This window comes from Crinia signifera, chromosome 3 (assembly GCF_055691185.1).
Source record: "Crinia signifera chromosome 3, ASM5569118v1, whole genome shotgun sequence".
Classification (NCBI taxonomy): Eukaryota; Metazoa; Chordata; class Amphibia; order Anura; family Myobatrachidae; genus Crinia; species Crinia signifera.
Window position 1 is genome coordinate 343,159,470 of NC_139219.1, and position 134,788 is coordinate 343,294,257.

General features: G+C 45.1%; 1 protein-coding gene across 2 annotated transcripts; it reads left to right on the plus strand.

Moving 5' to 3' along the window:
* Nucleotides 1-47,752: 47,752 nt before the first annotated feature.
* On the plus strand, nucleotides 47,753-111,820 carry LOC146064952 (uncharacterized). 2 transcript variants are annotated; one of them, XM_083179007.1, is made up of 3 exons: nucleotides 47,753-47,847; nucleotides 62,934-63,021; nucleotides 95,683-111,820. In XM_083179007.1, the coding sequence occupies exons 2-3, from the start codon at nucleotides 63,015-63,017 to the stop codon at nucleotides 96,819-96,821; spliced, it is 1,146 nt and encodes a 381-aa protein (XP_083035133.1). In that variant the 5' UTR covers nucleotides 47,753-47,847; nucleotides 62,934-63,014; the 3' UTR covers nucleotides 96,822-111,820. The 2 variants fall into 2 exon arrangements, with proteins under 2 accessions (XP_083035133.1, XP_083035134.1); XM_083179008.1 differs by lacking the exon at nucleotides 62,934-63,021 and having other exon boundaries at nucleotides 47,781-47,847.
* The last annotated feature ends 22,968 nt before the right edge of the window (nucleotides 111,821-134,788 follow it).

Here is a 134,788-nt window from a genome sequence, read left to right on the forward strand (position 1 = left end):
CGCAACTCCTGTTTGCCTACCGAGAGGTGGCGCAAGAGTCTACCGGCTACTCCCCCTTTGAGCTGTTGTATGGCCACTCAGTACGGGGACCCCTCGACCTAGTCAAGGAAGGGTGGGAAGGGACCTTCCGAGACCCAGAACAGCCGGTTCTGCAGTACGTTGAACAACTGCAGGCGCGACTGAAGCGGGTGATGGGCTTAGCCAGAGAGAACCTAGTCCAGGCCCAGGACAAACAAAAAGGATGGTATGACCAGCATGCTCGCCTCCGGGAAATGGTCCCGGGGCAGAAAGTGATGGTCCTGATACCGGTGAAGCATAACAAGCTCCAGGCCACGTGGGCAGGTCCCTACACCGTCATGGAGAGAAAAGGTCCCGTCTCTTACCTAGTATCCCTAGACAAAGGGGGCCGGCAATGCCGCGTCTTCCACATAAACCGGCTTAAGGGGTACGTGGAGAGGCACCTAGGGGCGATGGTGGTGTGCTGCCCACCCATGGGTGAGACCGAGCTAGACCCCCTCCCTGACCTGCTAGAGGTAGCTCGACAAAACCAGGGCATTGAGGCAGTGCAGATAGGCGCCCAGCTGGAACCCCAACAGCAGCAGGAACTGGGGGAGGTGCTCCGGGAGCATGAAGCCCAGTTCACCTGCCGTCCGGGCTGCACCCCACTGGCCACCCACAATGTGGACACCGGGGAGGCCAAACCTTGCCGACAGGCGGCGTACAGAATAACCCCGGAAGTATTGAGACAGGTCCGGGCCGAAATAGAAGAGATGCTGCAACTTGGAGTAATAGTCCCCTCCCGTAGCCCCTGGGCAGCCGGGGTGGTGCTGGTGCCGAAGAAAGATGGTACCACCCGGTTCTGCGTGGATTACCGGAAGCTCAATGAGGTAACGGTGACCGATGCGTATCCCATGCCACGAATGGATGAGCTGTTGGACAGATTAGGTGGGGCCCGCTATGTGTCCACCCTGGATTTGAGCAAAGGGTATTGGCAAATACCACTATCCAGCGGAGCACAGGAGCGCTCTGCATTCACCACCCCCTGTGGCCTCTTCGAATTCATGATGCTGCCATTTGGGATGAAGAATGCCCCTGCCACCTTCCAGCGCACAGTGGATAACATGCTAGAGGGGTGCCAGGAGTTTGCCCACGCCTACCTGGACGACATAGCTATCTTTAGTGACAGCTGGGAGGAGCATCTGACTCACGTTAGGGAGGTGCTGACCCGGATCCAGCGAGCCGGGTTCACCATCCGCCCCAACAAGTGCCACATGGGAATGGCTGAGGTCCAATACCTAGGACACCGAGTGGAAAGCGGGAAGCTGCGCCCGGAGCCTGCTAAAGTAGAGGCCATTCTAAACTGGCCCCGGCCTTCCTCCCAGAAGCAGGTCCGCACCTTCCTGGGGACTGCTGGGTACTACCGGAAGTTTGTACCCCAATACAGTACCATAGCCCAGCCCCTGACTGACTTGACTAAAAAGAAACATGCCAAACAGATAGCGTGGACAGCCCCCTGTGACCATGCCTTCTCCCAACTCAAATTGGCCCTAGCCAGCTCCCCCGTGCTAGCCACCCCCGACTTTGACAAACGGTTCCTGGTTCAGACCGATGCCTCAGACCATGGGCTGGGGGCCGTCTTAAGCCAAGTAGGGGCAGATGGCCGAGACCACCCCATAGTGTACCTGTCCCGGAAACTGGTGGAGCGAGAGAAGGCCTATGCCGCCATCGAAAAGGAATGCCTGGCCATTGTGTGGGCCCTAAAGAAGCTCCAACCATATCTTTATGGGAAGGAGTTCACTGTCCTGACCGACCACAACCCCCTGAGCTGGCTTCAAAAAACGTCTGGAGAGAACGGGAGGCTACTACGGTGGAGCCTTGCCCTCCAAGCTTATAATTTTTCTATTTCTCACAAAAAGGGGAAGGACCACACCAATGCGGATGGACTGTCCCGACAGGAGGAGCCGGATCCCGCTCCCAGGAAACCACTGGCCCCGATCCTCCCGACTGGCCCTGATCCAAGAGCCAGCCCCTCCGACCGGGTTTAGGAAGGGGGAGGAATGTGACGAACCTTCGGATGCCCCACCCCAGTTCGTCAGTGGGTAGCCCCCCTAAAGGCCTACCGTGCTTGCACCCCAACACAGGGGGGCAGGCACCCAGCTATTCCTAAACAGCGCCCAGTGACTACCAGACCTTTGCAGGCCTGAGACTGCCACGCTGGAGGCAGAACTGTACTATTTCTCTAAGGGTGTCTGAATCCAGCAGGAGATGCCTTATCTCATCCCCCCTCTCTCCTACAGGAAGCATCAGCCAGCTGAATAGACTGAGACCTTACAATCCACAATATGGTCTGTTTTGACTTCACACCTGGGCCGCCCCCTTATCAGTAATGGTTCCTGGCCTTTTGTTCTCCCCGGGGACTTGTTATAGACTGGCCGGCACCAGACCAGCAGGGGGCCAGAGAGTCCCAGAGAACAACAAGTTTCCAGGGCTCCAGCCGCAGCCAATCCCTACACAGGACTCAGGGGCATTTACATCTCAGGATTCAAGCAACGACCAATCCGGTCGCAGAACTCAAGGATAAAATGGGCTGAAACAGCAGCTCTGGGTTCTACTTTCTGCATCCATCCAGGATCCCTGACCCGGCGAGGCAGGATCCCAGGGGAGGAAACTGAGGTCCCTCCAGACCCCACCAGAACATCAGCAGTGGGCAGTCGGCCCTGGCGCAGTGGACCCCATACCACAGCCAGCGGTTGCATCCAGCGTGCCAGCACCCCGACGGCACCCACAGGCCAAGCGGCTGGGATTCATCACCTGCAGGACCGGCAGCGGGCATCGGCCCTGGCGCAGTGGATCCCATACCACAGCCAGCGGTTGCATCCAGCGTGCCAGCACCCCGACGGCACCCACAGGCCAAGCGGCTGGGATTCATCACCTGCAGGACCGGCAGCGGGCATCGGCCCTGGCTCAGTGGAGCCCGTACCTCCGCCGGGGTTTTGCATTCCCCCCTCACCGAGGCTCCACCAGCCTCAGCTCAGAGACTGCCCAAGGTGACTATTGACTGTGGAAGGGAAGGGGAAGTGTTCACCTTTGTGTGGTTCTAAAAAAGTTAGTGTGTGCTGTGTATATTGTAGGCTACTTGTATTGTGTAGTATTAGTGGTGGGGTTATGGTATTCATATCTATTGATAATATGAAATAAAGGTGCGTTTTGTACCTTCGCTGTTGTGGCCTTACTGTGTGATCCGCGAACCGAGGTTCTCCCGGGACTGTGCAATGCTGTAAACACTGCCTTTCTCAAGGCGGATACGAGCGCTAGGTCCCTACGTGCACCCATGAGCCCGGGAGTCTTCACACTCCCCCTGCTGGTGGCTTGCGCGCATGCGCAACAAGTTGAAAAGCCCTATCTCTATAATGGGGGAAGTTTCACTAAATTATAAAAAACTGTACCTATCTGAAAAGCCTAAACCCCAAAAGGCTCTACACTGGGACAATATCTACCTTATAAAACAAACCCCAAGTCTCAATTGTTCCTCTACCCTGAGTTACAGATGGGGCAGGTCCCATCTTTGCAGGTGATGGCGATGGCGACGCCAGCCGCCATCCCCCACCAGCGCCATATCTATAGCGAGAAGGGGACGTGCGCGCACGAGAGGCGCGCGCATCCCCTTCCGACGGCGCTTCCAGCACTTCCCCCGGGTCACCACCGGCTTGTCGGCGGTGACCCGGGGTCCCCGCCGCCTGCCCGCACCCCCCCCCCCCCTAACCCTGTCCGTCTCCCTGAAGCGGAGACGGACAGGGTTCCCGTCGCCCCGCCGACGAAGATTGAGACGCGCGTACGCATGAGACGCGCACGCATCTCAGTCAGATTTCGCACTGAAATTTGGCATGCAGCACTGGTTGACAATTCTACGCGTACATGCCAAATGTCAGCTCAGTACGTCCAGTCAATTTTGAGGTGTAGTCCCTCAAACACCATGCCCCCATCCGAAAAGTTCCCTTTGGGAAAAATCCGTTCGTTGGATTCAGCCTATATATAACTACCGTGCCCTTATAATATATGTGTGTGTATATATATATATATATATATATATATATATATATATATATATATATATAGAGAGAGAAAAAGGAGTAGAGGTGCGCTCAGAAGGTGATATCACCAATCAACAATTGTAAAAATACAAAATTTATTACATTTATTTCGTACAGTAAAACGATTTAAAATACATTTATGAATGGTTTACAGAAATATTTGATGAATCGTTGTACTTCATAATGATTCCAAACAAAGGTGTAGAATGAGCATGCGAGATAACCCTACGCGTTTCGTCCACTAGGGACTTCCTCAGGGGTAGTACACCAAGATCTAAAAAAAGGGGTAATGAGACAATGCCGTGAAGAAAGAACTTAAGTGGATATAAAAGATAATTTAGGGCTTAAAAAGCTAGAAGGAAGAACAAATGCGAGGAACAGAAGGAAGAGAGAGGAGGTGGGCGGTTCTTTATAAGGAACTAGTAGTGGAAATGCAGACCAGAATTTCCCAGGTCAACCTTAATGTGGCAAAAGTAGAGAACAAGTAATACACATACCTATGGAATCTTTATATATTAACATACAAGTACATAGAAGCAAACTCTTTACGAGTTTTATACGGAAGGTGTGGTCACCGTGGTGAGTCAGAAGACCCTGTAGTGCTTCCACTATAACAAGCAACGGTATCTGCAAGTTTAATATAATATAAGTAAAAAATCGGATGTGTATAAACCAATCGCATATCAAAAGGTCAATTTTTTCACTGTTACAAACCGGGGCAAATAAGCTTTACAATGTAGATACAATACAGTATGAGTACACCAATGGATCACAATAGGTCAAGGTGAAATAATAAACTGCTAGAATGGTTCTAATTAGGAAGATAATCAATGGGAGCATATATACTTATCAGAAACAGGTGAGTCTCATCCGCACACAATAGTGTCATAGTAACGGATTTACAGAACAATACATTTCTTGAACACAGATATTATGGATAAAATACAGCAATGGATGGTACATACCAGAATAAAAGGCGAAGTGGCACACCTCTTCAACTGATGTCTATTTCAGATATATAGTTGATTCTAAATGTCAACACATATGTCTGTTAGACAATTTACAGGTGTACAGATAGTGCTTTTAGCACGACAGATGGAGGTTGAGATGTAATACTCTCTAAGGGTAATGGTGGTTGGAGCAATTAGGTAACTGATATATATCGGTCTCAACAAATAATCTAAGCCTACCGGTAAAAATATAAAACAAAAAAGGCTGTACATAACGCCTAGGTATATGGTGGCCAAACAAGTGCCTATGTGTACTGATTTACATAAATAAAGATTACAGCGCTCTTACAATCAACACACCCTTATAATAGCAAGTTTTATTCCATGAATATTCACTTGTTAAAGTGCCCCATTACAAAGATGTGTAACACACTGGAAGTGTGTGACCACTAGGTGGGTCCAGTATCACAGCAGGGCTTCTCTTTTAGAAAATGCAGTTCATACTATATAAACAACGCTTTTACAATAAGACACAGTTAAGGTTAGATGTATATACATGAAAAAATGCCTTGACATACATAAGTAGTAATTATACAGGACCAATAGAGTGCAACCTACCCGAATCAGCTATCGCAGTATGGACAAGCAGGGAGAGAGATAATTAACCTCTACTCGGTGGTGTTATATATACCGGTCATAGCGTGACCTCACTTCCGGTATACGGCTATAGGAAAAAAACCTTTTTTTTAAACAGTAGAAGGGCCTCTAGCGGGGATATAGATAGAATAATAGTAAGCCGGGCATTAGGAGATGATAAGGAGCATAGCGTGAAATAAGCGGCGTCCGCCTAAACTATAGAAATAGCTCCGGGAAGTAGTTACTTCCGGGAACGCTGTGCGTTCCAACTGCGTCTCAACCCTCGCTCTGGGAGGGCGGACGTCCGGGAGTACAGGCTAATTAGAGCGCCGTGCGTTCCATTAGCGTCTATGTTTAAGCGCTACGTGGAGTATGTAACAGGGTTACCAAGGTAACGTGGACTGGGCTAATGGCGCTTGCCAGCGTTCCCTGGTTACCTGGGTTACTGGTGCTGGGGCTAATAGTGCTTCTAGAATGGCGTGTGGCTTAATAAAGGGTAGCAGCTTCTGGATCACTATAGTAACACGCTAAGAATGTAGGCGTATGTCCTGCCAGTATATATGGGAGAAACAACGCTAAGGAGATATGGTAACTAATTAATTAAGGGGGAATATAAAAGGGGGGAACCCTCAAAACTAAGTGCATAAGAGGGGATTGGCCAACATTAATAACTAGCTAGGAGCCTATATATTCAAAAGTGATGATAATATAGTGAATCCGTGTAGTCACATAATTCCAAGGGGTGGGAAGAATTACTCAGTGCAGAATGGTCTATCATTAATAAATGATAATATAAAAAAGGAAAGAGGCAGAGAGATGGTAATACTATGACAGAGTGAGTCAGTGTACCCCCTTGAATGCAAGGTGGGAAATATTAATAAGTGCAGAATAGCCTAAGGGCCACAATTTCCTTACCAATAATAGTGGTAAAACTGTGGAAGGATAATGTGTAGAATATGGTGGGCCATATATAGTACTTAAGGGTATGAAAGCAAAATATCAAACTAAGGGAGATAATGATGTGAGGTGTGTGTCACCTTTGGAGGTGGGGTGTGGCAAACCCCTTAAGGGATATAGCCATAGTGTAAAGTAAACAGAGCCAATACTAAATATGTGGTCTTAGAGAAGCATATACTTAAACATAGGTACCGTGTGTGAAGATAATATGGATAAAGGGAAAGAGGATAAGTCCAATGGTGCGGATAACCACCTCGAATAAACATATATCCTAAAACTGTGACAAAAAAAAAAAGGGAAAAATAAATTTATATTAGGTGAATCAGGCCTACTTCAATTTAGATGGTGAACATTGATCAATCAAAATTGATCAATGTTCAAACAGCAAGGTTTATAACTCCAATGGTCCTGTATGTACAAAGGTTTTTTGGAGGACTACCAATGTGAGTGCTCCAATTTAGGGTGGATAAAATGAAACACAAATAGAGAAAGAAGCGCAAGAAGATTCAGAAAAAGAAGGATAATGACTACAAGAAGGAGACTATGTCAATATTTTCGTTGAGGCCATTGGGTGAAAGTGACCCCAGGGTGTATATCCAGAAGGTTTCCCGTTTGGATAGAGTAAGATCTCTATTACCTCCTCTGGGGTTCAGAGGGATGTGTTCAAGGACAGTAAATGAAAAGTTTTTTTCGGGGTTGGACCCATGTTTGTGCAGATAGTGACGGGGCAGGTTGTGTGAGGTCAATTTGTTTTTAACATTTCTCAGGTGTTCTTGAACTCTCAACTTTAACATCCTCTTGGTCTTGCCTATATAATATAGGCCACACCCGCATGTGATTCTGTATACCACGTAGTTGGAGGTGCATGTACAAGGTTGGTTTAAAGTGTAAGATTTGTTTTCCGCTGTTTTCCACATGAATGGTTGTTTTTCCATGTATTTGCAACAATTGCACTTGGTGCATGGAGTACATCTGATGGTGTCGTTCAGAAAATGTTTCCCCGGTTTAGGCGTGGTTTTTTCTGGGCAGAAATGACTGGGGGCTATCAGGCTTCTCAAGTTCGGGGCTCGTCTATAGACCACATTAGGTGAGCGTGGTAATGTTGGGCCCAAGATCGGGTCTTTCAGAAGAATATGCCAATGCTTGGTAAGGACTTTTTTAATCTGGCGATTTTCCTTATTAAACTGGGTGATAAATGGGCGATAAGGTGTTTTTTGGACCTTCTTTACTTTATCACGCAACATAATTTGTCTATCCGATCTTTCTGCCCTTGCTCTGGCTTCTTCAAGTTTTACTTTATCGTAGCCCCGTTCGATGAACCTGTTTTTGAGAATTTCTGATTGTTGTGTGTAGTCTTGAATTTCCGTACAGTTCCTCCTAAGTCTTAAGAACTGTGCATAAGGGACTCCGTCCTTCCATTTTGGGTGATGGCAACTGTTGTAGGGAATGAAGCTATTTGCGTCGACGTCCTTGAAGTAAGTTTTTGTGTTGATTAACTCACCAGGTATTCCCTTGAGAGTAAGGTCTAGGAAATCTATTTCCTTGTTGTTAGCCTTAGAGGTGAATTTTAGATTGTGGTCATTAACCTGGAGGTAGGAACTAAATTCCTCAATACTTAAAGCATCCCCTTGCCAGATGAAAATCAAATCATCAATATATCTATAGAAGAATTTGATGTGCTGTTCAAATCTAGAACCGTAGATGTATAGCTCTTCCCATCTCCCCATTAGGAGGTTTGCATAAGAGGGGGCAAATTTTGTCCCCATTGCTGTCCCATTCTGTTGGAGGTAATATGTGCCGTTAAATTCGAAGTAATTGTGTGTAAGTATGTAGCTAATACACTCAATGATAAAATCCACTTCATTTTTGGACATTTTTGGATCTTTGGAGAGAGTCCATCTCACAGCTTCCATTCCTTTTGAGTGTGGAATGGATGAATACAATGCCTGCACATCCACAGTGAGCCAATAGTAGTCTTCTTGCCAATAGATGGTTTGGACTTTCTGTAGAATACTTGTCGAATCATTTAGATGGGATTTATTGAGGGTTACATATGGTTGAAGAAGGAGGTCCACGAAATGTGAAAGATTAGCACTAAGAGATTCTACACCCGCCACGATGGGTCTTCCGGGGGGTTTGTTTTTGTCCTTATGGACTTTAGGGAGGTGATAGAATATAGGCATAATAGGATGTTTGACGTATAAGTAGTCAAATTCTTTTTTCGTGATCAATAAATTCCTTAATGCATTTGTCAGTAAGATGTATAATTCTTCCTGAAATTTGGCTGTAGGGTCTTCCTGGAGTTTTATATATGTGGATTGATCATCAAGAATATTTGACGCTTCTTTTAAGTATGCCTCAGTGGTTAATAGAACCACTGCTCCTCCTTTGTCCGCCCCTTTAATAATAATTTCCTTGTCTTTTTTCAGGGTTTTAATGGCCTTTTCTTCTTGGGTGTTCAAGTTGTTATCATATTTATGATCTGTTATTTTAATTCTCCGAAAATCATCATTCACAGAGTCGAAAAAAATATCAATGTGGCTTCCTCTAGACTCTACTGGATAGAACTTAGACGTGGGGGCCACTCTGGATTGAATTTTATTACCTTCTTCCATCTCAACAGTCGGATTTTTGATGAAATGTCGCTGTAGTGTTAAGTTCCTTATAAATTTGTTTAAATCTATAAACAGATCGAATTTTTTGACATGGGAGTTCGGAGCAAATTTCAGGCCCTTGTTTAGAACTGCGATCTGCGTTGCAGGTAATTGCCGCGCAGTGAGGTCAATAACCCCTGTTTCAGTGATGTTGCACCCTGTGTTGCTTTTCTTTTTTTGGGGCTTCTTTCTTCCGCCTCTACATCCTCATCTTCTCCATTGAGGTTTCTCTTTGTGCCCTGAGGGGAGTCTATCAAACGATGAAGTTCTTCTTCTCTTTGGAAAATGGGTCGTTGGAGATCCATATTCCCTCCTAAAAAACGTTTGGAGTGTTGGAGGGCGGGGGAAGGCGATCTTAGCTGGCTTCTGTAGTAATTGTGCTCAGACGGGATTCGATTGCGATGGATTTGCGGTCTTCTGGGGTCTGATCTACCCCTATAATTCCTATGGCCAGAATGATCTCTGGGGTTTCTCGGACCTGATCGATCTCGAGGGTGTATATATTTAGAACCTCGGGTTTCTTGATTGAACACTGGTTGTTGCCAACCATTATAATAGTCTCTTCTTGTATTCCTGCGATATTTGGGTTCATCAATATATCGGGAATCCCTTTGATGGTAATTGGAATATCTATACCCTTCGGGGTTTTTGGGTCTGGTATATAGTTGGTTTTGTTCCGTCCTTTTATCAAAGTTCGACCAATTTCTTATCTTCCCATTGGTGTAGTCGTTTTTGTTGCGTATGAATTTTTTCTGTTTTCTACGAATGATGTCATTTTCTTCTTCGTCTAATTTACTCTGGATGTCCGCGACATCTCGTTTAAATTCCTCGCTCTCACCGAATTTCTCCAGTAGTTTCTCAATTCTATTTAGCTCCTCTTCCGTTTTGAGGATTTCCCTCTTTCTTTCATCTACAATTAGTGCTATAAGTTTAGATGAACATTCGTCCAAAATAGCATTCCAATGTGTCAGGAAGTTTTCATTATTGTTACCCATTGTGGGCGTTTTGTTGATTCTTAACCCTCTTGGGATACGTCCCACTTCCAGGTATTTTTCCAAGGTATTGATATCGTACCAATTCCTTAGCTCCCTTAGGGTGAGTTTTTCCACTGTATTCAGATAGTTGTAGTAATCGTCCTCCTCCGTTTCGATCATCTGTTCTTCCTCCAGAAAAATATTTTTAACTCTATTGGATCTTTTTGATCTATCGTAGAACGGCATATTTAATTGGCAGCAGGTGGGGTACACTTAGCAGCTGGACCTGGGTCCACAAAATAGAGCAAAAAAAGGGGGGGTTGTGTCCCTATCCTGCGCCTATAGGTGAGCAGCACTTCTCTAAAGGCTCCGCTGCTATTGGGAGTCTGATGTGTAGAATAGAGAGAAAAAGGAGTAGAGGTGCGCTCAGAAGGTGATATCACCAATCAACAATTGTAAAAATACAAAATTTATTACATTTATTTCGTACAGTAAAACGATTTAAAATACATTTATGAATGGTTTACAGAAATATTTGATGAATCGTTGTACTTCATAATGATTCCAAACAAAGGTGTAGAATGAGCATGCGGGACTTCCTCAGGGGTAGTACACCAAGATCTAAAAAAAGGGGTAATGAGACAATGCCGTGAAGAAAGAACTTAAGTGGATATAAAAGATAATTTAGGGCTTAAAAAGCTAGAAGGAAGAACAAATGCGAGGAACAGAAGGAAGAGAGAGGAGGTGGGCGGTTCTTTATAAGGAACTAGTAGTGGAAATGCAGACCAGAATTTCCCAGGTCAACCTTAATGTGGCAAAAGTAGAGAACAAGTAATACACATACCTATGGAATCTTTATATATTAACATACAAGTACATAGAAGCAAACTCTTTACGAGTTTTATACGGAAGGTGTGGTCACCGTGGTGAGTCAGAAGACCCTGTAGTGCTTCCACTATAACAAGCAACGGTATCTGCAAGTTTAATATAATATAAGTAAAAAATCGGATGTGTATAAACCAATCGCATATCAAAAGGTCAATTTTTTCACTGTTACAAACCAGGGCAAATAAGCTTTACAATGTAGATACAATACAGTATGAGTACACCAATGGATCACAATAGGTCAAGGTGAAATAATAAACTGCTAGAATGGTTCTAATTAGGAAGATAATCAATGGGAGCATATATACTTATCAGAAACAGGTGAGTCTCATCCGCACACAATAGTGTCATAGTAACGGATTTACAGAACAATACATTTCTTGAACACAGATATTATGGATAAAATACAGCAATGGATGGTACATACCAGAATAAAAGGCGAAGTGGCACACCTCTTCAACTGATGTCTATTTCAGATATATAGTTGATTCTAAATGTCAACACATATGTCTGTTAGACAATTTACAGGTGTACAGATAGTGCTTTTAGCACGACAGATGGAGGTTGAGATGTAATACTCTCTAAGGGTAATGGTGGTTGGAGCAATTAGGTAACTGATATATATCGGTCTCAACAAATAATCTAAGCCTACCGGTAAAAATATAAAACAAAAAAGGCTGTACATAACGCCTAGGTATATGGTGGCCAAACAAGTGCCTATGTGTACTGATTTACATAAATAAAGATTACAGCGCTCTTACAATCAACACACCCTTATAATAGCAAGTTTTATTCCCATGAATATTCACTTGTTAAAGTGCCCCATTACAAAGATGTGTAACACACTGGAAGTGTGTGACCACTAGGTGGGTCCAGTATCACAGCAGGGCTTCTCTTTTAGAAAATGCAGTTCATACTATATAAACAACGCTTTTACAATAAGACACAGTTAAGGTTAGATGTATATACTTGAAAAAATGCCTTGACATACATAAGTAGTAATTATACAGGACCAATAGAGTGCAACCTACCCGAATCAGCTATCGCAGTATGGACAAGCAGGGAGAGAGATAATTAACCTCTACTCGGTGGTGTTATATATACCGGTCATAGCGTGACCTCACTTCCGGTATACGGCTATAGGAAAAAAACCTTTTTTTTAAACAGTAGAAGGGCCTCTAGCGGGGATATAGATAGAATAATAGTAAGCCGGGCATTAGGAGATGATAAGGAGCATAGCGTGAAATAAGCGGCGTCCGCCTAAACTATAGAAATAGCTCCGGGAAGTAGTTACTTCCGGGAACGCTGTGCGTTCCAACTGCGTCTCAACCCTCGCTCTGGGAGGGCGGACGTCCGGGAGTACAGGCTAATTAGAGCGCCGTGCGTTCCATTAGCGTCTATGTTTAAGCGCTACGTGGAGTATGTAACAGGGTTACCAAGGTAACGTGGACTGGGCTAATGGCGCTTGCCAGCGTTCCCTGGTTACCTGGGTTACTGGTGCTGGGGCTAATAGTGCTTCTAGAATGGCGTGTGGCTTAATAAAGGGTAGCAGCTTCTGGATCACTATAGTAACACGCTAAGAATGTAGGCGTATGTCCTGCCAGTATATATGGGAGAAACAACGCTAAGGAGATATGGTAACTAATTAATTAAGGGGGAATATAAAAGGGGGGAACCCTCAAAACTAAGTGCATAAGAGGGGATTGGCCAACATTAATAACTAGCTAGGAGCCTATATATTCAAAAGTGATGATAATATAGTGAATCCGTGTAGTCCCATAATTCCAAGGGGTGGGAAGAATTACTCAGTGCAGAATGGTCTATCATTAATAAATGATAATATAAAAAAGGAAAGAGGCAGAGAGATGGTAATACTATGACAGAGTGAGTCAGTGTACCCCCTTGAATGCAAGGTGGGAAATATTAATAAGTGCAGAATAGCCTAAGGGCCACAATTTCCTTACCAATAATAGTGGTAAAACTGTGGAAGGATAATGTGTAGAATATGGTGGGCCATATATAGTACTTAAGGGTATGAAAGCAAAATATCAAACTAAGGGAGATAATGATTTGAGGTGTGTGTCACCTTTGGAGGTGGGGTGTGGCAAACCCCTTAAGGGATATAGCCATAGTGTAAAGTAAACAGAGCCAATACTAAATATGTGGTCTTAGAGAAGCATATACTTAAACATAGGTACCGTGTGTGAAGATAATATGGATAAAGGGAAAGAGGATAAGTCCAATGGTGCGGATAACCACCTCGAATAAACATATATCCTAAAACTGTGACAAAAAAAAAAAAAAAAAAGGGAAAAATAAATTTATATTAGGTGAATCAGGCCTACTTCAATTTAGATGGTGAACATTGATCAATCAAAATTGATCAATGTTCAAACAGCAAGGTTTATAACTCCAATGGTCCTGTATGTACAAAGGTTTTTTGGAGGACTACCAATGTGAGTGCTCCAATTTAGGGTGGATAAAATGAAACACAAATAGAGAAAGAAGCGCAAGAAGATTCAGAAAAAGAAGGATAATGACTACAAGAAGGAGACTATGTCAATATTTTCGTTGAGGCCATTGGGTGAAAGTGACCCCAGGGTGTATATCCAGAAGGTTTCCCGTTTGGATAGAGTAAGATCTCTATTACCTCCTCTGGGGTTCAGAGGGATGTGTTCAAGGACAGTAAATGAAAAGTTTTTTTCGGGGTTGGACCCATGTTTGTGCAGATAGTGACGGGGCAGGTTGTGTGAGGTCAATTTGTTTTTAACATTTCTCAGGTGTTCTTGAACTCTCAACTTTAACATCCTCTTGGTCTTGCCTATATAATATAGGCCACACCCGCATGTGATTCTGTATACCACGTAGTTGGAGGTGCATGTACAAGGTTGGTTTAAAGTGTAAGATTTGTTTTCCGCTGTTTTCCACATGAATGGTTGTTTTTCCATGTATTTGCAACAATTGCACTTGGTGCATGGAGTACATCTGATGGTGTCGTTCAGAAAATGTTTCCCCGGTTTAGGCGTGGTTTTTTCTGGGCAGAAATGACTGGGGGCTATCAGGCTTCTCAAGTTCGGGGCTCGTCTATAGACCACATTAGGTGAGCGTGGTAATGTTGGGCCCAAGATCGGGTCTTTCAGAAGAATATGCCAATGCTTGGTAAGGACTTTTTTAATCTGGCGATTTTCCTTATTAAACTGGGTGATAAATGGGCGATAAGGTGTTTTTTGGACCTTCTTTACTTTATCACGCAACATAATTTGTCTATCCGATCTTTCTGCCCTTGCTCTGGCTTCTTCAAGTTTTACTTTATCGTAGCCCCGTTCGATGAACCTGTTTTTGAGAATTTCTGATTGTTGTGTGTAGTCTTGAATTTCCGTACAGTTCCTCCTAAGTCTTAAGAACTGTGCATAAGGGACTCCGTCCTTCCATTTTGGGTGATGGCAACTGTTGTAGGGAATGAAGCTATTTGCGTCGACGTCCTTGAAGTAAGTTTTTGTGTTGATTAACTCACCAGGTATTCCCTTGAGAGTAAGGTCTAGGAAATCTATTTCCTTGTTGTTAGCCTTAGAGGTGAATTTTAGATTGTGGTCATTAACCTGGAGGTAGGAATTAAATTCCTCAATACTTAAAGCATCCCCTTGCCAGATGAAAATCAAATCATCAATATATCTATAGAAGAATTTGATGTGCTGTTCAAATCTAGAACCGTAGATGTATAGCTCTTCCCATCTCCCCATTAGGAGGTTTGCATAAGAGGGGGCAAATTTTGTCCCCATTGCTGTCCCATTCTGTTGGAGGTAATATGTGCCGTTAAATTCGAAGTAATTGTGTGTAAGTATGTAGCTAATACACTCAATGATAAAATCCACTTCATTTTTGGACATTTTTGGATCTTTGGAGAGAGTCCATCTCACAGCTTCCATTCCTTTTGAGTGTGGAATGGATGAATACAATGCCTGCACATCCACAGTGAGCCAATAGTAGTCTTCTTGCCAATAGATGGTTTGGACTTTCTGTAGAATACTTGTCGAATCATTTAGATGGGATTTATTGAGGGTTACATATGGTTGAAGAAGGAGGTCCACGAAATGTGAAAGATTAGCACTAAGAGATTCTACACCCGCCACGATGGGTCTTCCGGGGGGTTTGTTTTTGTCCTTATGGACTTTAGGGAGGTGATAGAATATAGGCATAATAGGATGTTTGACGTATAAGTAGTCAAATTCTTTTTTCGTGATCAATAAATTCCTTAATGCATTTGTCAGTAAGATGTATAATTCTTCCTGAAATTTGGCTGTAGGGTCTTCCTGGAGTTTTATATATGTGGATTGATCATCAAGAATATTTGACGCTTCTTTTAAGTATGCCTCAGTGGTTAATAGAACCACTGCTCCTCCTTTGTCCGCCCCTTTAATAATAATTTCCTTGTCTTTTTTCAGGGTTTTAATGGCCTTTTCTTCTTGGGTGTTCAAGTTGTTATCATATTTATGATCTGTTATTTTAATTCTCCGAAAATCATCATTCACAGAGTCGAAAAAAATATCAATGTGGCTTCCTCTAGACTCTACTGGATAGAACTTAGACGTGGGGGCCACTCTGGATTGAATTTTATTACCTTCTTCCATCTCAACAGTCGGATTTTTGATGAAATGTCGCTGTAGTGTTAAGTTCCTTATAAATTTGTTTAAATCTATAAACAGATCGAATTTTTTGACATGGGAGTTCGGAGCAAATTTCAGGCCCTTGTTTAGAACTGCGATCTGCGTTGCAGGTAATTGCCGCGCAGTGAGGTCAATAACCCCTGTTTCAGTGATGTTGCACCCTGTGTTGCTTTTCTTTTTTTGGGGCTTCTTTCTTCCGCCTCTACATCCTCATCTTCTCCATTGAGGTTTCTCTTTGTGCCCTGAGGGGAGTCTATCAAACGATGAAGTTCTTCTTCTCTTTGGAAAATGGGTCGTTGGAGATCCATATTCCCTCCTAAAAAACGTTTGGAGTGTTGGAGGGCGGGGGAAGGCGATCTTAGCTGGCTTCTGTAGTAATTGTGCTCAGACGGGATTCGATTGCGATGGATTTGCGGTCTTCTGGGGTCTGATCTACCCCTATAATTCCTATGGCCAGAATGATCTCTGGGGTTTCTCGGACCTGATCGATCTCGAGGGTGTATATATTTAGAACCTCGGGTTTCTTGATGGAACACTGGTTGTTGCCAACCATTATAATAGTCTCTTCTTGTATTCCTGCGATATTTGGGTTCATCAATATATCGGGAATCCCTTTGATGGTAATTGGAATATCTATACCCTTCGGGGTTTTTGGGTCTGGTATATAGTTGGTTTTGTTCCGTCCTTTTATCAAAGTTCGACCAATTTCTTATCTTCCCATTGGTGTAGTCGTTTTTGTCGCGTATGAATTTTTTCTGTTTTCTACGAATGATGTCATTTTCTTCTTCGTCTAATTTACTCTGGATGTCCACGACATCTCGTTTAAATTCCTCGCTCTCACCGAATTTCTCCAGTAGTTTCTCAATTCTATTTAGCTCCTCTTCCGTTTTGAGGATTTCCCTCTTTCTTTCATCTACAATTAGTGCTATAAGTTTAGATGAACATTCGTCCAAAATAGCATTCCAATGTGTCAGGAAGTTTTCATTATTGTTACCCATTGTGGGCGTTTTGTTGATTCTTAACCCTCTTGGGATACGTCCCACTTCCAGGTATTTTTCCAAGGTATTGATATCGTACCAATTCCTTAGCTCCCTTAGGGTGAGTTTTTCCACTGTATTCAGATAGTTGTAGTAATCGTCCTCCTCCGTTTCGATCATCTGTTCTTCCTCCAGAAAAATATTTTTAACTCTATTGGATCTTTTTGATCTATCGTAGAACGGCATATTTAATTGGCAGCAGGTGGGGTACACTTAGCAGCTGGACCTGGGTCCACAAAATAGAGCAAAAAAAGGGGGGGTTGTGTCCCTATCCTGCGCCTATAGGTGAGCAGCACTTCTCTAAAGGCTCCGCTGCTATTGGGAGTCTGATGTGTAGAATAGAGAGAAAAAGGAGTAGAGGTGCGCTCAGAAGGTGATATCACCAATCAACAATTGTAAAAATACAAAATTTATTACATTTATTTCGTACAGTAAAACGATTTAAAATACATTTATGAATGGTTTACAGAAATATTTGATGAATCGTTGTACTTCATAATGATTCCAAACAAAGGTGTAGAATGAGCATGCGAGATAACCCTACGCGTTTCGTCCACTAGGGACTTCCTCAGGGGTAGTACACCAAGATCTAAAAAAAGGGGTAATGAGACAATGCCGTGAAGAAAGAACTTAAGTGGATATAAAAGATAATTTAGGGCTTAAAAAGCTAGAAGGAAGAACAAATGCGAGGAACAGAAGGAAGAGAGAGGAGGTGGGCGGTTCTTTATAAGGAACTAGTAGTGGAAATGCAGACCAGAATTTCCCAGGTCAACCTTAATGTGGCAAAAGTAGAGAACAAGTAATACACATACCTATGGAATCTTTATATATTAACATACAAGTACATAGAAGCAAACTCTTTACGAGTTTTATACGGAAGGTGTGGTCACCGTGGTGAGTCAGAAGACCCTGTAGTGCTTCCACTATAACAAGCAACGGTATCTGCAAGTTTAATATAATATAAGTAAAAAATCGGATGTGTATAAACCAATCGCATATCAAAAGGTCAATTTTTTCACTGTTACAAACCGGGGCAAATAAGCTTTACAATGTAGATACAATACAGTATGAGTACACCAATGGATCACAATAGGTCAAGGTGAAATAATAAACTGCTAGAATGGTTCTAATTAGGAAGATAATCAATGGGAGCATATATACTTATCAGAAACAGGTGAGTCTCATCCGCACACAATAGTGTCATAGTAACGGATTTACAGAACAATACATTTCTTGAACACAGATATTATGGATAAAATACAGCAATGGATGGTACATACCAGAATAAAAGGCGAAGTGGCACACCTCTTCAACTGATGTCTATTTCAGATATATAGTTGATTCTAAATGTCAACACATATGTCTGTTAGACAATTTACAGGTGTACAGATAGTGCTTTTAGCACGACAGATGGAGGTTGAGATGTAATACTCTCTAAGGGTAATGGTGGTTGGAGCAATTAGGTAACTGATATATATCGGTCTCAACAAATAATCTAAGCCTACCGGTAAAAATATAAAACAAAAAAGGCTGTACATAACGCCTAGGTATATGGTGGCCAAACAAGTGCCTATGTGTACTGATTTACATAAATAAAGATTACAGCGCTCTTACAATCAACACACCCTTATAATAGCAAGTTTTATTCCCATGAATATTCACTTGTTAAAGTGCCCCATTACAAAGATGTGTAACACACTGGAAGTGTGTGACCACTAGGTGGGTCCAGTATCACAGCAGGGCTTCTCTTTTAGAAAATGCAGTTCATACTATATAAACAACGCTTTTACAATAAGACACAGTTAAGGTTAGATGTATATACTTGAAAAAATGCCTTGACATACATAAGTAGTAATTATACAGGACCAATAGAGTGCAACCTACCCGAATCAGCTATCGCAGTATGGACAAGCAGGGAGAGAGATAATTAACCTCTACTCGGTGGTGTTATATATACCGGTCATAGCGTGACCTCACTTCCGGTATACGGCTATAGGAAAAAAACCTTTTTTTTAAACAGTAGAAGGGCCTCTAGCGGGGATATAGATAGAATAATAGTAAGCCGGGCATTAGGAGATGATAAGGAGCATAGCGTGAAATAAGCGGCGTCCGCCTAAACTATAGAAATAGCTCCGGGAAGTAGTTACTTCCGGGAACGCTGTGCGTTCCAACTGCGTCTCAACCCTCGCTCTGGGAGGGCGGACGTCCGGGAGTACAGGCTAATTAGAGCGCCGTGCGTTCCATTAGCGTCTATGTTTAAGCGCTACGTGGAGTATGTAACAGGGTTACCAAGGTAACGTGGACTGGGCTAATGGCGCTTGCCAGCGTTCCCTGGTTACCTGGGTTACTGGTGCTGGGGCTAATAGTGCTTCTAGAATGGCGTGTGGCTTAATAAAGGGTAGCAGCTTCTGGATCACTATAGTAACACGCTAAGAATGTAGGCGTATGTCCTGCCAGTATATATGGGAGAAACAACGCTAAGGAGATATGGTAACTAATTAATTAAGGGGGAATATAAAAGGGGGGAACCCTCAAAACTAAGTGCATAAGAGGGGATTGGCCAACATTAATAACTAGCTAGGAGCCTATATATTCAAAAGTGATGATAATATAGTGAATCCGTGTAGTCCCATAATTCCAAGGGGTGGGAAGAATTACTCAGTGCAGAATGGTCTATCATTAATAAATGATAATATAAAAAAGGAAAGAGGCAGAGAGATGGTAATACTATGACAGAGTGAGTCAGTGTACCCCCTTGAATGCAAGGTGGGAAATATTAATAAGTGCAGAATAGCCTAAGGGCCACAATTTCCTTACCAATAATAGTGGTAAAACTGTGGAAGGATAATGTGTAGAATATGGTGGGCCATATATAGTACTTAAGGGTATGAAAGCAAAATATTAAACTAAGGGAGATAATGATTTGAGGTGTGTGTCACCTTTGGAGGTGGGGTGTGGCAAACCCCTTAAGGGATATAGCCATAGTGTAAAGTAAACAGAGCCAATACTAAATATGTGGTCTTAGAGAAGCATATACTTAAACATAGGTACCGTGTGTGAAGATAATATGGATAAAGGGAAAGAGGATAAGTCCAATGGTGCGGATAACCACCTCGAATAAACATATATCCTAAAACTGTGACAAAAAAAAAAAAAAAAAAGGGAAAAATAAATTTATATTAGGTGAATCAGGCCTACTTCAATTTAGATGGTGAACATTGATCAATCAAAATTGATCAATGTTCAAACAGCAAGGTTTATAACTCCAATGGTCCTGTATGTACAAAGGTTTTTTGGAGGACTACCAATGTGAGTGCTCCAATTTAGGGTGGATAAAATGAAACACAAATAGAGAAAGAAGCGCAAGAAGATTCAGAAAAAGAAGGATAATGACTACAAGAAGGAGACTATGTCAATATTTTCGTTGAGGCCATTGGGTGAAAGTGACCCCAGGGTGTATATCCAGAAGGTTTCCCGTTTGGATAGAGTAAGATCTCTATTACCTCCTCTGGGGTTCAGAGGGATGTGTTCAAGGACAGTAAATGAAAAGTTTTTTTCGGGGTTGGACCCATGTTTGTGCAGATAGTGACGGGGCAGGTTGTGTGAGGTCAATTTGTTTTTAACATTTCTCAGGTGTTCTTGAACTCTCAACTTTAACATCCTCTTGGTCTTGCCTATATAATATAGGCCACACCCGCATGTGATTCTGTATACCACGTAGTTGGAGGTGCATGTACAAGGTTGGTTTAAAGTGTAAGATTTGTTTTCCGCTGTTTTCCACATGAATGGTTGTTTTTCCATGTATTTGCAACAATTGCACTTGGTGCATGGAGTACATCTGATGGTGTCGTTCAGAAAATGTTTCCCCGGTTTAGGCGTGGTTTTTTCTGGGCAGAAATGACTGGGGGCTATCAGGCTTCTCAAGTTCGGGGCTCGTCTATAGACCACATTAGGTGAGCGTGGTAATGTTGGGCCCAAGATCGGGTCTTTCAGAAGAATATGCCAATGCTTGGTAAGGACTTTTTTAATCTGGCGATTTTCCTTATTAAACTGGGTGATAAATGGGCGATAAGGTGTTTTTTGGACCTTCTTTACTTTATCACGCAACATAATTTGTCTATCCGATCTTTCTGCCCTTGCTCTGGCTTCTTCAAGTTTTACTTTATCGTAGCCCCGTTCGATGAACCTGTTTTTGAGAATTTCTGATTGTTGTGTGTAGTCTTGAATTTCCGTACAGTTCCTCCTAAGTCTTAAGAACTGTGCATAAGGGACTCCGTCCTTCCATTTTGGGTGATGGCAACTGTTGTAGGGAATGAAGCTATTTGCGTCGACGTCCTTGAAGTAAGTTTTTGTGTTGATTAACTCACCAGGTATTCCCTTGAGAGTAAGGTCTAGGAAATCTATTTCCTTGTTGTTAGCCTTAGAGGTGAATTTTAGATTGTGGTCATTAACCTGGAGGTAGGAATTAAATTCCTCAATACTTAAAGCATCCCCTTGCCAGATGAAAATCAAATCATCAATATATCTATAGAAGAATTTGATGTGCTGTTCAAATCTAGAACCGTAGATGTATAGCTCTTCCCATCTCCCCATTAGGAGGTTTGCATAAGAGGGGGCAAATTTTGTCCCCATTGCTGTCCCATTCTGTTGGAGGTAATATGTGCCGTTAAATTCGAAGTAATTGTGTGTAAGTATGTAGCTAATACACTCAATGATAAAATCCACTTCATTTTTGGACATTTTTGGATCTTTGGAGAGAGTCCATCTCACAGCTTCCATTCCTTTTGAGTGTGGAATGGATGAATACAATGCCTGCACATCCACAGTGAGCCAATAGTAGTCTTCTTGCCAATAGATGGTTTGGACTTTCTGTAGAATACTTGTCGAATCCTTTAGATGGGATTTATTGAGGGTTACATATGGTTGAAGAAGGAGGTCCACGAAATGTGAAAGATTAGCACTAAGAGATTCTACACCCGCCACGATGGGTCTTCCGGGGGGTTTGTTTTTGTCCTTATGGACTTTAGGGAGGTGATAGAATATAGGCATAATAGGATGTTTGACGTATAAGTAGTCAAATTCTTTTTTCGTGATCAATAAATTCCTTAATGCATTTGTCAGTAAGATGTATAATTCTTCCTGAAATTTGGCTGTAGGGTCTTCCTGGAGTTTTATATATGTGGATTGATCATCAAGAATATTTGACGCTTCTTTTAAGTATGCCTCAGTGGTTAATAGAACCACTGCTCCTCCTTTGTCCGCCCCTTTAATAATAATTTCCTTGTCTTTTTTCAGGGTTTTAATGGCCTTTTCTTCTTGGGTGTTCAAGTTGTTATCATATTTATGATCTGTTATTTTAATTCTCCGAAAATCATCATTCACAGAGTCGAAAAAAATATCAATGTGGCTTCCTCTAGACTCTACTGGATAGAACTTAGACGTGGGGGCCACTCTGGATTGAATTTTATTACCTTCTTCCATCTCAACAGTCGGATTTTTGATGAAATGTCGCTGTAGTGTTAAGTTCCTTATAAATTTGTTTAAATCTATAAACAGATCGAATTTTTTGACATGGGAGTTCGGAGCAAATTTCAGGCCCTTGTTTAGAACTGCGATCTGCGTTGCAGGTAATTGCCGCGCAGTGAGGTCAATAACCCCTGTTTCAGTGATGTTGCACCCTGTGTTGCTTTTCTTTTTTTGGGGCTTCTTTCTTCCGCCTCTACATCCTCATCTTCTCCATTGAGGTTTCTCTTTGTGCCCTGAGGGGAGTCTATCAAACGATGAAGTTCTTCTTCTCTTTGGAAAATGGGTCGTTGGAGATCCATATTCCCTCCTAAAAAACGTTTGGAGTGTTGGAGGGCGGGGGAAGGCGATCTTAGCTGGCTTCTGTAGTAATTGTGCTCAGACGGGATTCGATTGCGATGGATTTGCGGTCTTCTGGGGTCTGATCTACCCCTATAATTCCTATGGCCAGAATGATCTCTGGGGTTTCTCGGACCTGATCGATCTCGAGGGTGTATATATTTAGAACCTCGGGTTTCTTGATGGAACACTGGTTGTTGCCAACCATTATAATAGTCTCTTCTTGTATTCCTGCGATATTTGGGTTCATCAATATATCGGGAATCCCTTTGATGGTAATTGGAATATCTATACCCTTCGGGGTTTTTGGGTCTGGTATATAGTTGGTTTTGTTCCGTCCTTTTATCAAAGTTCGACCAATTTCTTATCTTCCCATTGGTGTAGTCGTTTTTGTCGCGTATGAATTTTTTCTGTTTTCTACGAATGATGTCATTTTCTTCTTCGTCTAATTTACTCTGGATGTCCACGACATCTCGTTTAAATTCCTCGCTCTCACCGAATTTCTCCAGTAGTTTCTCAATTCTATTTAGCTCCTCTTCCGTTTTGAGGATTTCCCTCTTTCTTTCATCTACAATTAGTGCTATAAGTTTAGATGAACATTCGTCCAAAATAGCATTCCAATGTGTCAGGAAGTTTTCATTATTGTTACCCATTGTGGGCGTTTTGTTGATTCTTAACCCTCTTGGGATACGTCCCACTTCCAGGTATTTTTCCAAGGTATTGATATCGTACCAATTCCTTAGCTCCCTTAGGGTGAGTTTTTCCACTGTATTCAGATAGTTGTAGTAATCGTCCTCCTCCGTTTCGATCATCTGTTCTTCCTCCAGAAAAATATTTTTAACTCTATTGGATCTTTTTGATCTATCGTAGAACGGCATATTTAATTGGCAGCAGGTGGGGTACACTTAGCAGCTGGACCTGGGTCCACAAAATAGAGCAAAAAAAGGGGGGGTTGTGTCCCTATCCTGCGCCTATAGGTGAGCAGCACTTCTCTAAAGGCTCCGCTGCTATTGGGAGTCTGATGTGTAGAATAGAGAGAAAAAGGAGTAGAGGTGCGCTCAGAAGGTGATATCACCAATCAACAATTGTAAAAATACAAAATTTATTACATTTATTTCGTACAGTAAAACGATTTAAAATACATTTATGAATGGTTTACAGAAATATTTGATGAATCGTTGTACTTCATAATGATTCCAAACAAAGGTGTAGAATGAGCATGCGAGATAACCCTACGCGTTTCGTCCACTAGGGACTTCCTCAGGGGTAGTACACCAAGATCTAAAAAAAGGGGTAATGAGACAATGCCGTGAAGAAAGAACTTAAGTGGATGTAAAAGATAATTTAGGGCTTAAAAAGCTAGAAGGAAGAACAAATGCGAGGAACAGAAGGAAGAGAGAGGAGGTGGGCGGTTCTTTATAAGGAACTAGTAGTGGAAATGCAGACCAGAATTTCCCAGGTCAACCTTAATGTGGCAAAAGTAGAGAACAAGTAATACACATACCTATGGAATCTTTATATATTAACATACAAGTACATAGAAGCAAACTCTTTACGAGTTTTATACGGAAGGTGTGGTCACCGTGGTGAGTCAGAAGACCCTGTAGTGCTTCCACTATAACAAGCAACGGTATCTGCAAGTTTAATATAATATAAGTAAAAAATCGGATGTGTATAAACCAATCGCATATCAAAAGGTCAATTTTTTCACTGTTACAAACCGGGGCAAATAAGCTTTACAATGTAGATACAATACAGTATGAGTACACCAATGGATCACAATAGGTCAAGGTGAAATAATAAACTGCTAGAATGGTTCTAATTAGGAAGATAATCAATGGGAGCATATATACTTATCAGAAACAGGTGAGTCTCATCCGCACACAATAGTGTCATAGTAACGGATTTACAGAACAATACATTTCTTGAACACAGATATTATGGATAAAATACAGCAATGGATGGTACATACCAGAATAAAAGGCGAAGTGGCACACCTCTTCAACTGATGTCTATTTCAGATATATAGTTGATTCTAAATGTCAACACATATGTCTGTTAGACAATTTACAGGTGTACAGATAGTGCTTTTAGCACGACAGATGGAGGTTGAGATGTAATACTCTCTAAGGGTAATGGTGGTTGGAGCAATTAGGTAACTGATATATATCGGTCTCAACAAATAATCTAAGCCTACCGGTAAAAATATAAAACAAAAAAGGCTGTACATAACGCCTAGGTATATGGTGGCCAAACAAGTGCCTATGTGTACTGATTTACATAAATAAAGATTACAGCGCTCTTACAATCAACACACCCTTATAATAGCAAGTTTTATTCCCATGAATATTCACTTGTTAAAGTGCCCCATTACAAAGATGTGTAACACACTGGAAGTGTGTGACCACTAGGTGGGTCCAGTATCACAGCAGGGCTTCTCTTTTAGAAAATGCAGTTCATACTATATAAACAACGCTTTTACAATAAGACACAGTTAAGGTTAGATGTATATACTTGAAAAAATGCCTTGACATACATAAGTAGTAATTATACAGGACCAATAGAGTGCAACCTACCCGAATCAGCTATCGCAGTATGGACAAGCAGGGAGAGAGATAATTAACCTCTACTCGGTGGTGTTATATATACCGGTCATAGCGTGACCTCACTTCCGGTATACGGCTATAGGAAAAAAACCTTTTTTTTAAACAGTAGAAGGGCCTCTAGCGGGGATATAGATAGAATAATAGTAAGCCGGGCATTAGGAGATGATAAGGAGCATAGCGTGAAATAAGCGGCGTCCGCCTAAACTATAGAAATAGCTCCGGGAAGTAGTTACTTCCGGGAACGCTGTGCGTTCCAACTGCGTCTCAACCCTCGCTCTGGGAGGGCGGACGTCCGGGAGTACAGGCTAATTAGAGCGCCGTGCGTTCCATTAGCGTCTATGTTTAAGCGCTACGTGGAGTATGTAACAGGGTTACCAAGGTAACGTGGACTGGGCTAATGGCGCTTGCCAGCGTTCCCTGGTTACCTGGGTTACTGGTGCTGGGGCTAATAGTGCTTCTAGAATGGCGTGTGGCTTAATAAAGGGTAGCAGCTTCTGGATCACTATAGTAACACGCTAAGAATGTAGGCGTATGTCCTGCCAGTATATATGGGAGAAACAACGCTAAGGAGATATGGTAACTAATTAATTAAGGGGGAATATAAAAGGGGGGAACCCTCAAAACTAAGTGCATAAGAGGGGATTGGCCAACATTAATAACTAGCTAGGAGCCTATATATTCAAAAGTGATGATAATATAGTGAATCCGTGTAGTCCCATAATTCCAAGGGGTGGGAAGAATTACTCAGTGCAGAATGGTCTATCATTAATAAATGATAATATAAAAAAGGAAAGAGGCAGAGAGATGGTAATACTATGACAGAGTGAGTCAGTGTACCCCCTTGAATGCAAGGTGGGAAATATTAATAAGTGCAGAATAGCCTAAGGGCCACAATTTCCTTACCAATAATAGTGGTAAAACTGTGGAAGGATAATGTGTAGAATATGGTGGGCCATATATAGTACTTAAGGGTATGAAAGCAAAATATCAAACTAAGGGAGATAATGATTTGAGGTGTGTGTCACCTTTGGAGGTGGGGTGTGGCAAACCCCTTAAGGGATATAGCCATAGTGTAAAGTAAACAGAGCCAATACTAAATATGTGGTCTTAGAGAAGCATATACTTAAACATAGGTACCGTGTGTGAAGATAATATGGATAAAGGGAAAGAGGATAAGTCCAATGGTGCGGATAACCACCTCGAATAAACATATATCCTAAAACTGTGACAAAAAAAAAAAAAAAAAAAAGGGAAAAATAAATTTATATTAGGTGAATCAGGCCTACTTCAATTTAGATGGTGAACATTGATCAATCAAAATTGATCAATGTTCAAACAGCAAGGTTTATAACTCCAATGGTCCTGTATGTACAAAGGTTTTTTGGAGGACTACCAATGTGAGTGCTCCAATTTAGGGTGGATAAAATGAAACACAAATAGAGAAAGAAGCGCAAGAAGATTCAGAAAAAGAAGGATAATGACTACAAGAAGGAGACTATGTCAATATTTTCGTTGAGGCCATTGGGTGAAAGTGACCCCAGGGTGTATATCCAGAAGGTTTCCCGTTTGGATAGAGTAAGATCTCTATTACCTCCTCTGGGGTTCAGAGGGATGTGTTCAAGGACAGTAAATGAAAAGTTTTTTTCGGGGTTGGACCCATGTTTGTGCAGATAGTGACGGGGCAGGTTGTGTGAGGTCAATTTGTTTTTAACATTTCTCAGGTGTTCTTGAACTCTCAACTTTAACATCCTCTTGGTCTTGCCTATATAATATAGGCCACACCCGCATGTGATTCTGTATACCACGTAGTTGGAGGTGCATGTACAAGGTTGGTTTAAAGTGTAAGATTTGTTTTCCGCTGTTTTCCACATGAATGGTTGTTTTTCCATGTATTTGCAACAATTGCACTTGGTGCATGGAGTACATCTGATGGTGTCGTTCAGAAAATGTTTCCCCGGTTTAGGCGTGGTTTTTTCTGGGCAGAAATGACTGGGGGCTATCAGGCTTCTCAAGTTCGGGGCTCGTCTATAGACCACATTAGGTGAGCGTGGTAATGTTGGGCCCAAGATCGGGTCTTTCAGAAGAATATGCCAATGCTTGGTAAGGACTTTTTTAATCTGGCGATTTTCCTTATTAAACTGGGTGATAAATGGGCGATAAGGTGTTTTTTGGACCTTCTTTACTTTATCACGCAACATAATTTGTCTATCCGATCTTTCTGCCCTTGCTCTGGCTTCTTCAAGTTTTACTTTATCGTAGCCCCGTTCGATGAACCTGTTTTTGAGAATTTCTGATTGTTGTGTGTAGTCTTGAATTTCCGTACAGTTCCTCCTAAGTCTTAAGAACTGTGCATAAGGGACTCCGTCCTTCCATTTTGGGTGATGGCAACTGTTGTAGGGAATGAAGCTATTTGCGTCGACGTCCTTGAAGTAAGTTTTTGTGTTGATTAACTCACCAGGTATTCCCTTGAGAGTAAGGTCTAGGAAATCTATTTCCTTGTTGTTAGCCTTAGAGGTGAATTTTAGATTGTGGTCATTAACCTGGAGGTAGGAATTAAATTCCTCAATACTTAAAGCATCCCCTTGCCAGATGAAAATCAAATCATCAATATATCTATAGAAGAATTTGATGTGCTGTTCAAATCTAGAACCGTAGATGTATAGCTCTTCCCATCTCCCCATTAGGAGGTTTGCATAAGAGGGGGCAAATTTTGTCCCCATTGCTGTCCCATTCTGTTGGAGGTAATATGTGCCGTTAAATTCGAAGTAATTGTGTGTAAGTATGTAGCTAATACACTCAATGATAAAATCCACTTCATTTTTGGACATTTTTGGATCTTTGGAGAGAGTCCATCTCACAGCTTCCATTCCTTTTGAGTGTGGAATGGATGAATACAATGCCTGCACATCCACAGTGAGCCAATAGTAGTCTTCTTGCCAATAGATGGTTTGGACTTTCTGTAGAATACTTGTCGAATCATTTAGATGGGATTTATTGAGGGTTACATATGGTTGAAGAAGGAGGTCCACGAAATGTGAAAGATTAGCACTAAGAGATTCTACACCCGCCACGATGGGTCTTCCGGGGGGTTTGTTTTTGTCCTTATGGACTTTAGGGAGGTGATAGAATATAGGCATAATAGGATGTTTGACGTATAAGTAGTCAAATTCTTTTTTCGTGATCAATAAATTCCTTAATGCATTTGTCAGTAAGATGTATAATTCTTCCTGAAATTTGGCTGTAGGGTCTTCCTGGAGTTTTATATATGTGGATTGATCATCAAGAATATTTGACGCTTCTTTTAAGTATGCCTCAGTGGTTAATAGAACCACTGCTCCTCCTTTGTCCGCCCCTTTAATAATAATTTCCTTGTCTTTTTTCAGGGTTTTAATGGCCTTTTCTTCTTGGGTGTTCAAGTTGTTATCATATTTATGATCTGTTATTTTAATTCTCCGAAAATCATCATTCACAGAGTCGAAAAAAATATCAATGTGGCTTCCTCTAGACTCTACTGGATAGAACTTAGACGTGGGGGCCACTCTGGATTGAATTTTATTACCTTCTTCCATCTCAACAGTCGGATTTTTGATGAAATGTCGCTGTAGTGTTAAGTTCCTTATAAATTTGTATATATATAATTTGTATATATATAATGGTCTGGACTGGCACCAAAAAACAACTAGAGGACTTTGTTCTCCACCTTAATGGACTCATTAGATTCACGTGCAATAATGACCCATCAACTATTAACTTCCGCGACGTAACGATAACTGCCAAAGATGGTCAATACAGCACCAAAGTGTACAAAAAACAGACAGATAAAAACACACTCCTTGCCTATGACAGCTTTCACCCGCAGCCGCTAAAAAGAGGGTTGCCCTTTTCACAACTCATCAGAGTGGCAAGGATTACAACAAATCGAGACGACCTGCATGAGGACCTCCAGAATATGGACCAGAAATTTTTAGATCGAGGGTATGATAAAGATGAAGTACAATCTGCAGTACAGTACAGAAGTGTGAGGCACTCAGCCGCGAAGAATTTCTGAAACCTTCCACTAGGGATCTCAGCATGGAGAGGATTGTGTTCCCAACGACCTATTCGACCAACTCCAGAATTTTAAAAACCGTTGTTCAGAAACACTGGCACATTATGAGCACGGATCCAGTGCTAGGTGCAGAATGTACAAATACCCCACTCTTCAGTTATAAAAGGAGTAATCATTTAAAACAGAGAGTATCCTACTCGGACATTAGTCCAGCACAACCTGCGAGTGGTTGTCTGGTTGCCAGAAATGGCACATACAAATGTAATAAATGCGCCAACTGCAGTTCTCTGGTCACAGGCACGCAATTCACCCATCCCATCTCCGGCCACACCTTTCCCATCTACCACCGATTGAACTGTGAATTGAAATTTATTATATATGTCACCCTCTGTCCCTGCAACAAACTGTATGTAGGTAAAACCATCCGAATGGCGAAAGAAAGGATAGCGATGTATAGATCCTCTGTCAAAAAAGCCCTTAGTGGAGTTGATATTAACACGCCCCCAGTGGCGAGACACTTTGTGGATGCTGGACATTCAATAAGAGACTTTAAATTCATGATAGTTGACCACATACCGCCGCTCAGGAGGGGTGGCGATAGACACAAATTACTATTGCAGAGGGAGTGCCAATGGATATGGAAATTAGACACATTGGGCGAGATTTATTGTGTTGACTGTTTTTCAGAAAATGCGATTTTAACTCAAATCGCCGTGTAACGCCATTTTTTTAAATCGCATTTTTTTCCAGAAATCGCGTATTGAATGGCTGGCGCAATGCCACTTAAAAAGTGCGATAGATGGCGATAGACGGCGATAAGGTGCGAATTGAGTCGATGTATTACGCCATAAAAGTGCGATTTCCGGGTTAGGTCATGTGCGTATTTGCGGCCAACTGGAATGCGATTTACACCAATACACCTGATCAGCCCATACAACATGCTAACCTATTGGCCCACCTTAGTCCCTTGCAATACGCATCACACCCCCTATATAAAGGGGCGCAGACGCCATTTTACCCTTTGAAAGGGAGTAAGGCGTTTGAGATGGAGAGGAGAGGAGCAGTCATAAGGTGCAGAGGAGGCAGAGGGACAGCCAGCTTGGGCCCAAATACCCCAACCACTGGGAGAGGTAGGGGAGTGAGAGGCAGCACTGCCAGAGGCAGGACAGGGAGAGCCAGCATGCTCCCAGCAAGAGCTGCGCTAGGGAGAGGCCACATGGTGGAAGCTGAGCAGGTGGCTATGGAGGATGAGGAGGAAGCAGGCACAAGCCAGGTGTCCTCACAGGAGGAACAGAGTGCCAGGCACACAGAGGAGGAGCTGCAAGAGGGTGATTTCTCAGAGGTGGACTGGCCTGTGTAGGAGGCAGATGAAGCAGACTTGGAGGTGCTGGGGGAAGAAGCAGGACAGGAGGAGGAGGAGGTGGAAGAGGGTGAGGCTGAAAATGTGGAGGAGGAGGAGGAGGAGGATGATGCAGCTCGTACAGCTAGTGGGAGGAAAGTCAGGTTCTCTTATGAGGAGAATATGGCCCTGGTGCGTGCACTCTTGCCCCTGTATGACCGCCTACTTGGTCCTCACCATCACCGCACAAGTGTGGCAAGAAAGAAGGGGATGTGGGACAGTATCACCTCCACGGTAAATGCAGTTAGCACACACAAGAGGAGTGTGCGCAACATCAAAAAGCGATACAATGACATCAAGCGCCTCGTCAAAGCCAAGCTTACCCTGGAGAAGAAAGAGGCCTGTCGCACAGGAGGTGGCCCTAGGCAGGAGGTCCGCTTTAAGGCCTATGAGAGGCTGCTACGCTGAATGTGCTTCCCGGCATCCACATTGCCGACACAGATAGGCCCCCCACTCCACCGCCAACTGGTAAGTGTCCACACATGTCAACTACACATTTTGCTATGTCATGTGCGCATGCTATTATGGTGGTATGCTTTATGTGTCCAAAAGATTGCTGTGTGTGGAACTACATATCCCAGCAAAATCACATTTTGCTAGCTTGCATTGCTAAATAATGGACTGTGCATTTTGCTGGGTTATGTAGTTCCACAGATCTAATTAATGGGTGCTCTCCTAATCACTGTAGGCCTGTAGTGTATTTGACTGTTAATCCATATCAATCCTCTGGGTACTTGGAAAAGCACTTCACAGTCACTTTTACATGTGTAATCTGCTGATCTTTCCTGTTATTTGCAAGTGGATTAAAAATATCGTTCACAGTCATAATACTGAAATAACCACTTCAGTTCAAAGTCTTCACATTCCTTATGTAATCATATCAGAGTAAAAAAGTTTGATTTTGGTAAAGTTTTTATCAGCATATTTGAAAAAGTGACAGTTAGGTGCAAATGATCATTATGGAAAATGTCTTCTTCTTTCAAACAGCTCCATCTCTGGAGTCCCAGCCTGCTGTTGAGCAACATCAGCCACATCCGATTGTTCACACTGTCCAGTCTGCAGGTGAGATATCATACTGTTACACAAACACATTGCACATTTCACACATGGCTGTCCCCACCACAGTAGCCTGTGCCAATGCATAATGCATGAGCAACACCTAACCATTCCAACTAAGGTAACATGACCCACCATACACCAATCTGCATAGCATACTTACCACTCTTTTCTCATTTGTAGGTCCTTCACAACCGATGCCTGAACCTACGGATCCCATGCAAAATATGGACGACATGAGTGAAATCATCCTTGAGACGGTGCCATCGTTGGAACCTGCACAAAACCAAGCACACCCAGTCAATGAGGCCCCGTATACGCAGTCACATAGGCAGCAGCCCCCAATCATTGCAGCCACCAACACCCCCACTAGTGCGGAGGAGTTGGCGCAATCCATCCATCTTTTCAAGGGGAAACAACTAGCTTTTATGGAGGTGCAGACCACCCAACTGGAAACCGTTAAGGGGTATGTGCGTAACATAGCTCTGCAAATGAGACGAATTTCTCAAAGTGTGCGGGCTAATGTAGGGACACAAATTCATCTTGTCTCCACATTAGACACACGCTTAGCAGAAATTGGCCAAGCCATTCAGGGTCAAACTACTAGTTTTAGAGCACTAAATGCCAATATGGTTGAACAGACCCAAGCTATTAATGGCCAAACAACTGCGTTGATGTCCCTACATCAGGGTAGCAATATGTGCAGTATTGTAGCGGTGCTGTGCAGGGCTTTGTGGGTTCCGCAGAGGTGTCATGAGCCACGAATGACACCCATATCCTGAGTCACCTAACGTGTAAAGGGATTTGTGTGGTCACATATCATGTGGGTAATTGGCACATAATAGTAGCAGCCTATACTATATTGTTTGGGCTGGTATAAACAATTACAACAGAAATGACTCTTGAATAGAAGGTTACACACATGGATGTTAAAGGGAAAGACATAGGTAAGCAAACAGCATGTAAACAGTGGTAAGTGACTTACCAAGTAGCCAGCCCTCTGGCATGGTGTGGTTGTGGAAATGGTCCCAGAGAGCTGAGTGCCGCAGGATATAGGCATCATGGCAGTTCCCGGGATAGCCTGCAACCACACTGAGAATTCTGAGGTTGGCATCGCAGACCACCTGCACATTGAGGGAATGTCTGCCCCTGCGATTCACATAGACATGCTCCCTCACGTGCGGGGCCCGAATCCCAATGTGGGTGCAGTCTATGGCTCCCAGCACATTTGGAAATGCTGAGAGCCGATAGAATGGCACCTTCAGGTCCTGCCACTCGGACTCACAACGTGGGAATGTGATATAGGTGCGCCACAGCTTCTTTAATGCATTTAACACTTGAGATAAATGTTTAGAGAAAGTGGCTTGTGACACCCCCAAGGCCCATGAGCTCACAGACTGAGTGGAGCCTGTGGCAAACAAGTGGAGGGCGCACATTAATTTCTGCAGCCCAGACACTGCATAGTTGGCCCCCCCACAAGGGTCCAAATCATCTCTCACCTGCTCATATAAGTTCAACAACTTCTGTCGGTTCAACCTAAACATGTCCACCACCTGTTGATCAGAGAGGGAGTCCAGGTACACCCTAGCATGGTACCGACGAGAAGCACGGAGTGGTCGGGGTACCTGGATCTGGTGGGCAGCATCATCCCTCCTGCGTAGCTCCTCCAAACGCCCCAGCTCACACACTAGCACCTCCAGTCCACTCTGCAAAATGTCCATCTCAAACAGCCTCACAGGTGGGGGTATATATCGGCTGTCTCCGATGCAGCTAACAGCTTCTGTTGCGATGTCCCAGCGCGACACAGGCTGAGAGCGTCTCCGGCTTATGTGTCTCCATGGAGACGCATAGCTCAGCCAATCAGGGCTGAGCTATGCGTCTCCATGGAGACGCATCGCCCAATCACGCTCTCAGCCTGTGTCGCGCTGGGACAGCGCGACAGAAGCTGTTAGCTGCATCGGAGACAGCCGGTTGTCCCCGCTGATAGTGATTTTTTTTTTTTACTTTTACACATATTTTACCAAAGAACCATACACAGATCACAATGATCTGTGCATGGTTCTGACAAAATCGCCAGTCAGGATCAGGTCTATTTTTTTTTTGAACTTTAGACCATTTTTTTTGGGCGATTTCCAAATTCGCATCTCATTAAAAATGCGAATTGTATATTTTTCAATGGGGAAAAATCTGGATGCGAATTCCAAGTTAAAAAAAAATCGCACTTTCAGAAAGTGCGATTTCTCGGCAAAAAGTGCGATTTATGCCGCAAATCGCCACCCATTAAGTAGTCGATTTGGGAAAAAAATGAAAAAAAACGCAGTTTTTGCGATATAAATCGCCAAAAACCCAACATCGATCTCTAATAAATTTCACCCCATTATCCCCTGCGGGACTAAATGAAGAATACCCTCTGTCTGCTTATCTGTAGCATTATAACACCCTGAGAACCCCGATTTCAGGACATTCATTTAATATCTGGGGCTCAAAGCGCTAGCCAGATATTATACTTACCTTCCTGGTCCCCCACGAGGCTTATTGTAAATTTTTGTACATAATGCATTTTTGTTGTTATTGTTATTCACATTTGTTTTCACTATGCTGTTGTGCCTAGCTAACCAACCGGTCTGATGTCAAGCCCACATTGAGCACACGACTCTGCCTTTCCCAGTGCTCCCTATGCTGTTACCAGACCTAACTTAAATGTATTTAGCTGTCAAAATGGGATTACAGATAATCAAACAATATGACCTTCCCAAGATGGCGACCGCAATTCTCATCCCATGTTGCTATGGTACCATGCCCCCCCTAAGATGGCGATGTGTTCCAGGATGCGGTCCAGGGGAGTAGCCGGGTCCGCGCCAGGTGATGACGTGGGACACCGGCTTCCCTGAATGGACCTGACGTCCCCGGCACTGTGTGATGACGCGGGTGACATGGCGCGATGCGCTGCGGTCCGCCTCCGTCTCCTGGCCCTGAATGCACAAACACCACAGGTGTGTGTGAGACTGATAGACCACGCATTGGTAGATGAGACCCACGTGAGTGGGCGAGCGGTACATATGCTGATAACCTGTTTAACCTATCTCCATATATGGAGTTCCGGGCAGAGGTGCGGCTCGGCTGTCTATTCTGATTGGTTGATGTGTAACACACAGCAGCTGTGTGAGCCGAGTGATTGAGGTGCTGGTGGCTATTTAACACGGCTTGAGTGTCAGTATGTTTGGGTCAGTCTGTGAGAAAGGCTTCCAGCTGAAACGGATCCGTCGACTGCCGACTGCTTGTGTCATACTGCAAGGATGGGTGAATATGCTTGTGACCCCCACTACTAATTGCCGTTAATTGCATAAAAGTCTGATGCTCATTTTTATGGATTGAATAAATTGTGCTGTACTGGACTTTGTGTGTGAAACAATATGTACAGTGTGTAATGTGTGATACAGTGTGCTTGTGATACGGGGTGTGTGTGTGTATGTGTGAAACATTATCTACAGTGTGTAATGTGTGATACAGGGCATTATTCTGCTCGGAGCGGCCAAACGTGCGTACGTTCGCCATTACCGCACGCTAGCCGTACGCGGCCGTTAGGGTTAAGTCCACCCACAAATCAGCCGCTTACGTACGGGCAGAAATACCGTAGAAGGGGAGTGGCGTACAAATGAGTGTACGGCAACGTACGCGGACGGGCCATCCCTTGCACTCCGACAACAGGCGTACAACTGAGCGTACGGCGCCGTCTACGGCCGTCTTTCCTCCGTCTCCCCACCGACTTCTTGCGGAGATCTGAGCGTACGCCAGTTTGCACGGACGGGTCCCTATTGTTTTCAATGGAAAACTCAGCTTATGTCACCGCTCGTGAGAGTGAGCGTACGTCCGTGCACGCTGGCATACCCTTCACATATATGGACCTGCAAATCTTGCCTCTCAACTACTAATCTGACAATTGATTAATTAATCTATTTGTTATTCACTTATTGTTTTCTATTAACTCAATTGTCTACCTTAATAAAGACCTAATAAAACTACATTTTAACCCACATTACATGTATATTTGTTATGTTCTAATGTGGCATTTTAATCACTATCTATGTGTCCCCATATTGCTGTTACTTTTAAATCAAGTTATGTTGGTGTTTCTGTATATGTACTAAATTATGTACGTAATTACTTTGTCCAAAATGTGTAACATGTATACCTACCCTGATGTTATGTGTGATGTTTTAATCGAACAACATTAAACATTCATGCATTTTCACTATGTGTTATTTTACTCAAAAACACACACATTCACACATCAATCATTACCCCTCACCTCAAATTACAAGTATAACTTACAGTACACATCTGTATGTACCTACCCTTACACGCCCTCTAACATATTTATTATTAAAAACACAGGCTATTTCGAACTGTAATCAAACTTTTATTTGATACAAAAATAAAAAGGGGGGGGGATAAATAAAAAATTAAAGGCGGGCCTCCAGAAGTCCAAAAAGGAGCTGGAGGTACACCAGGGTCAGCATGATTTCCCGCATGAGGGCTGCCACCTCCTCCTGCTGCTGTTCAGTGTCTGTAATGAAGGGATAAAACAAAAAATTAATATATAACATACACAAATGTTTGTTGTATTTGTACATAATAAAAAGTTCAGAGTTATGTGTGAAGGCCACATACATTTAGAAACTACATTGAAGATGGGTCTGCTGTAAACACAGTACTAAAAAAAAATATGTTAACACACACATACTGTACATAGTAAATAACATTAATTCAATTACTCCTTCATCAATGAATGTATGCTGTATCCCAATTGGTACTTTGTTTTTGGGGGACTGTCCTCTAACCTCACAATTAGCCTGTGCTATTTAAGGGTTATGACATTGTTGTGGCTTAAGCACTCCTTACTATTTTAAATTTAGGACATTGCTGTACAAATTATAGGCCTACAGCTATGTTTGTAAAGCATGCATCCGCATGGCCTCACACACTATTACCAAAACAATCTCAGGGGGTTGGCGGGGGTTGGCGGCACTCGGAATAATAATAGACACCATATATATATATATATATATATGCACACACCACATGAAAAGCCTGTGTTTGTCCCTCTGCCCCTTACTCTGGAGGAGACCTCACAGTCCTAGTGCTGCCTCTGATTAAAAACCCTCCTATGACTAAGCTGCTGCTGCTGTTCTCCATGGACCTGAGAAGCATGTAATGAGCTCCACCAATCAGAGCTCAGCACAAACTTCTCAGCCTCTGTCCTCTGGTGCAAAGTGTCATGGGACTTAGTCAACTCCCAGAAATGCACTGCACACTTGTGCAATCAGTGTGCCTTGCCTCCCGATGCTCAGCACCATAAATCATTGTCACATTGGCAGATAGGTGAAGCTGCAGCACTACCCCACCCATGCCCAAAACATTTAGCTAAAAAAAAAAACATAACTTAAACATTTTATTTTTAAAAAAAAAATGACAACCACAGGGGGCCCCTAGCTAGAGGGGGTCCCAGGGGCACTGACCCCTTGCGCCTCCATTATAATCCGGCCCTGTGTTGCACATCATGCTGGGAACTGGAGTTACCCAACACCTGGAGCCACATAACTACCACACCACTAATGTCGGATATCTCATTGGATGTACTGTTATGTCAATTATTCAAGGGGTGAGGCATGGCCACACTCAAAAAAACCACCAAGGGGAGCCTTGTTCCTGGAGAAGGACAGGACACACCTCATGGTCGGCCTGCAGTGATATGTTGCAACTAATGTTGATGTTGGATACACATATGTGGTTGTTGTGATTGTTTATGTGTAGAAATGTGTAGGTCAACATTAGACACATTATTTACTTACGGCTACTTGAGCCATCCTGGGCGCCGCTGGTTGGCTGTGCAGTGGTTGGGGGGGGCAGGAGCAAGGAGGATGGTCCTGGAGTTTGGACCGAGGTAGTGGGTGTGACTGGGGAGTGGAGAGGTTTGGGGGTGGGTGGTGGAGAGGTGTAGGGGGGTAGGAAATGGGGTGGGGAGGGGGGGGTGGGGGTTGTGGAGGGGGTGGGGGTTGTGGAGGGGGTGGGGGTTGTGGAGGGGGAAGGGGATGGGGAAATGGTGTGGGTCCAAACTGCACCCAGTGTCTCCTCTTCTTCCTCCTCCTCTTCTTCCTCCTCCTCTTCTTCCTCCTCCTCCTCTTCCTCCTCATCTTTCTTCTCCTCCTCCTCCTCCTCTTCTTCCTCCTCCTCCTCTTCCTCCTCCAGGGCTGCCTGGTCCCGGGCTGCCTGGTCCCGGGCTGCCTGCTCCCGGGCTTCCATACGTGCCCTTGCCCGTGCTGAAATGTTCATGTTGATGGCATAGAAATCGAAGATTGGGTTTCATAAAAAAGGGGGAAAGAAAAATTCACATTAGTCATGCTCATAACCTTCAAAATTATCATTGCTGTGATATTTCAGACATTTATCATGCAAACTATTTGATATCCTACACCCAAAAACTGATCAACTACTTAAACCCCCCCCTATACACCCATATACCCCCCATATACCCCCCATATACCCCCCATATACACCCCCATACACCCATATACCCCCATATACACCCCCATACACCCATATACCCCCATATACCCCCCATATACCCCCCATATACACCCCCATATACACCCCATATACCCCCCATATACACCCATATACCCCCATATACCCCCCATACCCCCATATACCCCCCATATACCCCCCATATACACCCCCATACTCAGAAACATATTTATAAAAAGTACACAAAACATTGCTAAAAAACGCTGACATACTAGTAATCAAAACTTACATCGGGCAATATGGCGGCAAAGGCTGCTGAGAAGAACCGGCTGCCGCCGGCGCAGGTCTGACCAGCGCCGCTCAACCTGCCCCAGGCTTCTGCGGACGCCGGTCGTAGAGAAGATCAGGCGGCGGGCAGCAGTATACGCCCGCCGCTTGTCGGCATTACTAACATATGGGCCTCTGGGCCCCAGGTGACGGTCCATAACGTCGACCAGGGCCAACAGCTCAGGGGTGGAAAATGGCCTAGCTCTGTTGGAAGTCATATTGGCAATGGCGCAGTTATTAATTGCAGGTACATATATCACTTTTGGTGCTTGCTGATTGGTGTAAAAAATTGTTTGTTTGGTATTAACTTTATTAATCCCTCTTACAGTAACAAACTGGATGCGAATAGAAACTTACGCGGACCGTTCCGATATACACACACCACAACCAACAGCATAAATTCAATGAAGAGAGAAGTAGTGTATTTACAGTGTGCGGAAAATAATACACGCAACCCTCTACTTATAACTACTCTGCTTAAAGGGGGCACGATGCACCGATATGCATGGAGAGGAGTACTGTATATACAGTAGGCGGAAAATAATACACGCAACCCTGTAGTCATAACTACGCTGCTTAAAGGGCCACAATGCGACATGTTGCTGTATGACAATTTCATACACATTACATATGTAAGGAAAGCATTGTAACGTGATGTTTTGAAATGTGACTCACAAGGCATACACGAACTCCAACAGATACCAGCTGACAACACTCATCATTGGAATGACAGGTGCACACATTTCACGATGTAGCCCACAATGCTCCCCAACCTGTGTATGTGCATTTACAGGTGATTGATCAGGTGCGTTGAGACCTGCGTAATTTAAGCGGGAATTATCGGCGGGAAATATCGGCGTAAATTTGCATCTACATTGCGGGGAAAAATATACGCCCCCTTGTTCATGGTGGGAGATTAACATATAAATATTTAGTCAGATGCAGCCCACAATTGCTGCAAACATGTCTGACTCAGACGATTCTGCAGCAGAGGACGCTCTGCAGAGAGCTACAGCACAATCCGTGCTTGATGCACTCAACAAGAGGGAACAGGAGCGGAGAAGGAGGGCCCAAGAGAGGAGTCGCCTGCAAGATCAAGCGGGCCCCTCAGTAACAGGCCCTGGTGAACCTCCACCAGCTCCACAAGGGCCAAGCAACCAGCCAGAACAAGAGGTTGCATCTCTCCAAACAGGTGTGACCCAGCAGGTGCATGGTGAGAGAACTGGGGCCACCAGAAAACGTGCTGCAACATCTAGGGTGATGACTGAGCAGGATACCACCACCAGAAGGAGAAACCCTGCATTTGTAGAGGCCGAAATGCGAATTCTAGTGCCCAGGGCACGCGAATGGATTGAATTGGCAACCAGAAAGCCGGGTGCCAGTGCAAGGAGAAACCTTTGGGACAAGATCACAGAGGAAGTGAACCAGGTGTCACCAGTGGTCAGAACTTGGGACGCGGTGAAGAAAAGGTTAGTGTGTTTGTCAGGGCAATTTTTCAGCAGTCTCCAGCAGGAACTGAGGCCCTTATTCTAGTTCACTCTTTCTGCCCAAATATTTCTTAGATGGACAAAACCATGTGCACTGCAGGTGAGGCAGGTGTTACTTGTGCAGAGATAATCAGATTTGGGTGGGGTTTTACACCTGCCTCACCTGCAGTGCACATGGTTTTGTCCATCAAAGAAATATTTGGCCACACATGGCAAAAAAACATAAGATCACCCACACTAGGAAATGTCACGTAGCTAGGGGTACCACATAGTCCCTTTAATTCCGGACACATATTAATTACACAGGTTCTGTGGCTGGCTGACTTCAAGACTCCACTTCACCTAATTTTAAACTGCCACAGAACCTGTGTAAGTAACATGTGTCCGGAATTAAAGGGACTAGGTGGTAACCCTACACGTAGCACAGTGGTGCACATATCTCATGGTGATATTTGTATTTTTAAACTTGTAGGTGGACTGACTTCAAAAGTGCACTGAAGAGGAAGATGACTGACCGGTACAACCACAGCATGTCCACCGGGAGCGGTCCTATGCCTGACCATTTGGAGTATACCCCCCTGGAGCTGGACTCCTGTGACGTGATCGATGTGGGGGAGATCAGGGGGATCTCCAATATGGACAGTGAGCTCCCGGCGGAGGTCTTTGCTGTTGCTTTTGATGGTAAGTCACAGTAATGCATTGTATTTAGAAAGATATTTTTTATTGCGTATGTGATGGTGACATTGTTTTCAATTCTTATCCTAGCAGAAGCAGAAAGTCAGGATGTACCGGCAGCATTTTCCTCTGCAGAGCCACAGGTGGAGCAAGTGGTCCAGCCTCCACCAAGACGTCGCCCCCAGCCCCAGCCACAGGAGACATGGAGTGAGAGCCTGTTGGTGACGCTGGACAGGATCGAGCAGCAAGGGGTGGATGCTGCGATCCGTCAGCAGCAGGTGGCGGATTTTCTGGCGGAGTGGAAGGCCACAAACCAGCTGCAGGTTGAGGCCTTGAACCGCATTAATGAAACTCTGGCGGCTGGCATGCTAAGCATTGGCCAACACCTCAGCCGCCAGAATGAACTTCTTGCGGAGCAGCTGTCCACCGCCAGGTCCCTAAGGGACAATCCCCCATCTGCTGCCCCACCCCAAGCTGCTCCCCAACCTTCCACCTCGGCTGACCCTCCTGTGTCGACTAGGGGAAGACGCCGAAAGCCAGCTGAGCCAAAGGCCCCTGTCCCCAAGGCCCCATCTAAAAGGGGCAAAAAAGGGCCCAAATGAGACCTGGTTCACTTCCTCTGTGGTTGGAGGCCAAAGGTTTAAATTGCACTGGACATCCGCTTCCTGAGTTGCCCATCGATCCATTTGCGTGCCATGGGCATGAAAGTTCGTATTTTGACCTCTACAAATGCAGGATATTTTTTTTTGGTGGTGTGTATCTTGCTTAGTATTCACCCTGGTTGTTGCAGTACGTATTCTGGTGTCCCCATTTCTTTCACCATTGCATTTGCAGGGTAACACATGTTTGGAGATATGCAACCTCTTGTTCTGGCTGTTTTATTATTTGTGTGTCTATTTTATTTGTTTATTTGATTTCTCACATTAAAGTGTCAAGCTGTGATGCTGAACAGCAAATAAATTTATTTTACAAATTAAAACAAAATTGTGGTATGTGTAATTTCTTGTGTGAAACAAATACTAGATTTATGTGTACTTACTGACCAGGGTATTTTTGAACATTTGTTGAAGTGTGGTGGAAGTTTCCCATGTGTAACCCTCTCCATGGCCATTCCCATGTTCCTATCCAACTTTTCCCTGCTAATTAGTTTGTGTCAGCACATGTGCAGAGCAACTTAATAGGTGAGAAAGCAGTTTGTGTGCAGGTGAGGTAGCTCCTACAGTAGTAGGTAAAAGCAGGTCCAGAACAATGCTTTCCTCATGGAGTGGGTGAGGCAGACAAACAAGGGTGAAAAGGTACATTTGTGTAGGAATGCATATGTGTCCTCCCTAAAAAAAGATGTGTGAATGGGCCAAACATGATAAATTAGCTTGTGAACAAACATGCATAACTTTTTAAATATATATGATTTGACAGTGTCATAAGCAGATGTAGGAATCCTTTGTTAGAGAGATGAGAGTGCAATAATGTGATTGGTGGCATCTTACATCCAGAGTGTAGTCAAATCCAAATCATAGCAGATGAGATAGTGGTACAGGTCATTATTTTGGGTACTATACAAAGATTGTGTGGAAAATAGTGGTCATGGGCTTCAAACATTGCTGAAACATCCTTTGTAGGTGTTAGATGTGGTTTATGTTATTGTATCCTAAATACAAAACCTATGTTAGTATTAGAGTGAACACGTTGACACATGTCGACTTGTGTAGATTGAGTGTGCTACTGCGTAAAGTCTATGAAAGCACGTAGTGAATGTGTCTGTTTAGCAAATACCTACCTTAGCGTATAAAAAGATTCTTACCTTAAATTAAACAAACCTTTAAATGTGGAGAAGTATAGAAACATAAGCTTCCAATGTGTTTGCGTGCTGTATGTGTGGCTTGCAGGCAGTGAAATCATGGTTTGGAGTTAATAGACTGCAGCATTGCTTATTACATTCAGGTGTATGTGTTTGAGTAGTAATCAGCGTTAATTAGCCAACTCAGGCGCACGCTGGCATGCGGTATCTGTAGGGGTGGTTTGAGCTGGCGGTTGGCGGCCGCCTGTTTGGTGTCCGAAATGAACGGTGCCTTAGTCGATCGTGCGGTAGTAGCACCGCTCATTTTTGGTGCACACCCCCGTGTACGCCCATATTTACGCCCATTTTCCCTCATTATTTCGGCCGCTCCCATCAACACGCCCCTATGCCGCCCCATTACCCGTACACTCGCGTACAGGTTTTTTTGCACGTTGAGACACCGGCCGTAAGCGCTGTGGAGTGTTCGCGCCGGCGCATTAGCGTATCTGCACATGCGCAGATCGTTAAAAACCCTGGGACGTACGCGTACGGCCCGGACGCTCCAACCAGAATAAGGCCCACAGTGTGCTTGTGATACGGGGTGTGTGTGTATGTGTGAAACATTATCTACAGTGTGTAATGTGTGATACAGTGTGTGATACAGTGTGCTTGTGATAGGGGGTGTGTGTGTGTATGTGTGAAACATTATCTACAGTGTGTAATGTGTGATACAGTGTGTAATGTGTGGTACAGTGTGTAATGTGTGATACAGTGTGTGTCTGGTACAGTGTGTAATGTGTGATACAGTGTGCTTGTTATACGGGGTGTGTGTGTGTATGTGTGAAACAATATGTACAGTGTGTAATGTGTGATACAGTGTGTAATGTGTGATACAGTGTGTAATGTGTGGTACAGTGTGTAATGTGTGATACAGTGTGTGTGTGGTACAGTGTGTAATGTGTGATACAGTGTGCTTGTGATACGGGGTGTGTGTGTATATGTGTGAAACATTATCTACAGTGTGTAATGTGTGATACAGTGTGCTTGTGATACGGGGTGTGTGTGTATGTGTGAAACATTATCTACAGTGTGTAATGTGTGATACAGTGTGTGATACAGTGTGCTTGTGATAGGGTGTGTGTGTGTGTATGTGTGAAACATTATCTACAGTGTGTAATGTGTGATACAGTGTGTAATGTGTGGTACAGTGTGTAATGTGTGATACAGTGTGTAATGTGTGGTACAGTGTGTAATGTGTGATACAGTGTGCTTGTTATACGGGGTGTGTGTGTGTATGTGTGAAACAATATGTACAGTGTGTAATGTGTGATACAGTGTGCTTGTTATACGGGGTGTGTGTGTGTATGTGTGAAACAATATGTACAGTGTGTAATGTGTGATACAGTGTGTGTGTGGTACAGTGTGTAATGTGTGGTACAGTGTGTAATGTGTGATACAGTGTGTGTGTGGTACAGTGTATAATGTGTGATACAGTGTGTGTGTGTGGTACAGTGTGTAATGTGTGATACAGTGTGCTTGTTATACGGGGTGTGTGTGTGTGTGTATGTGTGAAACAATATGTACAGTGTGTAATGTGTGATACAGTGTGTGTGTGGTACAGTGTGTAATGTGTGATACAGTGTGTGTGTGGTACAATGTGTAATGTGTGATACAGTGTGCTTGTTATACGGGGTGTGTGTGTGTATGTGTGAAAAAATATGTAGTGTGTAATGTGTGATACAGTGTGTGTGATACGTGGTAGTGTGTGTGATACAATGTGTACAATGCATAATGTGTGATAGTGTGTGTAATGTATGATACAATGTGTGCTGTGAGGTGTGTGGTACAGTGTGCGTGTGTGGTACAGTGTGTAATCTGTGACACAGTGTGTGGTACAGTGTGCTTGTGATACAGTGCGTGTGATGTGTGGTACAGTGTGTGTGTGTGATACGTGGTAGTGTGTGTGTGATACAATGTGTACACTGCATAATGTTTGATAGTGTGTGTAATGTATGATACAATGGGGGACATTTACTTCACATGTGATGTAGCTATGGGCAACCAATCAGATCCTGTGTCCAGAGAGGTGTGTGTGATACAGTGTGCGTGTGTGGTACAGTGTGTGATGTGTGGTAGTGTGTGTGATAATATGTACAGTGCATAATGTGTGATAGTGTGTGTAATGTATGATACAATTTGTACTGAGAGGTGTGTGTGATACAGTGTGTGTGTGTGTGATACGTGGTAGTGTGTGTGTGATACAATGTGTACAGGGCATAATGTGTGATAGTGTGTGTAATGTATGATACAATTTGTGCTGAGAGGTGTGTGTGATACAGTGTGTGTGTGTGTGTGTGTGATACGTGGTAGTGTGTGTGTGATACAATGTGTACAGGGCATAATGTGTGATAGTGTGTGTAATGTATGATACAATGTGTGCTGAGAGGTGTGTGATACAGTGTGCGTGTGTGGTACAGTGTGTGATGTGTGGTAGTGTGTGTGATAATATGTACAGTGCATAATGTGTGATAGTGTGTGTAATGTATGATACAATTTGTGCTGAGAGGTGTGTGTGATACAGTGTGTGTGATACGTGGTAGTGTGTGTGATACAATGTGTACAGGGCATAATGTGTGATAGTGTGTGTAATGTATGATACAATTTGTGCTGAGAGGTGTGTGTGATACAGTGTGTGTGTGTGATACGTGGTAGTGTGTGTGATACAATGTGTACAGGGCATAATGTGTGATAGTGTGTGTAATGTATGATACAATTTGTGCTGAGAGGTGCGTGTGTGGTACAGTGTGTGATGTGTTGTAGTGTGTGTGATAATATGTACAGTGCATAATGTGTGATAGTGTGTGTAATGTATGATACAATTTGTGCTGAGAGGTGTGTGTGATACAGTGTGTGTGTGTGATACGTGGTAGTGTGTGTGTGATACAATGTCTACAGGGCATAATGTGTGATAGTGTGTGTAATGTATGATACAATTTGTGCTGAGAGGTGTGTGTGATACAGTGTGCGTGTGTGATACGTGGTAGTGTGTGTGATACAATGTGTACAGGGCATAATGTGTGATAGTGTGTGTAATGTATGATACAATGTGTCCTGAGAGGTGTGTGTGATACAGTGTGTGTGTGTGTGATACGTGGTAGTGTGTGTGATACAATGTGTACAGGGCATAATGTGTGATAGTGTGTGTAATGTATGATACAATTTGTGCTGAGAGGTGTGTGTGATACAGTGTGTGTGTGTGATACGTGGTAGTGTGTGTGTGATACAATGTGTACAGGGCATAATGTGTGATAGTGTGTGTAATGTATGATACAATTTGTGCTGAGAGGTGCGTGTGTGGTACAGTGTGTGATGTGTTGTAGTGTGTGTGATAATATGTACAGTGCATAATGTGTGATAGTGTGTGTAATGTATGATACAATTTGTGCTGAGAGGTGTGTGTGATACAGTGTGTGTGTGTGATACGTGGTAGTGTGTGTGTGATACAATGTGTACAGGGCATAATGTGTGATAGTGTGTGTAATGTATGATACAATTTGTGCTGAGAGGTGCGTGTGTGATCTGTTGTAGTGTGTGTGATAATATGTACAGTGCATAATGTGTGATAGTGTGTGTAATGTATGATACAATTTGTGCTGAGAGGTGTGTGTGATACAGTGTGTGTGTGTGATACGTGGTAGTGTGTGTGTGATACAATGTGTACAGGGCATAATGTGTGATAGTGTGTGTAATGTATGATACAATTTGTGCTGATAGGTGTGTGTGATACAGTGTGCGTGTGTGATACGTGGTAGTGTGTGTGATACAATGTGTACAGGGCATAATGTGTGATAGTGTGTGTAATGTATGATACAATGTGTCCTGAGAGGTGTGTGATACAGTGTGCGTGTGTGACACAGTGTGTGAAGTGTGGTAGTGTGTGTGATAATATGTACAGTGCATAATGTGTGATAGTGTGTGTAATGTATGATACAATTTGTGCTGAGAGGTGTGTGATACAGTGTGTGTGATGTGTGGTAGTGTGTGTGTGAAACAATGTGTACAGTGTGCATAATGTGTGATACAGTGTGTGTAATGTATGATACAATGTGTGCTGTGAGGTGTGTAATACAGTGTGTGTGTGACACAGTGAGTGATGTGTGTGTGAAACAATGTGTACAGTGTGCATAATGTGTGATAGTGTGTGATACAGTGTGTGTAATGTATGATACAATGCATACCTCCCAACATGACCCATGCCAGGAGGGACAAATTACTCTGCTTCTGGACTTTTTCTCTTAATGTATGATTGCCATCACCTGTGTTGAACAGGTTCACTAATAAGAAAGGTGTTTCTCCACAGGTGATGGCAATCATTAATTAAGAGGAAAGTCCAGGGGCAGAGTGTTGTGTCCCTCCTGGAGAGGGTCATGTTGGGAGGTATGCAATGTGTGCTGTGAGGTGTGTGATACAGTGTGTGATGTGTGAACAATGTGTACAGTGTGCATAATGTGTGATACAGTGTGTGTAATGTATGATACAATGTGTGCTGTGAGGTGTGTGATACAGTGTGTGTGTGACACAGTGTGTGATGTGTGAACAATGTGTACAGTGTGCATAATGTGTGATACAGTGTGTGTAATGTATGATACAATGTGTGCTGTGAGGTGTGTGATACAGTGTGTGTGTGACACACAGTGTGTGATGTGTGAACAATGTGTACAGTGTGCATAATGTGTGATACAGTGTGTGTAATGTATGATACAATGTGTGCTGTGAGGTGTGTGATACAGTGTGTGTGTGACACAGTGTGTGATGTGTGAACAATGTGTACAGTGTGCATAATGTGTGATACAGTGTGTGTAATGTATGATACAATGTGTGCTGTGAGGTGTGTGATACAGTGTGTGTGTGACACAGTGTGTGATGTGTGAACAATGTGTACAGTGTGCATAATGTGTGATACAGTGTGTGTAATGTATGATGCAATGTGTGCTGTGAGGTGTGTGATAGTGTGTGATGTACGTGTAGTACAGAGATACTAGGGCAGCCACATTGGTCTCTCTGCATTTTGGGAAACGTAGTTTTACACTCTGATCACAACACACTGAGATACTTGCACTCCCATCATGCATCAGGACAAGGCTCAAGTCCCAGCAGCCACAGCGCGGCTCCTAGACCCCGCCCTGTCATCTAGTCTCAGCCTGACCGTACATCGTATGGAGACTCCTTATATACAGGTAGTGCTCATCTATATACTGTAATACAGGGCATCCTTATATACAGGTAGTGCTCATCTATATACTGTGTACTGTAATACAGGGTGCCCCTTATATACAGGTAGTGCTCATCTATATGCTGTGTACTGTAATACAGGGCATCCTTATATACAGGTAGTGCTCATCTATATACTGTGTACTGTAATACAGGGCATCCTTATATACAGGTAGTGCTCATCTATATACTATGTACTGTAATACAGGGCATCCTTATATACAGGTAGTGCTCATCTATATACTGTGTACTGTAATACAGGGCATCCTTATATACAGGTAGTGTTCATCTATATACTGTGTACTGTAATACAGGGCATCCTTATATACAGGTAGTGCTCATCTATATACAGGGTACTGTAATACAGGGCATCCTTATATACAGGTAGTGCTCATCTATATGCTGTGTACTGTAATACAGGGCATCCTTATATACAGGTAGTGCTCATCTATATACTGTGTACTGTAATACAGGGCATCCTTATATACAGGTAGTGCTCATCTATATACTATGTACTGTAATACAGGGCATCCTTATATACAGGTAGTGTTCATCTATATACTGTGTACTGTAATACAGGGCATCCTTATATACAGGTAGTGCTCATCTATATACAGGGTACTGTAATACAGGGCATCCTTATATACAGGTAGTGCTCATCTATATACTGTAATACAGGGCATCCTTATATACAGGTAGTGCTCATCTATATACAGGGTACTGTAATACAGGGCATCCTTATATACAGGTAGTGCTCATCTATATACTGTAATACAGGGCATCCTTATATACAGGTAGTGCTCATCTATATACTGTGTACTGTAATACAGGGTGCCCCTTATATACAGGTAGTGCTCATCTATATGCTGTGTACTGTAATACAGGGCATCCTTATATACAGGTAGTGCTCATCTATATGCTGTGTACTGTAATACAGGGCATCCTTATATACAGGTAGTGCTCATCTATATACTGTGTACTGTAATACAGGGCATCCTTATATACAGGTAGTGCTCATCTATATACTATGTACTGTAATACAGGGCATCCTTATATACAGGTAGTGTTCATCTATATACTGTGTACTGTAATACAGGGCATCCTTATATACAGGTAGTGCTCATCTATATACAGGGTACTGTAATACAGGGCATCCTTATATACAGGTAGTGCTCATCTATATACTGTAATACAGGGCATCCTTATATACAGGTAGTGCTCATCTATATACTGTGTACTGTAATACATGGTGCCCCTTATATACAGCTAGTGTTCATCTATGTACTGTGTACTGTAATACAGGGCATCCTTATATGCAGGTAGTGTTCATCTATATACTGTGTACTGTAATACAGGGCATCCTTATATGCAGGTAGTGCTCATCTATATACTGTGTACTGTAATACAGGGCATCCTTATATACAGGTAGTGTTCATCTATATACTGTGTACTGTAATACAGGGCATCCTTATATACAGGTAGTGCTCAGCTATATACCGTGTACTGTAATACAGGGCATCCTTATATACAGGTAGTGCTCATCCTACATGCTGTGTACTGTCATACAGGGAATCCTTATATACAGGTAGTGTTCATCTATATACCGTGTACTGTAATACAGGGCATCCTTATATACAGGTAGTGCTCATCTACATGCTGTGTACTGTCATACAGGGCATCCTTATATACAGGTAGTGCTCCTCTACGTACTGTAATACAGGGCATCCTTATATACAGGTAGTGCTCATCTACATGCTGTGTACTGTCATACAGGACATCCTTATATACAGGTAGTGCTCATCTATATACCGTGTACTGTAATGCAGGGCATCCTTATATACAGGTAGTGCTCATCTATATACTGTGTACTGTAATGCAGGGCATCCTTATATACAGGTAGTGCTCATCTATATGCTGTGTACTGTAATACAGGGCATCCTTATATACAGGTAGTGCTCATCTATATACTGTGTACTGTAATACAGGGCATCCTTATATACAGGTACTGCTCATCTATATACTGTGTACTGTAATACAGGGCATCCTTATATACAGGTAGTGTTCATCTATATACTGTGTACTGTAATACAGGGCATCCTTATATACAGGTAGTGCTCATCTATATACAGGGTACTGTAATACAGGGCATCCTTATATACAGGTAGTGCTCATCTATATACTGTAATACAGGGCATCCTTATATACAGGTAGGGCTCATCTATATAGTGTGTACTGTAATACAGTGCACTATTATATACAGGTAGTGTTCATCTACATGCTGTGTACTGTAATACAGGGCATCCTTATATACAGGTAGTGCTCATCTATATACTGTGTACTGTAATACAGGGTGCCCCTCATATACAGGTAGTGCTTATCTATGTACTGTGTACTGTAATACAGGGCATCCTTATATACAGGTAGTGCTCATCTATATACTGTGTACTGTAATACAGGGCATCCTTATATACAGGTAGTACTCATCTACATGCTGTGTACTGTCATACAGGGCATCCTTATATACAGGTAGTGCTCCTATACGTACTGTGTACTGTAATACAGGGCATCCTTATATACAGGTAGTGCTCATCTACATGCTGTGTACTGTCATACAGGGCATCCTTATATACAGGTAGTGCTCATCTATATACCGTGTACTGTAATATAGGGCATCCTTATATACAGGTACTGCTCATCTATGTACTTTTTACTGTAATACAGGGCATCCTTATATACAGGTAGTGCTCATCTATATACTGTGTACTGTAATACAGTGCACCCTTATATACAGGTAGTGTTCATCTACATGCTGTGTACTGTAATACAGGGCATCCTTATATACAGGTAGTGCTAATCTATATACTGTGTACTGTAATACAGGGTGCCCAGTATATACAGGTAGTGCTCATCTATATACTGTGTACTGTAATACAGGGTGCCCAGTATATACAGGTAGTGCTCATCTATATACTGTGTACTGTAATACAGGGCATCAGTATATAGATGAGCACTACCTGTATATAAGACAGGTAGTGCTCATCTATATACTGTGTACTGTAATACAGTGCACCCTTATATACAGGTAGTGTTCATCTACATGCTGTGTACTGTAATACAGGGCATCCTTATATACAGGTAGTGCTCATCTATATACTGTGTACTGTAATACAGGGTGCCCCTCATATACAGGTAGTGCTTATCTATGTACTGTGTACTGTAATACAGGGCATCTTTATATACAGGTAGTGCTCATCTATATACTGTGTACTGTAATACAGGGCATCCTTATATACAGGTAGTGTTCATCTATATACTGTAATACAGGGCATCCTTATATACAGGTAGTGTTCATCTATATACTGTGTACTGTAATACAGGGCATACTTATATGCAGGTAGTGCTCATCTATATACTGTGTACTGTAATACAGGGCATCCTTATATACAGGTAGTGTTCATCTATATACTGTGTACTGTAATACAGGGCATCCTTATATACAGGTAGTGCTCATCTACATGCTGTGTACTGTAATACAGTGCACCCTTATATACAGGTAGTGTTCATCTATATACTGTGTAATGTAATACAGTGCACCCTTATATACAGGTAGTGTTCATCTATATACTGTGTACTGTAATACAGGGCATCCTTATATACAGGTAGTGCTCATCTATATACTGTGTACTGTAATACAGGGCATCCTTATATGCAGGTAGTGCTAATCTATATACTGTGTACTGTAATACAGGGCATCCTTATATACAGGTAGTGTTCATCTATATACTGTGTACTGTAATACAGGGCATCCTTATATACAGGTAGTGTTCATCTATATACTGTGTACTGTAATACAGGGCATCCTTATATACAGGTAGTGCTCATCTATATACTGTGTACTGTAATACAGGGCATCCTTATATACAGGTAGTGTTCATCTATATACCGTGTACTGTAATACTGGGCATCCTTATATACAGGTAGTGCTCATCTATATACCGTGTACTGTAATACAGGGCATCCTTATATACAGGTAGTGCTCATCTATGTACTTTGTACTGTAATACAGGGCATCCTTATATACAGGTAGTGCTCATCTATATACTGTGTACTGTAATACAGGGCATTCTTATATACAGGTGCTGCTCATCTATATACTGTGTACTGTAATACAGGGCATCCTTATATACAGGTGCTGCTCATCTATATACTGTGTACTGTAATACAGGGCATCCTTATATACAGGTAGTGCTCATCTATATACTGTGTACTGTAATACAGGGCATCCTTATATACAGGTACTGCTCATCTATATGCTGTGTACTGTAATACAGGGCATCCTTATATACAGGTAGTGCTCATCTACATACTGTAATACAGGGGACCCTCATATACAGGTAGTGTTCATCTATATACTGTGTACTGTAATACAGGGCATCCTTATATACAGGTAGTGCTCATCTATATACTGTGTACTGTAATACAGGGCATCCTTAAATACAGGTACTGCTCATCTATATGCTGTGTACTGTAATACAGGGCATCCTTATATACAGGTAGTGCTCATCTATATACTGTGTACTGTAATACAGGGCATCCTTATATACAGGTACTGCTCATCTATATACTGTGTACTGTAATACAGGGCATCCTTATATACAGGTACTGCTCATCTATATGCTGTGTACTGTAATACAGGGGACCCTCATATACAGGTAGTGCTTATCTAATACAGGGGACCCCGCAACAAGTAGCACATCATCCTCTATATACTGGGATATAGGTGCCCCCTTACATCGTCTGTAGGTAGTGTTGTAGCAAAGTCTCTGAATTAGGGATATACGTCATTATTTAATTAATAAATCATTCTAATAAAAATCATTACTAGTGTTCATTCTAGCACCGCCAGCTTTGAAAACCTATGCAGTTCCTCTTCCCTGCCTGCGGTGTCGTTGTCTGCTGTATTGCTTCTGGCACAGTGTGGTCTGTATATCAGCACTGGTATGCAAACCAGATCTGTGCTAGAAACACAACAGCAAACAGCGACACCTCAGGCAGGGAACAGGAACTGCATGGGGTTTCAAAGCTGGCGGTGCTAGTCTGAACACTAATTACTGTTCATAATTATTAAGCAAAGAAAGTGGAATGGCAAATGAACAAACTTGTACAATGCTATCATGAAATTTATGGAAAAAAGAAAAAGCGCTACTTATAGGTTAGTTGGGCGCCCACTATAGTTAGTACGCTCATACCCCCACTATCCATGTCGGCATGAAGTTGATTTTACATAGTGTGGCGAGCGGACGCAGAAAACTAAGCAAATTGCTTAGTGGGCGACAACTAACATATAAGTACCTTAAAAGCAAACCACACTCACGGGATTCTTCTGAAAAGCTGCACCCAGTATCACTCCACCTACAAATTCTGCAATTTCCTTGCCATCATCTCCCTTACCTGAGCCCTCAACAACTCCGGGTAACCCTGCTGAGGACACCAATGATGATGGTACTGAACTGTAGTATGAATGTCTTTTTTGTTTTTCCATCTTTTGATTTATTTTCTCTATGCAAGTTATGCAAAGTAAAAAAGCTTGCAAATAAAACAGTTATGTTAATAAAGCTTAAAAAATGCAAAGTCAAGCAAAATAAGTATGTTTAAAAAGCATACTTATTGCAAAAATAAAAATATACTAATTAAAAGAAGTTATGCAAAGTAATACAAGTATAATTTTCTTTAGAAGCGTACTTTACTTGTATTATATGTTTTTATATACGTTCGTTTAACTACCAACTCGCTTAACGACCGGGTCGCAGGAACCAAACCCGGTCGTTAAGTGAGGAATGTCTGTGTAGTGATGTAAGCATTATATTACGTCCCTGGGACGTTCCGAGGGGAGGCCTCTGGGGCGGATAATTGAATGATTTTGGTTAGAACCTAGCAGTTCGTTAAAGATCTTAGTGAGCACATCAATAAGGCCACTTTGAGGGATGTCTTCTGAAATCCACGTGACCCTCAAGTTGTTTCACCTTCCCCTGTTGTCCAAATCGTCCAAACAATGTTGCATATCAGAAATAAGTCAGGATTGGTGATGTACAATATTTATGACTGACAACTGAATCCTTATGATCTTTAAGCGTCACCACCCTCTCACCTAATTGAGGGCCTTATTCTAGTTCACTCTTTCTGACAAAAAAGAGTTTCTTGTCAGAAAGAGTGAACTAGAATAAGGCCATGAGTGAGGTCAGATTGAATAATGTCCAAGCAGATTTTCACAGCATACTTTGTTCTCTGTTCCAAGGACAGCAAGTCCTGCTGGAGATCCATTCTAGTCGGCAGGGTAAGGAGATGGGCGAGTATTTCCCCCATCCCAGCATCCACCGCTGAGCGTGCATGAGGATGGGGAGAGAGTGCCCGATAATTGCAGCCCCTCTAAGTTGTCTGAGGCCATTGGAGATGTCGTTGGTTGATCACGAGGAGGAAGAGACTGAGGAAAGTATGGATGGCAGCTTGTGATGAGTGTTAAACGGGAATAGCTGCAGATTTCTTATTGGTGCGTCTTCTCGTCATAGGGTGTTCAGAGATTGTGGCTGTGCCTATGATTTAGGAGTGGTATGAGGTAGAAAGGTGATGGAAAAGGTGTTGATGGTCACTTTCCCCCCATTAGGACATGGCTGGCGAGCCTATATATCTTCGGCTTTCCCTGGTAAGAAATATCCTAAGCAAGTAGGTTATCACAGGCCACCACAGGAGGGAGCTCCAACACATGAAATATAGGACTGCGTATTCTGTGCGGAAGAATATACTTCTATGTAGCCTGTCACCAACCACAGTATGTCATTTATACAGGAAAATGCAGCTTTATCCGGGTTACAATAGTGTGGCCTTGACTGTGGGGCAGAGCGAAGGCAGAGAGTCACAGTCTGCAGTGGTTTGGTCCCTTAGTAGCCACAAATAGCCTTTAAATGCAGTACTGGGCAATCACCAGAGGAGGCCAAGGGTCCCAACCAAACAGCAAGGTCCCAGGGGGTAGACTGCCCTTCACAGGAGCCTGGGAACTCACCCGGAGGAGTGCCTGGTAGCCGCCAGCTGGGCAGGGATCGGCAGTGTACTGTGACAAGCAGGAGCCACACTTCACCCCTCTCAGCTCAGGCAAGATGGCCGCCGGCCGGAGCCTCTGGGCAACATCTTCACCCCCTGGCCGGACTTCTGTTGAGCAGCCTTGTGGACACTGTAGGAGCAGGAGGGTCTCACTAGGGGCAGGCATCACCCAGCCCCCGCACAGAGCGAGGATCTGAGCGGTCCCAACAGTGTGGAGCCCCTGATGGGGAGGAATTTCAGCAGGGTCCCTGGTGCATATAGTGGGCAACCCGCAACCCGCAGGAAAAAGAAGTACCCGTCCCCCAGCTCTGCAGCACAGACCCACAAAGGCAGGGTGTTCTGGCAGAGAGGAGACAGTTCTGTAGAGTGTTTAGGCAGGAGCTTCTGAAAAAACATGTCCAGCCAGGTAACCAGTCAAGCCACACCTCCCTCATTATAGCTAATTTAAAGGTTAGGGAGGAGTGAGGAATTTGTAACCAGTGTTATACCTAATACAAAGGTGAGGAAGAAACCAGCACAAGATTTATACCTAATATAAAGGTGAGAGAAGATGCCACAACCAGTGTTATACCTGATATAAAGCAGTAAGGAAGCTGCCACCAGTGTTATACCTAATATAAAGGTGAGGTAGGAATGAGGAAGCCTCCTCCAGTGTTATACCTAATATCAAGGTGAGGGAGGAGTGAGGAAGCCACCAGTATTATACCTAATACAAAGGTGAGGGAGGAATGAGGAAGCCTCCTCCAGTGTTATACCTAATATCAAGGTGAGGGAGGAAACCACCACCACCAGTGTTATACCTAATATCAAGGTGAGGGAGGAAACCAACACAAGATTTATACCTAACATAAAGGTGAGAGAGCATGCCACCACCAGTGTTATACCTAATATATACCTAATATAAAGGTGAGTGAGGAAGCCACCAGTGTTATACCTAATATAAAGGTGAGGGAGGAGTGAGGAAGCCTCCTCCAGTGTTATACCTAATATCAAGGTGAGGGAGGAATGAGGAAGCCACCACCAGTGTTATACCTAATATAAAGGTGAGGGAGGAGTGAGGAAGCCACCACCAGTGTTATACCTAATATAAAGGTGAGGGAGGAGTGAGGAAGCCACCACCAGTGTTATACCTAATATAAAGGTGAGGAAGCCACCAGTGTTATACCTAATATAAAGGTGAGGGAGGAGTGAGGAAGCCTCCTCCAGTGTTATACCTAATATCAAGGTGAGGGAGGAATGAGGAAGCCACCACCAGTGTTATACCTAATATAAAGGTGAGGGAGGAATGAGGAAGCTGCCACCAGTGTTATACCTAATATCAAGGTGAGGGAGGAGTGAGGAAGCCACCACCAGTGTTATACCTAATATAAAGGTGGGGAAGCCACCACCAGTATTATACCTAATATAAAGGTGGGGGAGGATGACCCCACCAATGTTATACCTAATATAAAGGTGAGGGAGGAGTGAGGAAGCCACCACCCGTGTTATACCTAATATAAAGGTGAACGAGGAGTGAGGAAGCCACCAGTGTTATACCTAATATAAAGGTGAGGGAGGAGTGAGAAAGCCGCCACCAGTGTTATACCGAATATAAAGGTGAGGGAGGAGTGAGGAAGCCGCCACCCGTGTTATACCTAATATAAAGGTGAGGGAGGAGTGAGGAAGCCGCCACCAGTGTTATACCTAATATAAAGGTGAGTGAGGAATGAGGAAGCCACCACCAGTGTTATACCTAATATAAAGGTGAGGGAGGAATGAGGAAGCCACCACCAGTGTTATACCTAATATAAAGGTGAGGAAGCCACCACCAGTGTTATACCTAATATAAAGGTGAGGGAGGAGTGAGGAAGCCGCCACCAGTGTTATACCTAATATAAAGGTGAGGAAGCCACCACCAGTGTTATACCTAATATAAAGGTGAGGGAGGAATGAGGAAGCCACCACCAGTGTTATACCTAATATAAAGGTGAGGGAGGAATGAGGAAGCCACCACCAGTGTTATACCTAATATAAAGGTGAGGGAGGAATGAGGAAGCCACCACCAGTGTTATACCTAATATAAAGGTGAGGGAGGAATGAGGAAGCCACCACCAGTGTTATACCTAATATAAAGGTGAGGAAGCCACCACCAGTGTTATACCTAATATAAAGGTGAGGGAGGAATGAGGAAGCCACCACCAGTGTTATACCTAATATAAAGGTGAGGGAGGAATGAGGAAGCCACCACCAGTGTTATACCTAATATAAAGGTGAGGAAGCCACCACCAGTGTTATACCTAATATAAAGGTGAGGGAGGAGTGAGGAAGCCGCCACCAGTGTTATACCTAATATAAAGGTGAGGGAGGAGTGAGGAAGCCGCCACCAGTGTTATACCGAATATAAAGGTGAGGGAGGAGTGAGGAAGCCGCCACCCGTGTTATACCTAATATAAAGGTGAGGGAGGAGTGAGGAAGCCGCCACCAGTGTTATACCTAATATAAAGGTGAGGGAGGAGTGAGGAAGCCGCCACCAGTGTTATACCTAATATAAAGGTGAGGGAGGAATGAGGAAGCCGCCACCAGTGTTATACCTAATATAAAGGTGAGGGAGGAATGAGGAAGCCACCACCAGTGTTATACCTAATATAAAGGTGAGGAAGCCACCACCAGTGTTATACCTAATATAAAGGTGAGGAAGCCACCACCAGTGTTATACCTAATATAAAGGTGAGGGAGGAGTGAGGAAGCCACCACCAGTGTTATACCTAATATAAAGGTGAGGGAGGAGTGAGGAAGCCACCACCAGTGTTATACCTAATATAAAGGTGAGGAAGCCACCAGTGTTATACCTAATATAAAGGTGAGGGAGGAGTGAGGAAGCCTCCTCCAGTGTTATACCTAATATCAAGGTGAGGGAGGAATGAGGAAGCCACCACCAGTGTTATACCTAATATAAAGGTGAGGGAGGAATGAGGAAGCCACCAGTGTTATACCTAATATCAAGGTGAGGGAGGAGTGAGGAAGCCACCACCAGTGTTATACCTAATATAAAGGTGGGGAAGCCACCACCAGTATTATACCTAATATAAAGGTGAGGGAGGATGACACCACCAGTGTTATACCTAATATAAAGGTGAGGGAGGAGTGAGGAAGCCACCACCCGTGTTATACCTAATATAAAGGTGAACGAGGAGTGAGGAAGCCACCAGTGTTATACCTAATATAAAGGTGAGGGAGGAGTGAGGAAGCCGCCACCAGTGTTATACCGAATATAAAGGTGAGGGAGGAGTGAGGAAGCCACCACCCGTGTTATACCTAATATAAAGGTGAACGAGGAGTGAGGAAGCCACCAGTGTTATACCTAATATAAAGGTGAGGGAGGAGTGAGGAAGCCGCCACCAGTGTTATACCGAATATAAAGGTGAGGGAGGAGTGAGGAAGCCGCCACCAGTGTTATACCTAATATAAAGGTGAGGGAGGAATGAGGAAGCCACCACCAGTGTTATACCTAATATAAAGGTGAGGGAGGAATGAGGAAGCCACCACCAGTGTTATACCTAATATAAAGGTGAGGAAGCCACCACCAGTGTTATACCTAATATAAAGGTGAGGGAGGAGTGAGGAAGCCGCCACCAGTGTTATACCTAATATAAAGGTGAGGGAGGAATGAGGAAGCCACCACCAGTGTTATACCTAATATAAAGGTGAGGAAGCCACCACCAGTGTTATACCTAATATAAAGGTGAGGGAGGAATGAGGAAGCCACCACCAGTGTTATACCTAATATAAAGGTGAGGGAGAAATGAGGAAGCCACCACCAGTGTTATACCTAATATAAAGGTGAGGAAGCCACCACCAGTGTTATACCTAATATAAAGGTGAGGGAGGAGTGAGGAAGACGCCACCAGTGTTATACCTAATATAAAGGTGAGGGAGGAGTGAGGAAGCCGCCACCAGTGTTATACCTAATATAAAGGTGAGGGAGGAGTGAGGAAGCCGCCACCAGTGTTATACCTAATATAAAGGTGAGGGAGGAATGAGGAAGCCACCACCAGTGTTATACCTTATATAAAGGTGAGGGAGGAATGAGGAAGCCACCACCAGTGTTATACCTAATATAAAGGTGAGGAAGCCACCACCAGTGTTATACCTAATATAAAGGTGAGGAAGCCACCACCAGTGTTATACCTAATATAAAGGTGAGGGAGGAGTGAGGAAGCCGCCACCAGTGTTATACCTAATATAAAGGTGAGGGAGGAATGAGGAAGCCACCACCAGTGTTATACCTAATATAAAGGTGAGGAAGCCACCACCAGTGTTATACCTAATATAAAGGTGAGGGAGGAATGAGGAAGCCACCACCAGTGTTATACCTAATATAAAGGTGAGGGAGGAATGAGGAAGCCACCACCAGTGTTATACCTAATATAAAGGTGAGGAAGCCACCACCAGTGTTATACCTAATATAAAGGTGAGGGAGGAATGAGGAAGCCACCACCAGTGTTATACCTAATATAAAGGTGAGGGAGGAGTGAGGAAGCCGCCACCCGTGTTATACCTAATATAAAGGTGAGGGAGGAGTGAGGAAGCCGCCACCAGTGTTATACCTAATATAAAGGTGAGGGAGGAGTGAGGAAGCCGCCACCAGTGTTTTACCTAATATAAAGGTGAGGGAGGAATGAGGAAGCCACCACCAGTGTTATACCTAATATAAAGGTGAGGGAGGAATGAGGAAGCCACCACCAGTGTTATACCTAATATAAAGGTGAGGAAGCCACCACCAGTGTTATACCTAATATAAAGGTGAGGAAGCCGCCACCAGTGTTATACCTAATATAAAGGTGAGGGAGGAGTGAGGAAGCCACCACCAGTGTTATACCTAATATAAAGGTGAGGGAGGAGTGAGGAAGCCACCACCAGTGTTATACCTAATATAAAGGTGAGGAAGCCACCACCAGTGTTATACCTAATATAAAGGTGAGGGAGGAGTGAGGAAGCCACCACCAGTGTTATACCTAATATAAAGGTGAGGGAGGAGTGAGGAAGCCGCCACCAGTGTTATACCGAATATAGAGGTGAGGGAGGAGTGAGGAAGCCGCCACCCGTGTTATACCTAATATAAAGGTGAGGGAGGAGTGAGGAAGCTGCCACCAGTGTTATACCTAATATAAAGGTGAGGGAGGAATGAGGAAGCCACCACCAGTGTTATACCTAATATAAAGGTGAGGGAGGAATGAGGAAGCCACCACCAGTGTTATACCTAATATAAAGGTGAGGAAGCCACCACCAGTGTTATACCTAATATAAAGGTGAGGGAGGAGTGAGGAAGCCGCCACCAGTGTTATACCTAATATAAAGGTGAGGGAGGAGTGAGGAAGCCGCCACCAGTGTTATACCTAATATAAAGGTGAGGGAGGAATGAGGAAGCCACCACCAGTGTTATACCTAATATAAAGGTGAGGGAGGAATGAGGAAGCCACCACCAGTGTTATACCTAATATAAAGGTGAGGAAGCCACCACCAGTGTTATACCTAATATAAAGGTGAGGAAGCCACCACCAGTGTTATACCTAATATAAAGGTGAGGGAGGAGTGAGGAAGCCGCCAACAGTGTTATACCTAATATAAAGGTGAGGGAGGAGTGAGGAAGCCGCCACCAGTGTTATACCGAATATAAAGGTGAGGGAGGAGTGAGAAAGCCGCCACCAGTGTTATACCTAATATAAAGGTGAGGGAGGAGTGAGGAAGCCGCCACCAGTGTTATACCTAATATAAAGGTGAGGGAGGAATGAGGAAGCCACCACCAGTGTTATACCTAATATAAAGGTGAGGGAGGAATGAGGAAGCCACCACCAGTGTTATACCTAATATAAAGGTGAGGGAGGAATGAGGAAGCCACCGCCAGTGTTATACCTAATATAAAGGTGAGGAAGCCACCACCAGTGTTATACCTAATATAAAGGTGAGGAAGCCACCACCAGTGTTATACCTAATATAAAGGTGAGGGAGGAGTGAGGAAGCCACCACCAGTGTTATACCTAATATAAAGGTGAGGGAGGAGTGAGGAAGCCACCACCAGTGTTATACCTAATATAAAGGTGAGGAAGCCACCACCAGTGTTATACCTAATATAAAGGTGAGGGAGGAGTGAGGAAGCCGCCACCAGTGTTATACCTAATATAAAGGTGAGGGAGGAGTGAGGAAGCCGCCACCAGTGTTATACCGAATATAAAGGTGAGGGAGGAGTGAGGAAGCCGCCACCCGTGTTATACCTAATATAAAGATGAGGGAGGAATGAGGAAGCCACCACCAGTGTTATACCTAATATAAAGGTGAGGGAGGAATGAGGAAGCCACCACCAGTGTTATACCTAATATAAAGGTGAGGAAGCCACCACCAGTGTTATACCTAATATAAAGGTGAGGGAGGAGTGAGGAAGCCGCCACCAGTGTTATACCTAATATAAAGGTGAGGGAGGAGTGAGGAAGCCGCCACCAGTGTTATACCTAATATAAAGGTGAGGGAGGAATGAGGAAGCCACCACCAGTGTTATACCTAATATAAAGGTGAGGGAGGAATGAGGAAGCCACCACCAGTGTTATACCTAATATAAAGGTGAGGGAGGAGTGAGGAAGCCGCCACCAGTGTTATACCTAATATAAAGGTGAGGGAGGAGTGAGGAAGCCGCCACCAGTGTTATACCGAATATAAAGGTGAGGAAGCCGCCACCAGTGTTATACCGAATATAAAGGTGAGGGAGGAGTGAGGAAGCCGCCACCAGTGTTATACCTAATATAAAGGTGAGGGAGGAGTGAGGAAGCCACCACCAGTGTTATACCTAATATAAAGGTGAGGGAGGAGTGAGGAAGCGGCCACCAGTGTTATACCTAATATAAAGGTGAGGGAGGAGTGAGGAAGCCGCCACCCGTGTTATACCTAATATAAAGGTGAGGGAGGAGTGAGGAAGCCGCCACCAGTGTTATACCTAATATAAAGGTGAGGGAGGAGTGAGGAAGCCGCCACCAGTGTTATACCTAATATAAAGGTGAGGGAGGAGTGAGGAAGCCGCCACCAGTGTTATACCTAATATAAAGGTGAGTGAGGAATGAGGAAGCCACCACCAGTGTTATACCTAATATAAAGGTGAGGGAGGAATGAGGAAGCCACCACCAGTGTTATACCTAATATAAAGGTGAGGAAGCCACCACCAGTGTTATACCTAATATAAAGGTGAGGGAGGAGTGAGGAAGCCGCCACCAGTGTTATACCTAATATAAAGGTGAGGGAGGAGTGAGGAAGCCGCCACCAGTGTTATACCTAATATAAAGGTGAGGGAGGAATGAGGAAGCCACCACCAGTGTTATACCTAATATAAAGGTGAGGGAGGAATGAGGAAGCCACCACCAGTGTTATACCTAATATAAAGGTGAGGAAGCCACCACCAGTGTTATACCTAATATAAAGGTGAGGAAGCCGCCACCAGTGTTATACCTAATATAAAGGTGAGGGAGGAATGAGGAAGCCACCACCAGTGTTATACCTAATATAAAAGTGAGGGAGGAATGAGGAAGCCACCACCAGTGTTATACCTAATATAAAGGTGAGGAAGCCACCACCAGTGTTATACCTAATATAAAGGTGAGGAAGCCACCACCAGTGTTATACCTAATATAAAGGTGAGGGAGGAGTGAGGAAGCCACCACCAGTGTTATACCTAATATAAAGGTGAGGGAAGAGTGAGGAAGCCGCCACCAGTTTTATACCTAATATAAAGGTGAGGGAGGGATTAGGAAGATGCCCTGCCCCGCCCCTCCTCCCTTTCCTGGCTCTCAAGGTTAGAATCTTTTCATGTCAACCTCTTTTTAGTTAAAACCTTGTCCATGTTGACCTTTTGGGGTCAACTTAGATACTCTCCACCCAATGATCCACACATATAGGAGCCACCAGTATTATACCTAATTCCCTTTTCCTTTCCCAGGGGGAGATGTGACATTGGCGCCTATACCGGGCTCCTAATCATTCAGAGGAGTTGACTGAACAAGGAAATAATGCAAAGTTTATGTCAGGTGAGTGTTGCCCAGGCTTCTACACTATTAATATCAAGGGACAAGTAAAATGTTGAATGGTAGTTATTTGCGGACTCACAGATTTAGGTGGAGCCATGTGATTTGTTGCTGATACTTTAGTTAAAGGTTACACGATTCTGCTACATGTATGCTAGGGGGTGCATAACTTTCCAGTGGTCACAATGCCCCCTACTCTGTGTCCCAGCTTCCACAGCCCTGGCTTGGTGTCACAGTCCCCGCTCTGTTACAGCCCCGCTCTATGTTACAGCCCCTGCTCTGTGTCCCATCCGCCGCCCTCGATCAGTGTCACAGCCACCACAGCTCGGTGTCCGCCCCCACTCTGTCCACTCCACCCTCTCCATACAGGAGGAAACAGTGTCTTCCTCCTTTGCAGGGCCTGATTCTAAGTGAGCACCCTGTGGTGGCTTGTTAGTGCAATGAACAGTGCCACAGTCTCTCAGGCGTCCCGTTAGTATGGTGGGGATGAGTTCGGCCGGCAAACCCTTTGGATCCTCAGATAACGTGTTTCACCGCACTTCAGCCAGTTTTTTTCAAATCTCTTCATTTGAAACCCTGCATAAAAAAACCCACAGCACTAGCGGCCGTACATTGCACTAGAAAGCCGCCACAGGGAGACGCTTTACACTGGCTACACTACAAGCCGGGCGGATTTGTGACAGCATCAGCAGCAGTGCCTTGGCCACCAGCGGTGAGATGCTGTACGGTGGCTGCGGGTACAGGCCGGGAGAAAGGGCTGCTGCTGCCAGTATGTGTGAATCCCTATACAGGCAGGAGACACCACTCATACAAAAGTATCATCTGAGACTGCTACTGATACCACCAACTGGTAACGATGAATCATTCTTATTACCGGAGATTACAGTCTCCCATTGTGACACTGTTGGAGTATGTGTTGAGCACTAAGTACCTGCTGGCCAATTTATATCTGCTTACCAATAAAGATATTATTATTATTTTTTTAAATGACTCATTACGACTGATAGTAATTATTTATTGTGTGGTTGATTCCTCCCGGGAGGCATCAACCAATTGTTTTTCAATGAACATAGTTATTGTGACATCATTGAGTAATACTGTGATGTTATGTTTGTTCGTCTTTATTAAAATATTTTTTAGATTGTGAATTGGTTCCGTGTGTACTTTTGTGCGCCCCACACAGCCCACTGTTTTAGGAGGCCATATTGTAGCAGCTGTAGGGCTGTTGTGATGTATATTCTCCTGATGCTGCAAGTTGGACCCACATCAGTATTATGGCTCAGAACCAGACCCTGATCCTCCTCCATACTTCTAGAACCACAGATCTCCAGACACAGTATCATTATTGCATGTTACCGTTTTCCTGCAGGTTGCTGCTCAGTGTCTCCGGTGGCAGGTGATGGGATCCGGGGTCTTGCCATATACTTAGTCATGGCACACAGAGCCCTGGGACTGTATGGTAGGTATTCCCTATTGGGAGAGGATATATTGTATAATATATATCCCATGTGTTATCTGGGACTATGCTCCAAGTGCCCCAGGAGAGTCCATCAGCCCCAGTGGAGAGTGCCCCCCCTTGGGTGAGTCTTGTGTTTGATAGGATTCAAATAGATGTTCTTACCTAATTAATCATTTAAAAAGCTGGAATTTCTAAATGCAATAAATTATTAAATTATTAGCCAGTAAGTAGTTAATAAAGAAATAACACTGTATTTCTTGTGCGCATACAATGATTTCTTGATCTGGATGGAGTAGGGAGTGCTCTTTGTGTGTGTGTGTGTGTGTGTGTGTGTATATGTGTATGTATATACATATATATATATATATATATATATATATATATATATATATATGTGTGTGTGTATGGATGTATGTGTGTGTGTGTGTGTGTGTGTGTGTGTGTATATATATATATATATATATATATATATATATATATATATATATATATATATATATATATATATATATATATATAGACTGTGGTGGGTGTGGACGTAGCACTCCAGACATTGTAGTAATCCCCAAAAAATTTTTTGCAGACAAGCAACGTTTCAATGCATGTGCATTTTCGTCAGGCTTCGTCAGGAGCCTGACGAAAATGCACATGCATTGAAACGTTGCTTGTCTGCAAATAATTTTTTGGGGATTACTACAATGTCTGGAGTGCTACGTCCACACCCGCCACAGTCTACATAACCTTTGACGGGGCACCCGACCAGCTACAGCAGCAGGGCAGTGTGCTCAGCCACACCAAACAAGTATATATATATATAGATAGATAGATAGATAGATAGATAGATAGATAGATAGATAGATAGATAGGATGGTGGCACTGGCAGACTTGATGAAAAAAATTCAGGGTGCTTTAATTCACATCACAGCAAAACAAAAGTATGCATGGGTGTCCGACGTTTCGGGGGTGTCTCCCCGTTTTCTGCACCTTGAAAACGGGGAGACACCCCCGAAACGTCGGACACCCATGCATACTTTTGTTTTGCTGTGATGTGAATTAAAGCACCCTGAATTTTTTTCATCAAGTCTGCCAGTGCCACCATCACCATACTTTCTATCTATCTACCTGTTTGTATTGGAAGGCATGACAGCATACTTCACGAGGGAAGAGTGCCGGTCCGTTATCACTGTGTATATATATATATATATATATATATATATATATATATATATATATATATATATATATGTAGAATGAAAAAATCAGCGGCACTCGGAGACTGAAGAATCAGGTGAATGAATCTGGAATATTTATTCCATGTGCAGTGTATATATAGTTCTTTGGCCAGGATGCAGACAGCGGCACTCTTCTGGATTTTTAAAGTGCTTTAATAGTGCTCCAACGTTTCGGGGTTCAAGCCCCCGTCTTCAAGGAGAAAAACAACAGTGATACAACATTTGATTAGGTCCTACCTTAAATACCAGAGGCAGGAGGCGTGCAAGTGCGGTCCGTCCGTGGCTCGCGTCTCAGCAGACTTCTGGGTTGCGCGTGACATCGTCGGCGTCAGCGTTGCTAGGCTTCCCTGCTCGATGTGTTTATAATCACCCTGGGTTACTACTGTGCTGCGGCCACGGAGGGAGCTGTGTGAATTGGAAAGACATTGTATAAAACATACATTTATAGTGCTGAGAGATTGCACATTGCGTATATCTTTATTGCATGTTGCAGATAACAATTGATGGATGCTCATTTTGGGGCTTTCATACATCCCGCTGGTTCATTCTATGGTAGCTTTTCCTGAAATATGAAAATATTACACCAATGCACTCTAAATAACAAGAAATAATACAGTGGGGGAAAGATTTCTGGGTTATTAAATAAATATATTCCATGAGAGTCTTTCATTTAACCCCTTTGGATTACAAGTGTCCAGAAGGTATATCCATTTCATTTCCCTTTGAAGTAGGGGGCACGCTCGGTCTCCGCCTCTCTGCTTGGGTGGGATGTGATCTATGATGATGTGTTTCAGGTCCGAGATTGAGTGCCCTTTCTCTAGGAAATGGCGTGCAACGGGTTGATCTGATTTTTTCTTTGTGATTGCTGCTTTTATCGCAGACCGATGTTGTGCCATTCTTTCTCGGACTGTACATATAATAATCCAGGAGGTTGGAGGCACTCGGACAAAAAACATCAAAGCCAGGCGTCAGGTAGACATAGCTGTATTCAGCGCCAAGCGCTTTCGAGGTTAACACCTCTTCCTCAGGGCACAGCATGTATGCTTGCCGGCTTTGATGTTTTTTGTCCGAGTTCCTCCAAGCTCCTGGATTACTGCATTATAACTCCTGGAGTGCACCGGAAAAGTTGAATGTATCAGAGTGCCGACATAAGCGATATATATATAATCTCTTATATATTTGGCTACATCTGTCAATCATTCTGGGCGGGGTCACACATGAAACTCCACCCCCCGCCCAGTGTTATCCACACAGCCCACAGATAATACACAAATGTGGCTGACAAATATAAGAGATTTCTATTTTTTATTTTTCATTTTCATCTACACACATACATAATAAAAAAGAAAAAAAATCGGACATATAAGAACACATATACAGAGTACAGAAAAAAAGAAAAAAAAAAGATATATATAAGGATTTATATAAATACATAAATAAATAGATCAATATACATTTAACATAAAAAATACCCAGGCAGATGAATAGACCAGAGAACCTTGGCACAATCGTTTACATAAATACTGTGGAGAGGCATGCGATCAGAGTTCTAGCCCCATTCCCCCCTTACTTCTATCTCTCCTTCTCCTTACCCACCCTCCCCCTTTCTTTCCCTTCCCTCGCTCTTCCCTTCCTTTACTTCCCTATTTCTGTGCCCTCCCTCTCTAATTGTAGTGCACCTTAAAATATGTGATTACTATGTGATTGTTCGGCGCACCTGCTATGTGCGTATGTAGTTTGTGTTTGTTTATGTGCTTCTTGTGTGTTTCTTATGTGTTTCCTATGTGTTTCTTGTGTGTTTTTTTTTTTTTTTATGTGTTTCTTGTGTTTTTGTGTTCCCTGTTCTTCTATTCATATGTGTACCTTGTGTTCTTGTGGTTCGTGAGGTGATCTTAATTAATTTCTTTACCCCTTCCCTTCCCCCCTCCCTCTCCACCCTCCCTTATTTCTGACCCCATCTCTCTTCTACCTTATCTATACATCCCTGATCGTTTCCATCTGAACGAGAAGAGAAAAAAAAAAAAAAAAACCCTTCCTTCACCTTCTTTTCTACTTAGACTATACACCTTGACTTTATATTCCTTTGGCCGGTTTACATTTAACTTTTTAGGTTTATCTTTAACCCTTTTTTTTTTTTTTTAACACCAGCCAGCATTACAGATTCAACATAAAAAAAATTTCATCTTTTAACTAAGGAGCATGGACAATTCATCAGCCTATATATATACACTTTTAATCATATGCCTATTCATGTGATCCTCTTTCAAATATTAAATCAACTTTTAAATTATATCCTCCCCTCTACCCAATCCAGCTGTACACCACCTATCCCATTTCTCATTAAATCTGTGTATGGCCCCTCTGGTTTTAAACATATGTCGTTCGTGCCGTACCACATCATTGACCAGTGCTCGCCATTTATAGATATTTGGAGTTTCTGTTGTGTGCCAGTTCCTGGCTATTATCACCTTGGCCATTGTAGTAAGGCACAACACATATTTATACATAATCTTTGAGTTTGTTTCCACTATTCCAATTCCAAAGAGACACGCTAATGGGTCTATCTCTGGTAGCATTGAGGCTGTGGTCCGTATTTCTCTCCAAACCTCCTTCCAGAATTTGTATATATTTGGACACTCCCACACCATGTGCCAGAATCCTGTATTTTCTTTTTGACACCTGGGGCAGTCAGAGTTATCTCTAAGACCTGCTTTTAGAAGAGATGCCAGTGTCCAATATACCCTATGCAGTATAAAAAAGGATATCTGCCTAAATCTAATACATGGGGTTGCATTTTCCACGGATTCTAATATCTGATTCCACACTTCCCCCGTAACCGGACCAATATCCACTTCCCATTTTATCCTCAATTTTTTTATTTGGTCTGATTCATCTTTTTCATTTATTACCGCATATAGAGCAGACATCCTTCCCTTTCGCCCCAACCTCAGCAACAGTTTTTTTACTGGAGAATCTAAAATTACCGGTGGCCCTTCTCGAAACTCAGCTGTTATCGCATGCCTTAACTGAAAATATCTGAATAGTGCCCTATTTGGTATGCCAAATTCATCTTTTAATTGTTGAAATGTTTTAATCATATTTTCGCTAAGTATCTGTCCCAGTTCTGTCACCCCATATCTAGCCCATATATTATCCTCTGACAATTTCTGTAACTCCGGGTATCTATTATTGAACCAGATTGGGGTTGACCCATCTCTGGCGGACCAATTATATAAGGAATGGGCAAATTTCCATATCATTAACGCTTGTCTAAGTAAATGCGGAAATCTACCCGGTGATAGACCAGCCAGGAGGAATTGGAGAGGTGAAAAGGGAATAGAAGAAAATCTTTTTACCTGTTCCGCAATAAAACTTATCATTGTTGTATCCAGAGTGCCTTTTACCCAATCCGACAAATACCCCAACTGTGAGGCTACATAATAGAGTCTCAGGTTGGGTAACCCCAGACCTCCCATTCGTTGTGTCTTGTACAGTGTCTTAATTGAGACTCTGGCTGGACGATTATTCCATATAAATGATAGCATTATATTTTCTATCTTTTTAAATATTTGCTTCGATATATATATCGGGGAATTCTGTAGTACATATACAAATTTGGGCTGTATAGCCATTTTGACCATATTGATACGACCCAGAACCGATAGCGGTAATATCCTCCAGGCCTGCACCCTTTCTCTAAAACTCGCCGTTATCGGATCTATATTTAATGACACATATTCACCCACCTGTGGTGTAATCCAGATTCCCAGATATTTAAATTTTGTAGTCCATACAAGTAGTTGGCTTGCCCTCTCTACTTCAGGGATCTTACCTGATATAGGAAAAATATGCGATTTCTCCCAATTTATTAAGAGGCCAGAGAACACTCCAAACGTTTCTATTAACTGGAGCGCAGCTTTGAGCGATCCTTCTATATCTCGTATAAATAGAAGGGTGTCATCCGCATACATGGCTACTTTGTCTTTGGTTTCCCCAATTTTAATCCCATGGACCTCTTCCTTATCCCTCAACAAGCACGCCAATGGTTCAATGGCAAGAGCGAACAATATTGGGGAGAGGGGGCATCCCTGCCTTGTCCCTCTGCCCAATGAGAACGCTTCAGATGTATAGCCATTTATTGTCACTCTTGCTTTTGGAGCCGAGTACAACATCTGTATGAGCCTTATAAACTGTGGCCCAAATGCGAATTTCTTGAGTACCAACCACAGATACTTCCATTCGACAGAGTCGAAGGCCTTGGCGGCGGCCAAGGACACCACCACTGCCCCCGACTCTGCCGAGTCCTCATTCTGTAAATGACAAAATAATCTCCGTAAATTGTGGTCGGTTGATTTTTCGGGCATAAAGCCCGTTTGATCCGGATGTATTAAGGACCTAATACTTTTATTTAATCTGGTTGCCACTACTTTAGCTAATATTTTTATATCTGTTGTTAGTAATGAGATAGGTCGATAGGATTCCGGAGTTGTGGGGTCCTTCCCTGGTTTTATTAATGCTATAATATTTGCCTCCAACATAGATGGAGGAAGTGATCCCTCTTTCATCAGGGTATTAAATAAATCCAGTAAATATGGAGCAAAAAAACTCCTGAATGTTTTATATACCTCTGATGGAAGTCCATCACACCCAGGTGCTTTTGAGGTCGGGAGTGCTGATATCGCCTCTTCTATTTCCTCTATTTTAAAAGGAGCCTCCAAAGCCTCTGCCTCTGTATTTGTCAGATTGGGTAGCCTCACCCCCTCCAAATAGTCCGCAAGCTGTCCATCCGAATATGTGGCTTTAGATGTATATAAAGAGGAGTAAAAATCACGAAAAACTGCTGTCACCTCAGCCCCAGAGTAACACATGCGACCTTCCGTGTTCCTTACTCCCTGAATTATATTACTACCGACTGCATCGGCTCGTGACAAATATGCCAGATAGCTTCCATTCATCTCGGCGTGAAGATATTTCTCATGTCCAGAGAAGAGAAGCTGTCTCCTGGATTTTTCATACAAATAATCCACCCATTTTTTCTGCGCTTCTTGCCAAAGTATTCTGTGCTCTTCAAACTGGGTGTTTATATATTGAAGCTCAAGCTGCTTATTGATGGTCTCCAGTCTCTCTTCCTCCCTTCTACTATTTATCTTGATTTGGGATATACTTTTAATGAAGAGACCCCGTAAATATGCTTTAAAGGCATCGTGTCTAATCATGGGATCTGTTTCTATTTTATTTTTGGTCTGAAATTCTTTACATAGTGTAACTACCTCTTGCCCCTCCCCCATAAGGGTTAGCCAAAAGGCATTTAGTTTCCACATTTTCTTACCCTGATCCTTGTTTGTCTCTATAATAAGGGATATGGGTGAGTGATCTGAGATTCCTCTCGGGAGATAATCTATCTGAATTACATCTGGCATTAAATCAGGTGTGAGTAGCACCAGGTCTATTCGGGAGAGGGTATGGAAAGTCGCTGAATAACAGGAAAACTCTCTAGCATCCCTATTTCTTTCTCTCCATGCATCTACTAGTCCCATTTCTGTCACAAATCGTGAAAAAGTTGTGGGTGAAGGGATCTGGGTATTTTTTAATGTTGTTTCTCGCCATCTATCCAATGTCCCATCCATAACATTATTGAAATCCCCTATGCATATTATCGGGGTTGTTGGTGACATTGAGATAAATTTAACTGCTTGTCGCATTACTTCATTTGTATATGGCGGGGGAACATACACAGCCAATATATGCAGCAGTTTGCGATTGACATGTGCACGAAGAAAAACATATCTTCCCAATACATCAATCTCACTCTGCTCCATTTGAAACTGGACCGTTTTTTTAATAATTACAGATACCCCCCTTGCATTGCTAGAGAAGGTAGAATTATACATGTGGCTTACCCACGGTTTTTTTAATGCTAATACTTTACTACCGACCATATGGGTTTCAAACAAGCAAATTATATCAGATTTGTATTTCTTTATTTGTGACATAACCAATGATCTCTTGATCCTAATATATGGGTTTCACCTCTCCCCATCCTACTTATACTTAATCAGTAAACTGAACCAAAAGAGGAAGGATGTAGGGAGAAAAAAAAAAAAAAAAGTAAAAGCTCAATATACCAAGGAGACAGACCGCAACCAGCGGTATATCTCTCCCATATTTCCTCCCTGCCTTCATGATCACCTTTCTGCTTATTAAACACTGTATATATATATATATATATATATATATATATATATATATATATATATATATATATATATATATATATTTGTAGTTTTTGCAACCTTTTCCCATCCGTTTTTTGTACATACTTCCTTCTATATTTAAACTTCCTTAGTCCATTTACCATATGGTGAAAGATACAAAAAATCAAAAAACAAAAAAAACATAAAAAAGTAAACCCTTCCCTTACCCTCCCTGTATAACCTTTTAAACCTAAGGCATACTTATACCCCCCATCCAATATCGCACCAAAATCACAAAAAATTAAATATAAAAAAGAAAAAACACTTACAAAATACAACAGATTAACTTTTGCATTAGGGGATAAGGGCATATAGATATACCCCTATGCTATCTACAGTAGGATCTCCTCCATTTACACTTTATACTGGACCCTGTTTTTTGCCATAATCCAATGGTGGAAAAGAAAGCTAAGGGAGGAGAGGAGGAGAGCAAACTATCCCCGTCTCCCCCCACCACCTCCCCCACCACCGGACGCAGAAAAAGCAAGTATCAAAACCAATTCTACATCATAATATTACTCATATCCTTCAAATTTACACTACACCAATTTAGCTAAAATAGCTGTTTTAGTGTTTGCTAATTGGTTGTCTCTCAAGCCAATTCTCCGCTTCTTTTGGCGATGGAAAGAAATGAGTGGCATTGTCATGTACCACCCTTAGTTTGGCTGGGAATAACATGGCATACTGAATGCCTCTATCTCATAGCTTTTTCTTAATTTGTATAAACTGTGAGCGGTTCTTCTGCACTTCTTGAGCAAAATCCGGAAACACCATGATGTTTTGTCCGTCTATTTGTAAAGGGCCCTTTACACGAGCCAACTGCAGGACTGCATCTCGATCTTTATAGTTTAGGCATCTTGCTATGATTGCGCACCAGGTGGAAGTGGGCGGGCCGGCAGTCTATGTGCCCTTTCTATAGAGAATTGGGGGGTGAATGCTGCTTTTCCAAATTGATTAATAAGCCAATTTTCGATAAAACTTTCTGGTGTAGCACCTTCTGCTTTTTCTGGTATTCCAATGAATCTAATATTATTACGTCTAAGACGACCTTCGATGTCGGCCATCTTGGTTTGCATGTTGTTTATTTGCATGGACATTTCTGTCACTTTTGTTTGTAGAGGGGTTGTTATATCCTCTAATGAGGAGATACGGTGCTCAGTTTCGGTCACTCTATCCCTGATTTTCTGCATGTCCTGGCGCACCAATGATACATCCACCTGCACTTGCCCAATCTTTTCCATCACTCGCTGTTCTGAGATTGCTATGGCTTGCAGAATCTGCTGGGTAGAGTGCTGCTGATCAGAGGGTTTAGGGGTTTCACTTTCAACTACTGAGGTTGATAGGCTAGTTTCCCCTTGTTTTGCTTGCGCAGAGCGTGTGTACTTCTCCAATTTTGCTGCAGCTGCCGCTGCCGCTGCTGCTGCTGCTGCACCTCCTTTTACCATCTTGAATTTTTAGTGTAGTGGTATTTTGATATAGTGCTCAGATGGATCAACTTGCCTCCTTAACACCCAGTGTCAATATATAGGCTAGTGAAATATATTGGTTCACCCCAAAAAGAAGGGAGAAAGAGAAGAAAAAAAAAAAAAAAAAAAGTTCCGTTTTATTACTGTAGCACACTCTGTAATACTAGTGTCCTTGCTCCTTCTCACCCCAACCACATTGATATCCTCCAGCAGCAAATTCCCAGCTAATTAATCAGCCACCTCTCAGTACTACCAGCACTTTTCCCCTTATGTCTTTGGGGACTACAACCCCCACAATTCACTTTACCACCTGCTGGTGCCTTCCCCTCTGCGGTTCTTGAAACCCCGATCTATACCTTATCCGTGTAAGGTGCAGGCATCAATCCGTCCAGTCTCCGGGACCCTCGAACAACACAGCCTCCTCCTCGCCGCTTTCTCACTCCCGTGTACAGCGGCGTTTTCTTCACGATACAGCCGCACAGTCAGCCCAGCCGCCGGGTCACAGGGAAGCAGGCACTGACGCGGCCGGAAGTCCGGCGCGGCTCAGCAGACGGCGCGTGTGTAGCAGCCAGCACCCTCCTCCGTCTTGGGGCAGAAAAATGCCCGTCCAGGTCCCGCTTCTCCCGCTGCCTGCCGTGGCTCCACACCGGCCGCCAATCCCTCCGCTTGCAGGTATTTCCCCGCCTTAGCTACCGCTCACAGGCCAGGGCACAGGATTTTAACATTCGGTTTTTCTGGAGGAGACGCAGCTCGTGCTGCTTACTCCATACTGCTCCTAGCCACACCCCCCCGAACTGATACTGACAAATATAAGAGATGGCTTGACAAACCCAGAGCAGGTCCGCCGCGGCTATTTCTACACACAGGAGCCGGTACTTCAGCCCCAGCAGCACGCCCCCGCAACCCAACACATCGGCCCGCCCACCCACGCTCATAGCCGCAGCAGCCACCCCTCGCTCAGAGCCGCAGCATCCCGGCCACCTCCCCGCACTTGGTCCCAGAAGCCTGGCTCGCACAGGACCGCAGCAGCCCTGCCAGGCGGCCACCCCCCGCACATTGCTCCAGCAGCTCGGCCACCCCCCGGTCCGCACACAGCAAACGCAGACCAGACAACCCCCGCACATGGCCCTAGCGATCAACTCGCCCCCCCCCCCCCCCCCGACCTGCACACAGCAGCAACCCGGCCACACACCCCGCAACATGACCCAGCAGCTGCCACCACTAACCTCCGGCCGCTGTCACTGCCGCTGGAGGAAGGGACCAGACCACTACAAAAATCACACCTATAACTACAGCCTACTGCAGGCCTGCCTCGGGTACCGCAAAGCTGAGTGATAGTGCCGCACACACCTGCAGCTAGATCTGTGCCATGCCCAAGGGGGGTCCTGTTTACTGTCTGATGCTATAAACAGGTGATATGGGCCAGGTCACCTGGCAGGTACACAGGTGTACTCACTAACACACTTCCCAGGTACACAGGTGTACTCCCTGACACACTTCCCAGGTCACTGGGCAGATGCACAGGTGTACTCATTACTCACTGACACTTCCCAGGTCACCGGGCAGATGCACAGGTGTACTCATTACTCACTGACACTTCCCAGGTCACCGGGCAGATGCACAGGTGTACTCATTACTCACTGACACTTCCCAGGTCACCGGGCAGATGCACAGGTGTACTCATTACTCACTGACACTTCCCAGGTCACTGGGCAGATGCACAGGTGTACTCATTACTCACTGACACACTTCACAGGTCTCCGGGCAGACACACAGGTGTACTCATTACTCACTGACACACTTCCCAGGTCACCTGGCACACACACAGGTGTACTCATTACTCGCTGACACACTTCCCAGGTCACCGGGCAGACACACAGGTGTACTCATTACTCGCTGACATACTTCCCAGGTCACCGGACAGACACAGGTGTACTCATTACTCACTGACACACTTCCCAGATCACCGGACAGGCACACAGGTGTACTCATTACTCACTGACACACTTCCCAGGTCACCCGCCAGGTACACAGGTGGACACAGTTCCCAGGTACACAGGCGTACTCAATGACACTTCCCAGATCACACGCACAAGTGTACTCATTATTCACTGACACACTTCCCAGGTCACCCGCCAGGTACACAGGTGGACACAGTTCCCAGGTACACAGGCGTACTCAATGACACTTCCCAGATCACACGCACAAGTGTACTCATTATTCACTGACACACTTCCAAGGTCACCGCACACACACAGGTGTACTCATTACTCACTGACACACTTCCCAGGTCACCGGGCAGACACACAGGTGTACTCATTACTCACTGACACACTTCCCAGGTCCCCGGGCAGACACACAGGTGTACTCATTACTCCCAGACACACTTCCCAGGACACCGCACACACACAGGTGTACTCATTACTCACTGACACACTTCCCAGTTCACCGGGCAGACACACGTGTACTCATTACTCACTGAATCACTTCCCAGGTCACCGCACACACAGGTGTACTCATTACTCACTGACACACTTCCCAGGTCACTGCACACACAGGTGTACTCATTACTCACTGACACTTCCCAGGTCACCGCACACACAGGTGTACTCATTTCTCCCAGACACACTTCCCAGGTCAACGCGCACACACACAGGTGTACTCATTACTCACTGACACACTTCCCAGGTCACCGGGCAGACACACAGGTGTACTCATTACTCACTGACACACTTCCCAGGTCACCGGGCAGACACACAGGTGTACTCATTACTCGCTGACATACTTCCCAGGTCACCGGACAGACACAGGTGTACTCATTACTCACTGACACACTTCCCAGATCACCGGACAGGCACACAGGTGTACTCATTACTCACTGACACACTTCCCAGGTCACCCGCCAGGTACACAGGTGGACACAGTTCCCAGGTACACAGGCATACTCAATGACACTTCCCAGATCACACGCACAAGTGTACTCATTATTCACTGACACACTTCCCAGGTCACCCGCCAGGTACACAGGTGGACACAGTTCCCAGGTACACAGGCGTACTCAATGACACTTCCCAGATCACACGCACAAGTGTACTCATTATTCACTGACACACTTCCAAGGTCACCGCACACACACAGGTGTACTCATTACTCACTGACACACTTCCCAGGTCACCGGGCAGACACACAGGTGTACTCATTACTCACTGACACACTTCCCAGGTCACCGGGCAGACACACAGGTGTACTCATTACTCACTGACACACTTCCCAGGTCACCGGGCAGACACACAGGTGTACTCATTACTCCCAGACACACTTCCCAGGACACCGCACACACACAGGTGTACTCATTACTCACTGACACACTTCCCAGTTCACCGGGCAGACACACGTGTACTCATTACTCACTGAATCACTTCCCAGGTCACCGCACACACAGGTGTACTCATTACTCACTGACACACTTCCCAGGTCACTGCACACACAGGTGTACTCATTACTCACTGACACTTCCCAGGTCACCGCACACACAGGTGTACTCATTACTCACTGACACACTTCCCAGGTCAACGCGCACACACACAGGTGTACTCATTACTCACTGACACACTTCCCAGGTCACCGGGCAGACACACAGGTGTACTCATTACTCACTGACACACTTCCCAGGTCACAGGGCAGACACACAGGTGTACTAATTACTCACTGACACACTTCCCAGGTCACCTGGCACACACACAGGTGTACTCATTACTCACTGACACACTTCCCAGTTCACCGGGCAGACACACGTGTACTCATTACTCACTGAATCACTTCCCAGGTCACCGCACACACAGGTGTACTCATTACTCACTGACACACTTCCCAGGTCACTGCACACACAGGTGTACTCATTACTCACTGACACTTCCCAGGTCACCGCACACACAGGTGTACTCATTTCTCCCAGACACACTTCCCAGGTCAACGCGCACACACACAGGTGTACTCATTACTCACTGACACACTTCCCAGGTCACCGGGCAGACACACAGGTGTACTCATTTCTCCCAGACACACTTCCCAGGTCAACGCGCACACACACAGGTGTACTCATTACTCACTGACACACTTCCCAGGTCACCGGGCAGACACACAGGTGTACTCATTACTCACTGACACACTTCCCAGGTCACAGGGCAGACACACAGGTGTACTAATTACTCACTGACACACTTCCCAGGTCACCTGGCACACACACAGGTGTACTCATTACTCGCTGACATACTTCCCAGGTCACCGGACAGACACAGGTGTACTCATTACTCACTGACACACTTCCCAGGTCACCGGGCAGACACACAGGTGTACTCATTACTCACTGACACACTTCCCAGGTCACAGGGCAGACACACAGGTGTACTAATTACTCACTGACACACTTCCCAGGTCACCTGGCACACACACAGGTGTACTCATTACTCGCTGACATACTTCCCAGGTCACCGGACAGACACAGGTGTACTCATTACTCACTGACACACTTCCCAGGTCACCTGCAACACACACAGGTGTACTCATTACTCGCTGACACACTTCCCAGGTCACAGGGCAGACACACAGGTGTACTAATTACTCACTGACACACTTCCCAGGTCACCTGGCACACACACAGGTGTACTCATTTCTCCCAGACACACTTCCCAGGTCACCGGACAGACACAGGTGTACTCATTACTCACTGACACACTTCCCAGGTCACAGGGCAGACACACAGGTGTACTAATTACTCACTGACACACTTCCCAGGTCACCTGGCACACACACAGGTGTACTCATTTCTCCCAGACACACTTCCCAGGTCACCGGACAGACACAGGTGTACTCATTACTCACTGACACACTTCCCAGGTCACCTGCAACACACACAGGTGTACTCATTACTCGCTGACACACCTAGCCGTCCCAGGTAGATAGCACAGTGCAGCCAGACTTAATGTAACGTTCACATGTAAAGGGCACTGTACAGGCAGGACAGGAAGTAGCAGCCACAAATAAGAAACACTAGGTAGCAGGACAAGATGAAGCAGTAGTAGATAAGTGGCACACTACAGCGAGACACATATAGATAGCCTTATACAGCAAGACACGGTGTAACAGTCACATATACCGTCAGCCATGCATGGAAAGCACTATGAAGCAGGACCAGATGTAACAGTCATAGATAGGGAACACTTTGCAGTAGGTCAGTATATAACAGTCACATGTAGAAAGCACAATGCACAGTATAGTAGCTGTAGATAGAAGGCACTTTGAGTTGAGCGTAGCAGCCTCAGGTAAAAAGCAATGTGCAGCAGAACAGGGTCTAACAGCCACAAGTGAGTGGCCCGCTTACCTCCTAACACAGCCAGCACCCAATGTTGCCTTGGGATTTTAGCAGCAGTATCTTCTCCACCAACCAAGTGCTCCTGTGGGCAGATCAGAGGGGACAGCTGCAGCGTCGGCCGGGCTCACGCATCGATGCGCTTGTCACCCACCGGGAGGATCCAGCACCAAGGAGAGAGGGAGCTTGCCAATCCAGAAGTTGTGCACATATGCAGAGAACGGTACCTCTGTCAGCGGCGTCTAGCGTGCCGCCATATCACCAGACTCCTTTCATTGTCCGACAGGTCAGGTTTCCTCAGCTCTGCCCATCCTTACTCGCTGCATGTTCTTCCCTTCCTCTACTTCATCTTCAGTCTCCTCGACAATTTTGACACCTACTTCTGAACTGATGCTGATTTTATTTCTACCAGCTATACCCCTATTTATACTGTATTTTTCAACACACCCTGTACGTTACCTTGTCATTTGTTTTTAGTTTGCTATGTACGGCGCTGCGATCTGGGAGTCCTTTCTGGCCGCGGGTGCCTGCCGGTGGGAGGTCTGGTTCTCTGTCCGGCTCCCTCGCGCCCGCCGCCATCTTGGAAGACGGAAGAAGGAAGACGCTACTGCCTGTGCCGTCTCCCCTGTGTGACCGCCGCGGCCCGGATAGCGGCTGCACCCACCCACCGCCGACTGCCTCTGCGCCCTCTCCCCTGTGTGCACGCCGTGGCCGGGTGCGCGGCTACACCCGCCTGCTGCCGGCTGACCGGACATCTCTGCACCCGACAGCTCCGGCGCCCGGCACTGACGCACGCCTGCGGCCTCGTCCCCCCGCCCGGTACTAGACACCAGGATGCGGCTGGCTGGATGTGGGGACTCGGCGCCTCCCAGCTCCAGATCCATTGGGAGGTGACGGTCCCCCCCCGGAGGCACATCAAACGGGTAAGTCAGGCCGGTGTGTCCGGCAGGGAGGAGGAGAACGGCGCCACTCTAGGCCCCCCCATACTATCTGCCTTGGAACTTCCACCAGCCGCTGGGGCCACAGCCTGCCCCTTCACCACCCTCCACCACCTGGGCTGCCTGCCCTGAGGACACCGGGTGAGCGCTGGGTTCACGGGTCTGCCCTACCATCACTCCATAGACTGTCAGCCCTGAACATACCAACTAGGCGCTGGGGCCATAACCTACCCACCCATCATCCCGCCCTTGAGACATCAACAGGGCACTGGGGACACAGCCTGCCCTTCCACCACCCCGGCCTCTCCATCACCTCTCCTGCACTTAGCCCCCCTTGTGGGTGAAAGCACAAACAGTGGGCCCTTCTGAAGCCTTGAGTGAGATCTGCCAGCCCACGCAGTGCCATTACTCCCTCACTCTCTCTGGGACCCTGTAACCTAATACCAGCAATTCTAATAACTGCCCTTGGATGTAGTGACCTTGTCCCTGGACACTGCTACTGTGAAACTGCCACCTGCTGCAGGCACTCCCTGAGGGGCTGCACTTTGACTAAGTGACTTTGGCTCTCTGATATTGCACCATTCACTTTGGCCTGCGCTGGGAGATCTGCCTCCTACTCAGTGACTTTCTGCTCTCTGATATTGCATAAGTGTCACCCTCACCTGCTTTTACCCACACCGGAAGGGTCACCCTCTACCCTTGTGACTTGAGTGCTCTCTGAACTCGCTGCTGGGACCCTACCACCCCTCACAGCTGACATCTGCTGGGAATTGGTGGGATAGCGTGCCTTTAAGACCCATGACACTGACTTCAGACCCATCACAGTTCCAAACCTCTGCTGTGATTACACTGATACTCAGCCCCCTAGTGCGTTCTGGTTATATCCAGGCTCCCAGTGGCCCTAATCATGGGGAAAACTGGAGGCGCAACCGCTGCATCCAGGCTTGAGAAGTATGCCCGTGGCTCCCAACCCCTTCCCCCAGCACAGTCAGCACAATCCTCCAACTCCCCACAACCCCCGAATGAGGGGGATGACTCACCTCCTGCCGAAACCTCAGCCCAGTCCACCCAGCAAATTCTCATGGCCATAGCAGCCACCGAGCAAAGAGTCATGGATAAAATGGGTCAGGTGCAATCTGACATTTCCCTTATATGCAGAAGGTTCGTGAGCGGGTGGGGGAGGCTGACCTAGAAGATGTGACTAACCCCCTAAAAGCAGCAGTGGCGGATCTCACCACGCAAATGGCATCTGTCAAGTCCAAAATGTCAGATATGGAGGGGCGTTTACGTCGCAACAACGTGCGCTTTGTTGGCCTCCAGGAAAGGGCGGAGGGCCCCTCCCCCGAGAAATTCCTCGAGAGATGGTTGCTAGAGACATTCTCCCCTGACGACTTCAGCCGACAGTTTACTGTGGAGAGGGCCCACCGACTGCCCACTGGAGCCCCACCACCGGGGGCTCCGCCACGCACCTTTATTGCCCGCTTTCTACACTATAAGGACAGAGATGCTGTCCTCAGGCTTGCCCGAGAACGCGACCCACTTAAGATCGACAACCAGGTGGTAGCGGCATATCCGGACTTTGCAGCTGACGTCCAGAAGACCAGGGCCCAATTCCTACAGGTCAAGCGTAAATTACGTGACAGACAGGTGCAATACTCTATGTTATTCCCGGCACGACTCCGTGTGGTGGCGGATGGCACCACCCATTTCTTCAACACACCCCAGGAGGCCGAGCAGTGGCTGGACCGTAGACCACGGCACCCAAACTGACATCCTTATCGTGAGCAAAATTATCCTAATATCCCATTTGTGGGACACCTAACCTTTTCTCCTTTTCTTTTGTCTGGCTCTGTTGCTTTATAAATCTATATGCTTAGCTCAGGCTGTACTCCACTTAAAGGAGCTCGATACATGCTAGGAAATAGTTTAATCTTTTATAGTTGACCGTTAGTCTCTATACCCCTTAGTTAACACACTAATAACTTAATACTGACAATGAGGTGCTGGTGGGGGAGTGGTCCGGGTTCCACGAGGACAATGCTTCATGCCGGGACCCGGTTATAAGACACAAGACGTTTAAAACAGTCATCCGTGGCTCCCTCCTTAAGAGAATAGCAAACATTAAGCGGGCTGGGCGGGAGGAGGAGGTCAGGCTGGAGGGGGCGGGCTCACTAAGTGAAGCTGCGTACCTGCGATCTGGCCTCCCTGAGGATAGATTGAGGTGGAACGTTACGCGTAAACTGTGGACTGACCACCTACTCGACAAATCCAAAGTAAACTCCTCTTCTCGGCCCATAACAGGTACTCCCAATCTGATGTAGGAGGTAGCTATTTGTCGTATCTCGCTCGGGATGAAAGATCCTCCTGCTCCAAACAAAAACTATGTGACCCTCAGGGGGAGGAACATTACACCACGCCGAAGATTGCACAAATCTTCCTGGCCTTCTACTCCTCACTGTACTCATCCCGGGTGACATACACCTCACAACAGCTAGTTCAGTACCTCTCGAGGGTCAATATACCTCACCTCTCCCAACAATCGGTTGCCCTGCTGGAAGCTGACATCACATCTGCTGGCGCCAATCCCACAAAATATGCGGCTGGGATGGGGTGGATGGGGAGACTCCCCTATGGTTTAACAGGTCGTACCCGGAGTTCAAACAGCTCTCCTCCAATGGTTTCTGGTTGAGGGCAGGCCTCACATCAATCTCACAGCTCTTTTCTACGGGCATTATTAAAACATTCCAACAAATCTCAGGGGAGCTCCAAATCTCTAATAGATCTTTCTACAGATACTTACAACTCAGGCATGCGGCCCGGACTCAGTTCGGTGACTCCCCCCCTCTACCTCCGACTCCCCAATTAAAAGTCTCCTCCAGTCCCTGGCCACCACAAAGCAAGTCTCCACCATTTATAAATGTATTATCAGCCGAATAGACACTAATAGCCTTGACCACCTTAAAGCTAAATGGGAGCTCAGTATTGGGGAACTGGATGGGGAACAGTGGACCGAGATCCTTGACTCGGTCAGGTACGCCACCCCCTGCTTGAAATACCAGCAAGTATCATTTTATATATTACATAGAGCCTATAGATCCCCAGTCTCCATGCTGCGAGCGGGGCTTAGACCGGATGACGCCTGCCCCAGATGTGCGTCACCTGACGCTGACTTCTGGCACATGTTATGGTCTTGCCCACCGATTCTGGCCTTTTGGGAGGCAGTCTGGGTCGACGTACTCCTCACTGAGCCGTCTCTCCCCCCCTTTGGCTCTAAATACTGTATGTTTGCTTTGGGACTTCAGGAGTCTCACTCACCCCCAGTTTATAAATATGTCCTCTGCCTTACTGCCCTTGCTAAGGTGCTCATAGCCAGGAAATGGTTAGACGTGTCATGCCCGAATATTTACCACTGGAGGGCACTTGTCAATGAGGTTGTGGGCCACGAGAGGTTTACCTACAGGTCAAGGGGCTCGCTCGTTCCTTATGCTGCCAAGTGGGATAGATGGACCTCCTCTAGGCTGGCCCTGCCCGCTGACCCCCCAACATGACCATACAGCTCGCTTATCATCTGCAAGAGGAGCCTTGATGGCGCCCGCCATCCCCCCCCCTCCCTCTGTGCTACGATCCGTGTCACGGCATCCTCGTCTACCTCAGCCCAATGAGAATGCCCCCCTACCTGGGATGCTGGATGATTATTACACTATACCCTGCTGCTTTCTCAGTGCTTACACAACTTTCTTTCCTATGTATACTTATTTTTTTTCTCTTTTTTTTTCCTTTTCTCTCTATTTCTTTTCTACTTATTGGTGGGAGGGGAGATGGTACTCAAGACATGAGTACCGGGATAGTTTGTTAGGGGAAAAATTTACATGCCAGCTACATATGTACATCTGTGCTACCATTGAACATTTCTCGACATCACCTATGGACGCTGAACCTTGCCACAAAGAACACCCAGAGACTGATTCGTATTGAAATGTTTGCAAGTGTTTTATTGTTTCTCTCTGCATAAATCGATGTAATTTATCATTGACGATACTGCCTGTTAACAGTACAGATGTACATTCATCTTCATTTGTTTCAATAAAAATTTACCCAATTAAAAAAAAACAACAACATAACAATACTGAAGAAATGAGAACACATACAATTACCATTCATATATTATATATGCTAGTCATGTGAAACAGGATTATAAGGTACAGGAACTGATATCTATGAGTTGTGAAGATCCAGCGGGAAGTTATCTAGCACCCAGGAAATTAAGTGAAAACACTGGTAATAATACATATATTGAATGTAGACTCATAAGTAACAAGTAATGTAATGGTTAATAACTGTAACAAATTTTCTGGAGGATGGGGGGTAGTGGGGGATGTTAAAGGGGGTGGGGTGGGGGATCTGGTGAAGAGTGGGAGGAGGATTGGAGGTTGGCACTAATGATTTTTGAGAACTGGGGAGGGGGGGAGACAGAAAAGGGGAGAAGCGGAGATATTAGGTTGGCCGTATCTGGGTATTCGTATATGTGAAGTATTAACAGTTTCTTATATAGCGCATACATATTCCGCAGCGCTTTACAGAGAATATTTCAGTCCCTGCCCCAGTGGAGCTTACAATCTATATTCCCTACCACATGTACACACACACAGACATTCTAGGGTTAATTTGTTGGTAGCCAATTAGCCTACCAGTATATTTTTGGATTGTGGGAGGAAACCGGAGGAAACCCACGCAAGTACTGGGAGAATATACAAACTCCACATGGTTAGAGCCATGGCGGGAATTTAACCCATGACCTCAATGCTGTGAGGCAGTAAAGCTAACCATTACACCGTTCGTACTGCCCCGTGTATATAACACATGGTGGGGATAGAACACATGACCTCAGCACTGTGAGGCAGTAATGCTAACCATTACACCGTCCGTACTGCCCCGTATATATAACACATGGTGGGGGATAGAACCCATGACCTCAGCACTGTGAGGAAGTAATGCTAACCATTACACCGTCCGTACTGCCCCGTATATATAAAACATGGTGGGAACAGAACCCATGACCTCAGTGCTGTGAGGCAGTAATGCTAACCATTACACCATCCGTACTGCCCCGTATATATAACACATGGTGGGAATAGAACCCATGACCTCAGTGCTGTGAGGCAGTAATGCTAACCATTAAACCATCCGTACTGCCCCGTATATATAACACATGGTGGGAACACTACCCATGACCTCAGTGCTCTGAGGCAGTAATGCTAACCATTACACCATCCGTACTGCCCCGTATATATAACACATGGTGGGAATAGAACCCATGACCTCAGTGCTGTGAGGCAGTAATGCTAACCATTACACCGTCCGTACTGCCCCGTATATATAACACATGGTGGGAATAGAACTCATGACCTCAGTGCTGTGAGGCAGTAATGCTAACCATTACACCATCCGTACTGCCCCATATATATATAGAGAGAGGCCCCCAAGATGGCTGCCTCACACTTTACATGCTCCTGAAGGTCTCTACAAAACAGCTTAAATTCTACACAGCTGACTTCAGAATCACCAAAAATATCCAGGGACTTACCTTTAACTTGTACTTCACTACATGGATGGCTCTCCAGAACAAACGGATTGCACTCCTGCACTGAGATGCACACTGGATTGGATTTAAACCTCTGCCCCTTCTACTAGGACTGGCTTTACATCCTCAGGGAACATCACAGAACAAGGTACTGGAAAAACTATCTCTATCAAGGTCCCCATTGACATCAGTTACCTATGCTTCCCGTCCAGTTACATATATTTCTCTGTTCAGAAAAGATTCTCTTAGATTCCCTTAAAATAATCTAAAATACAATATCCCCAGCCCCTGGATTCCACAATCACACAGGGCCCCAGTTTATTCCCAAGAGACATGTTATCTATACAAAGAATATACACTTCAAAAACCTCACACTGGGATTTCACACCTACATGGGGAATGGCTTCTAACACCTCTCCACAAGCCTGCTTTGTTCCTGAATAACTTGTGTGACTAAATCACTAAATTAGCAACTGAAAAGGAAAGTTACTTGTAGTTTATTTAATGAATATCTCTCCAAAATACATCTTTGTACAAGAAAGAAGCAACCAAACACAGCAATAACCTGGAGCACTCACAGACCTGAGTAAAAGTGTTTTGATCATACTGGATACCACAAATATGGCGCCGCAGAAGGCTGCCTCGGAGCTGTGCAGCTCAACCAAACTACTTGTCTCCCCCTGTCCTTGTCCTCGTTCATCACCCCCTCGAGTGTGATGGCCCTGCCAAGTGGGGTAACCAAGCACAGCAGAGAAACCCTTCTGAAATGGAGCTCACCCCTGGAGCAGACCACCCGTATGAGCCTGACGGAGCGGGACGTGGGCAGATCGGCAGCCCTCAAAGTCCACACTGCCCTTGCTGCCCTGTGCAGAACGGATGCAGCAAAGTTTAATGGCAGTTGCTGGAGAGTGGACCGGCGACCATGGAGAACCATTCACAGAGGTAGCAGAAAAGTAAACCCCCAGGGCTTACTTATGGGGGCCCAAAAAGGAAGTGGTGTGACTCAGTGCCCACCTGAGAAGATAGCCAGAACTGAGCCCCCGACAACAATGAGGGCAATCCCTGCCAGGCCGCTGGCTCCCTCCAGTAGGAACAGACATGCCCCTACCACCGCCAAGTGGCCTGGAGGGGCCCCCACCTAACAGCTAGGCTGACAGGAAGATATGTGAGGCTCAGGACTCGCAAGAGGGGCCGCCGTGCTGGGGCCCTAGTTAAGTGGAGACGCAGAGGTCACAGATCTGCACTCCCAGCTATCCTACTCTCGAACACCCGATCCCTTGTAAACAAGATGGATGAGCTGTCCCTGCTCATAAATGATGCAAGATCAGGCACTGCTGGCTCATCTATCCTATGCTTTACTGAGACATGGCTAGATGAACTCATTGCCGACTCCTCGGTGATGCTGCCGGGCTACAGTCTCCTCAGGGCTGACCGCGACAAGGAGCTCACTGGAAAAACCAAGGGAGGAGGTATCTGCTTCTTCATAAATGAAGGGTGGTGCACTGACGTAAAAACTCTGAGTAAATCAAGCAGCCCTCAACTGGAGACACTCCTCATTAAATGCAACCCATTCTACTCCCCCCCGGGAATTTGCCTCAATAGTCCTGGTGGGGGTGTATATACCTCCCCAAGGAAATGCTAAAGAAGCCCAACTCCAACTGGCCACCAGGATAACAGACACAGAACTCAAACATCCGGAAGCACTGCTTATAGTGATGGGCGACTTCAACAGTGCCAACCTGTCCCAAGAGCTACCGAAGTACAGACAGCAAATCAGATGCCACACCAGGGAAGGACGTACCTTAGACCACTGCTACACCACTATCAAGTCTACTTACCGGGCTATCCCCGGGGCAGCTCTGGGCCTCTCTGACCATTGCATAGTCCACCTTCTACCAACTTACACCCAGAAGCTAAGGTCAGCTAAACCAGTGGTCAGATCAGTCAAAATCTGGACAAACGAGGCAAAAATGAAGCTTCAGGCCTGTCTCGAATGCACAGACTGGGGAGTCTTTGAATCCTCCGCTACAAACCTAGATGATCTGACCGACACAGTGACAGCCTACATCAGCTTCTGTGAGGACCTGTGCGTGCCAATCAAAACAGCACGCACCTTCAACAACAACAAGCCATGGTTCAGCAGTCAACTCAGGAAGCTCCATCGGGCAAAGGAAGAAGCCTATCACAGTGGTGATATTGTCCTGTACAAACAGGCCAGGAACTCCCTAACATGGGAAATCAAGCTGGCAAAAAAAAGATTCTCAGACAAGTTGGCGAACAACCTGTCAACCAACGACCCTGCGTCAGCTTGGAGAGGCATGCAAGCTATAACCAACTACAAGATCTCTCGAACCCCCTCCACCATGCACCATAAACTAGTGAACAAGCTGAACGATTTCTACTGCAGGTTCGAGAAGGAAGCTACCTGCATCAGTCCTACCCCTGGCCGGGGCAAAACGGCTTGCCCACCCTCCTTCCAAAACTGCCACCCCCTGACTCTCCGGGTGGACCAAACAGAGGTAGAAGGAATGTTCAAGAGGGTCAACCCTAGGAAAGCTGGAGGCCCAGACGGAGTGTCTCCATCTGCCCTCAAGACCTGTGCAACACAGCTCGCCCCTATCTTTACCAGGATTTTCAACACTTCACTAGAAATGTGCAAGGTCCCCACCTGCTTCAAAGGCTCAATTATCGTCCCAGTTCCCAAGAGCTCAACTTCGAAAGACGTCAATGACTACAGGCCGATTGCACTAACATCGGTGGTCATGAAAGTGCTTGAACATATGGTGCTGAACCACCTGAGAGTTGTTACAAATGCTCACCTCGACCCCCTGCAGTTTGCCTACCGAGCAAACAGAAGTGTCGAGGATGCAGTCAACCTAGGGCTGCACCACATTCTACAGCACCTGGACAGTCCAGGCACCTATGCAAGGATACTATTTGTTGATTTCAGCTCGGCATTCAACACTATCATCCCTCACATCCTGGAGCCAAAACTCCGTTCACTAGGAGTCCCAGAACCTACATGCTCCTGGATCACTGACTTCCTGACTGAAAGGAAACAGGCGGTGAAAGCAGGCGCATTCATGTCAAACACATGCACAATTAGCACCGGTGCCCCTCAAGGATGTGTCCTCTCCCCCCTGCTCTTCTCCCTCTACACAAACGACTTCACCTCAGCAGAACAGTCAGTAAAAATTATAAAATTTGCAGACGACACAACGGTTATCGGCCTAATCATGGATGGAAATGAGTCGGCATACAGACGGGAGGTGGATCAGCTAACTAAATGGTGTAGCAGAAACAACCTTGACCTCAACCCCCTCAAAACGGTGGAGATGGTGGTGGACTTCAGAAGGAAACCAAATGCCATGCACCCACTCATAATATCTGACAGAGTAGTGTCGAGGGTCGACTCCTTCAAATTCCTAGGAACAAAGATTTCCTGCGACCTCAAATGGGGTCCCAACATCATTACAACTGTCAAGAAGGCTCAGCAGCGGTTGTTCTTCCTGAGGCAACTCAAGAAATTCAACATCCCGCAGGAGCTGCTGCTCATCTTCTACACTGCCATAGTAGAGTCTGTCCTTTGCTCCTCGATCACAATCTGTTTCGGAGGAGCAAACGAGAATGACAGACGAAGGTTGCAAAGAGTGGTGAGGATGGCAGAAAAGATCATTGTGGCGGAGCTCCCCCCTGTCCAAGAACTATACCTAGCCAGGGTCAAAAAGCGTGCAGGAAAGATCTTGGCGGACAAGCTACACCCTGGCCACAACCTGTTTGAACCCCTTCCGTCAGGCAGATGTTTTAGGTCCATCCCAGCAAAGACGACAAGAACTACAAAAGGCTTCTTCCCAATAGCTGTCCACCAACTAAACCGTATTGAACGTACCAAATACTAACTCGAACTGTTCTAGATATATGTGAAATGTATGTGATGTATGTTTATGGCTCCCCTCCCACCCCCTTTGTGATCCCTGATTGATGCTGCACTGTTACCACAAAAAATTCCAAGCATACGCAAGTATACCTGGCCAATAAAGATGATTCTGATTCTATCTATAACACATGGTGGGAATAGAACCCATGGCCTCCGTGCAGTGAGGCAGTAATGTTAACCATTACACCATCCGTACTGCCCCGTATATATAACACATGGTGGGGATAGAACCCATGACCTCAGTGCTGTGAGGCAGTAATGTAACCATTACTCCTTCTGTGCTGACCAGATTGCTACAGAGAAGCTTTGATCACATTTTGTGTAACATAGAGAAGCAAATAGTGAGGGGGATGTTGGGAGTGCAGTGTGCTGCGGCAAAGAAACCACATTCCTCCAAGGAGGCTTCATTCCCAGTCATGCCAGATGTAGATCCTGCAAATCCTTGCACCAGACATGGCGTGGCGGATGTAGATTCAGCGCAATCGTTGCACCGGACATGGCGTGGCAGATGTAGATTCAGCGCAATCGTTGCACCAGACATGACGTGGCGGATGTAGATTCAGCGCAATCCTTGCACCAGACATCACGTGGCGGATGTAGATTCTGCGCAATCCTTGCACCAGACATGGCGTGGCAGATGTAGATTCTGCGCAATCCGTGCACCAGACATGACATGGAGGATGTAGAATCCACGCAATCTTACATAGTTACTGTGAGGTTAGCAGGCTGACCGTAAGACTGTAATTATGATATTTTATTATTTGTAGTGAAAAATGTACACTTTAGTCAGTCTGTACCCTGTAGTCCTATGTATGTCTGTATTTCCCAGGACTTTATTCATGTAAGCATTATACCATTGAGACCATTTGCCCGTGGTTACGTCACTGCCTCCAGGTAATGTTCTTAGTAAACTGTGATGGTATCATGAATAAGGGATTTGTGACTATGAAGTTAATTATGGCAGTCTTCCCAAATGCGTATTACTTAAATATTGTAACTGTGTATGTGGAGACAAATGGTCCGGCTAGAAGCGACCAAATGCTTAGATTAGAATCTGTTCAGTTTGTGTATAGTTTTTGGTTCAGGGATCAAAGGACCTCTTTATAGGCTGTTTAGTAACAGAGACAACAGGTAGTGGCAGAGACATACACTTCCCCCCCAAATAACAAGAAGCTAAAGGCTGGATAACACCAGGGTCACTCTCCAGAGAAGAGATCTGTTTACATGAAGGTGTGAAATCCCTCACATACACAAGCTTCAAAGCCAGATGAAGGGAGTGAGTTAATCAGCCCCTGGACAGGTAATAGGAGACCCTGTTACATTCATGCAACTGCACCCAGCATAGGAAGGGTTAAGAATTCCTGAGGGAGGGGGAGAGGGGTGCCTTTGGGATGTAAGTTGGGGTTTTGCAGGGAGAGAGGGGAGAGAATTGATGGACTGTCCTGGACTAAGAGGTTATGCTCTGTCTAGGTATCGTGTGGACTTATATGCTATCACTGCTGTGGGGATTAAGTGATAGTTTGCCCTGTGGAACTGATCTGGGACTGTGACTATACAAGGACTGTCTGTTTGGGCCTGCTACCTGAATATCTTTCTACTCTGCAATTTACCTTTGCCACTGTTTATTGTCTATTTGTGCGTGCTGTGGAAAATAAACCATTCTTCTGGTTTCATCTGCTCGGTGTCTGAGTGATTGAGGAACTCGTACCCTCACATTTGGCGGCAGCGACAGTGGGATCATTCAGACACCAACCATCGAGCACAGAAAGCACAGAGAACAGAGGATCAGACCATATGTAAGGAAACGGAAAATGCAATAAGGTGATGTTCAGCAAGTGAGCAGGTGTCAGTCCTGTGAAAGGGAAAATGTTTCCAAGGAAAGAAAATCGATGCCTCAAGACCCCTGTAGCAGAGGAGCTCAGGGATGGAGGTTCTTCAGTGTATCGGCAGGCTGGGAAGCCGAATCTGTTATTTATTGTCAGTAAAATGCAGTATATCTGGAAGTACTGGGAAGACGCTCAGCAGATGGTCAGTGGGTGGAGAGTATCCAGCATACAGGACAAAGTGTGTTACCTGGGGGATGCATTCCTGCACTGTAAAGGTGAGGCCACTTCTTGGAATCTGCTAGGAGAGCCAGAGTTTGTAGAATTTACAGAGGAAGTGATTGCTACAGTTACCCAGATGCTACAAAGAGGACAATATTCTGAGGCTGAAGGACAAGTCCAGAATAAATTGATGCCCCAGATAGAACCAGAGGAAAGGTCTAGAAGGGGGCTACTGCAATCTGGGCAGACAACCGAGGGGTCTGCCACAAAATTAATTGTTACCGCAAGAGAAGGGTCGTTGTCAGGGGGGCCCCTAACTGCCCTTGAAGAAATGAGTATGGAGGAGCTGATAGCAGAAGGTCAGCTGCGAGGTATACCCATCCGATCCTGCACTCGCGGGGAACTCCTTCAGCAGATCCTGCACGATCAGGGAGATCCTACAAATGCATTTGCTGATTATCGAGCCTGGATCCTCCATTTCGGTGCACAGTTGAGTGTGTGGGAACAATTGCAGTGTCTGGAGGAGTGCTTCGTGGTGGCAGAGGAAGAGGCGATTGATCGGGGGCTCCTGGATACCCCAGCATGGCAAGATCAGTGTCGCAGGGGGCGTGATGAAAGGCACCGTTTGCAATTGCTTCTCCCCCATCTTAGGGAGGAGCTGCACTACTGCTTCCCTTTTGCTGAGGTGGGAGATGCAGAGCTATTATCCTGCTGCCAGGGGATCTATGAGGACTGCGTCCAAGAAGAGATCGCCGTGGTTAGAGGAGTATCCGACAACATCCAGGCCACCAGCCCACCAGTCACAGATGACGTAGTGTTTCGGGCTGCCCAGCATACTCAGCTGGGGAAGGAGGCTATCGCGGAGAAGGAGGTGTGCGCAGAAGTAGCTGCAGGTGAGCATCTGGCTTTTAAGGGGACAGAGCTGACACAGCCTGTCCTGCAGCCACCAGCGGAATTGTTTGTGATGGAGGGTCCCTCCTCAGCCCTGGACATTGAGACCAAATGCTGGACTGAAATGTGCCATGCCCCTAGTTTGGGTTTGGGGGAGGAAGGACATGACGGGGTGGTGGAAGTGCCAGGGCCAGAGCCCCTATATTGGCCTGCTGTTTGGCCCCTGTTCCGTGGGCAAGAGGGGGAGGTGGAAAGTGGTCCCTGCCCCTTTGTGCCCGAGGCAAAAGTATTAGTAGGTTACAATGTTGCAGAGGGGGGGTACCCAGAATCCGAAGAAGAGGAATTGCTACAGCCCTTGTTAGTTCCAATGTATGACTTAGACTGTAATCATGCCCTTGCTGGTTCGGCAAACCAGCCGCCTTTTACAAGATGGGTTTGGTATGATGTCACCCTGTGGGACTCCGGTGGTACATCCAAACCCCAGATTCTCGGCTCTGCATCCCGCTATTCCAGGTTGTTATTGGTTCCTGAGCAACTGGGCACAGTGACTAAAGATGTAGGGGGAGGAGTGTGAGGTTAGCAGGCTGACCGTAAGACTGTAATTATGATATTTTATTATTTGTAGTGAAAAATGTACACTTTAGTCAGTCTGTACCCTGTAGTCCTATGTATGTCTGTATTTCCCAGGACTTTATTCATGTAAGCATTATACCATTGAGACCATTTGCCCGTGGTTACGTCACTGCCTCCAGGTAATGTTCTTAGTAAACTGTGATGGTATCATGAATAAGGGATTTGTGACTATGAAGTTAATTATGGCAGTCTTCCCAAATGCGTATTACTTAAATATTGTAACTGTGTATGTGGAGACAAATGGTCCGGCTAGAAGCGACCAAATGCTTAGATTAGAATCTGTTCAGTTTGTGTATAGTTTTTGGTTCAGGGATCAAAGGACCTCTTTATAGGCTGTTTAGTAACAGAGACAACAGGTAGTGGCAGAGACATACACTTCCCCCCCAAATAACAAGAAGCTAAAGGCTGGATAACACCAGGGTCACTCTCCAGAGAAGAGATCTGTTTACATGAAGGTGTGAAATCCCTCACATACACAAGCTTCAAAGCCAGATGAAGGGAGTGAGTTAATCAGCCCCTGGACAGGTAATAGGAGACCCTGTTACATTCATGCAACTGCACCCAGCATAGGAAGGGTTAAGAATTCCTGAGGGAGGGGGAGAGGGGTGCCTTTGGGATGTAAGTTGGGGTTTTGCAGGGAGAGAGGGGAGAGAATTGATGGACTGTCCTGGACTAAGAGGTTATGCTCTGTCTAGGTATCGTGTGGACTTATATGCTATCACTGCTGTGGGGATTAAGTGATAGTTTGCCCTGTGGAACTGATCTGGGACTGTGACTATACAAGGACTGTCTGTTTGGGCCTGCTACCTGAATATCTTTCTACTCTGCAATTTACCTTTGCCACTGTTTATTGTCTATTTGTGCGTGCTGTGGAAAATAAACCATTCTTCTGGTTTCATCTGCTCGGTGTCTGAGTGATTGAGGAACTCGTACCCTCACAGTTACATAGTTACATAGTAGGTAAGGCTGAAAAAAGACTTGCGTCCATCTAGTTCAACCTGGTATAGATATCCATTGCTGATTTGGTAGGTTCTGGTATTTTACAGACAAATTATATTTCTTATTTGTACCCATGGATGTTTTTCTCCAGTAAATGTTTGTCCAACTTTGCCTTGAACGCATTTAATGAGCCAGCCGTTACCACCTCTCTGGGAAGAGAGTTCCAGAGTTTGACTGTTCTGACCGTAAAGAAATTCTTTCTACTAGCTGAATGAAATCTTTTTTCTTCTAATCTATACTCATGCCCTCGCGTCCTAGATTCCTTTCTAGTAGAAAATAGGGTGTGTGACAGTTCCTTATATTGGCCCTTGATATACTTGTACATGTTGAGCATGTCCCCCCTTAAACGTCTCTTTTCTAATATAAATAGTCCCAAATTGCTTAATCTCTCCCCGTAGCTTAAATTCTCCATTCCCCTAATAAGCTTTGTTGCTCGCCTTTGGACTTTTTCTAATTCTATGATGTCCTTTTTATAGTGTGGGGCAACCAGACATGACGTGGCGGATGTAGATTCTGGTGTCTTTGCACCAGACATGACGTGGCGGATGTAGATTCAGCGCAATCCTTGCACCAGACATGGCGTGGCGGATGTAGATTCAGCGCAATCGTTGCACCGGACATGACGTGGCGGATGTAGATTCAGCGCAATCGTTGCACCAGACATGACGTGGCGGATGTAGATTCAGCGCAATCGTTGCACCGGACATGGCGTGGCGGATGTAGATTCAGCGCAATTGTTGCACCGGACATGACGTGGCGGATGTAGATTCAGCGCAATCCTTGCACCAGACATCACGTGGCGGATGTAGATTCTGTGCAATCCTTGCACCAGACATGGCGTGGCAGATGTAGATTCTGCGCAATCCGTGCACCAGACATGACATGGAGGATGTAGAATCCACGCAATCTTTGCACCAGACATGACGTGGCGGATGTAGATTCAGCGCAATCCTTGCACCAGACATGACATGGTGGATGTAGATTCTGCGCAATCCTTGCCCCAGACATGGTGTTGCGGATGTAGATCCGGCAAATCCTTGCACCAGACATGGCATGGCAGATGTAGATCCTGCTAATCCTTGCACCAGACATGATGTGGCAGATGTAGATCCTGCTAATCCTTGCACCAGACATGACATGGCGGATGTAGATTCTGCGCAATCCTTGCACTAGACATGGTGTTGCGGATGTAGATCCGGCAAATCCTTGCACCAGACATGGCATGGCAGATGTAGATCCTGCTAATCCTTGCACCAGACATGACATGGCAGATGCAGATTCAGCGCAATCCTTGCACCAGACATGACATGGCGGATGTAGATCCCGTAAATCCTTGCACCAGACATAGCGTGGCAGATGTAGATCCTGCAAATCCTTGCACCAGACATGGCGTGGCGGAAGTAGATCCTGCAAATCCTTGCACCAGACATGACATGGCAGATGTAGATCCCGTAAATCCTTGCACCAGACATGACGTGGCAGACGTAGATCCTGCAAATCCTTGCACCAGACATGGCGTGGCGGATGTAGATCCCGTAAATCCTTGCACCAGACATGGCGTGGCGGATGTAGATCCCGTAAATCCTTGCACCAGACATGGCTTGGCAGATGTAGATCCTGCAAATCCTTGCACCAGACATGGCGTGGCGGATGTAGATCCCGTAAATCCTTGCACCAGACATGGCGTGGCAGATGTAGATTCCGCTCAATCATTGATTCTCCCACTGTGACCTGAAGAAATCTCCCTCTCATGATTTATTATTTTATGTTGTCTAGTCGATGTTAGCAGCCACATGTGTGATTGTTTAGCAGCTACATCGCAATATTAAAGTAATTCTCTTGTATTTTCTTATCTTATTAGAGAATCATTCTGTCTATTTAGCAAGAGACATGACAGCAGTGCAAACCCTTGACAGGACACAGGTGGGGAATGTGGGAACTCCAAGGCGGAGAAATCGGAGAACTAAGTGTGACCCGGTGAAGATGCCACAGACCCTGCCAGTTGATGTTCCTTTTACTGGAAACGCATTTGGTAATCTACTGACTGCAACCAACCAGCAGAGGCACCTCCTTCATCCAGGCCTCATCTTTGGTGCATCAGAGAGTGACCACTGTCCAGAGTCCTCCCGAAATGTGAACGCTATGTCATATATCTGCATTGAGTGTGGGCAGAGCTTTTTTCACCAGGTGAAATATGTAGAACACCAGAAGGTACACAATCCTTTAAGTCTGGAACTTAATTCTGTACTTGCGGTGAGTAGCGATGTCTGCGATGTGAACACTAAAGTGCAAACATTGGAGCAGAAGAGAACTGGACGAGAGTTTATATGCTCAGATTGTGGGAAAACATTTATTGGGAAATCCAATCTTCTAGTTCACCAGAGAACGCACACGGGGGAGAAACCTTATGGATGCATCTTCTGTGGGAAACACTTTGGCAGAAGTTCGGTCCTGAGGAAGCATGAGAGAATTCACACAGGAGAGAAGCCCTACTCTTGTGTGTACTGTGGAAAGCAGTTCAGTCAGAATTCAGGGCTGAAGAACCACGAGAGAATCCATACGGGGGAGAAACCTTACGCCTGTATAGAATGTGGCCGTCGTTTCAGTCAGAGCGCCGACCTCATGGTTCATTATCGGACACACACAGGAGAAAAGCCTTTTATATGTATAGAGTGTGGCAACAGCTTCATTCGCAGTTCAGACCTCGTCATACACCAAAGAACTCACTCTGGAATAAAACCGTTTACATGTACTGACTGTGGCAAGAGCTTTAGTCAGAGGTCCCAAATCATAAGACACCGGAGAACCCACACAGGTGAGCGCCCATTTACTTGTGATATATGTAGGAAAAGCTTTATCCTGAGCTCGGAACTTAAGAAACACCATCGTGTCCATACAGGGGAGAAGCCGTACAAGTGCAAGGAGTGCGGGAAGTCTTTCCGCCATTGTTCCAACATGAGCCGGCATCAAAAGATACATGTGGATCTGGAGGTTCTGTAGATGCCATCGCTTCTTGTGTCCATTCCTTTCAGTGTGTCGTATTTACCAAGTGAGATGTTCTTGTGTGCAGTCCATCCATAGGAGATTCATGCCCCATACACAGCGCATCTCATGCCCCATACACTGCCACTATATATACACAGCGCATCTCGTGCCCCATACACTGCCACTATATATACACAGCGCATCTCGTGCCCCATACACTGCCACTATATATATACACAGCGCATCTCGTGCCCCATACACTGACACTATATATACACAGCGCATCTCATGCCCTGCCACTATATATACACAGCGCATCTCGTGCCCCATACACTGACACTATATATACACAGCGCATCTCATGCCCTGCCACTATATATACACAGCACATCTGATGCCCCATACACTGTCACTATATATACACAGCACATCTGATGCCCCATACACTGACACTATATATATATATACACAGCGCATCTCATGCCCCATACACTGCCACTATATATACACAGCGCATCTCATGCCCCATACACTGCCACTATATATACACAGCGCATCTCGTGCCCCATACACAGCGCATCTCATGCCCCATACACTGCCACTATATATATATACACAGCGCATCTCATGCCCCATACACTGCCACTATATATATATATACACAGCGCATCTCATGCCCCATACACTGCCACTATATATACACAGCGCATCTCATGCCCCATACACTGCCACTATATATACACAGCGCATCTCATGCCCCATACACAGCGCATCTCATGCCCCATACACTGCCACTATATATACACAGCGCATCTCATGCCCCATACACTGCCACTATATATACACAGCGCATCTCGTGCCCCATACACTGCCACTATATATACACAGCGCATCTCGTGCCCCATACACTGCCACTATATATACACAGCGCATCTCATGCCCCATACACTGCCAGTATATATATATACACAGCGCATCTCATGCCCCATACACAGCGCATCTCATACCCCATACACTGCCACTATATATACACAGCGCATCTCATGCCCATACACTGCCACTATATATACACAGCGCATCTCATGCCCCATACACAGCGCATCTCATGCCCCATACACTGCCACTATATATACACAGCGCATCTCATGCCCCATACACTGCCACTATATATACACAGCGCATCTCATGCCCCATACACTGCCACTATATATACACAGCGCATCTCGTGCCCCATACACTGCCACTATATATACACAGCGCATCTCATGCCCCATACACTGCCAGTATATATATATACACAGCGCATCTCATGCCCCATACACAGCGCATCTCATACCCCATACACTGCCACTATATATACACAGCGCATCTCATGCCCATACACTGCCACTATATATACACAGCGCATCTCATGCCCCATACACAGCGCATCTTATGCCCCATACACTGCCACTATATATACACAGCGCATCTCATGCCCCATACACTGCCACTATATATACACAGCGCATCTCATGCCCCATACACTGCCACTATATATACACAGCGCATCTCATGCCCCATACACTGTCACTATATATACACAGCGCATCTCATGCCCCATACACTGCCACTATATATACACAGCGCATCTCATGCCCCATACACTGCCACTATATATACACAGCGCATCTCATGCCCCATACACTGTCACTATATATACACAGCGCATCTCATGCCCCATACACTGCCACTATATATACACAGCGCATCTCATGCCCCATACACTGCCACTATATATACACAGCGCATCTCATGCCCCATACACTGCCACTATATATACACAGCGCATCTCATGCCCCATACACTGCCACTATATATACACAGCGCATCTCATGCCCCATACACTGTCACTGTATATACACAGCGCATCTCATGCCCCATACACTGCCACTATATATACACAGCACATCTGATGCCCCATACACTGACACTATATATATATATATATATATATATATATATATATATATATATATATACACAGCGCATCTCATGCCCCATACACTGCCACTATATATACACAGCGCATCTCGTGCCCCATACACTGCCACTATATATATACACAGCGCATCTCATGCCCCATACACTGTCACTATATATACACAGCGCATCTCATGCCCCATACACTGCCACTATATGCACACAGCGCATCTCATGCCCCATACACTGCCACTATATATACACAGCGCATCTCATGCCCCATACACTGCCACTATATATACACAGCACATCTGATGCCCCATACACTGCCACTATATATACACAGCGCATCTCATGCCCCATACACTGTCACTATATATACACAGCGCATCTCATGCCCCATACACTGCCACTATATATACACAGCGCATCTCATGCCCCATACACTGCCACTATATATACACAGCGCATCTCATGCCCATACACTGCCACTATATATACACAGCGCATCTCATGCCCCATACACTGCCACTATATATACACAGCGCATCTCATGCCCATACACTGCCACTATATATACACAGCGCATCTCATGCCCCATACACAGCGCATCTCATGCCCCATACACTGCCACTATATATACACAGCGCATCTCATGCCCCATACACTGCCACTATATATACACAGCGCATCTCATGCCCCATACACTGCCACTATATATACACAGCGCATCTCATGCCCCATACACTGCCACTATATATACACAGCGCATCTCATGCCCCATACACTGCCACTATATATACACAGCGCATCTCATGCCCCATACACTGCCACTATATATACACAGCGCATCTCATGCCCATACACTGCCACTATATATATACACAGCGCATCTCATGCCCCATACACTGCCACTATATATACACAGCGCATCTCATGCCCATACACTGCCACTATATATACACAGCGCATCTCATGCCCCATACACAGCGCATCTCATGCCCCATACACTGCCACTATATATACACAGCGCATCTCATGCCCCATACACTGCCACTATATATACACAGCGCATCTCATGCCCCATACACTGCCACTATATATACACAGCGCATCTCATGCCCCATACACTGTCACTATATATACACAGCGCATCTCATGCCCCATACACTGCCACTATATATACACAGCGCATCTCATGCCCCATACATTGCCACTATATATACACAGCGCATCTCATGCCCCATACACTGCCACTATATATACACAGCGCATCTCATGCCCCATACACAGCGCATCTCATACCCCATACACTGCCACTATATATACACAGCGCATCTCATACCCCATACACTGCCACTATATATATACACAGCGCATCTCATGCCCCATACACTGCCACTATATATACACAGCGCATCTCATGCCCCATACACTGCCACTATATATACACAGCGCATCTCGTGCCCCATACACTGCCACTATATATACACAGCGCATCTCATGCCCCATACACTGCCACTATATATACACAGCGCATCTCATGCCCCATACACAGCGCATCTCATACCCCATACACTGCCACTATATATACACAGCGCATCTCATACCCCATACACTGCCACTATATATATACACAGCGCATCTCATGCCCCATACACTGCCACTATATATACACAGCGCATCTCATGCCCCATACACTGCCACTATATATACACAGCGCATCTCGTGCCCCATACACTGCCACTATATATACACAGCGCATCTCATGCCCCATACACTGCCACTATATATACACAGCGCATCTCATGCCCCATACACTGCCACTATATATACACAGTGCATCTCATGCCCCATACACTGCCACTATATATACACAGCGCATCTCATGCCCCATACACTGCCACTATATATACACAGCGCATCTCATGCCCCATACACTGCCACTATATATACACAGCGCATCTCATGCCCCATACTCTGTCACTGTATATACACAGTGCATCTCATGCCCCATACACTGCCACTATATATACACAGCACATCTGATGCCCCATACACTGACACTATATATATATATATATATATATATATATACACAGCGCATCTCATGCCCCATACACTGCCACTATATATACACAGCGCATCTCGTGCCCCATACACTGCCACTATATATATACACAGCGCATCTCATGCCCCATACACTGTCACTATATATACACAGCGCATCTCATGCCCCATACACTGCCACTATATATACACAGCGCATCTCATGCCCCATACACTGCCACTATATATACACAGCGCATCTCATGCCCCATACACTGCCACTATATATACACAGCGCATCTCATGCCCCATACACTGCCACTATATATACACAGCGCATCTCATGCCCCATACTCTGTCACTGTATATACACAGTGCATCTCATGCCCCATACACTGCCACTATATATACACAGCACATCTGATGCCCCATACACTGACACTATATATATATATATATATATATATATATACACAGCGCATCTCATGCCCCATACACTGCCACTATATATACACAGCGCATCTCGTGCCCCATACACTGCCACTATATATATACACAGCGCATCTCATGCCCCATACACTGCCACTATATATACACAGCGCATCTCATGCCCCATACACTGCCACTATATATACACAGCACATCTGATGCCCCATACACTGCCACTATATATACACAGCGCATCTCATGCCCCATACACTGTCACTATATATACACAGCGCATCTCATGCCCCATACACTGCCACTATATATACACAGCACATCTGATGCCCCATACACTGACACTATATATATATATATATATATATATATATATATACACAGCGCATCTCATGCCCCATACACTGCCACTATATATACACAGCGCATCTCATGCCCCATACACTGCCACTATATATATACACAGCGCATCTCATGCCCCATACACTGCCACTATATATACACAGCGCATCTCATGCCCCATACACAGCGCATCTCATGCCCCATACACTGCCACTATATATACACAGCGCATCTCGTGCCCCATACACTGCCACTATATATACACAGCGCATCTCATGCCCCATACACTGCCACTATATGTACACAGCGCATCTCGTGCCCCATACACTGCCACTATATGTACACAGCGCATCTCATGCCCCATACACAGCTCATCTCATGCCCCATGCACTGCCACTATATATACACAGCGCATCTCATGCCCCATACACAGCTCATCTAATGCCCCATACACTGCCACTATATATACACAGCGCATCTCGTGCCCCATACACTGCCACTATATATACACAGAGCATCTCGTGCCCCATACACAGCTCATCTCATGCCCCATACACAGCTCATCTCATGCCCCACACACTGCCACTATATATACACAGCGCATCTCATGCCCCATACACTGTCACTATATATACACAGCGCATCTCATGCCCCATACACTGCCACTATATATACACAGCGCATCTCATGCCCATACACTGCCACTATATATACACAGCGCATCTCATGCCCCATACACTGCCACTATATATACACAGCGCATCTCATGCCCCATACACTGCCACTATATATATATATATACACAGCGGATCTCATGCCCCATACACTGCCACTATATATACACAGCGCATCTCATGCCCCATACACTGCCACTATATATACACAGCGCATCTCATGCCCCATACACAGCTCATCTCATGCCCCATACACAGCTCATCTCATGCCCCATACACTGCCACTATATATACACAGCGCATCTCATGCCCCATACACTGCCACTATATATATATATATACACAGCGGATCTCATGCCCCATACACTGCCACTATATATACACAGCGCATCTCATGCCCCATACACAGCTCATCTCATGCCCCATACACAGCTCATCTCATGCCCCATACACTGCCACTATATATACACAGCGCATCTCATGCCCCATACACTGCCACTATATATATACACACAGCGCATCTCATGCCCCATACACTGTCACTATATATACACAGCGCATCTCATGCCCCATACACTGTCACTATATATACACAGCGCATCTCATGCCCCATACACTGTCACTATATATACACAGCGCATCTCATGTCCCATACACTGCCACTATATATACACAGCGCATCTCGTGCCCCATACACTGCCACTATATATACACAGCGCATCTCATGCCCCATACACTGCCACTATATATACACAGTGCATCTCATGCCCCATACACTGCCACTATATATACACAGCGCATCTCATGCCCCATACACTGTCACTATATATACACAGCGCATCTCATGCCCCATACACTGCCACTATATATACACAGCGCATCTCGTGCCCCATACACTGCCACTATATATACACAGCGCATCTCATGCCCCATACACAGCTCATCTCATGCCCCATACACAGCTCATCTCATGCCCCATACACTGCCACTATATATACACAGCGCATCTCGTGCCCCATACACTGCCACTATATATACACAGCGCATCTCATGCCCCATACACAGCTCATCTCATGCCCCATACACAGCTCATCTCATGCCCCATACACTGCCACTATATATACACAGCGCATCTCGTGCCCCATACACTGCCACTATATATACACAGCTCATCTCATGCCCCATACACTGCCACTATATATACACAGCGCATCTCATGCCCCATACACTGCCACTATATGTACACAGCGCATCTCGTGCCCCATACACTGCCACTATATATACACAGCGCATCTCATGCCCCATACACTGCCACTATATGTACACAGCGCATCTCGTGCCCCATACACTGCCACTATATATACACAGCGCATCTCGTGCCCCATACACTGCCACTATATATACACAGCGCATCTCGTGCCCCATACACTGCCACTATATATACACAGCGCATCTCATGCCCCATACACTGCCACTATATATACACAGCGCATCTCGTGCCCCATACACTGCCACTATATATACACAGCGCATCTCGTGCCCCATACACTGCCACTATATATACACAGCGCATCTCATGCCCCATACACTGCCACTATATATACACAGCGCATCTCGTGCCCCATACACTGCCACTATATATACACAGCGCATCTCATGCCCCATACACTGCCACTATATATACACAGCGCATCTCGTGCCCCATACACTGCCACTATATATACACAGCGCATCTCGTGCCCCATACACTGCCACTATATATACACAGCGCATCTCATGCCCCATACACTGCCGCTATATGTACACAGCGCATCTCGTGCCCCATACACTGCCACTATATATACACAGCGCATCTCGTGCCCCATACACTGCCACTATATGTACACAGCGCATCTCGTGCCCCATACACTGCCACTATATATACACAGCGCATCTCGTGCCCCATACACTGCCACTATATATACACAGCGCATCTCATGCCCCATACACTGCCACTATATGCACACAGCGCATCTCATGCCCCATACACTGCCACTATATATACACAGCGCATCTCGTGCCCCATACACTGCCACTTTATATACACAGCGCATATCATACCCCATACACTGCCACTATATATACACAGCGCATCTCATGCCCCATACACTGCCACTATATATACACAGCGCATCTCATGCCCCATACACAGCGCATCTCATACCCCATACACTGCCACTATATATACACAGCGCATCTCATACCCCATACACTGCCACTATATATATACACAGCGCATCTCATGCCCCATACACTGCCACTATATATACACAGCGCATCTCATGCCCCATACACTGCCACTATATATACACAGCGCATCTCATGCCCTATACACTGCCACTATATATATACACAGTGCATCTCATACCCCATACACTGCCACTATATATACACAGCGCATCTCATGCCCCATACACTGCCACTATATATATATACACAGCGCATCTCATGCCCCATACACTGCCACTATATATACACAGCGCATCTCATGCCCCATACACTGCCACTATATATACACAGCGCATCTCATGCCCCATACACTGCCACTATATATACACAGAGCATCTCATGCCCCATACACTGCCACTATATGCACACAGCGCATCTCATGCCCCATACAGTGCCACTATATATACACAGCGCATCTCGTGCCCCATACACTGCCACTTTATATACACAGCGCATCTCGTGCCCCATACACTGCCACTATATATACACAGCGCATCTCATGCCCCATACACTGCCACTATATATACACAGCGCATCTCATGCCCCATACACTGCCACTATATGCACACAGCGCATCTCATGCCCCATACACTGCCACTATATATATATATATATACACAGCGCATCTCATGCCCCATACACTGCCACTATATATACACAGCGCATCTCATGCCCCATACACAGCTCATCTCATGCCCCATACACTACCACTATATATACACAGCGCATCTCATGCCCCATACACAGCTCATCTCATGCCCCATACACTACCACTATATGCACACAGCGCATCTCATGCCCCATACACTACCACTATATATACACAGCGCATCTCATGCCCCATACACTGCCACTATATATATACACAGCGCATCTCATGCCCCATACACTGTCACTATATGCACACAGCGCATCTCATGCCCCATACACTGCCACTATATATACACAGCGCATCTCGTGCCCCATACACTGCCACTATATATACACAGCGCATCTCATGCCCCATACACTGCCACTATATATACACAGCGCATCTCATGCCCCATACACTGCCGCTATATGCACACAGCGCATCTCATGCCCCATACACTGCCACTATATGCACACAGCGCATCTCATGCCCCATACACTGTCACTATATATACACAGCGCATCTCATGCCCCATACACTGTCACTATATATACACAGCGCATCTCATGCCCCATACACAGCTCATCTCATGCCCCATACACAGCTCATCTCATGCCCCATACACTGCCACTATATATACACAGCGCATCTCGTGCCCCATACACTGCCACTATATATACACAGTGCATCTCATACCCCATACACTGCCACTATATATACACAGCGCATCTCATGCCCCATACACTGCCACTATATATACACAGCACATCTCATGCCCCATACACTGTCACTATATATACACAGCGCATCTCATGCCCCATACACTGCCACTATATGTACACAGCGCATCTCATGCCCCATACACTGCCACTATATATACACAGCGCATCTCGTGCCCCATACACTGCCACTATATGCACACAGCGCATCTCATGCCCCATACACTGTCACTATATATACACAGCGCATCTCATGCCCCATACACTGCCACTATATGCACACAGCGCATCTCATGCCCCATACACTGTCACTATATATACACAGTGCATCTCATGCCCCATACACTGCCACTATATGCACACAGCGCATCTCATGCCCCATACACTGCCACTATATATACACAGTGCATCTCATGCCCCATACACTGCCACTATATGCACACAGCGCATCTCATGCCCCATACACTGTCACTATATATACACAGCGCATCTCATGCCCCATACACTGCCACTATATATACACAGTGCATCTCATGCCCCATACACTGCCACTATATGCACACAGCGCATCTCATGCCCCATACACTGTCACTATATATACACAGCGCATCTCATGCCCCATACACTGCCACTATATATACACAGTGCATCTCATACCCCATACACTGCCACTATATATACACAGTGCATCTCATACCCCATACACTGCCACTATATATACACAGCGCATCTCATGCCCCATACACTGCCACTATATATACACAGCACATCTGATGCCCCATACACTGACACTATATATATATATATATATATAAACAGCGCATCTCATGCCCCATACACTGCCACTATATATACACAGCGCATCTCATGCCCCATACACTGCCACTATATATACACAGCGCATCTCATGCCCCATACACTGCCACTATATGCACACAGCGCATCTCATGCCCCATACACTGTCACTATATATACACAGCGCATCTCATGCCCCATACACTGCCACTATATATACACAGCGCATATCATGCCCCATACACTGCCACTATATATACACAGCGCATCTCATGCCCCATACACTGCCACTATATATACACAGCGCATCTCATACCCCATACACTGCCACTATATATACACAGCGCATCTCGTGCCCCATACACTGCCACTATATATACACAGCGCATCTCGTGCCCCATACACTGCCACTATATATACACAGCGCATCTCATGCCCCATACACTGCCACTATATATACACAGCGCATCTCATGCCCCATACACTGCCACTATATATACACAGCGCATCTTATGCCCCATACACTGCCACTATATGCACACAGTGCATCTCATGCCCCATACACTGCCACTATATATACACAGCGCATCTTATGCCCCATACACTGCCACTATATGCACACAGTGCATCTCATGCCCCATACACTGCCACTATATATACACAGCGCATCTTATGCCCCATACACTGCCACTATATGCACACAGTGCATCTCATGCCCCATACACTGCCACTATATATACACAGCGCATCTCATGCCCCATACACTGCCACTATATATACACAGCGCATCTCGTGCCCCATACACTGCCACTATATATACACAGCGCATCTCGTGCCCCATACACTGCCTCTATATATACACAGCGCTTCTCATACCCCATACACTGCCACTATATATACACAGCGCATCTCGTGCCCCATACACTGCCACTATATATACAATGCATAATATGTAGTAGGTACCCAGAAAAAAACTCATTTTTAGGTCCTATTTTGGCTGGAGTGTAAAAGGTTCGGGTTTATCATGTTAATGTTAGATATATGACTACGGCCATCTTAGGGATCACGTGGGGCAAGTTGTTACATGTAACATTGGGCCCCACAGTGCTTCATAGCTCTAAGCTAATAGAATTATGGAAATGGGACTTCTGCACGTGGCTTGCCTTTGCTTCCAAAAAGGGGTGTGCCTATGGCAAAGGAGGTGTGGTCTCATAGCAAGGCCACAAATGCAAGCCACGCCCATATATGTCTTCATTATGGAGGCATGGCCCGCAATCTGTGAGCAGCTGGCTTGCCCCCAGTCACTGTTTTCTGTGAAAAGATGCTGTGCGCAAGCAAGTGATGGGGTCCCCTAACTGCCCCCCACCACATAAAACTACTACCCATAGGTGGGGAAGCGAGACAGGTCACAAAAAATTAGACTGTCCCATGAAAATTGGGACAGTTGGGAGGTACAATGCTACCATTTTTCTTTTCAGTTGTAGGGGCAAGATGCACTCAGCTTCAAAAGTGATAAAATGGAGAGTGATAAACAGCCAGCCAATAAGCTCCTACCTGCCATATCACAGGCTGTGTTTGAAAAATGTCAGACAGGAGCTGATTGGCTGGCTGTTTATCACTCTCCATTGTATCACTTTTGAAGCATCTGGCTCTAGGTTTTTTCTCCTTGTTCTGTGTAGTGTCGCCAGGATTATTAATTATAAAAATGAAAATAGACAAGGGTACAATACCTATCACACGGCAACAAATGATGTCAATAATGGTTTTTCTGTAAGAAATGCAGCTGATTTTTATCAACAAAAATGTTTGACAATACAACAGTAACTGTATGAAGGTTAAAAGAGAAATTAGTAGGCGCTGACATCACACACCCTCCCCTAAAATGCCTTTTCCCTGACGCTCCCAGAAAAAGGCTGAGGGACACCCATAAATGCTCCTGTCAATCAACTTTCAAATGGCCAACAATTAAAAAAGACATTGGTGAAAGAACCGGTGCGGAGGTGCTGTAGACGTTCTCTATCGTATGAAACGCACATTGGTGAAAGAACCGGTGCGGAGGTGCTGTAGACGTTCTCTATCGTATGAAACGCACATTGGTGAAAGAACCGGTGCGGAGGTGCTGTAGACGTTCTCTATCGTATGAAACGCACATTGGTGAAAGAACCGGTGCGGAGGTGCTGTAGACGTTCTCTATCGTATGAAACGCACATTGGTGAAAGAACCGGTGCGGAGGTGCTGTAGACGTTCTCTATCGTATGAAACGCACATTGGTGAAAGAACCGGTGCGGAGGTGCTGTAGACGTTCTCTATCGTATGAAACGCACATTGGTGAAAGAACCGGTGCGGAGGTGCTGTAGACGTTCTCTATCGTATGAAACCCACATTGGTGAAAGAACCGGTGCGGAGGTGCTGTAGACGTTCTCTATCGTATGAAACCCACATTGGTGAAAGAACCGGTGCGGAGATGCTGTAGACGTTCTCTATCGTATGAAACGGACATTGGTGAAAGAACCGGTGCGGAGGTGCTGTAGACGTTCTCTATCGCATGAAACGCACATTGGTGAAAGAACCGGTGCGGAGGTGCTGTAGACGTTCTCTATCGTATGAAACGCACATTGGTGAAAGAACCGGTGCGGAGGTGCTGTAGACGTTCTCTATCGTATGAAACGCACATTGGTGAAAGAACCGGTGCGGAGGTGCTGTAGACGTTCTCTATCGTATGAAACGCACATTGGTGAAAGAACCGGTGCGGAGGTGCTGTAGACGTTCTCTGTCGTATGAAACCCACATTTGTTTAAAAGTTCCTCCCATTTAATTTGACAACACCTGACCTTAGATGCGTTTCCTGCTCTGTCTTACTCTGCACTTGCCTATGTTGGAGATACCACATGGACATTTCTACCCGAGACCATTGTATGTTTTAATACTATATTGTTATTTTAGTCGATGTCTCGCTCATTTGTTTTAGTGTTATTGCTCTGTAGCTGTGAGACAATGATACACTGGATGCAATTGTCCTGAACACAACATTGTACATTCTGTATGTTATCTTATGCAAGTAATCTCATTGTCATGTTTATATTCTGCTGCTTCAATGAATAAAAGTTAAAAAAAAGACAGTGTGATGAGGTCTGAATAACCCTTCATTACCAGTTATTTATATAGCGCAAACATATTCCATGGCACTGCACAGAGCATATTGGAACATTCACATCCCTCCCTGCCCCAGTGGAGCTTACACTCTATATTCCCCACCACATGTACATGTACAGGCACACACACATCCATTGCTGCCCCAGTGGAGCTTACACTCTATATTCCCCACCACATGTACACACACATCATGAGCCCTGGAAGGGAGGAGGGTCATCCTGCCATTGATGGCTCAGCAGGGTGCCAATCCAAGGGGGATGGTCCAGACTGTTGCCGGGCAGAACAGGGGGTGACAAGGGTCCCGGGGGCAGAGAGCAGCGTCTGGCGCGAAGGCAGAGGGGAGGAGTGATCCGGCCGCAGGAGAGGAAGCCTGAGAGGAGCAGCGTGCAGCAGGCGGACGGCGCGAGGTGTGTAAAGCGGCCTGGTGAGAGATGGGAGCCGCAGTGGTGACCGGAGCGCCCCCCCCCCCCCCCCGACCTGAGGAGAAGCCGCGCCACGATCCCTGCTGACAAAGAGAGAAGGAGCGGGACGGAGCAGGGAGCCGGCACAGCCAGCAGCGATCCCCAGCAGCGCGCCCAGCAGAGGTGATGCGGCGAGAGAGAGACGCCGCCGCGACTTCCCCCAGCGGTGTACCCGGCAGTGAGTGACAGCCGGTGCGCGATGGAGAGGCGCCCGGTGTCCCACAGACCAGGCGCGGCCCAGAGACGGAGCCAAGGAGGGGATAGGAGAAGCCACAGTGGTGACTTGAGAGGCTACAGTAAGCCAGCACAGCTGGGGTCCCCTGTCCACTAATCCCTGAAGCAGCCCAAGTGCCCAGCAGTGCAGCCCAAGTGCCCAGCAGTGCAGCCCAAGTGCCCAGCAGTGCAGCCCAAGTGCCCAGCAGTGCAGCCCAAGTGCCCAGCAGTGAAGTAGAAGAGCCCAGCAGTGAAGCACAAGTGCCCAGCAGTTGTTCCAGTGGTGTACCTCTGATTCATTCACGACCGGCAGGAGCTGGCAACAGAAGCAGAGACTCAGGTACCCGGTCACTGCCCCGCTCTCCCATGCTACAGGCCTATTGGTTATACCACACTTAGGTGCCATCTTAGGCCCCAGTACCAGCCGCTTGCATCAGGCTACCCCTGCTTCCTCCATACCAACCATACCACCCGGGTCAGCAGCCCTAGGGACAGGGCTCCCTAACTAATCCACCAGCTACAATTACCCCCTTGTCGGTCCCAGTGACCTGGTGCAGAGAACACTACACCCCTACTCGTTGTGTCGGGCCACAGTTCTACCAGCACCTGAAGGGGACCTTTTCCTTTCCTTTGTGACTTGCTTCAAGTACAAACACAGGGCTGGAACACAGGACACAAGTTCCCGGATTCCAAATTTAGTGTTAGGTTTATTACCAATACGGTGCACCTAGGCCAAATGGTACCTAGCTTTGAGCGTTGAACTGCAGTTCAGGGACTGATTAATAATTAGCATCTGGACACTTATTGTTATTTATATTGATATTTATATTTATATTAAGTGAATTATTGCATACAGTATTACCGCCATTTAGTGGGGAAGCCCTTGCGAATATTTTTATGTTGTGAATCTCCTTACACAGTGAGTTAACCGAAAGGTTGGTGACAGAGTGTATCGTGCGAATTGTGGCCTGTCAGTACCACAGACAGCCCCATCGCGCACGATATCTTCATTTATTGAGTCTTCTTATTATTCTTACATTGTTGTGTAAAGTTATTTATAGAAAATGGTGTATTGCATTTATTATAGTGGTGCTGTGCGAGGTGCGGCCTATGGTGCCTCAGTGACCCCATTGCGCACAGCATCACCTAGGTGGAACTTACTTTAAAACCCTTTATTCATAGAACGTAAATTGTCCTTATCTCTTTTGTTACAATTGCATTGTTTTGTTGTTGAATTGCTTCATCATTCTTCAAAGCGGTGATCCACGATCTTCTTGGTGCAAAAATAAAATCTTTGATCACCGTCCTAACGTGTGGTGACCATTCTGTGGGGTGTTTTGGGGTATTGTCTCCCTGGGGTGCCCTTGTCCCTCCGCCCTCTGAATTGCAGGCGAGTGAAGCAGGCAGGCCGCAGACGAGCAGTGCCGCAAAGGAGACCAGGAACATCAGGTATCGGGTACACACCTACACATAGTCTGACAACATCACACTTACACTCTATATTCCCTACAACATGTACACACACATCACATCAGCCCCTGCCCCAGTGGTGCTTACACTCTATATTCCCCACCACATGTACACACACATCACATCTGCCCCTGCCCCAGCGGTGCTTACACTCTATATTCCCTACCACATGTACACACCCATCACATTCATCCCTGCCCCAGTGGAGCTTACACTCTATATTCCCTACCACATGTACACACACATCACATCAGCCCCTGCCCCAGTGGTGCTTACACTCTATATTCCCTACCACATGTTGTTAATGGCGATTAAATATGACCAGAGAGACAATAAGTGAAAAGCGCAGGTTACGTAATAAGTCCGCAACCTGCGTACCCTTTATACCTAACTACATGCGAACAAAACGTAACGCAGCGTAGCGTACCTTTGATTGTATATTGTACACCAAGAACCAATACCTTAATAAGAGATTCCTTCGCAGTAATTTGTCTCTAATCTGCGAATATACCTTTAAGGACAGTGTCCGTAATATACCTTTATCGCTAAATGCGAATAACAGACACAAACCACAGTATAGAAGTAAGGAGATAAGAACTCCATAAAAAGGTTGTATTTAAGTCCCTAATGGACAAAAGGGGGGTTACAGGAATAGAAAATACAGGTTTAACAAGTGATACAATATGCTAACAACGAATACTAAACAGGCTCTGCTAAGGGGAAAGAATACAGATACAAGACACAACCAGCCAACAATACAATAAGAATAAATACCGTGAATGCAACCGTTACCCGTCTCATTAAATATGCGAAGCGCAGTCCCGTCAGAGCTCACTATCGTTCAGGGCTGAACTATAGTCCGGTAGACAGTCAGGGAAAGGTAGATGTGCCGAAGAGACTTTGGCTGCTCTGGGTCGCCTATCTTATAGGGTCAGAAAGGGGAGGTCAAAGGCCGTTCTCATTGGTCAGAGGTCGTATGCCAGGTCAGCTGTGATTGGGGGGGTAAGATGATACTCCTGGTTTGGCTAGGTCCAGGGGAGTGAACTTTAAGAGTCCTTTGTTTGGTGGTTTCGGCGTCAGCAGTGATAAGAACCGGTTTCATCTAGATTCCTTTGTTACATACTTTCAACAGAAACTGTCCCTGGAATATGGATTATGTCCATAACTATCGAGCCGTGTATATTGCGAAATATTCGCAATGACCAGAATACTACGCATAAGAAACGGAACGGAACGGTACTAAACATGATACAGACAGATGCGTGCAGGGCTAACTAAGCTATGTGTGGCGTTCTAAACCTTTAACTATATTTTATTTAGTGTCAGTATGTTATTATGAATTTATGTGTGATAGTATGGCTACTCTTCTGGTCCACTTTGTCACACATACTCGGGTATGGAAACTTTATTTGCGCAACTCTGCGAACCAAAATGGCGGCCATACTAACCTAAAATGGCGTGTGTGTAACTCGACTTCCATAGTCCACCCTTTAACAGTAAATATAAAACTGTTACATAAAAAAAACATTTTACACGACAATACAGAAATTCATAATCCTAACAAAGAAATTGGGATCCATGAAATAAACATATAAGGGGAGTAAACCATCTGCTCTTGGCCGATCCAGGATCACGGATAAACGATGGGCCGCATTTATCGAACAATCTACTCAGGGTCACGAAGGATAATGTACAATTTTGGGATAAAAATAAAAACAAGGGAGGTTACGACATATACACGTTTTTCAGATATGGCATCCTTTGGTAGGTATTGTTTGTGACAACAGACCCTTGAACTCTTTGTTGTTTCTCTTTTTGGTATGCTTTTAAGTATGATGGTATTATCACTATCAAACATCCGGTCCTGGGTAATGTGTCAGGTTTATAGATTCTACCTTGACCTAAACTGGGACGGGTAACACACTCTCAGAACTCTGTTTCGTCCGTCCAATGCCTGGCAGCACTGCGGCGGCGGTATCCTTGATTTTGAAGATAAGAACGGATAGTGGGGGGGGGGAGACAAGAATAGGACCCACAACAATAGAGAAAACTGAGAAAGGAAAAGATTTTTTTTTGTTAGTGATCCTTCCAACCTGTTACCAGTGGGGTGTGTCACAGTCCCTTTTGTAGCTTGTACAGGTTGCTTGACCTTAGCTGCTCTCCAGTCCTCCCGAAATGGTGCCTCTTAGCGATTTCTTTCTTTCGCCCTCGAGTGTCAGGACCTTCTGGCTTTCTGTTCCTTTGGCAGTAGGACGAACGTACCCGAATCTCTCTCTCTGCGACTTTGTTATTGAGGTAGTGCTGGTCAACAAGATTTGGGGTGGTTCTTTCCAAAGGTCTATCAAGCAACCTGTATATGGCAAAGCAGGGGAAACAACAACATCTCCTGGTTCATGGTTATGACAGTTCACAACAGGTGTCAACAAAGTCCTTTTGCTGCAGTTTTCCAGGTGTGGATACATCACTTGCATTTGTGGTCTAGGATCTCCTTGTGGGATTACCCTAACCTGTGGCTGCCCGCCAAGCAATGTTTCGATGGGGACAAATGAGGTGGAGTTCTGAGAGTGATTCTACTACTACAAAAAGAGATTATGGGGTGTACCATCAGTCCCTGAAGGTTCACACATGACTTAAACCTTTCATATATATATTCGCATACTCAAGGGTGCTTCTGGGCTGCCATATCTATACACACAAACGTCAACATATATATATATATATATATATATATATATATATATAAAAAAAAAAAATAACTTAAATGCTTCTAGAGTGGACTGTACAAAGCCAATTTTGTATTACCTGCAGAGGATCCTGCTGGAGGAGGGATGTGGAGATGGCTCTGTGGGAACAGCCGTTGCAGTTTCTTTCCCCCAGACAAGTAAGGCATGATCCTGTCGTCTTACCTGTCTGTGGGCACACTATAATTTCGGACTAATTTTTTCCACCTACCTTCCCTGTCAAGACAAGTCAGGCCATGGGCTATCTCTGTCCTGACAGTTTGGCATGTTCTCAGAGTCACTGGTTTTCCTTGTCCATCTTTCTATTCCTGTCCACATCCCTTCTCCTTCCAGACTGCTTCTCCTGCAGGGGACACAAATCTTGTATTTCTATGTGAATATACTGACATTTACAGGGGGAACACAAACATTATCCGCAGAGCGCATGGCTCACCCAGCTGCCTTGCCAGCATGTTCATTATCAAGTGACACTGAATCCTCATCGAAGATGTGGGCTTTACACTTGATAACAGCCACTCTGTCCGGCAGCTGTGTGACTGTCAGAAATCTTTTAAACTTACAACGCTTGCGCCACTGGAGTGCCAGCTACTGAAACAAAACATCTGAGGCGCCATAGGGCCTAAGATCTTCTGTATTACCCCAACAAACATACTTGGAGTCGGCATGAATATTGGCTGTTTTTCTCTCTCAGCTCGCAGTACTACTAATGAGACTGCTGTTGCTGAGTGAGACGTCCAATGGGTTCAGCCTCTACTATGCCTTTTCCATCTATTACGGTATAGCCAGTGTACAATTTTTTTTTCCTCTCGGTGTTGTGGAAAGAACGAGGGAGAGAAAAAAAAATGAATTACCTCTTCCAATGGGTTGTTACCACCCTTTGGGGGCATGCTGCAAAAGGTCTGATTCGAACATGTCATGCAATCATATTCGTCTCGGCTCCCACTAAATTCCACCATTCCAGCAACCTCAGCACCAATCCACCCTTTGTGCCTTGGCGGGCACACCTGGTAAGAGTGTTGCTGGGTTTACAATATTACCCATTTTACTGGTAACATCAATGCAAGTTCCCATTTAGTGAACTTGGCTGATGAATATTTTTCACATGTTTAGGCAGAATTTTAGGAGTGTCTAGACTATATGAGGAGCATAAACAGTTAAAACACACCCCAACACCACATTCTAAGTTTTGTATACCGGTAGTGCTATGGCAACTACACTGTGTAGACAAGTATGAAGTGCTTAAGTAATAGGGTTTAATTGTACACTGCAGTACGACATTGGTCAGGCTGGCATCGCCAGGTTTCTTACGTCACTATATCTGTCGCCCCCTCAGCAGGTCTAATATTCTAAATCACATGGTCCCTTGTGTCAGTTTTACCCATGGCAAAAGGCTGTAATCAGGCCTGTTTCTTCTTCTTTACTATCCACATTTGTCTGTGAAGACATGGGTTTTGCGATTGTACCTATTTATATGTAAATGCGTTTTACAACCCTTTTCTGTGCATTACTTGGACTGCTTTTCACAAGATGGTGGCTGTGGTTGCCCTGGGTAACATTAGGAGCAATGCTTAAAGTTACTGGGACTTTGTTCAAGATTTACTGAAAAATATATTGTGACTACTCGCTTTATGGGGTATCGCATATTCACAATGGGTATTTTTCTCTGCTGGGAGTGCGACAGATTTTTCGAACTATTTTTCTATGATTTGTGGGTTTATGGTTACTAATGTGTCCCAGATTTCCCTCCCCCTCCCCCCCTTGTTCAGGCGCAACCGCAATCCGTCCTGAGATACCTTATGTCCTGCCTCAGGAGGATACACCAGAAGTTGTCTATCGCCAACTGCTGGTGCTGTGGATGAGGAAAGGACATAACAATAGATCATTAACCCATTGTATTGGTATTTACCCATTTGTGGGCCGTAAGGACAGTGTGCGATCTTGCAAGACCCGGGGGAGGGGCTTGGTGGCTTTCTGAGGTTTCTGGAACAGAAAAGTAGGAAAAGGAGAAAAAAAAAATTGGAAAAAGAGAGAGAAAAACTCAAAAAGGGTAGAAAATATTAATGACAGTAATGTGTACATTTATTTTCAACCGAAAATTTTTCTTTTATTTTGATGACACCAGGATTTAGCACTATGGGGGAATTGGCTCTCAACTATTTGGTTCTTACCCTTTTCAACTCCTGTTCTGATTTGTAAGCCCTCCCTTTCTTTCTGTTTCCCAGTGTGGTTGTGACTATGGGCTGTGTCTAGGGGTATTTAGCTAAAAGTTCTCTTTTGGGAACCTTGTTATTTCACTGGGTATTTTTCCAGCTCAACCTCAGATTTCGAATGGTGAAGCTGTACTTTGGGGCGCTATACTTTCTGTTTTTAACGGGGTTTCTATTGAAGCTATGGTTGCCATTGATCCTGTGTCCTTCCCATCTTTAGTTCAAAAGGAACTCGGTATTTGTGCTATAGTTTTTAGCTACCTTAGATGGATTTGACTCTATAACAGTGGAATACAACATTAGCCTCTGAGGACTGTCCAGCATATCTTGCACTTCTTGTGTAAGATTTCTAGGAGTGTCCAGAAATACCCCATCAGGGGTGCAATAGATGACACATCCCATTTTACATAGTAAATCTCTACCCCGGAGGTTAGTCGGGGCCGCTGCAGCCAACAGAAAAGAGTGTTTGGTATGCAGAGGCCCGCTTGTAACATCTGCTGGTTTCGTCAGTGGGTAATGCTGTATTTTTCCTGTTACCCCAATTGCTGCTACTAATTGCTTGGCACAACCTAGACCAGGAGGGAATGTTGTTAACGGGTTTGATACAAAAAGAACTTTATATTTAAACTATTCCACTTACCCATATCTGAGGCTCCTCCCTCAGATATTGTCTTATGTTACCTGGATGTGGGGTGTATGTGTGTCCTACTCCCTGTTTGCATATATGTGTCATGCTTAGGGCGGCGTTGGCTACTAGGTGGGGCTATGGCTATGTGTTGAGACCTACCTGTCTTCTCCCATTGTGTCTCTCAGTTACTTACATATGTGTTATGTTTTCTATGGTTACTTACCCTGCAATGTCTGGCTATGTGTCCATTGTTTCCACATTTGAAACATACTATTTGGTTTTGTCTTTCTGTCATAAATCGTTTGTCCAGATCAACAGCAGATTTCTTTAAAGTGTGTATTGACATTTGTCTGCAGTTGGGGTGAATGGTTTCTATGTTGGTTCTCAGATTTTCCCTAAGACCTTGTATCAGCACAGAGACAATCCCTCCCTTAAGATGTATGTTGTCCCTGGGGCTGGGGATACCAGAGTGTTTTGGCAACGCCTGTAAAGCACGGTTGAAATATCCGCTGGTGGACTCACCATCTTTCTGTGTGATGGTGAACCCTAGGGTATTTTCAACTGTCGCTGGGAAATATACACCCAATTGTATATTTATTAGGCGTATATTTTCCTGGTTGCCCTGTTCAGTTAAAATCTTATCGCCCTCCACACCACTGTCTCGAATGAACTTCTGGACATCTATGTGTGAAGGGAGGCAAGCTCTCAACATGTATCGCCAATCCTTATTGGTGGGCTCATCTGAATTTCCTCGCTCCCTTACAAATTTCTGACACTTTGCCAGATCTTTGCTGGGATCAGGGAAATTTTTGATGATTGAATGACGTTCCAATCGTGTCCATGTATTGTGCATGTCATTATCCTTTACAGGCATTACCTCATCCCCGTCTCCCCGTCCACAAGGAGGTTCCACTGTGTGCAGAGGGTGGATCTGTATCCCCCCTGCACCATTGGACAACATCCCAGGAGCAACTATCTCTGTGTTGTGTTGTGTGTACTTACCTGTGTCTCCAATCGTGTACCTGGCATCAGCCATCTCCTCGACCAGAATGGCAGCAGCAGCTTGGGCTGTCTCAGCCTCTCTCTCCTTTCTGCTAGCTTCGCAAGGGATGGCTGATGTCAGGTATCTCCCTTCTGGATCTGTATCTTGCTTATAGGGGGTAAAAACAGGGTACAAGTTAGCAATGGATACATTATTACTCATGTCTTTCTTATAAGTCATTAACCCCTTCGGCACATATGGGGGTGGGGGAGCTGATTCTATTGTGGCAGCGGTTGCATTTTTATTGTGGCTGATTGCGTCAAGTATTGCCAGACCTCTGGTTCCCCATTGTTCCTGTCCTTCCTTCTGCCACAATTTAAGAATATCTATATGCTTCACTCTCTCCTTACGACTGGAGAGTAGGCATATTTCATCTTTTACTGCTGATAAGATTTCTGGATCGAAGCTACCAACACTGGGAAATTCTAACTTGCTGCCTTGTGTCATTTTTCTCCATTTATTTTGGTAAACAACTGCGAGTTCACCGTACTTACAGCACATAATAAAAGCAGCCGATCCTTTTGGCCGGCTTGCTTCCTCCCTAACATGCACGTTATCACAGCGTGACCCGTTATTACCCATAATTACAGGAATAAACGTTCACAGCTTAATAGATATCGGTGGGTTATTAATTGTCTGAGAGCTCCCCAAACACTCACTTCTACAGCTTCCTAGAACATCCCACAGTCAAGCAGGTGCGAAGGATACGAGGTACGATACTCAATCACCAAGTCTTTCAACTAGCAGCGAACTTCTAGCCAACTTGCTTGGTGCGGCACAATTTTTCCAGGGTATAACAAACTTGTTTTCCTATACCCCCAAAAACTGGATTTCTAAAGTAGCTAATCGGAAACAAGTGCGTTCCGATGTATCTTCTTGTACCCTCCTAGCGGAATCAATTCCACTGAAGGGGCAGTTCCTATGGGCACGTCGTCACGTGAACCCTGTCCTACCTGGACTGTCCTACACTGGACTACACTGCGCTTGAGTCGTGTCGTCACACACCCGTTCGCCTCAGTTATTTTTCACACTGGGCGCTGGTTACACCTTGGTCTTATGCATATATTTGAAATATTTCTGTACAGAAAATCTTCCCAGGCTGGTAGCTTTTCACTAGATACTTATGCAGGTATAAATCCCTTATAATACGCTATAGGAATCTATTAAAATAATGCTTGAGTTGCTTGCTTATGAGAAAATGAACAAAAGAAAAAAAAAACTTATTTTCTCTTTATTAAATCACCGCCCCATCCACAGTATATTACTATACTGTTTTAAATAAGGCTAGTGGTTTAATACTGTTCACCTTTGAGTTCCTATGTGTGCTGCATGTGCAGTACCAATGAACAGCCACGTGTGTACGTGCGTTGCTCACAGGCCGCCGATGAATCGGCCACCCACGTGTTCTATAGTGTATTTGCAAGGTTGCGCTCGGGTTTCGCTATACGCAGTAATTGCGCATAAATGTGGAATAAATCCCTTAACTCCGTCCGAAAGTTACGTATCAAGATGCGAAATAAATCCCGCACTTAATCCGTAAATCACGTACAAAGATGCAAAACTTTCCCGATATGGGCACGTGCGCGCGCACCTTGCGTAATACACAATAGACGCTTTACGTTACTGCAAAAGGCCCAGGGCTTGTCGCCACGTGGCGGAGTCTCTGGTTTTGCAGTAACTAACAATAAAAGTTATAGTTTTGCACAGAGGGGATCCTCTATGTACTAAAATAAACACAGACTCCACGTGTGCGAACCTTATCGCACGTGGTACATATACTGTAATAAACAAGCAGCCCAAGACACTATACCCCGTTAAACTACTTGTGGCAGGCAGAAGTACAGTTTACTAAACACTTAGGTATGATATGCTTTAAAACACGTGGCTTTCACTTATTGTACTCCGGGTTCAGCGCTAGCACTTCCCGAACCCCGCACCGCCGCGGACTCGGCCTATCCAGCAATGGAAACAAATAAATACTTCCACCCTTTTGCTGGTATAGGTCGGGTCGCACGCCTGGTACTGAGTTCCGGAATGTGGAGCGGACGGACGAGCCCTCAATTGTTAATGGCGATTAAATATGACCAGAGAGACAATAAGTGAAAAGCGCAGGTTACGTAATAAGTCCGCAACCTGCGTACCCTTTATACCTAACTACATGCGAACAAAACGTAACGCAGCGTAGCGTACCTTTGATTGTATATTGTACACCAAGAACCAATACCTTAATAAGAGATTCCTTCGCAGTAATTTGTCTCTAATCTGCGAATATACCTTTTAAGGACAGTGTCCGTAATATACCTTTATCGCTAAATGCGAATAACAGACACAAACCACAGTATAGAAGTAAGGAGATAAGAACTCCATAAAAAGGTTGTATTTAAGTCCCTAATGGACAAAAGGGGGGTTACAGGAATAGAAAATACAGGTTTAACAAGTGATACAATATGCTAACAACGAATACTAAACAGGCTCTGCTAAGGGGAAAGAATACAGATACAAGACACAACCAGCCAACAATACAATAAGAATAAATACCGTGAATGCAACCGTTACCCGTCTCATTAAATATGCGAAGCGCAGTCCGGTCAGAGCTCACTATCGTTCAGGGCTGAACTATAGTCCGGTAGACAGTCAGGGAAAGGTAGATGTGCCGAAGAGACTTTGGCTGCTCTGGGTCGCCTATCTTATAGGGTCAGAAAGGGGAGGTCAAAGGCCGTTCTCATTGGTCAGAGGTCGTATGCCAGGTCAGCTGTGATTGGGGGGGTAAGATGATACTCCTGGTTTGGCTAGGTCCAGGGGAGTGAACTTTAAGAGTCCTTTGTTTGGTGGTTTCGGCGTCAGCAGTGATAAGAACCGGTTTCATCTAGATTCCTTTGTTACATACTTTCAACAGAAACTGTCCCTGGAATATGGATTATGTCCATAACTATCGAGCCGTGTATATTGCGAAATATTCGCAATGACCAGAATACTACGCATAAGAAACGGAACGGAACGGTACTAAACATGATACAGACAGATGCGTGCAGGGCTAACTAAGCTATGTGTGGCGTTCTAAACCTTTAACTATATTTTATTTAGTGTCAGTATGTTATTATGAATTTATGTGTGATAGTATGGCTACTCTTCTGGTCCACTTTGTCACACATACTCGGGTATGGAAACTTTATTTGCGCAACTCTGCGAACCAAAATGGCGGCCATACTAACCTAAAATGGCGTGTGTGTAACTCGACTTCCATAATGTACACACCCATCACATCCATCCCTGCCCCAGTGGAGCTTACACTCTATATTCCCCACCACATGTACACACACATCACATCCGTCCCTGCCCCTGTGGAGCTTACACTCTATATTCCACACCACATGTACACACACATCACATCCGTCCCTGCCCCAGTAGTGCTTACATTCTGTATTCCCCACCACATGTACACACACATCACATCCGTCCCTGCCCCAGTGGTGCTTACACTCTATATTCCACACCACATGTACAGGCAGACACACATCACATCCATCCCTGCCCCAGCGGTGCTTACACTCTATATTCCCCACCACATGTACACACCCATCACATCCATCCCTGCCCCAGCGGTGCTTACACTCTATATTCCACACCACATGTACACACACATCACATCCGTCCCTGCCCCAGTGGAGCTTACACTCTATATTCCCCACCACATGTACACACACATCACATCCGTCCCTGCCCCAGTGGTGCTTACACTCTATATTCCACACCACATGTACACACACATCACATCCGTCCCTGCCCCAGTGGTGCTTACACTCTATATTCCACACCACATGTACAGGCAGACACACATCACATCCATCCCTGCCCCAGCGGTGCTTACACTCTATGGGCCTTATTTTGGTTCATTCTTTCTGACAAAATCCTTCTTAGATGGACAAAACCATGTGCACTGCAGGGGGGGCAGATGTAACATGTGCAGAGAGAATTAGATTTGGGTGAGTAATTTTGTTTCTGTGCAGGGAAAATACTGACTGCTTTATTTTTACACTGCATTATAGATATCACTTTGAAGAAAAACCCCACCCAAATCTAATTCTCTCTGCACATGTTACATCTGCCACACCTGCAGTGCACATGGTTTTGCCCATCTAAGAAGGATTTTGTCAGAAAGAATGAACCAAAATAAGGCCCTATATTCCCCACCACATGTACACACACATCACATCCGTCCCTGCCCCAGTGGTGCTTACACTCTATATTCCACACCACATGTACAGGCAGACACACATCACATCCATCCCTGCCCCAGCGGTGCTTACACTCTATATTCCCCACCACATGTACACACACATCACATCCGTCCCTGCCCCAGTGGTGCTTACACTCTATATTCCACACCACATGTACACACACATCACATCTGCCCCTGCCCCAGCGGTGCTTACACTCTATATTCCCCACCACATGTACACACACATCACATCTGCCCCTGCCCCAGCAGTGCTTACACTCTATATTCCCCACCACATGTACACACACATCACATCCGTCCCTGCCCCAGTGGTGCTTACACTCTATATTCCACACCACATGTACACACCCATCACATCCATCCCTGCCCCAGTGGTGCTTACACTCTATATTCCCCACCACATGTACGGGCACACACACATCACATCCGTCCCTGCCCCAGTGGTGCTTACACTCTATATTCCACACCACATGTACAGGCAGACACACATCACATCCATCCCTGCCCCAGCGGTGCTTACACTCTATATTCCACACCACATGTACACACACATCACATCTGCCCCTGCCCCAGCGGTGCTTACACTCTATATTCCCCACCACATGTACACACACATCACATCCGTCCCTGCCCCAGTGGTGCTTACACTCTATATTCCACACCACATGTACACACACATCACATCCGTCCCTGCCCCAGTGGTGCTTACACTCTATATTCCCCACACACATTTATTCTAGGGATAATTCTGTTTGAATCCAAGTAACTGTATATTTTGATAGGGTCATGGTGGGATTGAACCCATGAGTGGTATGAGGCAGTAATGCTAACCATCAGTGGCGTAGCTAGCGTAAGGCAGCCCCCGCTATGCTATGTTGGTGTCTGTACATGGTGTGAGTATGCTATGTCTGTGTGTGTGTGTGTGTGTGTGTGTGTGTATGTGTGAATGTATGCTATGTGTGTGAATGTATGTGTATATACATATACACATTGGAAGCCCCCCCCCCACCCATTAGAATCCTGTGTTTGCCCCTGCTCTCCCCTCAGACCATTTGCACTACAAGCAGTAGTGTAGGCTGAAGCTGCAGTCATACATATATATATATATATATATGTGTCTTATAGATGTCTTGTTTAATTGGTATTCAATACTGTCATGAGGGCGATATTATCAGGAGGACAGACTTTGAGAGGCGGCCGGCGGTGGTGGGCGTGACTCGCCCTCCACTGACCCGAAGCGGCACCTCAGTCTGTAGCCAGACGCCGTCGGGTGGATGGTAACTCCGTCCTCCATGACGGTTGCCATGGCAGCCTGAGACGCCGCTTGTGAAACGCTTAGTAGCGTATACCCAGGAAGTACGATAATAGGATATGACGTGTGCGGTTCAGTGACGCACTTCCGCCTACACGGACAGCCGGAGGGGGAACTGTGTGATGGAAGCGGCATGCAATTGGTGCAATACAGGTGAGACACAGGTGTGTGGTTAGTTTGGCGGGCGCCCTGCTCCCTATATTAATCGCAAGTGTAGCTATTATACTTTTTGCCCTTGATGAAGGAGATGTACTCCGAAACGGCCGTCGGGCAGCACAGTGTTATGGAAGGGATACGCTGGCACTTCTACACATGCAGCTCCCTCTGAATGTTCTGATAAGTACCCATGACGCTTGAAATCTACTTGATTGGATTTAACTTGTGATATTTTTATTCACTAAAAGACTTTTTTTGCATTCTAAAAACGGTGGTGTGCTGGTCCTTGTGTTTCATTCAGTTTTGGATGGGCTCCTTTGGATATATATATATAGCTGCGAGTAATCCAAATGAAGGAGAACAGGAGGCGGCACTCTCAGTGTAAAAATGTGTATTAAATCATCAAAGCAAAAAACAGCAAAGTGTAGGCGACAGCCAGTGTGTCGACAGTTTCGGACCCAAAGCTCCTTCCTCAGGACAGGCTGGTCACATAACAGTGATATAAAGCGTGTGATACAGAAAACAAACAAATAGGCATAACAAACACATTTATATAAGCAATCAAACTTACGTGATCAATGTGCCGCTCTGGAGTCGGAGATGGGCTTCCGGCAGCGTCACCACGTGACCTCTGACGCGTGTAAGTTGTCAGGGCAACCCGCTGGCATCCTCTCCAGGCTTCCAGACGGCAAGTGATTAGGATCAATACGAGGTGCGCGTTGCTATGCAGCATACGGGCGCACACAAGGCAGTGCTGAGTGACAAGATAAAAAAGGGGAAATTGTTTAAAAATATTAAAAAACATGGAACTCATTAAACGTAAGCATAGTATATTGGAACATAATAAATTGAAGATTATTCAGCAATGATCACCGTAAGTGTGATTGTTTATAACCTGGACAACTTCTGCTGCATATGCACAAATAAGACTTGCTCATATATACATAATACTTCAGTTCCGTAGGTAGATACATATAGAAAATATTTATATATAAAGATTACTCGTATGGTGTTCCACTCTATGTCGTTTTTGGGTGATGGTTAGAGTATATTGAATCACATATATCTATAGGGGAGTCTTTTTTTACAAGGAGACCTTAAACTGGACAATAAGTCAGATATTAGGGCCAATCTTTGATTTTATACATAAAGATGGGTGTGTATGTCAAGTATAAGAAGTTGTTACAAAAAAATGTTACAAAAAAATGTTAAGAGAAGTTTTTTCATTTAAGCCACGAGGGGCAACTGTATCAAGAACGTGGATCCAATAAGTCTCCCGTTGTAGGAGTCTTTTTAGTCTGTCTCCGCCACGAGGGTGCAGTGGGATATGTTCAATGATTTGGTAGCGTAGGCTAACCAATGTATGTTGGTGGGCCTTAAAATGGCGGGCGACCGGTTGGTCAATATCTTTGCCAGCAAGGCAGTTTTTAATTGCTGACCGGTGTGTTGCTGCCCGTTCTTTAAAGGGTCTACTGGTTTGGCCCACGTAATATAGCCCACATGGGCATTTGATAATATATATCACGAAGGGAGTGGTGCAGGTTACGACCTGGTTGATTTTATGTCTGTGACCAGATCTGGGATGTTTAAAAAACGTTCCTGTGTCTAAATACCTGCAGGTTTCACACATGGGGCACCTGTAACAGCCAGGAGCTTTTATTTGAGTACCAATGGGGCTTGGTGGGATCAGATTGGTTTTAACCAAGATGTCCCGGATATTGCGGCCTCTTTTAAAGCTAGGCATCAGGGAAGATCGTGCAAAGCATGGTAACTCATGATCAGTGGTGACCAATGGCCATGTGGCATTGAGAACCCGTGGTAATGCTGCACTAGTGGAGGAGAAGGTTGTTACAAAAGGGATACTTTTACTAATATCTGTGGCTTTGGTTTTAGATAACAGATCTTGTCTGGGGATCCCAAGTACTTCTGTCTTTTGTTTTTTTAGGAGTCGATAGTCGTATCCTCGTTCCAGGAATTTATTAACTATAGTGTCCAACGCCTGTTCAAGCAAGTCATGGTCACTCGTAATTCTAGCAACACGTAGACCGGGGTAGTCCCCTCTTCAGGCTAGGTGCATGATGGCTGCCATGTTGTAAAAGGGTGTTTCTATCAGTGGACTTAGAAAACACTGTGGTTTGAATACTACCATTTGTTAAATGTAAAGACACATCCAGGTAATTGATTTGCAACGGGTTAACTTGTCATGCGCTCACCTTGTGTGTATGCTAAATGAAAAAATGATGTGGAAATACCGTCTGTTTATGTAAAATAAATAAATTTATTAAGTATATCACAAATGAAATATATGCAGTGAGAGTGCTAAGTCCGGAGGGTAAGTCTGGGACTTGGCGGTGGTTGTGGTGGGTGAGGAGACTGGGAGCCCTGGTCGGGAATGGGGGTCTCAGCAGAGCCCTTTTACCATAAACCTCCTTTGGTTTATGTCTCACAGTATTACTGGTGGGGGGGGGGCGGCGGGGAGAGGGTGGGGGGATGGTCTGGAATGCTATGAGCCCTTGCGGGGATGGGGGTGTCAGAGGAACCCCTTTTACCATAAATCTCCTGTGATTTATGTCTCATGCAAAAGGAGCCGGTGGGAGAGAGTGATACAGTACAAATGTTAAAGTACACAAGTCAAACTGATATGAGCCCTGGCGGGGATGAGGGTATCAGCAGAACCCTTTTTACCATAAACCTCCTCGGTTTATGTCTCATCCAGATACTCAGCGTTGATTTCAGGCAATGGTGGGAGAGATAAAGTACAAATTGTTCTGATATGAGCCCTGGTGGGGATGAGGGTGTCAGCAGAACCCTTTCTACCATAAACCTCCTTGGTTTATGTCTCATACAGTGTACCAGCGATACGAACTGATGGTGCAATGTTTAAGGTGTGAAAGATGTGACGCTCTCTGAGCGCTTACCCTGTTGGTCGCACCAATTGTGAGATTTGACCACTCAGTCAAAGCTGCTCCCACAGACAAAGTGATCATTAGCGCCGTAACCTACCTTCTCCAGTAACGGGTTAACTTGCATTGTGAGTTTGATGGGATTATCCATCATATTAATGCCATTGACCAGTGTGGACAATTCCTCATGACTGCCATCCCAGATTAACAGGAGGTCGTCTATGTACCGTGCGTAAAATAAAATATGATTAGAAATATTAACATCTGTAAAGAAAAAATTAGTTTCCTGAAAAAACATATAAATATTGGCTAATGACGGGGCCACATTGGACCCCATTGCACACCCGGTGAGCTGCAAATAAAAATTGCCATTGTGCAGGAAATAATTCTTTGTTAATACAAACTCCAACAACCGTATAAATAAAGGAATATTGAGACGATCAAAATTATTTGATAACAAAAACGCACGCATCACAGATAGACCTTCTCTGTGAGGAATGACGGTGTATAAATTGGATACGTCCATGGTGCTCAACAATGCTGTAGCTGGAATGTTCTGTATATTCTGTAACTTGTTCAATAGCTGGGTAGTGTCCTTTAAATGGTATGGCTGTGACATGACGAGTGGTTGAACCAGGGTATCCAAAAATTGGGAAATAGGCTGACAGAGGGAATTGCGTGCGGAAATGATGGGGCGGACCGGAGGGTTATTGCAGTCTTTGTGAATTTTGGGGATGGAGTACATGACTGGAGTGACGGGAAAGTCCGAGGAAAGGGTTTTAAGGACTTTTTTTACTAATGAGGCCTTCTTCAGTGTCCTGCTTTAGTATCTGGTCTAATTCCTTTTTAAAGACGGTGGTGGGATCACCTGGCAATTTTCTGTAAGTCTTGGTATCAGCCAAATGCGAATCTAAGTTGGTTATGTATTGGGCACGATCCTGAATGACGATACCGCCCCCTTTATCCGCCGGGCGCACGATAATATCTTGTCGGTTCGACAAGGCTTTAAGGGCTAGGTTTTCTTCTTTGGACAAGTTGTGGTGGCGGTCTGGTTGGACCTTATCCAATTTGCTAATAGAATTGTTGAGTAGGCGTGAGAATGTCTTAAGGGATGGATTCTGGGAGGGCGGGTCGAATGTTGATTTGCTATGTAATCTCAGGAAATCCTGATGTTTATCAGGTACCATGATGGGGCTTAGAAATTGAAAAAACTCCTTAACACGCAGATTGCGGTTAAACCGGTGTAAGTCAATTTTCCACTCCAGATCTTTATGTTTGGTGGTGGGCACAAATGACAAGCCTTTTGAAAGCACATTGTATTCCATGGGTGTCAACGGGGTAGAAGATAAATTGAAGACTAATTTTTCTGTTTGTTTATTGGCGGTTTTGTGGAGCCTCTGCGTCTGACCTCCACGACGGGTGGGTCCGGTACTACTCCGCCTGTGCGGGCTCGAGTGGCTCGGCCTAAAGGGATCTTAGTTGAAGAAGAGGGTTCGTCAGAATCTTGGAAGGCAAAATCACTATCGCTGTTAGATCCCGTGGGATCTTTGCGAGATCTCCATTGCGATCGGGAACGAGATTTAAACCTGGTGTTAGCCGGTTGTGTGCCACTTAGCCACCTATAGACTCGGGCTTCTTCATAGTCACTTTGGACTGTTGTCAATTTCTTTTTCTTAAAGCGTTCCAGATCTTGTTTATATGTTTGGATTTGTGCGCCCGTATGCTGCATAGCAACGCGCACCTCGTATTGATCCTAATCACTTGCCGTCTGGAAGCCTGGAGAGGACGCCAGCGGGTTGCCCTGACGCGTCAGAGGTCACGTGGTGACGCTGCCGGAAGCCCATCTCCGACTCCAGAGCGGCACATTGATCACGTAAGTTTGATTGCTTATATAAATGTGTTTGTTATGCCTATTTGTTTGTTTTCTGTATCACACGCTTTATATCACTGTTATGTGACCAGCCTGTCCTGAGGAAGGAGCTTTGGGCTCCAAAACTGTCGACACACTGGCTGTCGCCTACACTTTGCTGTTTTTTGCTTTGATGATTTAATACACATTTTTACACTGAGAGTGCCGCCTCCTGTTCTCCTTCATTTGGATTACTCGCAGCTATATACCGATTGTGGAAGGCACCCCCACCCATTTCCCCTCAGCTCCGAGTGCCAGTCCTATTCGCTCTGTATATATATATATATATATATATATATATATATATATATATATATACAGCAGCTACAGTTAGTAAATACACAGCAACTGAGCAGAGACAGGTATGTAGTGGGAATAAAGGGGGGGACTTGTGTGCATCATGTAAGGAGTGAATATGATACTGTAGGTATTATGGCTAAGAGGGGTGGGAAATGGAATGTCATAAAATTCTGATGACAAATGATTGGCAAGGAGGAAATGTGCCAAAATTATGATGAAAAATGTGAATGGTGGGAGGTGGGGGCATGTTACAGTACGTAAAAGTTCATGAGAAGGGGGCATGTGAAGAAAAATTTGAATGGTGGGGGCAAGTGAGGATAATTGTGATGGGCAGGGGAGACATGTGAAGAAAAATGTGGGTATAGGGCAATTAAATGAAAATGTAGTAGTGGGGTGTGAAGGAAAATTTAATAGGCAGGGTGTGTGCGTGGAGGAGAAGATGACGAGCGTGCAAGATTTTCCCTATATATTGTAAGATCTTTGGTACTTTCTATATCCATGCCTCTTTCCTTTCTTTACCTCTGCCACAATCTACATTTGTCCCTCTAGGCACCCCTCTCCCCTCTCCTCCTTCCTCATCTGTGCATCTGCTACCTCCTCATCCTCATGTGTGCCTCCCCCACAGGGGCGGGCTGGGCCGGGGGCCAGGGTGCCATCTGCCCCCCAGGCCGCTCTGGCAGGTGTGCTGCGGGCCGTGACGTGTCCGAGGCCGCCTTAACGTTTTTTTTTTTTCACTGCCGGCGGCCATGTTCCTGTGGTCTTTTAAAAGATGTCTGCGTCCACAGGAACATGGCCGCCGGCCTCCATGGCTACATGGAGGAGGGCCCGGCAGCCTGTTCCCTCTTATCCCCTGGCGGCAGTGGCAGACGCTGGGTGGGGACATCATGACGATGACGCCTCCCACCCACGCGTCTGCAGAGAGGAAGGAAGGCAGGCTGCAGGACGAGTCGTGGGGGCCGCAGCAGGACAGACCACAGAGAGCGGAATTGAAATTCCTGGAGCCGCCGCAGCAGCAGCAGGACAGGAGCCTGAGGGATAAAAGAAAGTAAGTTAGCATTAAACACATAAAAAACGATATATCTGGTGGTGGTGTCATGGCATTACTTTTATATTATACAGGGGGAGCAGCTCCCTCTGTATAATAATAATGCCATGACACCACAGGCTGCTCCCCCTGTATAATATAAAAGTAAGGCCATGACACCACAGGCTGCTCCCTCTGTATAATAATAATGCAATGACGCCACAGGCTGCTCCCCCTGTATAATAATTTGTGTCATGGCATTACTATTGTTATATTATACAGCGGGAGCAGCCTGTGGTGTCATTGCATTATTATTATACAAAGGGAGGAGCCTGTGGTGTCATTGCATTACTTTTATATTATACAGGATTATAATGCATTACGTTGTTGGCATTATGTGTAATGGGCATTACGTTGTTGGCATTATTTGTAATGGGCATTACGGTGTGGCAATATGTGTAATGGGCATTGCGGTGTTGGCATTATGTGTAATGGGCATTGATTAATTGGCATTATGCTTAATGGGCATTGCGATGCTGTCTTTATTTGGAATGGGCATTACGGTGTGTGGCATTATGTGTAATTGGCATTACGTTGTTGGCATTATGTGTAATGGGCATTACGGTGTGTGGCAATATGTGTAATGAGCATTGTTTAATTGGCATTACGGTGTGCGGCAATATGTGTAATGGGCATATCGGTGTTGGCATTATGTGTAATGGGCATTGTTGTGTTGGCTTAATGTGGAATGGGCATTACGGTGTGTGGCATTATGTGTAATGGGCATTACAGTGTAAAATTTTGCAGCGCGCCTCCGGCGCTGTCCCTGTTTCGGGGGTTTAATAATTGCTGCACACTACATAGAGGGGAGAGGGTAGGGTGGTGAAACGATGGTGATGGTGGTGGGCCACTTGCTTGTGTTGCCCCCCAGGCTGAAAGTTGCCAGCCAGCCCCTGCTCCCCCATCCATGGCTGGTGGCTGCCATTAAAAGTGATTAACAGAAACAAGAATTATGGCAGGTAAGCAGAATTTACACACACACACACACACACACATGTTGTGTGTGATAAGGGGTCCTACGGTGAGTCGCATATAGTGCAGGTGCATTATTGGGGGGGGGGGTGCCAGAATTTTTTTGGGCAGGGGGGGGCAAAATTTATAGTTACGCCACTGCTAACTATTACACTATCCATGCCAAATGTTATTTTGTGCTAAATGTACAAAGTTTTCTAATGAACACTTTTTATATTAAGATTTTTTATTGATTATTTTATCAGTAACAACTTTCCCCAATAATAATTATTACTGGATATAACTTACACCCAATATATATAAAAGAAAGAATACTGTTTTGTACGTACATTTTTCTGTTTCGCTGTGATGAAACCATTTACAGACTTCTATACGTAGAGGAATCATCCTCCACCCACAAATGTCAGACTGTGACTTCTACCTGACCTTACTGCACAATGGGCCTGATTCAGGTGCTCAATAAGCTGCTTGTCATCTGTGAAGAGTGCCGATTATCGAGCACCTGAGACTCTTCCCTGCCGAATAGCTCCGCTACACACGTACACGCACACACACACACACACAGCCCCCACGGTACCATGATTCACTTTATAAATTCCTCTTTTATGCTGTCGATATCTTTAGGTCCTATCACCGTATTCTTTGCACATTTCCATAATTGGTGAATAATTGGTTCTTACAATACAATATTAGTTACTATGGCAAAAAAGGTCATTTTAAATTATCGGCTATCCATAAATGTTCCGACTCTGACCGAACTAGATGGTCTGTTATAGGAATATATGTACTATGACAGATATGATGCATTACGCAATACTGACCCATCGCTTAGACACTTTAATTGTAAATGGGGCCCTTTTATTACAAGCAAACTGATATAGAATCAAAACCAAATCTACAAAGTAAAGTAAAACTCCTGAGTGTTACAATACAATTTAAGTCTGAATAGCCAACCTCATATTGAAGTGCAATGTGATAGGTCTCACGTTTTCTGGCTAATGGGTGACCTACTACTATGTGTGACCTACTAAACCCCCCCCCCCCATCACCCCTATCTCTTCCCAGAGTTTGTATGTATCCTTCTCATGGAGTTATGTAACTGGTATCTTCTCCGTTTCAGTGATATCTCCTTATCTAGTTGTCACAAGATTGTAAATATTGATTGGATGCTTATTTCATTTAATCTGAATCACTAATACGGCCCACACACATGCCGATATTAAGGCCGATAATCTCGGCCAGCGACAAAGACGCGCGGGGACGCGCATTGCTGTCGATATAGCCCCTACACACACACCGATGTGAGGGCATTTTCTAAGCGACTTTGCCAAACTAAGCAAAATCGCTTAGAAAATGCCCTCACATCGGTGTGTGTGTAGGGGCTATATCGACAGCAATGTGCGTCCCCGCGTGTCTTTGTCGCTGGCCGAGATTGATGAACAGTGTCCATCAATCTCGGCATCGGCAGGGTTCTCTCACCGGAGAACACTGGCGCTGTCTGCTCGCTCTGTGTGTGGGCTGTCAGCTCTGTGTGCTGAGCAGAACGGCCTGACATAGCACAGCTAGGTCGCCCTACACACATCGCTATGTGTGTAGGGCCCATTAGTTGTTCTGATCTATCCCATGAGGTTTTTGTTATTACTAGAGCCATTTTATACTCTCTTTTTAAGCAAATGTTGTAATATTGTTTACTCTCAAAACCAGATACATCAGGGGCTTAGGTCATTGATGGAAATTCAAAGATTTATGGACGATCCTTTCTTCCAGTACACTGCAGACTTTACCTACCCAGCATCTTGGTTTCATATCACTGTGTTTATTTCTGTATTTGAAAACTACCATTTATAAAAAAGACCGGAAATGTTCAGTGGTCTGCCTGCAAATCTTTGCTGCGCTGCAGGAGCGGGATCTCCCAGAAAAGTTCTGGACATACCACCAATAAGTAGGGGTGCGCCAGTGGTGCCTCCAGCTGTGCACCACTGGCGAAAAAGCTTTAGGGGCACCCCTCCCCCCTTCCATTCACCACACCGTTAAACGTACGAGGCTGCTAAGGTGTTCCGACAACCAAACACATAGTTAGGGTTAGTGGATAGGGTTAGCATTAGTGGGTTAGGGGTAGGTTTAGGGTTAGGGGGTTAGGGTTTAGTATTAGGGGGTAGGGTTAGGGTTTTAGGGTTAGAGTTATAGGGTTAGTGCGTATTAGGGTTAGGGGGTTATTAAGGTTAGGGTTAGTGTGTATTAGGGTACTAGGTTAGGGTGCGTATTAGGGTTAGGGTGTTATGGTATTAGGGTTAGAGTGTTAGGGTTGGGTTAGGGTTAGGGTTAGTTGGTTAGGGTTAGTGTATTAGGGTTAGGGTGGGTTAGGGTTATGGGTTATAGTCAGGGATTAAGGTTAGGGTAGGGTGTTAGGGTTAGGATATTAGGGTGTTTTAGGGTAGGGTTAGTGGTTAGGGTGAGTTGCAAAGAAGGGGGGGGAGGAAGAATGTCTCGGTGTGGTGCACCTGCAGATTTAGATAAAATATAACCTTTATTCATTAGTGATTTATAATTTCTAAAAAGCTGCGAAATATACAACACAAATACATAAATGACACGGACAGTGAAATTAAAAGCAATAATCCTCACACCGTGAGGCTCCCAGGATCTGTGTCCCTTCTTTTTATCTGGGTTTTTCTGTAGTGGTGCTTGTGAACATGTGTAACAATGTTGTGTTTTTTAACTGCACGGTAACATTAGGGTTAGGGTATTAGGGTTAGGCTTTTAGGGTTACTGTTAGGCTTTTAGGGTTAGGGTGTTAGGGTTAGGGTGTTAGGGTTAGGGCGTATTAGGGTTAGGGTTAGGGGTTAGGGTTAGGGTTTTAGGGTTAGGGTTAGTGCAAGGGTTAGGGTTAGTGCAAGGGTTAGGGTTTTAGGGTTAGGGTGTTTGGGTATTAGGGGGTTAGGGTTAGGGGGTTAGGGTTAGGGTTAGGGGTTAGGGTTAGTGGGTTAGGGTTAGGGTCAGGGTCAGGGTCAGGGTCAGGGTTAGGGTTAGGGTTAGGGTATTAGGGTTAGGGTTAGGGGTTAGGGTTAGTGGGTTAGGGTCAGGGTTAGGGTCAGGGTTAGGGTCAGGGTTAGGGTTAGGGTATTAGGGTTAGGGTTAGTTAGGGTTAGGGTTAGGGTATTAGGGTTAGGGTTAGGGTATTAGGGTTAGGGTTAGGGTTAGGGGGTTAGGGGGTTAGGGTTAGGGTTAGGGGTTAGGGTTAGGGTTAGGGTTAGGGTTATTAGGGTTAGGGTTAGGGTTGTTAGGGTTAGGGTTAGGGTCAGGGTCAGGG